The sequence below is a fragment of the Ictidomys tridecemlineatus genome, assembly GCF_052094955.1.
Source record: "Ictidomys tridecemlineatus isolate mIctTri1 chromosome 12 unlocalized genomic scaffold, mIctTri1.hap1 SUPER_12_unloc_9, whole genome shotgun sequence".
NCBI classification, from domain to species: domain Eukaryota; kingdom Metazoa; phylum Chordata; class Mammalia; order Rodentia; family Sciuridae; genus Ictidomys; species Ictidomys tridecemlineatus.
The window spans coordinates 284,703-428,881 of NW_027520967.1; the positions used below are offsets into that span (position 1 = coordinate 284,703).

At 37.2% G+C, this 144,179-nt stretch overlaps 1 pseudogene across 1 annotated transcript; it reads left to right on the forward strand.

Moving 5' to 3' along the window:
• Window positions 1–24,807: 24,807 nt before the first annotated feature.
• On the forward strand, window positions 24,808–117,120 carry LOC144372382 (endophilin-A1-like; annotated as a pseudogene). Its single transcript, XR_013432416.1, has 10 exons — window positions 24,808–24,858; window positions 25,659–25,736; window positions 67,787–67,855; window positions 80,665–80,737; window positions 105,606–105,749; window positions 106,655–106,788; window positions 108,579–108,737; window positions 111,012–111,115; window positions 113,320–113,450; window positions 115,532–117,120. The product of XR_013432416.1 is annotated as an endophilin-A1-like (transcript).
• Window positions 117,121–144,179: the final 27,059 nt, after the last annotated feature.

The window sequence follows — 144,179 nt, forward strand, 5'->3', positions numbered from 1 at the left end:
TGTAAAGGCACAGCTGTTAGGTGTTCTATTAGGCTTAAATCTCTGATTAAAATATGGAAATTATTTTTCCTAATTTCCTTTGGGTAAAAATGCATTGCCATGAATATATTAACAAAGTGTGCTTCCCATTATTATTTCTCTTAATATATATAACATCCAGATATATGTTGATGAGAAAGTCAAGCCAGGGTAGTTGTAATGTGGACACTGAATTAGACTTCTGGAATCTTCAGTTCTTAACTTGTTTTGAATTATTCACTCTGAGATATACTCACAGTTTACATCTCTTTGACTTAGTTTGTTGCTTTTCAGAAATGAAGGCATAAATCTTGATTTCACATGGTTGTGAGAAAGTTAAGAAATTTTGAAAAAGACAAAAGTTTTGCATTTAAATATATGTTAAAATGTATTAATGTTCAATTAGGAAAATGATATTGTCTCTCTGATTGACAGAAATACACAATTGTATAGAAAATTCAGGAGTGCTTTTTGTAAGAAATCAGAATATTTTCCAAACACTTATACAAATAATGTTTCTTTCTTACCTCCTCTTCTTTTTCCCCCTTTAATTTCCTCAGCTGTAAAAGAGCATAGTGACATTTCATTTATTTAAAACATAGTGCAAGGTTTCAGAAGATTTCCTTGGCTTGAAAAAAATGTGTGTGTTTTTTTTTTGCTTCAATTGTATTTTAAAGAAAAATGACAGTTTTTGCATGACTTTTTTTCATAGGAAAGGCAGCAGCATACAACAGGCACTGGTATGGCAGTATGCATAAACATGGCTGTATAACCAATGTGATGCTACAATCTGTACACATGATAAAAATAAGAATTCATACCCCATTTGAATCAAACGTATGATATATGATATGTCAAGGTCATTGTAATGTTTTGAGCAACCAATTTTAAAAAAAGATGTCAAATACAAAAATTCCAGTAGCATAAAAAACTTCCAGATGTGCTTCTTACCCAGATTCAACACTGTTTCACTGTTTGCTTTCATTGGCTTTATTATTAGCTCTTCTCTCTTTACATACATATTTTTCCTTGAATCATTTGAGGGTCATAGACTAACCTGACACTGTTTCAGTGGATATATCATAGGAACTAGAATGTTTTCTTATATAACTTCTGTGGTAAAAATCAGAATTTAAAATTAGTTCAGTCTGAACTTGAATTTTGTTTATTGTCCCAATAATGACGTTTATATAGAATTTCTCCCTTTGGGTCCAGGACCTACCTATATTATGTTGTATTTAATTTTCATATCTCTTTTGTTTCTCTTAATCTGAATCCAGTCTTCATCCTTACTTTTCTCTTTCATGACCTTAGTGTTTTTGAGGACAACAGGCAAATTTACCATATACAACATATATTCACAGATTTCTCTAAAGTTGTATTTGTTTGCTTAGTTATTAACTTACTCATTTACATTTGTTACAGACTCAGCATTTCTTATTCAGTGGATTATAAACCATTATCATTAATATTTATTTTAATGTACAAGCTTCCAAACTTGGCCAGTGGGATCCTCCCCAAAGTGGCTCCTTCTTTGACATGCCACTGTCAGTCTTTCTGCATTGCCTTTCTTTCAGGCACAGTATTATATTCCGGGCTTCTCTTTCTGCTGTGGGTTCTGCAAGGAAGTCTGGTTCTTTTTAGTCAGGAATGGTATTTAGATCGTGGTGCTGGGGTGCCCTTTGCTATCAGATTGCCATAACTTTTAGACCCTCTTTGAGGTTAAAGCCAGGGAAAAGAAAAAAGTACACAAATAAATCCATGTCCATTCATTTTTCCATTGATCTATCCATCTGTTCAAAGTGTGGCTTCTTCCTAACACCTTTAGTTTCAGTTCCATTCCACAGGGTTCACACTAGTATATCTCCTTTCCATGTTTGTAACTAAACTTACCATCTGTGAGAAGGTGACATTTATTATTGTCAGTATACTTACTTACTTGTTCAATTAAACAAACATATTTTTAGAATTTCTTGCCTATACTACTGTGAAAAGAAACCTACTAACTACAGTTCAATGTTGTTTATGGTTCTTTTTATCTAATACTGAGAGTACAGTCCAAAGTACCACATCAAATGATTTGGGTTAGTTCCTTTTATCCATCTCTTTGATGTGATTATGTTCTTTATCTGCAATAGTTAGGTTCTTATGTTTATGTTATATTCTTTTTATTTCATTTCATTTATTTATTTATTTTAGTCATTGATGAACTTTTATTTTTTTAAATTTATTTGTGGTTCTGAGAATCAAACCCAGGGCCACACATTCAAGGCAAGCACTCTTCCACGGAGCCACATACAGCCCTATGTTGTATTCTGTTGTAGCATCCTTCCACCCATGCTTGCTGATTTTACTTATTGGTTATATAAAGTAATATGGTTTCAAGACTAAGATGTACCCAGAAATGCCATGACTCCAGTTTTTCCTACCCAGTTTTCACCTTGTTATTAGTTTCTGATTTATCCTCCTTATATTTCTTTTGCAAAAATAAGCCTATTGTATGAATACAAAAATTTTTCTTATATTTAATTAGCGTTTATTTTATTATGTGTTAACTTGAACATATTTTTTCGCATGATTAAATACCATTTTCAGATCTTTTTGTAAATTATATTTTTCCCATTCTTTCACACATAAAGGTAACATGAAGTGTGTGTGTATGTGTATGTGTGTGAGAGAGTGAGTGAATGAGCACATGTGCAAGAGTGCTTTGCCTTTCTTCCCATATGACAGTATATTCTGGGTGTTTACATGTCAGTTCATAGAGACTGACCTCGTTTTTTTAATAGTTTCCAAGTATTGGACATCAGGTAGCTTATGTAGCCATCAGCATTTAGATTGTTTCCAGTATTTTGCAACTAAAAATGTTCCTGCAGTGGATTAACTTGTGTATGTGTACACACACACACATACACTCCCATACATTCATAATGTTGGAAGTGTATATTTAGGGAAAATTCCTAGAAGTGGGATCACTAGGTCAAAAGGTAAACAGAAAAGTGAATTTGATAGATATTGTCATATTCCTGTCCATACAGACTGTACCAACTTTAGTTCTCATCAGTAATGAGAAGACCCATTTCTTCATAGCATTCTTAATAAACTGTATCAAATGTTTTTAAGTTTTACTAATCTGAAAGATGAGAATGGTATTGTGATATAGTTTTAATTTGCTTTTATTTTATTATGTGTTAATGTGAACATATTTTCATTTGATTGAATACCATTTTTAGATCCTTTTTGTAAATTGTCTATCTGTGCCTTTTGGTTGTTTTTTTTGAATTTTAAAAATCTCTTTCCCCTCCATTTGAAACATTCTTGATACGTTAGTGATAATAGCTCTTTAGCTGTCATATGTAGTACAAATTTTTTCTCATGGTTTTTCATTTGTCCTTTATTGATGAGGACATAATTCATATATCATAAAATCCATCTATTAAAAGGGTACAATTCTGTTATTGTTTTTTAATTAAATTTACAAAGTTATGCAACCATCACCACCATCCAGTTCAGAACATTTTATTACCATAAATAGAAACCTTAGGCCCACTGGTGGCCATTCTCCCTACCCTTTAAATAGCCTGTCAGTCACTAATCTTTCTGATTGTATAGATTTACCTATTTTTTGTGCCTGGATTCTTTTAATTAGCATAATGTTTTCAAGGTTCATCTATGTTATAGACATATTAGTACATCATTCCTTTTTGTGGCAGAATAATATTCCATTGTATGGATACAAAACATTTTCTCATCTGTGAACAGACATTTGGATTGTTTCTACTTTTTTGGGTATCACCAGTGATGCCTCTATGAACAATTGTGTATGTGTTTTTGTGTAGACAAAAATTTTCATTTCTACTGTGTTTACGTGAGGAACAGCCAAGTCACACTGTAAATTTGTGTCTAACCTTTTGAGGCTCTGCCAGAATATTTTTCAAAAACTTGTTAAGTAAGATTCTTTGAAGCACCAAGATTTTGAATTATGATGAAGTACAACTTACTAGGGTGTTTTTGTAGTGGTGATGGTGGTTTGGTGTCATATGCAAATGCTGTTGTTTAATTCAAGTTGACAAAGATTTATATCTATATTTTCTTATAGTTTTATATTTGGGTCTTTCATCTATTTTGAGATAAATTTTGTATAAGGTATGAAGTAGTCAACTAGCTTCAGTCTTTCACTAGTTATCCCATCACCATTTGCTGAAACTGTCATATTACATTTGTTGCTAAAAGTAAATTATTCATAAATGTATGGGTTTGCCATTTGTCTTTTGAATTTGCTTCTAATTTTATAACTTTGACCAATAAAGATTTCCTTACACATGAACAAATCTGTCAGTCTCTCTTATTTGGATTCTGAGTCAAAGGAAGTCTTTTCCTATACTTAGAATTCATACATGTTTTTCTTTAATAAGAGTATCTCCCCCCCCCAATCTATGCCTATTGAATCAGAACCATTTATTTTTTTAATTTTATTTTTTAAGTTCTGGGTATTGAACCCAGGGCCTCGCACATGATAAAAAATGCTCTGCTACTGAGGTACAAACCTAAACTTTGAACCATTTATTAAATGTCCATCTTTTTCAGTGATTTTATGTACTATTTAGATGATACACAGTTTTCATGTAAGTAAGTCTATTTCTGGATTTTTCTAGTTTGTTCCATTGATCTGTTTATGTACCAATATCATACTTTATTATTTTTTTGTGGTACTGATAATTGAACCCAGGGCCACTCGCACACTAAGGAAGCATGCTTTCACTGAGCTACATCCCCAGATCCCTATACTTTTAAGTTGAAATTTTAATTTTGTACAAGTTCAGACTGTCATATAGTTGTGAGAAATAATAGAGATTCCTGTGTCCTTTGCCCAGTTTTCCCTTATGGTAGCATCTTGCAAAACTGTTGTATAATATCAAAACCAGGATGTTAACATTTACAACAATCAGATTATTTTCCATTTTCTTGAACTCATTGTATTTTTTTTTTTGTGTGTGTGTTTTAGCCATTGTATAACATGTGTATGTTCCTGTGTTCACCACCAGTCAGCATGCAGCCCAGTTTTATCACACAGGGGTACTCACATTGCCTTTTTATAACCACACCTACCTCCTCTCTCACCCTCTCTGCCAGCCACTAATTTGTTCTCCATTTCTGTAATTTTGTCACTTTAATACTATAATTTGCCTTTTATAATACTATGTAACCTTTGGGGATTGGCTTTCCCCTCCTTTTCTCAGCATAATGTCTTAGAAATTCATACAAGTTGTTGTATTGTTCATTCCTGATTAAGTCCCAAGCTTGTCTACTCAATACAGATAATTGAAATCTTGTCATAACAGAAGCAGATCAAAAAGTAACCTCATAAATACTATTTCACATATGTTCATTGTGTGTGTGACTTTGTTTAACCATTCACCTGTTGAAGGACAGTGGGAATATTTCTAGTTTTTTTACTTATAAATCTGCTATGATAATTTATATACAAGATTTTTCTAGAATAAATGCCCATGAGAGTGATTGCTGAGTTGGGTGATAATTGCATGTTTTGTTTGTATAAGAAACTGAGAAACTGTTTTAATTATAGAAGCTTTTTAGTATGTTTTTATATCTGGTGGACTAATATCCCCTGATTGCTTTTGTTTTTAGGTATTTTTCAAGCTTGAATGGGGAGAAACAATAGCATTACACGAACATGTTTTTGTCTAATTTATACTGTTTATTAAATTACAAATAGATCATCAAATAGTATTTTCTCTTTTCTAACTTCTACTATGACTAGGTTTAGTGTGATTTACCTTGGCAAATTATCATTTTAGTATGCTGCACATTTTGTACCTTTTCTGAATTTTCCATTTGTTGATTTATTTATTTACATGCGTGACAATAGTGGAATGCATTACACTCATTATTACCCATTTACAGCACAATTTTTTGTAACTCCGTATATAAAGTATTTTCACGCCAAATTATGCCATTATACATGTACTCTTTTTTGCATTACAATTGTTAATACACATATGTACCACAATTTATCATATCTCTGTTTGTTATAAGGTATGTTGACACCAAATTCAAATCTTCATACGTGTATTTTGTATAATGATGACCATCACCTTCCACCCTCCTTGCTATTCCCCTTCCCCCTCCCTTTCCCTCCCACCCCTCTTCCCTATCTAGAAATAATCTTCCTCCCATACTGTCCCTCTCTACCCCACTTTGAGTCACCCCACTTATATCAGAGAAAATTTTTAAGAAAACAATGTTATAGAATTATTTCTCTTCTGTTCCTTTTTAAATCTATTTGAAACAATGGAATTTTCATATATATTAATGATCCTCAAACTTCATTGGGTGACAGAATCACCTCCTTGTTAAAACACAGATGACTAGGCCCCACCCATAGAGATTCTAACTCAGCAGGCCTGGGAGGGGACTGATTGCATTTCTACAATTCCAGGCCAGGCTGAGGCATTGGTCTGGGGACCACAATTGAAAAAAATCACTGGTCTGTATTAATGAAATGGAGCACAAGTTATCTCAGGGAATATTGCTGGGCATTATGATTGGTATTCTATTGATGTTTATAAGATAGGAGTGATCATTTCTGTTGCAACACAAGAAAGTTTGATATTTAAGTCATAGATCTGAAAGGAGATGGAAAACTCTAGTTTTAAATCTTCTATTTATTGAACCCTTCATTTATTCATCAGATTCCTTATCTTCAACTATATTTTCAAGGCAGGGAAAGGGAGTATCTTATTTAGAAAAACTTAATATTTTCTAAGATCCTATATTCAATTAACAAAAAGCCCTTGACTTCAGAATTCATTGAATAACATTTGCATCTCTGTGTCTCTGTTCTTTACATAATTAACTGTAGTGAAACTGAGAGTTAAAGATGAAATTTAGTTTTATAAACTTAATAATGGCCTTTATAGCTGCCAATTACAACTTGGTTGCCTTGAAATAATAAAACTTTTGGTTGAATTAGTATTTTTTTAGGTGTTTATCTTGTCTCATGACAATCGTGTTACCTCGTCACAGATTGTATGCATATCTTGACTGAATTGAAACTATATCAGTAAATTAATCCCATCTATTATGGAATTGACAGGGAGTTGCCTAGTGACTAATGTTGGAGCCTCATATGTCACATGAGACTTAATTGGAAACTGACCTTGGCAACCTGATGTTTTATTTTGACCTAAATCTACTGTGGTATGTGAGATAAATACTGTTATTTAAAGATCTTGAAAATGTGTATGCTAAATTTGCCCATTATATAGTTAATTAAGGTGATACATATATTAAAGTTTGTGGTTTGGCAATAGTTAAAATTGAGAACAGAGAAGGAAAATTTGAAAATCTTGGTTTCCAAGCAACTGAACACTTGTCGTCAGATGTGTGTACCACTTGCTTAATGTTAAGATGCCTGGGGTATAAATAATTGATTGAGCAAGGACTACAACAGCATAGGCAGCCGAATTCTAAGCTCCTTGACCTAAGCTCATTATGATCAGATTAGTGAATAAGGTGACTGAATTCATCAAGAAAAGGAGCCCCTATGCATATCTGTCATGTATACATTCTGAACATTCCTTCATTAACACAAAAGATCTGGGGGGACACCTCACATCCAAACCTAATGATGCCTCTTTTAATTCTTTTGCATTTAAGGCTTTGTGCTGGCTGTTTTAGGATGCCTTCCTTGATTTGTGTTCCCCACCCACCTACTACCATCTCTATCATGTTAGCAAAGCTGACTCTTATCTCCTTGTCTACTTATTGAAGTCATCATTTAGGTTCTTAGAGTGGGGAGTCTGTATTTATTTCTGTTTCTTATCATTTTTGACCTTACCCTTCTTGCTGTTTATCTTAATTCCAGATATTAATTCCTGATCTGGCATCTCACTGTTATTTTTTTAATTTCTTTCCTTTCCCACCTACTTTATTATGAAAGCACTTAAGCATAGATTATGGGAAGAATTATTTTTGCCAAAACTTGAGTAAGTATGTCACAAATGTCCTTACACTTTCTGCCTTAATACATAATTGTGCACCTCTAAAAGTCCCGTTTTTCTACACAGCCTCAATGTGATTTTCACAACTCAGCTTTGTCCTCTTAAAACAAGAATGATTATACCATCTTCATCAGGTAATTAAACTTGTGGCTAAGAAGAGACCAAGGCCAGTCTGCATGAGAACCTTTCGGAGAAGTCTCCCTCCTTTTTTGCAGTTACTCTTTCAGACTTAGGGATTTCTGCAGGGGCAAATAAGGTCTTTTGTCTTCAGAGCACCCACAGATTCTGATTTGTTCTGTGTGAAAAATTTTAAAACAAAGATAAATTTGTGCCAACCTTATAACCCATTCATTGCTTTCCCCTTTTCTGCCCAGTCTCATGTTCACATTCCCATGCAATTTTATTTTTAACTTATGTTTGATCTTTGTAATAAGACATGGATTGTATAATTTTTGTAGTGATGTACTTTGACATCACAAGGGTGATAGTTCAATATTAATTTTATACTGAATGCTTTGAGATATCAACTGGAAGCTTTTAGTATTTTATAATCTTCTACTAAGCATGTATTTTGAGGGTCAGAGCTTTTCTCTTAATGTGTTAAATGATAAGTTTTTATTGCACACAATTCATAACAAATCTTTTAGCTATCCATCTATCTATAAGCCTCAGAGGTGACTACATTAAGATGGGAAAACTAGGTAGAAGTTTATGGAAGGTACTGTAAATCAGTTTTAGGAGATGTATTACTCATAAGCATTTGGTTGGGGGAAAGATAAGTGGAAAATAAATGTCTTATAGTCAGTCTGAGGATTGCTAGTGGCACTTTTTAGTATTACCAATCAATGCTGGTATTTTTGTTATTGTTCCTTTCTTTTTCTGTGACCTCATCATGTTGTCCTTTATCTACTGCTAAAATAGAACCACATTACTAAGTCTGCTGAAGGGTTTCCTATGACATAGTCATATGTGACCAGTAAGTATTTAGACTCCAAATTAAGAAAACACGAAGTCAAATGAGATACAAGATCTATTCCTCCTTTGCAAAACCCATTTAGTTTGGATTCATTCTAAGAGGTAATATTTTAACTAGAGTCTCCAGCACTTGCTTATCTATTTCTAATTGACAAGCTGGCATGATACATGTGCATTCATATATTTCAATCTCCTAAACCTTTTGTGTTACTAAAACCAATCAAAACTCTCATATGATCAGGATTCTGCTAGGTTGTATAAAGCCAGAAGAGCGTTGCCTCATTGTTTACAACAGTAAAAACCCCGAATAGTCTACAAAATTGCAACTTTTCTGGAATACTCAAAGAACTTAGGTTGCAGGACAGTCAACTAACCTGTAATCTAAGGAGAAATAAGAGCCTCCAAGTAGACAGGATGATATACGTACCTGGAGCAGAAGCTGGATGTCATATAAACTGGTAAGAAAAAAATTCAGCTACATTTAAAGTAATGAAAGCTGAGTGACAACATGGAAAGAGCAGTGTGAGAATTCAGTCATGGTTGTGCAGGCCACAGACTTTACCAGGGGCTCTAGAGAGGGAGTGAGCTGGTGGCAAGGCAAGTGACTGAAGAATGCCTTTCTTGTGAACAGAAACCACTGTAAGAAAGGCAGGAAGCCATTCTGGGACTGCCCCACCCCATCCCATCTTTGGAACAAAAGCCTTAGGTTCCCAAGGGAAGGGCAGGCTTGGGGTACAGGGAAGACCGACTTCAGCAGGGGAAGGAATAGGCAAGTCCCTCTATCTCTGGAGGAGGATGTATTACCAACCCTGACTATTAGAGCTCCCTAATATTGGAGGAGGGTCAAGATCACTGGGAAGGGCCAGGAAGGGCCCACCCCCAACCCTTCACACACAAATCCCGTGTAAGACTGAGTTGAACCAGGATAAGAAAATACCTTCTGTACACATACATACTGGGTTAGCAAGCATGGAGTGACAGTAGGGACTGTCTACTGCTAGGTGACGGGAAAGAACATGGAGAGAGGCCCTTCGTGAGGTACAGGCATAAAGGGATAGAACAGAAGTTGAGGAAAACACTCTGGCAAGCCAGTCCAACTCTAAGCATGGGGTAACATTAAAGCCATATAAAAACCTGGGCTGAGCAGAGGGTAATACCCATAGCAACAATAAATCCCAATTTGAACTCTCAACTTCCAACTAGATTCAGTCAATTCCATAGAGAAGATGAGCAGAAGAAGACATGTGTTCATTTTTAGGCACTAATACTACTTATGTCAGTATGCACAGGATGTCTGGCTTTCAGCCCCAAATTACCAAGACATCCAAAGAAGCAAAAAAACACCATACATACAAGAAGCAAAGCAATCAATAGAACCAGACTCAGAGGTGATCCAGATGTCAGAACGAGAAGAGAACTTTAAATAACTGTGATCCATATGTTAAAGGTTCTAGTGGAAAAGGGGATAATATTTTTGAACAGATGGGGAATTTCGGTAGAGAAGTGAAAATTATAAAAAGAAAGAAATTGAAAATGCTAGGAATGAAAAATAGTAACAGAGAAGAATGATGTCTTTGACAGCCAAGGAAATAATAAGAGCACATAAACACAAGTAAATAAAAAAACTTTTCCATGTTGAAACACCATGGAAAAAAAAGGGGGTACCAAAAACCGAAATATTAGAATCTCTAGGAACCTTGAGAAAATATCAAATAAATATTTCATATATATATATTATATACTGTAACATATAAATAATATATAATATAACATATATATATATATATATATATATATATATATATATATATAAATTAGAATCCCAGGATGAGAAGAAATAAAAGATACAGAAAATATTTAAAAAGATAATGGCAAAGAATTTTCCAGAATTAATATAATCAAGTAACAGATCAAAAATCAGTAGACAGCGAATAGGATGAATAGAACGCAAATACCATATTAAAACTAAAAAAACAAACAACCCTCCCTCCACCAAAAAAAACAAAAACAAATCTAAAAAACTCAGAAAACCTCAAAGGCAGCCAGAGGGAACAAAGACATTGTAAAAAGAAAGAATCAAAGCAGATTTCTCATCATAATTTAGGCAAGCCAGAAATGCAAATCATAAATTGAAAATCCTTTGTCCAGCAAAAACACTTTCTAAAATGAAAGAAATAAAAAAAGCAATTCAAAGTCCTTATTATTCTTCATTTCACTGATGACATTAAATGTCTATGGAAATGAAGGTAAGAGCCACGTTGAACTTTACTATTGTGACAAACCAACTATTGTGTCTCAACTCCTGGTTGCCTGTGACTTTTTGAGATTTGTCTGATCTTAGTTCACTGTTGTAGCTTTGATTGTTTTAAGGTAAAGTGCTCAGTATCTGTGATAGTTCTCAAGAGAAAAGGAACCAGTAGGATGGCTAGGGGAGTGTATAGATACCAGGAGATTTATTTAAAGAAGTTGGCTCATGTGATATGGGGACTGACAAATCCAAACTCCATGGGGACTGGTCAGGATGGAATCTCTGATGCTGCAGTCTTGAGACAGAATTTCTTCAGGAAACCAGTAGTGTGCCTTTAAGTTCTTTCAGTTTATTCCATGAGCCCTATTCACATTACTAAGAATAATATCCTTGACTTAAAGTCAACTGTATGTGTTATTATCCACACCTTCACAGCAATATCTGTGTGCATGCTTGATTGAATAACTGGTACTATCACCTAGTCAAGAGGACACCCTAGTCAAGAGGACATGCAAAGCTAACCATCACAGGAGCCATTCATTACTGGACACGTGGGAAGATTGAAAACAGACTCTTAGCAAAATGTTGAAATCACAGTGGTGAACTACATCATGATCATTTGTATTTTTAGAGAGGCAGAGAGAATGATCTGAGACCAAAGATGCACATTAAATAAACTTTCTGCCTCAAGACCATTGTTATGCTCAAAGCCTCGTAATTTTTTTATCCTTATTGAATTAGAGAGAAACAAAGATGTGAATCTTAAGGATTTATATGGAAAGGTCTCAAGGGCTACTTATTTGTAAGAACTGAAGACAATAACTAGTATTCAAACTTATTAAGCCTTTAAGTGTGCTTTCTCATGTAATGTTTGCTTTTCATTAATTTAATGTCTAGAACCACTTAAATATATTTTGAATGATTTTAGTCCAAGAACTGTCCTGTCATTAACTATGTTGATATAAGACATTGAGAGCTTGAACGTCACTATGACTCCATCTGCGAGTTAACAAGTATTCTGGGATTTCATGGGGAAAAGGGCCTTAAAAGTCATTGTAGTACAGTATTGTTGCATGTGTTGGAGGGAGATTAGGCTAAACAATGACACTGAGGCTCTATTTGAATAAATGCATGTTACAGGGTACATAGTTTAAAAAATGGACTTTCAAAGCACAGTAAAAAAAATTTAAATTGTAAACAAAATTATAGATGTAAGAAAGTAGTTAAGAGTGTGTGTGCTTTCTAGCATAGATCTGAACTCACAATGATAAAAATGAGTTTTTAAAAAGAGAACTGTTGGAAGTCATGTCCTTGTAGAATATAATGGTATTTCTCAATTCTGATGATAATAAAGCCTAAATATTCTCATAAATGAGGATTTTTATTTTTCCCGAAACCATTATTATACTGAATATGTCTTATAATTACTTGTTAAATTAGAGAGAAGAATGTGACTTTTAAGCATTTGTGTGGAAAGCGTCTCCAAGACCACTAATTATCTGGGATCTGTAATTTAGAAAGTAACAGTATTTGTGACTATTTCAAAGATTGCTGCCTAAAGCCAGTTTTGTTATGTTATAGAATTCATTTGAGAGGTGACTGATAGTGTCTCTATAATTTTAATGTATTTAAAGGACACAGATCAGATGTATTACATAATTCAGCATGGGAGCAGCAGATTTTCTGTCAGGTTAGAGTTCTAGTTTTCTGCTCCCTGAACTCACCAAATTCATCTGTTCCAGTCTCAATCTACTTGTGAATTCAAATACTGCTGAACATGTTTTGAACTTGTTACAGTGACTATAGATGCCTGCCTTATGTAAATGTTACCAAGATCATTTGTATTATTTGTCTTTCTACTATTAAGGTAGTACTGTATTAGTCAGCTTTGTATCATAATAATGAACTAACTGAGGTGATTAACTTAGAAAGAGAAAAGGCATTTTTGGCTCTTGATTCTTGAGGTTCCAGTCCAAGATCGAGCAGCCCCATTGTTTTGAGCCTTTGGGGAGGACAGTATGTATCAGCCAGAGCATCGTGGCAGAGCAAAACTTCTCATCTCGTGAACCAGGAAGAAGAGAGAGGCAGGGAGAAACTGGAGTCCTAAAATCTCCTTTGAGAGCATGCTCATAGTGACCTGAGGCTCTCACTGAGCCCCACCTTACAAATGTTCCACCACTTCCCAAAGCAATACCCTGGGGACAAAGCCTTCAATACACAGGTTTTGTGTATTGAGGGACATTCAAAATCCAACCAATAGTGTTACCAAATTTATTTAGTTCTATTGAGCTTGGTTTTATGGAAGACACTGTAGCACAAGAGGTCAGCATTTTTTTCATTGAAATTTTCAATCAGTAAAATTGCCTTTAGAAAACATGTTTTTTAGTTATAGATGGACACAGTGACTTTATTTTATTTATTTTTATGTGGTGCTGAGGATTGAACCCAGTGCCTCATTTGCTGGGTTAGTGCTCTAAGGCTCAGGCACAACCCCAGCCCCTAACATTGCCTTTCAATGTGATTTTCTATTGTATTTAGTATTATATATGGATTGCTTTAATTGACTGTTGAAAATATCACATCAGGATAGAAATTGGGTGAAAGTATAATATTGGTTATAAGAGGAGAAGTAACATTTTCTTTAAAAGGGGAAATGTATAACTTATCAGTAGAAGAGAAAAGAAGGTAAAATCCACTGTTTAAAAAATAGCAGAGATCATAAGTACACTCAATGCTCAGATCTAGTTTCTAATAACATTCTCCAGTAAAGGGAGCCAGGGCATCTTGGGGAAATGGCTGATTCTAGGACTGGGAACAGGAATTATGCAAGCTGAGTCAGCATTTTGTAGTGCTGGAACTTAAGAAGTCACTCAGAAACAAAACATTTTCATGGGAATGTGTCAGAGGATGCAAGACCAAGCTTAAAGATCTCAAACATCTGATGTGTGTGTGGCAAAAACTTGCCCCCAAAATGTGGGCTCTCTCTCCTCATTGTTGCTGAGAAGAAGTTTTTTAGTTTGACTACATCCCAATTATTAATTCTTGATTTTATTTCTTGTGCTTTAGGAGTCTTGTTAAGGAAGTCAGTGCCTAAACTGACATGATGAAGATTTGGGCCTACTTTTCCTGTTATTCACAGGTCTCTGGTATGATTCTAGTTCCTTGGTCCACTTTGAGTTGAGTTTTGTACATGATGAGAGATAGGGTTTTATTTTCACTTTGTTGCATATGGATTTCCAGTTCTCCCAGCACCATTTATTGAAAAGGCTCTTTTCTCCAGTGTATGTTTTTGGCACCTATGTCTGGTATGAGATATCTGTATTTATGTGGGTTTATCTTCATGTCTTCTATTCTGTACCATTGGTCTACAAGTCTATTTTGGTGCCAATCCCATGCTATTTTTGTTACTAGGCTTTGTAGTATAGTTTAGGTATTGTGATGCCTCCTGCTTCACTCTTTTTGCTAAGGATTGCTTTGACTATTCTGGGTCTCTTATTTTTCCAAATGAATTTCATGATTGCTTTTTCTTAAGGAATGATGTTGGGATTTTGATTGGAATCGCATTGAATCTATATAGCGCTTTGGGTATTATCGCCATTTTGACAATATTAATTTTGCCTATCCAAGAGCACGCACGTCAGATAAGAACTTAAAAAAACTTGACACCAAAAAACAAACAACCTGATTAATAAATGAGCTAAGGAGCTAAACAGACACTTCTCAGAAGAAGATATACATTTGATCAACAAATATATGAAAAAATGTTCAATATCTGTAGTAATTAGAGAAATTCAAATAAAAATTAAGATTTTATCTCATGCCAGTCAGAATGACAGTTATAAAGACTACACAAAACAATAAATGTTGGCGAGGATATAGGGGAAAGGGCACACTCATACATTGCTGTTGGGACCGCAAATTGGTGCAACCATTCTGGAAAGCAGTATGGAGATTCCTTAGAAAACTTGGAATGGAACCACCATTTGACCCAGTTATCCTACTACTCAATCTATACCCAAAGGATTTAAAATCAGCATATTATAGTAACACAATCACATCAATGTTTATAGCAGGTTGATTCATAATAGCTAAACTGTGGAAGCAACCTAGATACCCTTCAATAGATGAATGGATAAAGAAACTGTGGTGTGAAAAAAATATATATATATATAATACACAATGGAATTTTACTCAGCATTAAATGAAAATAAAATTATGGCATTTGCAGGTAAATGAATGGAGTTGGAGAATATCATATTAAGCAAAGTAAACCAATTCCAAAAAATTAGGACAAATGTTCTCTCTGATAAGTGTATGCTGATCCATAGTGGGTGGGGGGGCATGGGAATAAGGGAGGAACTGTGATTGGGCAAAGGGGAGGCAGGTGAGGAAAGGGGGTTTGGGGGCAGGGAAGTTGGTGGAATGAGATGGACATCATTGCCCTAGGTACATGTATGACTGCACATATGGTGCTCTGCTACATCATGTACAACCAGAGAAATGAAAAGTTGTGCTGTAGTTATATACAATGAAACAAAATGCATTTGCTTTCATATATACCTAATTAAAACAAATTAATTCATTAATAAAGAGCTCAAACAGAATAATTTGAGCAACAAAATAAATGAAATAGTATCATATCAAAACTTTCAAATAAATATCCATGAGCCCATGCCAATATAAGTAAATGATTGAATGCTTTAGTAAATGGAGAAGAGACAAGTTTTCTGTGCAGAATAATTCTAAGTAACCCATGCACTCTTTCCTAAAAGAAAGGGAGTATGACTCTGTATGTGTTTGGTGTGTGCTGCTCATAGAGACTTCTGCCAATGAGTACAGCATGGAAAGGGGCAGGGGACAGGAAAGAGTAGCTTCCTGGTGAGAAGCCTGGAAAGCACTGTCCAGCCAGGTGATCCAGGTCCACATCAATAGTGATAAATTGTGTTAGCATTTTTGAACTTTTATACTACTAAACCCACAATCTCTAATCAAGAGGAAAACAGAAGGCAAACTCCAATGATAACATATAATACAACTGACCAGTGAACCTTTAATTGTGAAGGTCATTAAAACAAAAGTGAGAAACAGTCACATCCAAGAGGAGACTAAGGAGATATGATAAATAAATATAACATGGTGTCCTAATGGGATCCTGGAACAGAAAAACAAATGGGTAAAAAAAAAGAAGCAAATACAGATAAGTTACACTTTAGCTAATAATGTCTCAATATTGGCTCACTAATTGCACCAAATGTGCTATGCTAATGAAAAATAGGATCAAAACATTCTGGAGCTCACTGCACTGGCCCCTCCAGTGGAGTGTCTGTACCATGGTCTAGGAGGCCCTGCCTGGTCTGGCCACTTCTCTCTAATTCCATTTCTTAGGCACTGCCTCCCTAGCACTGCTCCAGCCACACTGGGGTTGCTGCTGTTCATTAACTTGTCCAGGCTGTTCCTGCTTTTCCTTTGCTGCTTCCTCTGACAGGAGCTCCACAGGTATTGCTCAGCTCACTCCAGGCTTTTGGCAAATACCACCTCATTAGAAGGGTCTTTTCCTAACCATTCTACTTAAAATGGAATCTCTACAGTCTACAACCACCAAGCCTGTATTCTTTCTCTTTATAGTAGTATTTTATGAAATAATTTATATGTATTTTTACTTTTCTATCCATCCCACTAGAAATTAGGTTCCACGAGATGAGGGACTTTGTTAGTTCTGTTTATTCTTAACATCTGTAGCAACTCCTGTCACATGGCAGATAGGCGCTCAGTACATATCATCATAATTATTCAGTTCTGCTTCCTTCCTTTATTCTACAAGCTTACAGCCCATTCTCTTTGCCTCTCAAAAAGTTGTCCTCTGTTATGCATTAGCATTTGTATGTGTGAAACTTTGTTTCCCTTCTAGACTGCTAATACTGAAGCAGTTGTGCTTCTTTGATTTATCTGTGTACCCCACAGTGTCTAGCTCACTGCCTGGCAGGAAATTACATAATGGCATTTATGGGATAAATATTTGTGTCTGCTTTGCATCTGTCCTTTAACTGCTGTCAGCATTCCCTAGTGAGAGGCCTCAGGCACTGCATAAAATGCTGAATGCCTCAGACTTTGTTCAAGGGACTCCTCCAGGACTTATCTCCCTATCTCCATCGTCCCTTGATTCTGACTTGCTTGACTTTATCTTGGTTTCCTCTGCGTCACATGTCCTCTTTACAATTTTGTTTTTCTGTTAAATATTTTCCAAGTCCCTGGCCTAGAAACTTTGTAGGATGCCCCCTCACTTGCCCAGTAATTGTGGTTATGAAGCACCAAGCTCCTGTGGCCAGCCAAGCCTAAACAGATGTTAGCACAGCTGTCGAGGGATGGAGTGTAACCTCAGGAATGTACACTGTGGCTTGCATGAGGCAGGCTGCCTAACAGCACCCTGATGTTCTCCTCCACCTTTGCTAGCTCCTCACATTTACTAGGAATAAAGGCAAATTGCCAGGTACTGTGGGCATTTAGATAAATAAATATAATACAAAGACATTGAAGAACTCATACTATGAGCAAATGGTCCTTATAATGTAGATTTCGCCTGAATTAATTGTAGACATAGTGATTAGCAAGAAGTAAACAGACATCTGCATCCCAACCTCTCAAAACCTGACTCAGTACCCCACACCTGACTCCAACAGCAGTGACAAATTTTACATTTTTAAATTAGCCCCTTCTATGAAGAAGGGGGTATTCTTTGTAGAGTGGAGACTTTGAAAACCTTGTGTGACCAGAGACTTAGCAAACTAGTTACAGTTAATGATCAGTGCATTCTTGGTGGATGTAGCAGGCTCCATGTTTTCTGCCATCTAATGTTTATTTTTTTGCTTTCACTTTATGCTAAGGGGTGACAAGTTCTTTTGAGGTTTCTGAACGAAAAGTGACCAACAGATTAAGATTCCCGCACACTTACCTTCCCTACTTTAGGATGAATTTTGATAGGGAGATTTATTCCAGAATTTCAGTGAATTTGATACTGTGTTTTTTCATCATCTTGAGACCCAGACATTTTTGAGAACATTTCTGAACACAAGAAGTGCCCCTTCAACCAAGAGGCCCTGTAGTTAATGCTATCCCTGGGTTTTAAGACTGCTATTAGGACTGCAAGGTGTCAGGGTTGGTTCATAATAATTTTTGCAATTGTAGAAAGCAGCTTCAGTATAACACAACTGCATTTTTTTAAACTGGGAATTACCCTTGTGCAAGAGGCGGAATTCTGTTCAGCTCATTCTTTTCCTAGGTAATTTCTATATTGGGATAATTACTTATTTCCAATTTATAATCTTAGTTCTTAATTCCCTAGGAACTAGAATCTTTTTATAAAATACAGAAATGGCAAATTTGACCTTTAAAAGAGCTTTTCCTCTCCTTATATCTTTAGCAGAGAAACAAACCTCCATTTCTTTTGGTATCTCATTTCTTCAGTTCTCATTTAGTTAATGAGAGAACTGTTTTCTCCAATAACCTCTGGTAGAATAGAAATGGAACTTGAAGAGTCTGCTTAAAGTCCCTCTTCACTGAGACAAAATCGAAGCTGTTTGGATAGGGAAGTCAGCATCTCCCTTTTTTCCAGATATTAGAATTAATCAGCCTTTGATTATTTTCTAGGATTTATGAATATCTTTATTTAGTTCAAAGGGACAAGACTTTAAACTCCTTGGAAGTTCCTACCATTTTATGACAAATTGATTAGATTTATTATCTGCATTCACTGGGTGCTGACGCAGCGACTTTCTGATAAAGAAGTATGATTTGGGGCTGTGGAATCATGCTTAGTGAGTGAGGATGATCTGCTGGGGTTCTGGGAAGATACCCAATTCCTTATTCAGTGATGATGAGCACCTGCCTGTGTCAGGTATATTTTGGATCCTCAGCCACAGTGAAGAACCCCACCCCCTAATATCATGGAACTTCTGTACCAGAGAAAGTTAGGCCTGGGAGAATACCTTATATTTCTTCATGTGGCCTGAGACTCACACTGTTTCTCTCTTTACCAGTTTTGCATGGGATGTTAGATATTCTAGTGCACACACTTCATTAAATAGAGGCAGAGAATGTGAAGGTTTTTTAAGTGGAATCATGTCCAGATACTTTTTGATTTTCTTTATTCCCTTCTCTAGGCATTGCTTTATAGCTTCTTGCCACACCTTTGACCCTTATCTTTAAGACCTAAATTGCCCTTTAAATTCCATTCAGTCCATTTGTATTCTGCTTATCATTTCAGAAAACACTTCTGCTAATACCAATAAAATATTGTTTATCCCTTTAAATTTGTTGAACAAATAATAGAAAATTGGATATTAATATATTACTTAGAAAATGTACTTAGAACATTTTTAAATAAATTTTAGTTTTTGAGAGTAGTTTACAGATGAGTCCCTTTATTATAATTGGTTTTTCAGGGTTTATCACATTTTAAGTCTCTTCTTCAGTTTGTTTGCATGTGACCTCCTATTCATAAACAGAAATACATAGTTTATTGAATCTATGAAATATGACTGATTTTAAAATCTACAAATAAACTGAGTTTCTTTATCGTTAATTTAATATTCCTTCTCCTGACAAAAAACAATGGGATTTGCCGTTAGAGAAGATTTTACACTAACACAATTGGAATTTTATTAAAAAATACAAACTTGTGCTAGTACAGTCTGGATTGTTATTTAGACTTCCCTCTTTCTGGAATATCACATTTCACATTGTCATTACTTGATTTGAACTTTCAAATTAATGGTTTTGTATGCTTTTGGCGGTTGTTATAAAGTGCTACCTCTTCCACATAAACAGCCTGATGTTATTTGCGGGTTTGTCCTGAAGAGCTATTTATTTCAGTCATTGAAGAATGGAGGAATAGAACCTAATTTGATAATATTTATCAAAATTACAAAAGTAGTCTTTTTTTGAGAATTCATTTATGAAGTATACTTATATGTAAACTAACCTATGTTCAAAGTTAATAAATACAACATTTTTGAAATGGCAAAACATTGGAAAGAGACGAAGTATATGCATATTAATAGGGTACAGATTGATGGTGCATTTATTCAATATAACACTGCAGATGTTAAGAATGCAGAGTGGGTTTGCTATGTATTTATGTAGAGAAAAGCAAGGTATAAACACACTTATGTTAGCTTTTGTGTAAGAAGAGGGGTGGCACATTTTGGTGTTTTAATTTGTTGCCTAAAGAAACCCTTGAAGGATATAAAAGAAACTGAAAATGTGATTGCTTATAAATATTACATGGAGAAAGTAGGGCAATTGGAAGCAGAGAAAAGTGAGAAACATTTTTTACTACGCACTTTTTAATACCGTTTAGTTTCTTTGAGCCATGCTGTTTATATTGCCCTTTGAAAATAAAAAAAGACTTTTTATGGAAAGTTTGGGAATTTTCATGTATACTAATATTGATCTTGGGTTTTTGGAAATTTACTGGATTTTTTTTAGCAATAAAAGGTGATATTTGCTGTCCTTCTTCTGAGGGATTTGGGTGATGGCGATATTTTTTCATTGGCAAACACTAGAGCATATCTTCTGGCACAGAAATCCTGCCGGCAGGAAACATGATGGATGCTCTTTCAGTTACATTAGATAGACTAGGAAATGGAGAGGTGAACTGAAATACATGGTTTCTGCTTTCCAGGAGTTGCCATTACTTCTGTCTAAAATGGGGGTGGAGAAAGTAATTTTGTTTGCAAAACTGAATGGTGTAAAATGCTCTACAAACACACAGATGCCCACACAAAAATAAATGGAAGGTTGCTTTGTACTTTACCATTTTTTACAAAGGCCTTTCTACAGACATATGAAAAGATAGCAGTATTTTCACCTGCAAATTTGTAATTTTCTCTCTAGTTATATCATTTTGTAAGAACAGAATTGGAGTTACTAAGAACTTCAGTTCTCATCTGGGTAAACCAAACAGGGAGTAGAGTGCCTGGCAAAGGCACTGTTGGGAGAGGGGTCTCATTTTACTGTCAGAAATTATACGTACATCAGTATAGTTAGAATAATAAATATTTGTATCTTGGATAGAAGTTTCCTGGTAATAATTTCTGTTGGTAGAAGAGTTTATTGATGAAATCTAGGAAATTTATTAATGACTTAAGTTTATATGAAATACTTGCTAGATTTTATTTTTCTACGTTCTTTTGTACCTTTGAGTATTTTTCAAGATTTTCATTGGCAATAGTTTTTTTTTCCTGGTTGGAAACTTCCATTTATTCAGAAGGGAAAAATCCTGCTAAGGAAATTGGAGATGGAAGCATATCGTGGAGTATACCAAGAGTCTGATTTTGATTGCCTGATTTTTGTTTGTTTGTTTAATACTAGCAAGAAAGTGTTAGTTCTTTTTCCTGGAGAGATGTTTCAGTTGTTCTATTCTAAAAGCAACTATTGCTTTTTTAAATACTCAGATCACTGGGTTTTTTATATGCAAGGTATGGTGTGCCTGTAACAGCTAATAGTATTAACTCTCATTCATCCTTCAGAATTTAATTTATTAAATGTCATCTCCTACCCACTCTCCCCAGTCCATCAATTGAGATAGTAGAGTTGAAACAAGGGAGAAGAAAGCAAACATTTGAGGGTCTGAACGTTGTAAGTATGGGACAGCTGGCAGTGGAATTGTGGACCTCCGGATGAAGTGAGAGAAGCCATCATTTTCTCTTGATCACTATGTACCAGTGACATGGGAAAGGTGATTTTCTTAAGGTGTTGCTGTTAACTATTAACATAATTGGGTTAAATACCAAACTTCATAGAGCCTACTAAGATCTTTGTAACTGAGTGTTTATAAACTGGACTTTGTGGTTTTTGTTTTTGTTTTTGTTTTTGTTTTTTTGGTAAGGAACAGAATGGAGGAGGCATCACCATTCTTTGATGATTATCTTCTTACATTGTAACCACAGGTTTGAATTTTAAAGAAACCTAGTAAAAATTATGAAATTTCATAAGATGAATAAATAATTAAGAAAGAATAGAAAAGAAGCCAGAGATTGCTGTAAGGGAAAGAGGCACTGTGAAGATTATTAAAAGGGAATATGAGGGAACAAAATAATTTCAGATCTCACTCCTAGCTGTTCTTTTTGTGGCTCTGCTCAGTGGGTACAAATTGTGGAGTGTTCAGTGGTTACCTCTTAGCTCAGCATCTTAGGAAGATGTTTTCATTTTCTTAAACTGAAACACAATCCCTCTGTCTCCTTCAGATGACAGGCACATGGTGAAGGATAGGAGAGGAACTCTGGGCTCCTGCAAACTTGTTCCTGCATGACACACAATAGATTAGATGCCTGAGGTGTTGGCAAATATTGGAGATATTTATTTCCAAGAGGTTAGAAACTTTACCTAGCTCCTCTCCTCTGTGCACATAAGGAGTAATTGGATTATATTCACTGAGTCAATAGGTTTTTGGTGTCACATAATCTCAGGGCAACAAATGTGACTGCTTAGATCTCGGTGCACTCCTGCAGATGGCAACTTTCAGGAGGTGACCAGGAGGTATTGAACTCCCTATGAGCTCGCCTGGGGACTTCTGACCTTCTCTATAAAAAGCCCTTGCTGTATTGATGCTCCCGGTGGTGGTGGTGGGTCGAATGGCAGTTATATAATCACAGTCCCTTTTTCTGTCAGGGTGGCCATTATGCAGAGAGCTAGGGCTGGATTTCTTCTTGGCAGGAATAAGCAAAGAAAAATCTGGTCACTTTTTTTTTAATGGAAACATCATGAAAAAAAAGCTTATTGTCTCTGAAATTAGAGAATGGAATTGTATCTGAAGGAATTTGTGGGGAACATTGGGGTTCTGCGATCTGACCTTAGTGAGTAATAGAGACCTTTTTGTACTGATATTGCATTTTAAAAAGACATTTGACATAGTGGGGAGAGAAGATACTAGGCCAGAAGAAGGTAGGCCTGCTACTCCTAATTCAGGCTGTGTGTTGTGTAAGTTTTTCTACAGTCTGATACAGACCACATGCCTTCCCTGAGCTTCTCCTTTCTGATCCCTTCAGTGAAGTTCTTCTGTAATAACCAAGTTCCTTCCAGTTTTGAAACCTGGTGTTTTAATTAGGGAGCTGCTTGAGGGCTCAGGAAGACCCACGTTACTGACATTTAGGACTTTTTTTAAATAGGAGGACATCTTTTAAAAGTATCTTTATAACTGAGAGAAGAATATTTTCAATGCAAATTACAGTTAAATTTGAATTCTCTAATTATGCTTTCACTTTTATGTTTGTGCCCTGAAGCAAATTGAATGTAAAGAAAACAGTTTTATAAACAAACCCAAAGAGAAAGAATATTTGCATATTTTGTTGCAGAAAAATGACCACTTTACTCTTCAGGGTTTTGGATCCTCCCTCCTGTTTCTGGTTTTTCTTACCCCAACATATTTTGTGTGGATGCTAAAACTAAACGTGACTTGCACATACCTTGGCACTGGATCTCTGTCATCCTCCTCCTTCCTTTTTTTTGTGGACTTGTATTCATTGAAGGGTAGTTTGGGGCAGACTGGACACATGGAAGGCTTCATGCTTCTGGCAGACAAGGGATGTGCTCTTTGTGGGGGGATGTATGAAATCCAGTGTTGGAATCTTGATGCTGTCAGATGCTGTCATTTCCTTTTTAGGAATTAGCCCCCTCACACCAGAGGTCCTAGAAAGGCCATGTGGGACGTGGAAGCCCAGGGCTGAACAGATACTGCTAACAACAAACATTGTGCTCTTTTCCATATTCCAAAACCACCTTTACAAATAGACCTTGGACTCACCTTCCAATGAAAAAGTTCAATCCAAATAATAATAGCTCTTGTGTTCACAATATGACCTCAGGAATACAAAGCTATATCTCTAACCATCTAGATCAACACGACTTCTAGAAACATTGTTTGAAATCTCCTAGTGCTCAATTCTGTTAGTGACTTTGTCAAGGAACCCTACCTGTGGATTTCTGAGCTTGGAATGGACCAAGGGAATATTTAAACTGCTATAGTATTTTATACAGAAACTGCTAGAATTATAACCCTAGGACTCCTGTCTTCAGCTTGGGTTGCTTCCCCTACATTCTTCTCCTCTTCTCATTTGCTCTGTTGTCACAGTGTTGCTTGAAAGGTATTAGTAAAATCAGGTTGGTGTTGAAAAGCCAAGATCTAGAATATTCCGTAAGGATTTAAAAGACATTCTCTCTCTGATTTCCCTCTTTCTGTACACTTTCTCTTATTTACCCCAAATCTTGTCCCACAGCTGGTCTTCTGGGATTTTTCTGGCCTTAAATATACTTTTTAAAAACTTTGTTGCCTTAAATATTCCCATAGAAGACCCTGCTAATATTGCAAGAATCGAAAGTTGACTATTATGTACTTTTGTAGAAATAACACTAGATAGGAAGAATCTACAGACTTGGGTCCAAGTTGGATACAGCGACTAATTTGTGACATTGGTCAATGTCTTCATCCCTCCAGGCCTCAGCTCTCTTGTTCAAAACATGGTGCCTTCTGACTCTGAAGTTCATAGAATGACGACCCATGGCTCATTGTCAGTGATGAGTGCTCTTACTGTCAGCTTTGTATGTGGGTAGCTTTACAGACAGCTGTTAAATCCTGGATTATATAAAGACAGACTTATAGGCAGAAGGATGAATAGATGGATGGATATCTGGAATGTTTTAGTGAATGGGAAGGAACCAGGAGGAAATCCCTGGGAAGTATGTTTAAATTTGCATGAACATGTTTATATTGGAATAGTTCTAAACCCCAGGCTTCAGATAAACTAGGAAAATAAGACACAGTATGAAGAAATAAAACTTAATTTGCTGAAATTGATGAGTAATAAACAATTTCAAAAGAAAAAAAGAAATAAAGAATTAAATTAGGTAAAATGACGTTAGCTTAGCTACTTAAAAAACTCCTTGTCCTTGTTTCTGCATAATTAAAGGAATTGGACTAAATTCTACTATATATCCTCTTCCATGTAGGTAACAAGTATAGTGGAGATGTTTCAGACCTTGACAGGAAGTGAGAGATTTAGTAATTTTTTTTTCCTTTTAGTTTTTGATCTTTTCCTAGAGGTATAGTGTATGCAGTTTACTAAAACTCAAATATAGAAGGACATGGGGAGAAAAAGCCAAAATTCTTGGAAATATTTCCATATATATATAACTATGATTGACTCACTGTCAATCATTTGGTAAAGGTACTATTAGATTTGTGTATAAGCAGCAGAAACTGTTTCATAACATTCAAGGTGAATGAAATAAGCTGTTACCCTTATTTCTCCAAACTAAATTTAAACCAAGTGAAATACATAGTTGCTAGATTGACAGGAATTTCAATATCACTTTCCAGGTATGTCCTTTCCTGTACCCAGCTTCCCAGCTCCCCTCTTCAACCACCACTACCAAGTTTACACAGCCCAGAAAGGACTCTCTCTGAGATCTGCTTTCAAGTAGGGAAGAGCCTTAGTATTTGTCTGTCTTCTGTGTTGTCCTTTCTCTGTAGCCTCACTGTCATGTCATGTGGAATTGTTTGGGTATGAGGTATACCCCCAAAGCTTCTGTTAATGCAGGCATATTCAGAGGTAGAATTATCAGATTATGAGAGCTTAACCTGATTGGTCCATCCTAGTTTGAATGGACTGACAGGTGGTAGCGGTAGGTAGGCGGGCGTCACTGGAAGTAGGTAGATCATTGGGCGTGCCCTGGAAGGGTTGTTCTTCCTGAGGCCCCTTCCTTTCTCTCTTAGTTCTGCTTTCCGGTGCTTCCAGGAGCTGAGCAGCTTTCCTCTGCTGGGCTTTTCCCCCAAGATATATTGTCTCACCTTAGGCCTAGAGCAGTGGAGTTGGCCATGTGTGGACTGAGACCTATAAAACCATGAACCCCAAATGAACTTTTCCTCTCTAAATTGTTCTTGTTGGATATTTTGGTCACAGCAGTGCAAAAGTTGACTAAAACAAGGTCCCACTGTTGAACACTGGCCCCACGTGGCTGTTCAGCAGTGCTTGCCTGTGGTACTGTGAAGCCTCATGATCTTGAGACCATATGGCTTTTTGAACAAGGGCACCTCTATTAGTTCAGTGCTTTATCTATTTTCTCTGTCACATGGTATGTCATTGATGACATGTGTCATTTAACCAGTCACCTAATGGTGAATATGTAGGTCATTTCCAGTGTTTATTATAAATAGTGTCATGATAGACATTTTGTTCTTTGAATGTCTTATTTCTTTATACCCAGGTGGCATGTTGCTGTATTAAAAGATAGAATTGTTAAATTTTGACCCATATTGCAAATTTGTGTGCTAGAAGAGATGTTCTAGTTTATATTCTCGAGAGAGCATCCAAGTGCCCTTCCTTGTCATTCTTGCTGATGATCTCTGTGGAAGAGGAAAGTAGTTTGGGCTACCACGATCTCAGAAGAGCAACATATGGCCATACACATGGAAAAATTATCTCTGGAGAACTTGAGTTCCTCTTGTGTTCTGGATCCATCTGCTAGGGATTTATTATTTTTCGTGTTTTATTTTTTTTCCCAAACTTTGTGTCGAGTTGGTCATGTCGACCCATTTGGATTCAGAGACTGAGCCGTATGTCATATACTATCTCATGGTATTTGAAGGAATGACCAGATTTTTCTCAGTCTTTCAAGATTTCTAATCTTTTTGCTGTGTTTTCCCACATATGTGTGATTTACCTAGTAGCATAATTAATTCAGGATTTTCAGCTAAAACTTCCTAAAGCAATACTCTAAGGTTCATTTGTGAGATGAAAATTGATCAGAACTCTAGAGAAGTAAAGAGATGTCTCCTTGGCACCTTTGTTCTATGGTTTCCTGATATACATTGTTAGGTTAGCTAGTACTGATTTCTGAATCTGTCTCAGCTACCTTTCTGAAGATAACCAATTATTGTCCACCTTTTGTTCTTTAGCCAGACTATTTTTTTGCTATTCTGATTTTTTTCCAGGATTTCCCTGTGTTTAACTCTCTTTTTTAGAAATATTTCTATATTCTTTGTTTGTGATTGATTTAAACAGTCTTCTAAAAATTGCAAAAGCCTGTGTTAAAATCCTATTGGCAGTAAGACCACATGATTTCTGATATATTAAATCAAAGTCTGAGGACTTCAGCATATGGTGTAGAGAAAGCTATACAAATAGTTTTTCATACAAGAATCATATCAAACAATAGCAGATGAATGCATCTCTAAGGTTAAAGAGATGGATAGAGCTTTCAGCTGTGTCTTATCATGCTACATGGAGTGTGTCTACCCTTGGGCAAGTCATTTCATATTGGGCCTTAGTCCCAGTTGGTAAAAGTTTCAAGCTGTCACTTTCCATTATTCCATAACCTCTCAGCTTATTTTCCATTATTCCATAACCTCTCAGAAGTGGGCCCACAACCAAAGAGAGGGAGGCACTGAAAATGGAGTCACAAATCTAGCAAAGACTCCCTCTGGTGTCTGAATTAATCCTCTGTACACAGGGAAAATCTATACACAATGTTCCCAGAGGGATAAGACAGAAAATTTGAGAAGCTTTTGCAATAAAACACCTAGAAATTCTGGGTAAAAACAAACAAAAACAAAACAAACATGTGCTTTCATGCATTTCAGAGCTGCTTGGAAAGCAATATCAAGAGCTATAATAGAGAGGGAGCCAAGACCTGAGCTTCTGTAAGAATGAGGGGAGGTGACAGGCGGTGGAGAGTAAGTGTAGGACTTGGATTACCATGGATGATTTGGGTCTCTTTTAGGGGAGAAGTTGGAAGACAGTCACCCTCTCATAAAGTCAGGACACTAAAACAATATCTTTAAAAATTGCACATGTATGTGTTTAGAAAATTCAAAGTAAAATAACCAATAACAAAATGTGAAAGCCTAAAAACAAAATGTTACCTAAAACATAATAGAATTAAGACTGTACTAATGCTTAGCAGTTTCCTAGGGCTGCTGTGATAAATTGCTGCAAATTTGGTGGCTTAAAACAATGGAGATTTATTTCCTCACAGTTCTGCAGCCCAGCAGTCTGAAGTCAAGGAGTTTTCAGAGTATTAATCTCTGAGGACACCAGAGGAGAATCTGTTCCTTGGCTTTCTCTTAGCATTTTGTTTTGCTGGCAATCCTTACTATTCTTGGTTGAGAAGCACCACTGACTTCAACCTCCATCCTTATAGGGAGTTCTTATTGTGTATCTATCTCTATGTTTCTTTTCTCTTTCTCATTGGTTGATCAGTCATATTTGATTAAGGGCCAACCTCATATAGTATAACCTTATCTTGACTACATCTGCACATGATTACCAATGTGACCTTGTTCCCAAAATAGATTATAATCACCAGTTCTGAGGGTTAGGACTTCAACATATATGTTTTGTGGACACAGTTGAGCCCGTACTATGTTATCAACAAAAATTAGTGGGTTAACTTGACTAATTAGAAAGTTTTGATTTGGCTTAGAAAGCAAGAACCTCCTCTGTACTGTGTGTGAGATACATCCAACAGTGCAGTGCTTCAGAAAGGTTGAGAATCAGTGCATCAGCAGTGGTGTGCAAGGTAGATATAAAAAGGAAGGGTTTTGAAACAACTATAAAACAAGATTAAATTGAGAGTAGGAGGCAAAAAGCAAAGAAAAAAGGTGATCTTTTTTTCTTTTATAGAAGAATGCCATCTAGTTAATATATAAGGAATGATAAAATTAGAAAATCACCATTTTGCAGTCCCCAATTGTGGTGGTGGTGGGGATTCTAGCAAAGGGCCTCTCAGAATGATAAAGGTATTAAAATATTTTCATAGTGTCAAAGTGTCACTCCAAAAAATTGCTGTTAAATGAAAATGTCTTTATAATGGAGGAATCTGGTGGCTACCTCCTTAACCAAATGATCAGTTGAGCATGAGTAATAATGGGATAGCCTGGTATGATGCCTTCATTCAGGTTGTACTCACCATAATTTATGAGTCATTCTTCTAAAAATAATTCACTCAGTCTTTTTTTAACTTTTGAAAAAAGTTTATTCATTCATCAAAAGACAATATTGGCAATAGGTTATAGGAACATATTCTAAGTTTAAAATTAATCTTCTCTTTTGAAAGTTTCAGAAGTTTGCCTCTTCTTTCTAACCATACTCACTCCAACAAAATAGTGGACAAATAAAAGTTTATTTCCTTACTTTTACTTACATTCATATTGGGACAATTATAATTGGTTCTTCAATATTTAGGTATCATTTATAATCAAGAGATTTAATCACAGAAGGGCACATGTAAGAATATGACAACGCCAAAAAAAAAAGTAGTCTTTATCTCTAACTTTTGAGATCTCAGATAATAGGCATAGAGAAGCAAATCAAGTTACACCATCAGGAGGAGCCTGTAGTGTGGAACACTGCCTAAACTGCTGGAGAATTCTCCAAGATATTGGCCTGGTCTCTTCAAAAGCCAATGTCATGGAAGGAGAAGGAAGGAGGCGGGGATGGGGGATGTGTTTCAGGATTAAAAGTTAGCTGTAACAACCAAATGTTGTGTGTGAACCATCACTGGATTCTCATTTGAAAAATGAGTTTAAAAGACAGGATGAACCAGATATTAAATGATATTAGGAAGTTATTACAATTTTTTAGGTGGGGACTGGTACAGGTATTGGTATTAAGTGGTTATTTGAAATAATGTGCCTTAGGAGAAGATTTAGTATAATATTTGCAGGTAAAGTGTTATAAATAATTTGCCCTAAAATTACTAAGTAAAAAGATACATGTGTGTACATACACATATGACACAAATACATAATTTTTTAATTTTTTAGATATTTAGGGATATGGCTAAAAATCCTTGCAGTGTTCTTTTCACTATTTTTATAACAAAATGTCATGGTTATATCAAATTGAAGTTACTTTGGTTCTGCAATAATGATTTATTGTCAAGGAAGCTCTAATACAATATGCTATCTTAGGTGTAAGTTGACATATACAGTTACATCCATCAGTGCTAAGTGCATTTGACCAAATTCAGCCTCAATTCCTTATAAAAATTCCTAATAGAAATTGATCAGCGCTTCCTTCATCTGCCTTAACCTCACAAGCCAGATCACACCTCAGCACTGAAATATTCCCCTTAGGGTCAGGGGTGCAAGACCATCTGACCTTTGTTGTGGAGGTTCTCTGTTACCAAGGCAGTTCAGCAAGGAAAAAAGTACAGTATAGACATTGGGAGAAAGACAGTTAAATCATTGTTATGAGCATACATTTTAACCTTTAGAGGATCAATTGAAAGACATGAAAACAATAAGCACATTTATGTTTTAACACAGAGAACCGTTAACATGAAGAAATAGGCTATACAGGAACAAACAACCACCAGATAGAAGAATAGTGGAAGAAAAGACTCAATTTGAGGTAGAATGTTTTTAAAAAATAAATGCCCAGGTATAATTAGGAACAATTTTTCCTTAAAGAATAAAAACAATGTAAGTACATATAGAAAGCATTCTGTTTTGAAGGGAGAAGAACAGTATGATAAAGGAGTCAGTCTTCTAAGACTAAGTTAAACTAAAATGTGATAATTGAAAAAAAAGAAAGATACTGTTTTTAACAAGATAAGCTGATAATAAATTGTGTGCAAAGTAGTTAAATATAGCTAAGGGAAGTATAAAGAACACATGTGAAACCTTTAATGCTTAAAATACTCTGTTCATTAAAAAAACCAGATCAATGCACTAGAATAATTAGTCCATAGACCCTAATGCATATGTGAACTTAATATAAGGTATATGTGGATTTTGAATCAGTGAAGACAAATAGATGCTTCAGTAAATGATATCAGAACAAATGAGTAGTTGTCATGGATAAAAAGTAGGTAATATCTTACACCAGGATAAGTTCCAAATGGAACAAATAAAGGTTTATCTTCTAATTAATGAAGACTTCTAGGTCCTAGAAGGAACCAAGAAAAAAAGTAAATAATTTGGTTTGGTGAAAGCTTTTCTAATTATGACCCAGAGAATGTAAAAGAAAGAATTATATATATATATAATCACAATTGTACTGCAGAAAGCTCCTGTGGAAAACATTTTAGAAGATGGAAAAGTAAAGAGAATAGCATAGTAAACCCTCATGTTCTCATCACCAGTTTTCAACCATTATCACCTCATGGCTGAATTTATTTTGAAGTTTATCATATCATCTTATCTAAAAAAATCTCTTTGTACATGTGTGTGTATAAAAAACATTTTTCCTTAACACATTAAAAACCATTATTACAACTAGAAAATAATCCCTTAATATTCATGCTTATTTTTAAGGCACAGGAAAATGAATCTGCTGGCGAATAACATCCACATAGACATACATGCATACACAAGGCACATTCTGCAATTTTACAGATGTTTAAAATAAAAAGAGAGGAATATGCTGCAGAAATTCCTATTGAACTAAATTTAGGTACATTCCCCCAGTGTGCAGTGTTCCTAATGCTCTGAATCTGTTAATGCCTCACTGTCAGCTGGCTGTATCCCTCGATTATCCTTTTGTTAATCCAGGATCTTGCTCTGACCTGAATGTTGCCCGTTCTTTAGCTTTCTCTTAGAAGTCACTGTTAGAAGTCACTGAGGACTGTGGCAGATGACATAGCAGCCTGCTAAACCCTGCAAGGTGTGTACCTTTCTGACCTGGGCAGGTGCCCCAAGGACTTTAAGGAAGAGTCAACCCTGATGAAATGTGAAGGTAGTAAGCTGGCTGCCTCCAGAATTTCCCACCTTTCCACAAATGAAGATGGCTGTCTTCTATGGGCAGGGAATGATTTAAGGGCATTTATGGCTTAAAGAATAATAATAAAATATTTTTTGAACAACTAGCCGAAGTGAATCACTTTTCATAAAGATGCTGTGAGAGCAACTAATTATGAGACTGATGACCAGATTTTAATGTTATAATCATTAATTTTGCTTTTAATATGACTGTATTTAGAAAAAACTTGTGGCAGTTTTGTTCAATTTGTTTTAAAAATAATGAAAAGATTTTTGGAGATCTAGAGCTGAAGACTGATCAAAACAACATTAAAAGTTTTAGTAAGCAGTATCAAAGTAATATATCTGTATATCTGTAGTAAGAGGTGTCACAGTAATATATTTTAATTAAAACTTAGAACTGTGTCATTTGAGAGATTACATCTTTTATTCTGTTGTAGCTGAGGGACTTGCCCAAGACTGGCCAGCAGGGCCTGGACCCTGTTGCCCTGATCCTGTGTTCTTTTCATGTGGCCTTGCTTCCTCCTTTCATACGTCTGAAAAGGTTATTCTCATTCCCTTAGATTATGCATTGGCTATTAACCAGGCATGAAAGGCATGGATACACTTTTTGCTCTTAATTTAAACTCCCTTTCTCCCATTGCTTATGATGCTAGCTCCTGTTCATGAACTTTGCACCAGCCTTTCAGCTCAGCCAGATGCCTTGGAAGCAATTGATATTCCTAAAGAAATCCATAGTTCACTTTTATTTTCCTCCGATCTTTTTCTTACCCTGGTAAACTTTTTTGGTCATTTATCTCAGTCATAAAGATGAATGGATGAAGTACCTTAATTTTTTCTGTGTTATATGATGTACACTATGTTGTCATTCTTGTTTCTTTTGTATCAATGTACATTTTGTTTATGAAGGAAGAGTTGAATCTTTTTTTTTTTACTCTCTCAGCTTTTAATGTCTCATAGTTGGATAGTGAAGGGTCTTGGATCTTCCTTGCATTTACTTCTTTCCTGATGTTTTAGACTTTATTGTCATGAGAGAATAAAGGGCGATGGAAACAACTAACGATATTTCTTTAACCCAATAGAAGATAGTAAAACCTAAGAGATGCTGGGAAAGACTGTGCACCCCATAGTACTCAGCCAAAGAGGAACCTGGAAAGGACCTTATGCACCAGGGGATAAAATGCTGATTGTAACTGCTCTGGGGGTGCCTGCTTACCCATGTAACCAATATTGCAGGATCATCAGTATAGTCTCACTATTTTTTGCTAAAAAAAAAAAACAAAAAAAGACTATTTTCTATGCCATTAGAATGAATAATGGCACTTTAAAAATAGAATCCTGTTTCTTCACATAGAAGAACCTTAATTAAGAGCCAGGGAAGGCTAGAGAAAGCTGCTGTAGGATTTTGCCTCAACAATAGAGTATTAAGAGGAAATTCAAGCAGTTTGCTTTGTAGGAGAATTGCAGCAGCATCTGAGGGTGGGAAGGATCTTTTAGGCAATATTGATGAATACAGACTTGACGTAGAAAGCCCCTATACAGCTAAGAGGTAGTTGGCTAACCCCTACTTGACCCACATTGGAGACCAGAAATTTAGGAGAGTAGCCTAGAGCTTTCAAAAGAATTTGTACTTTTGAATCTGGCCAGTCTTGTATCCTGGGTTCAACATGCTCTGTGACCTTGGGCAAGTCCCTCAATTCTTTGATCCTCCATTTCCTTATCATGATTTCATTAGGCTGTTAGAATGATATGAGATAGCAACAACTGGTGTTCTCAGCCAGTCCATCACGTTACTTGACACTCTGAAGTTGAGATGAAATTTGTCTTCTATGAGTTCTCAATCTTGCTTCTGAATCTGCCTCTTGGGGCCACACATAGCATGTTTGCAATCTCACTAACTACCCTTCTGAGGCATTTAATTTTAGGTTTTAGCTCTCTGTGGGCAGTCTATTATCCTTTGTGTGCTTGAAAGCTGTGTATTTGAAGGACAAATGCGGACACAACAGTGGTAAGTAGAAGGCACCTTACAGCATTCTGTACCATCTACCTGTCTTACAAAACAATCACATTTGTGAACTTGGTATTATTACTCAAATTAAATTTAAATGTTTTACTTCAGTCTTCAATTAATATGAGAAATTCTTTATTTTGGGATGAAAAAGTGTTGTTTCAGTAAAGGAGAATGAAACTTATGAGTGACACCAGCCATTTATTTACTTTACAACTGTTAGAGTATACCCTTAATTCCTTATCTCTAAGATATGAAAATCTTTCTATGAGCTTGTTTACTTGCTAGTGATGATCAAAACCCTCTCCTAACAGAAGCAGGTCATAAGGTAACCTCTTGAGCATGTAGTATCTTACACACATCCATCATGTGTTTTATTCTTCATATCCTCCCCAAATGCAAGGACCTGGATTTTTTTCATACTCACCTCTTGGACGCACGCAGATTTTGTGCATGATGTTTCTGTTGTATTAAATAGAATGTACACAGATAATTCAGCAAATCCTTATCTTTCAGCATGTCTATTATGAGTGGTCTGTGCTTCGTTGCTGCCCTCAGGCCTCTGAGATGGGAGGGACAGTCTATACCAGGTCTGAACTGTTCTCATGCTCTTGGTTTCTTTCTTCCCTCAGGGTCCCAGTGCTCTCCCATTTCTGCGCCTGCTTCTTGATATTTTTATTGCCACTCTCACTCCATGCTGCTTCCCCTCCCCAATTTTTCTACAATCACCTGTATTTGGTTTGGTTTTCATAGACAGTTATGCTGAATTTTGCTTCAGCTTAACTGATGAGCACATTTTGTATGTTTTATTTACTGAGCTACATTCTTGATCTCTCCTTCATGTTAGATGTGTCTGTTTAGAGAAACCACCTTGGGAAATTCAGGGGTTCAACTGTAGCACAATTCCAGTCTGAAAGTATTCTAATCTCAGCTTTTAAAACATGTACAATTTGAGGGTAGAACCATGAGAGCTTGATTTTCTTAGAAATTCAACAACAAATATTTAGGTAGCAAATATGTATTTGATTATGTTACATTCTACTCACAAATTAAACAATCTTTCACCCTGGGCATGTGGTTAGGTCCCCAGAGGCTTACAGACTAGTTAGCACCCTGTGCTAAGATACTGCCCTTTCTTGTGCTTTGAGATTGCTCTGTGAAGGAGGTCCACTTCTGGAATCTGTTTTAAATGTGCTATTTAAGTTCTGCCTGGCCCCATTTAAGAAATTAGGCTATGCAAATCCAACCTTATCACAAGATTCAGGTTTAAGGAAATTTGAAGTGCATTTGAGATTCCTTTTTACCACAGGTTTTAGTTTTTACTGGAACTAAAATAATGAATTTTAATGTTTTACATTTGAGGTGAAAAGAATTCCATTTCTAGCACCAATGTATTTTACCTTTAAATCTGGGTCCTAAGTGACCATATTTTTTTCTCTATGTTCAATAGTTTCTGCCATGATTATTTTATTATTTAATTTAAAAATCATTTAATTTGCTTTACTGGGAACTGAATGCAGGGCATCGTGCATGCTGGGCAAATGTCGTATCACTGGGCTACACTCCCCCCACCTAGTGATTCTTACTCCAATGAAAACATTTTGTTTGTTTCTAATGTAGGTAAAGTGTTTAATCCAGAGGTTCTCCTGATATAAAAAGTTCTTAAAGTCATGTGTGATGGAATGTTTTCCAGGGCTTGTTCATTTGTGGCCCGTGAGGCATTCATTAGACCTGGAAGAGTCCAATTTTTTCACTTGCACCTATTTATAAGAGAGGGCACTCCTTTATCATTACCTGTCATGGTCTGAGTCTGAGTGGACTAGCTCAAGAACAGACTGTCTGTTAATATTTCTGTCACCATTTTTATCTGGTGACAGTACTGTCTGGAAAACAAGAACTTTTTTGGAAAACTTGACATTTTCCTTGACTAAGGAGATTCACAAAGTTCAAAAAATAAGCAATCATCTAATGTGTATAGTTAGAAACTGTTATTTATTTTAGCTCAAATACACTTTCTTCAGGAAACCATTATCCATGCTCTTTCACCAGGCTGGACTGCATGCTGAGATTCTCTTCAAATATTTTACCATTAGACAGTGAAACCATTTTTGGTCCATGCAAGAATGTAAAACAGAAGTCATACATATTCCTAATCCCAGTTGCAAGAACAGTTTCTTGTGTGTCATGTCCATGAAATAAAGATGTGTGGTCCACATGCAGATCCATACACAGGTGTATGATTCTACTCAGCAGAGAGAGGGGGGTGGGGCTAATTGACATGTAGATGGACCATGTGTCATTAGCTTCTTTTTCTCCACAGTATTTAGTAGGACCCCAGACAGCACCATAAGGAGCTTATGACTGAAAATGGAAATAACATGTGAATCAGTACATGTTACATGTAAAGAGAAAAGGCTTTTTTTGTTATGTATGTCTAGCAAAACTGACATTCATTTAAAAAATGTTGAGTTTCTAGTATGTTCTAGGCACTGTGGAAGAGTTCTACAGATATGAAGAATGAAAATATAGATCTTGTTTTCAAGTAGCTTACAGTTTCTTAAGGGAGAAATATATACCAGTGATAACAGAGCAAAGGCAATACTAATAGAAGTATGGTAGGTACACTGTGCTTTGAGACCTTGGAGGAAGGAGCAGAGTCCTTGGGGTGGGAGTACAGTTGTCTGGGAAGGAACTCTATGTTGAAGAGTTTGAATTTCATGCTAAAGTCAATTAGGGAACTGTTAAGGATCTTAATTCTCAGAGTGACATGGTCAGATTTGCCTTGTGGGAAATTTATTTCTGTGTACTAGGATTTAGGAATTGAGGTTATGGTGATTCTGGAACAAATTAAACATAATTACCATATGATCCAGAGGATTTACTTCTGGATATACAACCAGGAAAAAAAAGCAAGAACATAAAACAGCTGACAAAAGACCAAAAGGTAGAAACAATTCATATGGTCATTGGCAGATGAATGGAAAAATAAAATGTGGTATGTGTGTGGTTGAGTGCATGCATATAAAATGGACTAGTAGTCATCCTTGAAAGGAAATAAATTCTGATAAATCCTGCCATTTAAATGAACCTTGAAGACATAGCAAATAAAATAAATCATTCTTCATCCTTGAAGCATGATGATAATAGCACCACTTAATAAAACAGGGCAGTTGTTGTGAGTAATATTTTGTCCAGTTCATTTTGAGGATGCCTGAAACACAATAACTTTTCAGTGTCAGTGTCTGCTGATTTTTTACAATTACTGCTATTGTTGCTACTGTTTGTTTGAAGCAATAACATAAGGATACGGCATAATAATATTGTTTCCTTGACTTTGATGGGATTTCTTATATTTAACATCTGTAGTACAAATTGACATACAATAGCTGTACAGTAAAAGTTTTGACATGTGTATACCTCCCCGAAACCATCACTGCAAGCCAGAAAGTGGACATACCCATCCTTCTGTTTCAAATGTCCATTTGTAAGTTTTTTCAAATCCCTTGGCAATTTTTTTTCTTCTGTCCCTGGCCCCCTCTCCTTAGGCAGCAACTGGTATTCTTACTTTTCTGTGTAGATTAGTTTGAATTTCCGGAGTTTTATGTAAATATAATTACATAGTATTATGTAATTTTTGGTCTCACATTTAAGTCAGTAAGTATTTAGAGGTTTATGCATGTTTATGTGTATATGAATAGTTCATTCCTTTATATTGCCAAGTATGGATACACCACAACTTGTTGTTTATCCTTATGCAGCCATTGATGTATTTTTAGGGTTTCTAGTTTGGTATGATTACAAGCTTTTTTTTTTAATGCACATATGCTTTCTTTTCTTATGGGTCTATCTAGGATTGGAATAGCTAGATCATATAGTAAATTCATGATTAATATTTCAAGAAAATACCAGCATAATTTTACAAGGTGGGTTGTTCCATCTCACATCCCAGTAGTGGTGAGTGAGAATCTCTGTTGCTCCACACCCTCATCAACACTTTGGTATGTCAGGTGAATTTTAGCCACTCCAATAAGCTGTATAGTAATAGTTAGCTGTACTTTAAATTTTTATTCCTAATGGCTAATTGTGTTGCACATCTTTTCATGTGTTTATTTGCCATTCTCTATATTTTCTTTGATGGTGTTTCTGTTCGGATGTGTTGCCCATTTCTTTATTGGGTTCTTTTCTTAACTGAGTATTGAGAGCTGCTTCTGTCACATGGATCCAAGTCCTTTATCAGATATCTGCTTTGTGAATATTGCCTCCCAGTTTATGGCTTGACTTTTCATTCTTTTAAAAGTGTCTTCTAGTAATTAGAAGATTTTAATTTTGATGATGATTATCTAATAAGCCTGTTGTTTTTTGTGCTTTTAATGTCATAATCTGAAAAAATCCTTACCTAATCCAAGGCTGTAGAGATGTTTCCTATGTTTCCTTTTAGAAATTTTAGATATTTGAGTTAGATCTATGATCAGTTTAATTTTTGTATACTGTAGAAGTATGGATTGAAGGTTTTTTCCATATAAACATCCATTTATTCTACATTATTTGTTGAACACTCTTGTTTGTTCTTCACTAAATTGTCCTTTCATCTTTGTAAAACTTATTTCTCCTCAAGCCCCATTTGTTAGTCCTCCAACTTTATTTTTCTAAGTTGTTTTGGTTGTCTGTGTCCTTCATATTTCCATATGGGATCAGCCTGATTTTGTTCGTACACATTCACCACTCCCCAGGTAGGATTTTGATTGGCATTGTATTAATCTATAGATCAAAGTGAAATGACAGAGTAGAGCTCCCCATTTGTTTAGATCTTTTACAACTTCTCTGCCCAGTGTTGGTTTCACAAGTATAGATCTTATACATCTTTTTATTAGGTTTATCCCTAAATATTTTATATTTTGATGCTATTTTGAACATTACTTTTATGCTAATTTATGATTATACATTACTAGTACCTGAAAATATAGTTTATATGAACTTATAGCCTGCAGCCTCAATCAACTCCTTATTGCAGTAGCTTTTTGTAAATCACGTTAGGTTTTTATTTATTTTTCCCATGTTTTTACTGGTGTATTATAGTCATACATAATGGTAGGATTTGTTGTTACGTATTTGTACATGAATACCATATAGGTATATAATTTGGCCAAAATCATTCTCCAGTATTTACTTTCCCCCTTTCTTCCTTACTTCCCCTGATCCCTTTCCTCTACTCTGCTGATCCCTCTTCAATTTTTATAAGACTCTCCCACCTTACCTTACTTTTCCTGTTTTCTTTATAGCTTTCACATGTGAGAGAAAACATAAAACCCTTGGCTTTCGGAGTTTGGCTTATTTTGTTTAATATGATGTTCTCAAGTTCTGTCTATTTTCCTGCAAATGAAATAATTTCATTTTTTTAACTGGATAAAACTTCATTATGTATATATGCTACATTTTCTTTATCTATTCACCCACTGATAGACAACTAGGCTGGTTCCATAGTTTGACTGTTGTGATTGTGCTGCCATAAACATGGGTACACATGCATTGCTATAGTATGAAGACTTTAATTATTTAGAATAGATATTAAGGAATGGTTTAGCTGGATCACATGGTGGCTCCATTCCTAGTCTTTGGAGGAACCTCCATAATAATTTCCATCGTGGTTGTACTAATTTACAGTTCCACTAACAGTATGAAAGTGTTCCTTTCTACAACCTCTTCAGTATTTATTATTATTTGTATTTTTGATTGCTGCCATTCTGTCTGAAGTGAGATGAAATCTCAGTTAAGTTTTAATTCACATTTCTCTAATTGCAATGATGTTGAGCATGTAGAAGTTGGTTTTTTTAAAAAAACTTGTGAATTGATCTTATTATTTGTGTCATTCTGAATTAGTATTAATTGGTCAGTTTTCTTTAATATGGATCATATGTTGGAGTGTTGACCCTACATTTTCTTCGTGGAGTTGCATAATTTCCTGTATAATTCTTAGGTCTTTGATTGATTTTTAAGTTGATTTTTTGTGTAGGGTGAGGAATCCTCTCATTCTTTTACTTATGGATAATCACTTTTCCTAGAACTTTTTGTTGAAAGTCTGTCGTTTATCCAGTGTGTATTTTTGGCACCTTTGACTGTACCTGGGCGGGTGACTACTTTAGATTTTATATGTAATTATGTCATTATTTTGGATGCCTTTTATTTATTTTTAACACTTTGTTTTCTGCCTGTGTATCCATCTGTGGGTATTACTATTCATTATAACCTCTATTACAGTGTTGAGTAGAAATGATTAAGTGTGAACATTGTTGTGCATATTCTTGATTTGTGCTGATGATGAGGGGCATTCATTCCTTTACTATTAAGTATGACATTAACTGTAGGCTTTTCTTGCATGTCTTTTTTAACATATGGGGCATTCCTTTTGGTTCTGAGAGTTTGGGTCAGAAGTAGATGTTGGATTTTGTTGAATTCTTTCTATACATTTGTTGAGGAAATCATATGGATTTCCCATTTTAGTTTCTTAATAGAGTAATTGATTTTTTTAATATTAAAAATATTCCTAGACAAACTCCACTTACTATTCTTTAGAATTTGTAAAATTTGTAGTGATATCAACTCCCTCATTTCTAATAGTACTAAATTGTTAATTTCTGTCTTTCTTTGCTCCTGATAAAAATACCTAGGAATTTATTGATGTTGATTCTCTCAAAGAGCCTGCTTTCTCTATCATTTTTCTCCTTTAAATTCATTGTTTTGATTTGAATTTTATTTCTTCTGCTTACTTTGGGTTTATTTTGATTTTCTTTAATTTCTTAAGGTAGAAGGCCCAAGTCATTTTTTTGGTACCTTTCTTTGCCTGTAACATACTTGTCTAGTGCTATAATTTTCTTCATAACAACACTACTTTAGTGTCATCTCACAAGTCCGGTGTTGTACTTTTATTCAGTTCAGATTATTTTCTAATTTTCCTTTGATTGCCAGTGTGGTAATTAGAAGTAGATTATTTACTTACTTCATAAGAATTTTGGATTTTTCTAAGAATTTTTCTATTCTTGATTTCAAATTTAATTTTATATGGCTGGAGAAGACACCTCGTATGACTTGAATCCCTTCAAATGTATTGAGATGAATTTTATGGCTGAGATTATTCTGTATCTTGGTAAATATCCCATGTATACTTGAGAAAAATGTGTATTTTGTTGTTGGTTGAAGTGTTCTATATATGTTGATAAAGTCAGTTTGGTTGATAAAATTCATTTTTCTGTTTAATTTTTTTATATTCTCAATTGCTATCTTAAATGTCTCTGATTTTTTTCTCCCTCATTGTCTCTTGGTGTTAATACTGTCCTATATCTTGTTTTATCTGTAAAATTATAGTTAGAAACCTATAATATTATCTATATTGATATCTATTCGTTCTTTATCTCTATTTATCTTTTTAAGCATATGTAGTATAATTATAATTTCTTTACTCTCCTTGTGAATTGATCTTATTATTTGTGTCATTCTGAATTAGTATTAATTGGTTAGTTTTCTTCAATATGGATCATAGTCTTTATTTGTTGCTTCTTTGTATCCCTAATAATCCTTCTTTGCATGGTGTTATGAATTTTCCCTGAATGTTGGGTATTTTTATATTCTTATAAAAATTTTGAACTTTGGGCTGGTTGAAATGGTGTATACCTGTAATCTCAGCCACTCAGGAGGCTGAGGCAGGAGGATCACAAGTTTGAGGCCAACTTGAACATTTTAGTGAGATCCTATCTCAAAATAAGAAATAAAAAGGATTGGAACTGTAGCTTAGTGATGGAGCACACTTAGGTTAAATCCCCAATACTGAAAAAAAAATTCTGAATTTTCTTTTTGTACAGAGCAAAATTACTTGGAAATAGTTTTGTCCTTTTAGATCTTGCTTTTAATATTTATTGGGGAGACCAGAGCAATGTTTAGATATAGCCAAAGTGCATTGCTTTGTACTTCCAAGACTTCTTGAGTTCTCTACTAAATTCCGTGTCAATTATGAGCTTTCCCAACATATCTGGTGGGAGTAGGTATTATTTCTGGCTCCACATAAGTGCTGGGCATGGTTCCCTCTAATCTTGTTAGATGATTCTTCCTGCAGTGTTGGTTACTTTCCTCACATGGATGTGCTTTGCTGAATAGTCAAGAGACTCTCTAGAGATCTCCAAGATGTTCTTCCTGTGCATTGTGACTCTGCCCTACAAATTCTCGTTGTCTTGGTCTTCTTAAACTGTGATCTCTAAGGCTTTACCAGTGTCCTTGTATTGTGGCCTGGAAAAACCTCTCAGAGCCCTAAGTTGGGACAGTGTAGAGATAATCTCATTTGTTTCCTGTCAATCAGGGTTCACTATTTATTTGCTTGATACTCAGTCTTAAAATGATTGTTTCTCATATGCACGCACATGCTGATTGTCTTTGGGAAGGAGTACACACACACACACACACACACACACACACACACGCGCTGATTGTCATTGGGAAGTAGGATAAATCCAGTCTATTTTACTCTGTCTTGCCTTGAAGCTGCAGTTTGATGACCTGCTTTGAAATTGGTAGAACCTGTTAGCTAAGTGGTCTGCAGAATCTTCCATTGTGGTACAGTGGGAATGGTGATATAAGGCTGAGGGTTTCATTCTGTTACTACCAATCACCAGCTATGTAAAATGTCTCAAGGGACAGACTTATGGAGTCTCTAATTAAAAGGAACCTTTTGGGTCATGTGGCTCAGCCACCAACTCTGAATAAAACTCTTTCTGCATATTCTTTCCTGTATTGTTGTATTAGGCAACTCCCATTTGAAGAACACATTTCATATTTTAGACATTTCTCACTATTAGGAATTTTTAATATAATAGCTGGAATAAATCTTCCATTCAGATTGTTTAGTGAAGTCATGTGTAGTTAGTCTAATCTCCTCTCCATACCATAGCCCCACTTATATTTGAGGACTTATTGCTCCCTTCCTTCCAAGTCTCTGTCCAGAATTATAACCTCTGGTCTCTGTAAGTCTCAATTGTTTCCTGTTTCTGCCTTCTTTATGGAGCTAGAAACCATGCTAGATACTAAGGATGCAGAAGAAAATATGCCATCTCTCCTTTCCAGAAACTCATAGGCAAACATAGGGAAGAGAAGAGATAAAAAGATAAAAATACAGCACAGAGATAAAGATGCTAACAGAAGTGTGTGGGGTGTGCTGGGCCCTTCACAGGATTTTGGAGATCAGCTTAATGAAGGCACGAAAAGTGTACTCTGTAGAGACTATAAACATGTCTGGTATTATTAGTGGTAATAGTCAAAGATGTGTCCACAGTTGATCCATTCCCTTTATTTTCCCTGAATCATGTTATGCTTCTGACCTTTTCAGTTTTAACGTTCTGCTGGAAATCTCTGGTTTCCACATAATTAATGATTTTTAGTGTATGATGGTGCCCACAGGGGTGGAAGCATGCACTAAGTTCATTTTTCCTCCTGCTTGTTGCAAGTCATTTTTTTCTTGGCTCATGAGAAAGGCAACTTGTACTCAGTGAATCTTCGTGTGAATTGGAATCTTGTGAGCTAGGGGCACTGTAAAGCTCTACTGATGTTTTATTGCTTAACACTTTACAACTCCAGATGGCAGTGGTAATACTTTAGCATTTGCCATATGGAGAAATAGAAAACAACTTTTAAAAGTGAGCCACAGCAAATTCAGATCTCATAGTTTTGTAGCACCAGATCCAACTGTGCCTCTCTTGTAGGATTTTGGAGCTTCTAATTATGATTTTTTTAAGCATCTCATTACATTGCCAACAATACCACAAATTAAATTAAGAGGAAGAACTTATACATTGATATGACATGTTGCTGAGGTTGGACCTGGGAGGGCACAGTGTGGCAGCATTTCTTATATTCAGGGAATGTGTTAAGAATGTGGTTCCAAACCCTACCTTCAAATGTCATCAGAAGTTCAGGAAAGTGTAGGAGGCAGTGTCCTTTTAGTTAGTCTCTAGATGGCTTTGCTGCAACTGGTGGTGGGGACTGATCCTGTGAAATGGGAGTACCATATTCCCTTCTTCTGTCTGTGGCTCTGTATTTTTTCTGCCACCCTTCCTTCTACTAACTTATAAGCCTATATTTTTATCAGAAATTTAAATTCTGAGTGTCAAAAAAAGTGAGATAGACATTTCTCTTCTCAAAGTCTTCAGTATAGCCTGTCTCATTTGGTCACTATAACCATGGAACCTTGAGTGTGTTATTTTGAAGCTCACTGAGTGTAATTGAGATAGCACAGTCAACCAGGTTGAAACAGGTTAAAATCAAATTCCTTCCCACAATTGTAGCTAATGTTCATCATCTTAGAGAAGATATTATGCCAAATATTACTTCCTTCCAAAGTGGTTAAGCTAAGTAAGACCCTAACCTTTAAAACTTAAAGAACTGTGTATGTGGGTTTACTGTTTCTAGCCTGTTCATAGGAACTGTTTCAAAACCTTATTCCAGTCAATGTTTTCATGATGAGCTTATAAACATGAAGGTGAAACGGATTCTTACTTAAAATATGAAGTTAAGCTTTTGGAGTCAGACGCATCATGTCTTGCTCAGCACATTTTTAATACCCTTGTGCTTGTTGAGGTTTAAAGGATTTAGTACTATGTGAAGAATCCATCCTGCATTTGACTGTATCTTACCTGAATAAGCTATAAGTTGTATATCTTTTTAAATGATACATAGTCATTCTGTATGTTTAAGTACATTTATCCATTGTGTATGTCTTTTTTAGTATGTAGAATTTCTTTTTACTTTCACTTGCAAAATTTACAATATATTTTTGATATGTTGATTATCCTTTTTGTAAAGTATAGTAGGCCAAAAAAAAAAAACCCACAAAACATCAATGTCAATTGTAGGAGTATTTGTAGATTTTCAATAAAAGGAAAGATGTTTCAATTTGTTGGGATTGGTTTTAAAATTTTAATTTTAGCAGACTCTCCTCCACATACAGAAATATTAATTCAATACTTAAGACATAATACAGCAAAGAGATTACCCTGCCAGTGAATTAACTGCATGATCTTCTACCTCTTCAAAGATAGGAAAGAATAGAAGAAATAAGAAATTTACTTTCTAGTATGCTTTTGATACTTTAGGTGAAATGAGATCTGAGCAAATGTGAGAAATAAGAATTAGCACTTGGTGTTCTAAATTTAACTCTAAAAGAGTTAAATAAAGATTAAAAATGCACAGCTCTGGTAGTTCTTGATTTATGAATTGTAGTATGCATTTGTGCTATGACCTCTTCACAGATGAATCACTGAAATTTGATCAGTGTAGACAGTGTTTGCTTCAGTAGTCACTAAAATATCTTCCAGAAGGAAAGCTTTAATAGACGGAAAGGCAGTGTGTTGTGCAGCACTGTGCACCTGGTGGCAAATAAGATATGAGTCACCCTATTGGAAGATTAGATTGGTAACAAAATGTACTTGGTACTTCTGGCCATACCCACTCTGCTTTCTGAACCTTCCTTTTCTTGTCTGGCTCATTTTTCCAGTTGCTTGGCTCACAGTCTCTGTACAACCTTCTGAGACTGGCAGTTTGGTAAAACTGACTGCTTGGTGTTTGATTCTGATTTGGGTCCGGATGCAGGCCATCTCAGCCCCTTATCTGGATTAGGAAATTAGTATGGAAGTGGCCACACTACAGGTTTCCATGGAACTTTACCATTTCAGGATTTCTTTAAGGATTACAAAAGAAATACTCATTCTGGAAAGTAGAAGCAAACAAAAAATTAAATGGTTTATAATTCTTTTAATGGAGTTAGGTTTGATATTTTTGAGGAATTATTTATCTCATCTCTATACATACTATTATTAACAGTTAGAATCATACAGTTTTAAGGCTAATTTCTTTTTACTTTATGTTTAATGATATGTATTTCTATCATTTTTCTTCTTTTTTATTACTATTTTTTTTTATCCTAGCAAGGCACACTTTACTTCTGCAAAAGGGTGTGCTACCCAACAAAGTCTGGCAATCAAGCACACTTGGATGGGCAGTCCACCTGTTTTTATCCCTAATGCAGCACTGTTTCTTGTTCTGATAGGAGGAGATGGGGGTCTCAATCTATGTGATTGGCTGATTTTAAAATTGTGGAGGGCAAAGGCAAGGGCTATAGTTAAAAAGACTATCATTGAATCTTACAATCCAGTTAAGGCTACATATTATAGTCTGTAACTGGACCACTCTATTTTCTATTTCTCACAAGTCTCCCTTTTCTTTTTATACCTTTCTCTCATTTTTGTTCTTGTACCCTTTGGTATTGCCACCCATCTTAAACATATTAACTTTTTAAGATCTAAATTGTCCATAGTATGACTTCTCTTTTTAGTAGTTTGGACTGCCATTCCAGTGATTAGGAGCACTTGGTGAGGTCCTTCAACTTGGTTGAACCTAGTCTTCTTTCAGGTTTTGATTAAAACCAAGTTTCCAGGCTGGAAATGATGACTTGTGAACTCCAGAGGAGGAGTCTAAGCAACAGATCGTAATAATCATATCAGCAAAACCAACAACAAAAACAGACACAGATCAAGTCCATGTATACAAGAGGTTAAGAAAATTTATAGATCTCCAATTGACTCAGAACAAACTTGTGACTCTGACAGAGCTTTTTGTGATATTTATCAGACACCCCTTTATAAATACCCTTCCTTTATAACCCCTTCATTTTATTTATTTCCGGAGGAATAACACAAATATGCATCTCAAGTTACATTAAAAGAACCATTTTCTTTCCATTTAAATGTCCATGTCTGTGCTTTAGTTATACTCTCCTGCCAGGTGTTTAAGATTGAGATGGTCAAAATTGACCTTTTTCTTGTGTGCAGTTAAGAATCAGCTGAGATTTGTCAGGGATCACTCTTGGGAACTTGTAAAAAATCCCTTGGCTCTTTAGCCTTCCTCTACTAGTGATGCCCTCTGCCAGAATGGGTCAGGATTTTGCTGATCACATATGGACGCATCAAGGACATTTGCCTCTCCCTATTTACAGAATGTGCATTGGTTGGTTTCCTGTTCTTTGGGGTCCTCACGATCCCCCTGATCAAGAGGAGGTCAGGTGACTCACTGGAGTTGCAGGGCTCCTAGAGGGTCCCATCATTCCCTGAATTCTAACTGAACTTAGAGAGAAAGGGCAAAAATACTGACTGATTTTTCCTTGTCCCTTTTACTTGCTTGATTGTGTTCTCCAAATTTTTATTTTAAACATCTAGAAGGTCAGTTTCACCAGTCTTGAAGTAGGAGTACTGAGTTTTAACTTTAATGTTTATAATTACTTGGGGTCCATATTAGTACTGGAAGCTGGCATTATATTCTATCTGTGCCATAGATGATGACTTATTTCAAATTAACTCAGGTTGTTCTGTTAGGGTATTGCAGAAACATGGCTTCTGACAGGAAGCTGTTAAGAAATTTTACAAGGAAAATACAAAATGAAATTAACAAAGGCAAAAACATACTCAATTTGCATAATGGCTATGAACTAAGAAATATAATTTATATAATCCTAAACCTTTATTTAGTTATGTATTTTATACCCTGTTTATTTTGAGATCACATTAATCTTTACAACAATAAACCTGTCTCTTGAACATAAATTTAAATGTGCTTAATTCTGGCCTACTTTGGAGCCATCCTTACATGAAATAAGGTAAGAGGCAATCATAACTTAAGGTGAGTCTGGGTTCTTGAAAATTCTTAAACTACTTTATTTCTAAAGCTGATTTTTGCCTCTTTCTTACATATCATTTTACAAAGTTATTACATATTATTTACTGAATCTATCTGAATATCAGTTAACATAATACAACATTATGTCTGAAACATTAATCAAACAGAAATGCTAAGAGAGTTCATAACTTAAATCATATTTTTCTATTTACCTTCCAAAAGTACATTTAAATTTGTGAAAAGGAACATAAAATTTTATATATATGGATATATAAAAACTTATTGATAAAAAATTACATTTACTCAGTTGCAAAACATTAAATGACATAAATACTACCCAGATTGGTTATTTCTATATAAATCTGAAGAAGAATATTGCTATAGACAGTTTTAGTTAGGACAGAATTTTACCAAGCTGGTATTATCCAAAGTTTTACATTTTAAAAGTCTTGTGCACTTAAAGAACATGAAGACATCTAAAATGCAGGGCAGTTAGTAAAGGTTAGAGTCACAGTTACACAGATATCATTATTAACTAAGTTTTACTTTTACATTAAAATTTAGACAAGGATTCATGTGTTGTTGAGAAGAAAGTGCATTTGCTTGTTGATGGATGGAATATTCTAGATATGTCTGTTAAGTCCAAATTATTGATTGTATTATTGAGTTCTATAGTTTGTTTAGTTTTTGTTTGAAAGATCTATCCAGTGGTGAGAGAGATGTATTAAAGTCACCCAGTATTATTGTGTTGTGGTCTATTTAGTTCTTGTATTTGAGAAGGATTTGTTTGACACATATAGATGTCCCATTGTTTGGGAGATAGAAATTTATGATTATTATGTTTTGTTGTCATAGGAATCCTTTCAGCAGTATGAAATGTCCTTCTTTATCCCTTTTCACTAGCTTTGGTTTGAACTCCACTTTATCTGATATGAGGATGGAAACCTCTGCTTATTTACATGGTATATTTGAGTGGTACATTTTTTCCTACCATTTCACCTTCAGTCTTTGAATGTCTTTTCCTGTGAGATGAGTCTCTTGAAGACAACATATTGTTGGGTATTTTTTTTAAATCTAATCTGTCAGTTTATGTCTTTTAATTGATGAATTTCGGCCAATCACATTCAGAGTTATTATTGAAATATGATTTGTATTCTTGGACATTTTGTTTTATTTTTGGTTTTAAACTTGACTTAGTTTCTCCTTTGATTGGTTTTTCCTTTAGTGTAGCTCCTCTCTTTGCTGATTTTCATTATTGTTTTTCATTTCCTCATCTTATAATATTTTGCTGAGGATGCTCTGTAGTGTAGGATTTCTCATTGTAGATTCTTTAGTTTTTCATAAAAGTTTTTAAAATCAAATCTGAAGCTTAATTTTGCTGGATATAAAATTCTTGGTTGACATCCATTTTCTTTCAGAGCTTGGTATATGTCATACCAGGATCTCCTGGCTTTGAGGGTCTAGATTTCTATACATGAGTAAATCCTCTGAAAGAGAAATTAGGAAAACTACCCCATTCATCACAATAGCCTCAAAAAAAAAAAGAAAAAAAAAAACTTGAGAACCAACTTAACAAAAGAGGTGAAAGACCTCTACAATGAAAAGTACAGAACACTAAAGAAAGAAATTGAAGAAGACCTTAGAAGATATGATCTCCCATCTTTCTGGAGAGGCAAAATTAATATTGTGAAAATGGCCATATTACCCAAAGTGCTATACAGATTCAACATGATTTCAATTAAAATCCCGATGTCATTCCTTATAGAAATAGAAAAAGCAATCATGAAATGCATTTGGATAAACAAGAGACACAGAATAGCCAAAGCAATCCTTAGCAAGAAGAGTGAAGCAGGAGGTATCACAATACCAGACCTTAAACTATACCCCAATGCTATAATAACAAAAAAGGCATGGTATTGGCATAACTACATAAATATAGTTATCTTATACTAGACAAAGGCGACAAAAACATACATTGGAGAAAAGATAGCCTCTTCAACAAATCGTGCTGGAAGAACTGGAAATCCATATGAAGCAAAACTGAAAATAAAACCTTATCTCTCACCATGCACAAAACTCAACTCAAAGTTGATTAAGGACCTAGGCATTAGTCCAGAGACCCTGTGCCTAATAGAGAAAAAAGTAGGCTCAAATCTTCATCATGTCAGATTAGGCCCTGACTTCCTTAACAAGACTCCTAAAGCACAAGAAATAAAATGAAGAATTAATAAATGGGATGATTCAAACTAAAAAGCTTCTTCTCAGCAAAAGAAAAAATCACCGAGGTGAAGAGAGAGCCTACATTTTGTGAGCAAATTTTTGCCACACACGTCAGATAGAGCACTAATCTCCAGGATATATAAATAACTCAAAAAACTTAATACCAAAAAAAAAACAACCCAATCATTAAAAGGGCTAAGGAGATGAGCAGACACCTCTCAGAAGAAGATATACATTTTATCAACAATTATACGAGAAAATATTCAACATCTCTAATAATTAGAGGAATGCAAATCAAAACTACTCTAAGATTTCATCTCACACCAGTCAGAATGGCACAGCTATCAAGAATAAATGTTGTCGAGAATGTGAGGAAATAAGGCACACTCATACACTCGGCTACCTCAGTCGTGGAGGATATAGATGTGGAATCAATGCAAGGACACCAGAAGCTTAGTGAGAAAGCTGGCTGATGAGAAAACGTAGTGGACTTTCAGCAAGCTCCTGTTTATTTTTGGAATGCATACAGCTGTTATAGGATGGGTAGGGCATGCCCGCCAATCACACATAAACACCTTAATATCTATAAGTCAATCATCTTTTGCCTAATGTAACTGCACTATGAGGAAGCACTAAATATTGCTGTTGTGATGGAAGGCAGTCTGGAAGGGTCTTTGTCCCTAAGGGAGGGGGCTATGAGTTGGGGGGCTACATGCACTTGAAGCACTTGACTCGGTTTCCTGACCTGGTAGTCTGGTACCTTGGCAACGCTGACCACAAGTACTGAGGATGTGGTTTCACAGACAGCTTGCTAGAGCAGAGCACCCCGTCTTGCAGGTGTGCCTGTCAGGCCTGTACAAGATTAGGTTTCCCTAGCACTCTGAGCTGCTCATAGCTACTAGCTGTGAACTGAAAGTTATTCCAACACCACTCCTTGGTCTACCCAAAGGACTTAAAGTTAGCATACTATAATGATGCAGCCACATCAATGTTCATACCAGTGCAATTCACAGTAGCTAAGCTGCGGAAGCAACCTAGATGCCCTTCAATCGATGAATGGATTAAGAAACTGTGATATATATACACAATGGTGCATTTCTCAGCATCAAAAGAGAATAAAATTATAGCATTTGCAGAAGCTGGAGAATATCATGCTAAGCAAAGTAAACCAGTCCCTCAAAACCAATCCCAAAAAACCAAAGGCCGAATGTTCTCCCTGATAAGTGGATGCTGATCCATAACTGGGGAGGGGGGCATGGGAAAAATGGAGGAACTTTGATTGGGCAAAGGGGAGGGAGGGTGCATGGGGGCGGGAAAGATGGTGGATTGAGATGGACATCATTACCCTAGGTACATGTATGACTGTACATATGGTGTGATGCTGCATCATGTACAACCAGAGAAATGAAAAGTTGTGCTGCAGTTGTGTACAATTAATCAAAATGCATTCTCCTGTCATATATACCTAAATAAAATAAATAAATAAATACAACAATTTAGACAGGCTCAAACCATTCTCAGATGTATATATAACAGTTGTTTATTTAACCAGTATGAAATTATCATTTAGAAGACTTTGAAACATTTAAAAACCTTAATCCCTTTAAGATTTAGTTTCCTTAAGTAATAAAACCTAACAGACATAAGAAATTATCATAAGAGCAGATCAGTGGTTTGAGGAGCCATGTTCCTTCTAAACATAAAGAATTATTAGCACCTTAACTGTTAACTTTAGGAAATAAACCTTCAATAACTTTAACTGACTATGCTGATTAGAGCTGACTAAATCACACACAGAAACTTTTTGAGATTTACCTTCCACAAATCTTTTGGAACTTACATGGACATTCTACAACTTGTTTATTCCACCATAAAAAAGACTGTCTCATCTGGAAACATTTCTTTTTCCTTCAATTTTCCATTTTGAAATATATTTCTACACCATAACTTTCTTATGTCTCTCTTTTTCCAGTTGCTGACTCTTAAATTTACATTCTAAAATAATCATTATGAAATTTTGGAATTTAGAAAAAAAATATTTCTTTTAATAAGTTTTTATAGCACTTTAATTGAAACATAGCTGAACCTTTTTTATTCTTTGCATATAGAATTACCTGTTAGAATTTTAACTCTTAGAAACCTTGCTTTTGGGTTAAGACCCAGAAACAAGATTCTCACTGTTTTCCCTCATTTATAAATTTATAAAACACTTTTAATATGCTCAAATATATGTTACCTTTATGGAATTCAAAAAGCCGAGAATACCTGAATTTATACTTAGTTGATGTGTTAGTATTTTAACTTTGCTAACTAATCAGATGTCTGTTCTAATAAACACATTTGTAAAGATTAATCCCATTTTTATTAAAACTAATTTACTATGCATGTTACCAATGAAAACCAAAGTATTAAACAAGTCTAGTTAACACTTTGTCAGTTATTCTTGCCATAGAAAAACCTTTAGAAGCAATGGTCATTACACTTTAAACATTTTATAGAAAGCAACAGTTTGATTGGCTGACAACCTAGAAAAATGCATGCCTTAATAATTTCAAAGGCATCTTTGCCCTTACCAATTTAAATTGACCCTTTTGGTTAAAGTTTTACTTAAGTCACATGAACTTAAGGCATTTGGATTCATTCTTTAAATTTATGAGTACTCATTCATCTGTAAGCCAGTACATGTAAGCCATACCATGTACATGATAAAGGCAGAATCACGTGTAGAGATATGACATACAATACACTGGTATGCACTAGTATATGTAAAAAAAACCAGGAAACTAAGATTTGGTAGCTCTTTATCAGCTGTTAAATGCCTACAGGTAAGAGGCAAAAGAACTATCAATTTTAACCCTTTGGAAATTGAAATAGAGCCTGTCACAGATTTTTACATTGTGATTCAGACATGGAAAGGGCCTGTGCTTTCCATTTTCCTTCCCTGTTCCTATGCCTACAAGTTTTCCTGGAGATTTCTTATATATCCCAAGCTTCTTGTGTGCTCAGTGAGTCAAAATAAAACAACAGTATTTTTATTTTTGGTTTCTTTTTCCGTTTTGTCCTAGGACTGTCTTCCTATAGTTTAACATGAGGGCCAGAGGTATTTGAGGATATTTCGCTGTCTTTACCCTGCCAGCCTCCTCTTTTTCTAGACTATTTTATTTAAAGGCTCAATTTCCACTCTGGATGGTTTTTGCTCTTCCCCTTCCCTCTGTTCTGTGTGTGATCTTATATTTCCGAATACTTGCTCCCCTATACCCTTTTCGAGGTTTCTTTCACTTGTGTCTCAGTCACACTCACAAAATCTCCAGGATGTCCTAACCACCAAGGAAGCACCTTTTTCTTGAGAATAAATTTTCTTATCTTGGTCCATGCATGGAGTTGCCTGGTTGTTGTGTTGCTTGCTTGGGCCCTTCACCACCACCCCCACTTTCAATGTGGGGTCCATTGTCAGCCTTAGGAGTCACAGATTTCCTTCCCTACTCTGAGGCTGCCACATCAAGTCAGCACGATGGTCTTCTGTGAGGAGGAAGACTCCATGACCCCTGAGACAATACATGTTGTTCCATGTTGGGCACCAAATTTCTTAGAAATACCTGTGTGCTGCAAGAAATCGAATTAGCTTGGTAAGGGCAAACTGTACTTCTGCAGAGGGCATGTTACCAAACAGTCTGGCAAGCAATCACTTCCATGGTTTTAAGTGTTGTTGTTTTTATTTTGTTTTGTTTTGTTTTTTTTTTTCCATTTAGACAGATATACCATATTTTACTTAACCAATCTGTTGTTGTTTTCTTAATTTGTTGGGAAAGTTTCTCTTAAATGTCCCATTACATTTCTAGCTATACTTGTATTTTTGAAATACATGTTCCTCAATATGTTTTTGTACCTTTGACTACACTGGTGGTTAATTTTAGGTATCACCTGACTATGTTAAGGGATAATCTTATAGACGGTGAAACATTATTTCCATTAAATCTTTGGAGTTGTTTCTGGTAGAGATTTGGCATTTGCACTAGTAGATTGTTCCTAGGGACCTTCCTTATGCAATCTGAGCCCAAACCATCTAATTTCTGAGGATCCAGATAGAAAAAAAGACAGAATAAATATGAGTTTGTGTTTTCTGTTTTCTGGAGTTGAGGCACCTATTTTCTCTTGTCCTTGGACGTCTGAGCTCCAGATTCTTGAGTCTTTGGTCTCTGTGATTTGCACCAGCTATCCCTTGGGTTCTCAGGCCTTTGGTCTTAGAGTAAGAGTACACCATCATCCTATCATTTTCTGAAGCCTTTGGACTTGGATTGGACATATTACCAACTTTCCTGGTTCTTCTGCTTCTAAACAGTGCATCATGGGACTTCTTTGTCTCCAGTGCCCTTAATAAATTCTCTATTGTATATTCTATTGTTTTTGTTTCTCTTTGAGAACTTCAACTAATAGAACAACTAATAGGAAAAATAGGACAGTGAGGCAGGGACAGCTTTGGAGAGTAGTGCAGTGAGGTTTGCATGAGGATGTCAGTGGCAATGCGGGTGCCTTCGGTCTGCGTCATCCCAGATGATGTCTTACCAGGCAGACAATGAAGCTGCAAGCTGATTAAGAACCTAATGCCCTTCATTATGCATTTATACAATAGTAATTACTATTAACTATTAATAAAATATTAATAATGCATATAATGTATAATAAATAATAATATTATTAGAATTATAGCCAATATTTACAGGATTAACTGAGTTCCATGCACTAGTCAAAGCACTTTCACACACTTTTGCTTGTTTAATCTTTATAGCCATCTTATGGAATGTCTGGATCCCCAAACACAGCAATATAAGGGATATTTCAGATTGCTAAATCACAACTCACCCCTAACTAGACAAGATTAATCAAATTTTTATATTCTCTAAAAGTCTGAACTATGAAAATTGATGATATTTTGAGTAGAGATGGAGGTCAGCACCACAGAAATAAGAAGACCTTTCTGCACTGAGCATCTTTGCACTAATTGCTGCATCAGTGAACTCAACAAGGGAGGAAAATAGAGGTGGAAAGCAGATAAAGCACTAGAAATATAAATTTCTCACTAGTAGTTATTTTTAAATGCCCTGATTACAGAAGGGCAAGATTTTCTCAACTTTTAAAAAAGAAAAAAAAACCAAAGTTCTGATGAAGTGATGGCCTGGTTGTGTTCTTAGTGCCATTCTTAACCCCCGTCCAGTGTTGTGTAACTGAAGACTCATGTGATTTTAATAACAATAGCTAAGTATGTTCTCTCACCTAGTTTCCATGTCCACTCAGAAGCATAGTCTATGGACTTTATTTTGTAGATGAGGAATCTCAGAGCATTGAGAAAGTGGAACACCTGCCCAGGGCAACATAACCAGGAAGTGGCAGGATTGATAACCCAGGAAGTGTGGCTTTGGGACTTCTTCTCATTATTTAAATTAACCTCATTCTGGTCTGTGTCTTCAGGAGAAGGCAAATGTGATTATGAAAATCTTCTAAATTAGCTTTATTAATTTCCATTTTTAGCACAAAATATCAGTTTTTCATACATGCAACACCAACTTATAGGTTCTAAAATGTTTGTGTCTTTTATTTTCTCTGTGCTGACAAAAGCTTGTTGGAGATGGTTTTAACATCCCATTATTCAAGAGACAACATTTTCTGCATGCAATTACATTCATTTTCTCTTGAAAATATTCATTGTATAATTGTAATCTGATCCTTTGGCTATGGAGTGGGCAGTGAAATGTTGGTTTACCAAAATTCTTCTGTTTGTCAAATGGCTAATTACTATTTTTACACCTTGGGTTCACTTACTATCATTGTCTAATAGGGATGCTACATATTTTCTTTATAAACTAACCATTTTCTTCTGCCAGTAATTTATGACCATATCTGACTACAACAACTAGGACTAGTAGGCTGTAACAGGGGACATGCATAGCCAGGTGCTGGAAATCGAATAACTGGTTCTTAGTTTACTACCTCAGCTTCCCTGATGTATTGTGTCCCTTTCTTTCACAAATGTCTTTTATCTAAATAATCAGTGCCAGATAATTTTGCTTCAATTGTAAAAGATAAATAACACTCTACAGTCAAAGCACTTCAAAGTGCACTCAAAAAACAACAAAACAACGTTTTTTAGGATGCTAACACAAACTTATTTCATTGTAGCAAACAAATGTGTTTTTTAAAATATTTCATTTGTGTTATTTCTGCAGCAAAGTTTTCATATTGCCCCTCCAAAATCTCACCTCGTGTAATTATTATTTTTAATTCATGTTCAGAGACCCTTGTAATATTTCTTGTGCCCACTCTTTTTACCAAGTTTTGATATTTTATGTTTTCAACAAAATATTTGAATTAATAAATTCTTTGGTTGTTTTATGCAATTGGCATCATATTATTTTGCCTACAGTACTGCTTGCAAGTTTAGTCACTCATTTTTTAAAATTTAACTAATGATTCTCTGCTTCTTTTATACATCAACTTTAAATTCACAATGATTCACTGGCATATCTGGTTGAACAGAGATGAAATAGGTGGGAATGTCTCATAAACTCCCAAATAATGTACATGAGGGATTTTCTCTGCTTGACCTTTAATAGATAAAAGCTTTGGACAAGTAATATCTGTATTTTCCTTTATCACTCTCTCTCATTACTTCCTTTTTGCACTGCCCTCTTTTAACTTTATTTGCCTGAGGATTCCTAGTAGCCACAGGACTCTTCTCAAAAACTTTTTTCCTGGATTTTCATGTCTCCTAAAATAAATCGATTTCTTTCAGCATGTTAAATGTGTCCTGCCACTGCTTCCTGGTCCTTATTGTTTTTGATGTGAAGTCTGCTATTAATCTTATTGGGAGTCCATTGTAACACAATGAGTAAACAATTTTCTCTTGATTTCCCAGAGTTTCTCTTTATATTTGGCTCTCAACATTTTGATGTGTTAGGTGTGGTTCTCTCTGAGTACACTGAGTTTCTTGGAAGTGTAGATTAGTGTTTCTAATAACCTTGAGAAGTTTTTAGCCATTATTACTTCATTCTGCTCCTTTCGTCTCATATTTTCCTTATGAATTTCTCGGTGTTCTTGATGGTGTGCCGTATTTCTGAGATTCTGTTTATTTTTTCTTTACTCTTTTTTTTCTATTATTTGGTTTGCTTAATCTCCACTCATATATTATCAAGTAGGTTGATTCTTCTACCATTGCAAATCATTGCTAAGCCCTTCTAGTTAGTGATTGTTTAATTTCACTTATCATACTTTTTAACTTCATAATTTTCATTTTTAAAAATGTCTTTTATTCATATTCTCTTTGATAAAATAATCTATAAGCATGATTTTCCTTATTTCTTTTAACATGTGTATACTGGCTACTTTCATGTCTTTGTAAGTCCATCATCTGGGCCCTGTAAAAGTAGTATCTAGTGCCTGTTTTTTTTTTTTTTTCTCTCTGTGTATGGATCATATTTTCCTGGGATGGGAGTGTGTGTGTGTGTATTTTTTGCATGTGTCATAATTTTTTTGTTGAAAATGGCGCATTAAAATAACACAACATCTCTGGATACTGATTCCTTCTTGTGGAAGAAGTTTATTGAAGTTGTTTGATAATTTGTTTGGTGACTTGACTGAACTAATTCTTTGAAGTCTATTTTCTTCCCAGTGTGTATATCCTCTGATGTTCACTAGTCAAAATTTTCTTTTTCTTCTATGTCTGTATTAGCTTGGTTTCCTAGGAGTCCCATCCCCTACCATGTTTACCTAAACCTTTATTAATCCAATTTCTGCGTAAGCTGCCCTGGGCAGTTGGGTATGTGTGTGTGATTTCCATATTAGGAAAATCTATGGTTTGTGCTGAGTTCATCCAGGTTCTAGTAGCTCAAGAGGTTCTCTCTCTGGTTTCTCCTAAGAAAGTGCAGTGTGGACTTACAGTCTTAAAGACCACGAAAGATAAATGTGATTTTATTTTTAAGCTTGACTTCCCAGGGGTTACCCCTGAGCTAAAGTAACTTAATGTTTATTTGATCAAAGGCTGTGCTTATACCTCTTGAGTCAGTAAGACTTTTTCATTTTTCTGATGGGTCTGTACTTGACTTAAGGCATTTTTTTTCAGGTCTCCTCTATATTCCACTCTGATTATTCCTGATTAAAAATAAAAGTGATGTGTGCCTGGGTCATGTGCTTATTAGTCTTTTGGGCCCCTAGAGGTGAGTGTGACCTCAGAAACACTCTTTGGATGTCTTGCACATTCTGTTAAATTATGGTTGTTTCACAATTTTACTTTTTGCTACTAATATGCAGCTAGCTAATTGCTTGCCACCACAATCTCCATTCGTTTTGATAATGCCCCTAGGCATGATCTTCCCCCCTTTGCATTCTAAATAATGTCAGTCCCTTCAGGCAGTAGTGAGCTCTCCATCTTTAGGGCCATTCTCTCATCCTTGACAGAACCTCTATCACTAAACCATTTGAAAATAGGAATAGTAGCCTGCTTCTCCTAAGAACGACCCTGTAATATGAAGACAGTGGGAGGAGGAAGATGGAGTCCTTTTAGTAGCACCTGCTAGGAATTACTCTTCTGCTTTGCATGGTTGAGGTTAGGGGCCAATAAGGGACATTGGCAGCTTCAAATGAAGCTGGAAAAGAATATTTCACCTTCAGATGAAACCATAGCCCTTACACTAGGAGTTGGGAGGCCAGGAGTCCCTCTGTACTTGGCCATATCTGCCCACAGTGGAGCTTCCTTTACACACAACTGGGGAAAAGGCTAGGAGCAAGTCACAGCCCCCATGGGACTTCATTCTTATCAAGGTTTAGTATGTTTTATTGAAGAGAAATTTCTCCATTTGCTGTGGGCTTTTAGGAAGTTTTCTAGTGACTTGAAATTTTTTTTTAGTTTATTTTCAATAAACCTTACCAGTTAAATAAATGGTGGTGGTGCCAGAGGGGGTGTCTACTGATTTCACTGCCACTCTGGAAGGTCCCTCTTTTTTCCTTTATTTCCAAAACTTTTCTCCAAGTGAAGTGACATTTAGCTCACCTGGAGGACTAATCTTTCTTTGTCATTGAATGTGGTCATTAGATTGTGACCTTCTATATCTTTGTGTTCCTTGTGTATAGTACTAGGAATGCTGCTTAATTGTGAGCTCTCAATAAGTGTATATGAATGAATGAGTAGATGAATAAACAGGTTTGATACCATATTTTCCAAGTCATGTGTTAAGTTTTTACCCAAAGGGATTGATACAGCAGTATAGGGGTTTTTGTGGCTATGGGGACGATAGGTCTAGATTCTGCTGAACCAGCCCAGTCATAGCTAGCCAGAATTGTAAAAAACAAAGGGAATGTGAAGAACTGCTACATGGTACATGAGTAAGAGAAGACAGCCCAGTAGCAGAAAAAACAATAGTAGCAATAAAAAAAAATAGATACATGATGTGCAAAGGCATCCGTAGACTAGGAATCACAGGGAGTTAGTTAACATGAAAAGTTGTTGAATCTGTCAAGAGTATGACATTCATAATATGATGCACTATAACCCATATTTGCAAAAACAAGGCTAACATAACAAAGTATTGGGGAAAATATGGAGGAACAGGAAATTTCCTGCCCATGGTGCCATAAATTGGTAGAACTACTTTGGAGAGTGATGTTACAATATCTAAATAAGTTCTATGTATAGTATCTTTGACTTATGTCAGTAATTTTACTTCAAGGCACAAATTCTGGGGGATATTCTCACTTGTGCAGCAGGAAACACAGAGGCATGCTTGTTACTGAATGTTTTTGAAAAACATAAAATACCCCTAATATATATCAGTGATGAAATGGAGAAACAAATTTTGATGTATTCTTTTAATGGATAACTATGTAGTAGTTAAAATATATGACCTACTTCTACTTATAGCACAATTATAAGTTAGATATGTAATAAGTAATTGGAAGGCATGTACAGTATAACATATCATTTAATAAACAGATAATAAATCCTTGTTTATCCTGGATACTAAAGCACAGGTATTAACAGATTGTGGCCTGAGGGCCAAATCTGATCCATGGGCTGTTTTCAAGAGCCACAAAAAAGAATGATATTTATATTTTTAAAGTATTATAAAAACAACAACAACAAATAACATGTGACACAGACTGTATCTGACCCTCAAATCCTAAATGTTTCTGTTTGTCCCTTTACTAAACAAGTTTGCAGGCCCCTACCGTACAGGTGGGCTTGTGCCCACAGCTACATGACCTCAGTCTGGGCTTGGTGGACAGCTCCTGTGTCCCACCTTCAGCCTTTCTTCAGGAGTTTGTCCTATGCCTTGGAACTTCAGCTGTTCTTGGGTGTATCCCGAAATGTCAGGAGTTAAAAAACCTCAAAGCAATCTTCAGCCAGAGGCAACGTGAATCAGCTAATGAAGATTGCCGTAACTTCCTGTTCATCCAAAAGCCCATGCTGAGGTGTGTCCATGTGGTGCTTTACAGGGACCCCAGCAACACTGAGCCACGTGGCCTAAAGTGGTGGTAACCAGCTACAGAACACACCCTACTTGGCCTTACCTGTCCTGCCCTGCCTTTCCTTTGCTTGCTCACACCTCAGTCCCAATAATCTGCTGTCTCTTCATATGTGTCCCAAGTTCTGCTTTGGAGAACACCAGAATAAGGCAGATGTGGGCAGGAAAAGAACAAGATTGCCTATGGGAAGAAGAGTGGTTATCCCAGAGCAGACAAGCAGAATAAAAGGGACCTTAGTTGAATTTATTACCTGCTATTTCTTTATTTGAAAATATCTGTAACTAATATGGCAAATGGTTAGCTTTTTAAAACTTAATTTGTTTTTTCTTCAAGAACCTGATACTAATTTTGCTTAAGCTCTGGTTTCTACCTTGGCATGGTTATCATATCTTGAACAAAATTAATTTAAGAATCAAAGAAAGTTGACTGTATTTAACTGGTAGAAGAGACGATGAACCATATAGTAATTAAATTGAAAGGGGCTTTCCTCCATTTTCATGTGCACTTCATAGTATCACTTTCTCTTCTGGTAGTAGTATGTATCTAAAACTTTCTGCTCTACTGAAGAGATTCCTCTGAGATTTAAACAAGTAGAACAGGCTCTGTCTAAGTTGGGAAATATTACATAAGAGTGGATGGTAATTCACTCGAGAGAAACACAGTTTGCAGAAAACTATAAAATAGCTTATTGGGAAAATTTCTCTTAGGTTCTAGAAAATTAAATCCCAGTAGGAGATTTTATATGCTATGTAAGGAGGAGAACCAAGACCAAAAGGAAAAAAAATAGGAAAACAAAATAAACCAAAACAAAAGGATAACATTTTAAAAAATGTGTTTCCTGAGGTTGCTTAGAGAACAGGATGTTTTTATTAGCAAATTTGGAGCTTGAGGTATGCAGGGCTTCTTACAGAGAGAAGCCATATGTTCTTTTGTGCATGCCAGCCTTGTGACAGTCACGACTCTGAGGTCCTGCAAATGAAAGCAAAATGCGGCAGAGCCCTTATGACAGGAATGGGATCTCCTCTCAACACAGCACGCTGGGCTCTCATTTGGTCAAGTGGCTTTGCACTAAATATATCTCAAGTGAAGCGTTTACATCATAAATCCTGCTATGTTTCTTCCTGCTATGGTCTGAATGTATGCCCCCAAAAGCTCTAACTCCAGTGCATATTTGGAGATGTGGTCTTTGGTAGGTAATTAGAATTAGATGACATATTGAGAATTGGTTTTTATGATAGAATTAGTAACATTAGAAGAAGGTAGAGCATTCTCCACACAGCCATGAAGGAAAGGTCATGTGAGAGGGTGGAGTGAATAGGCAGCTCTCTGTAATAAGAGAGTCCTCACAGAGACCCAATGTGCCAGCACCTTGATCTTGGACTTCCAGCCTCCAGAATTTTGAGAAAATACATTTTCATTATTTAAGTCACCCAGCCTATGATATTATGTTTTGACAGACTGAAGTAATATAATGCCTCATTGCTCTTAGGATAAAGGGCTTTATTTAGTCTGAAAGAACTTGCACGATCTGGCTCCTGTCAGCATCTCCAGCTGCATCTTGATGACTTTCTCCCTCCCCTCTCTGAGCATCTTCTGTGCAGGCTTCTTAGAGGAACTGTGCTCCCCTGATAATCCCTAGGGTCTTTGCACATCTTCCTCACAGTGTCTTTGGTGCCTGACTCATAAAAAGCATCCAGTAAACATTTAAAATGAGTAAATGGCAGAGATGAGAAGGTAGCTGCATTCTAATATGATGGTGGTTGTGGAGATGGTGTGATGGGGGAGCAAGCGTTAAAAAAAAAAAGTCAACACATCTTCATGTGTATCCACAAGGCACTAACTTAAAAAATATAAATAGAAGAAAGATCAGTGGGGTAGAGGGAAGGGAATGGAGGTGAGAAGGAAAGAGGAAGGACTTACCAAGGGGGGGGAAAAGGCAACACATTGCTTTGTCTGACTGTTAAGTGATTTCTGCTCTTATCCTGATTTTTCTGCCTTGTTTTCATCATATGCTTATCAAGAGTCATGCCTACATATTTCCTTTTTAAAAGAACCTGTTTAAGGGACTGGGGTTGTGGCTCATGGTACAGAGCTCACCTAGCACGTGCATGGTGCTAGGTTTGATCCTCAGCACCACATATAATAACTAAAATAAAGATATTGTGTCCAACTACAACTAAAATAATATTTTTAAAAAAGAACCTATTTAAGAAAATACTGTTGGAGTATGTGACAAGAATTTCTACTAATTACCCTGTTTTCTGTAACCACCTCTTGTACTCCTGCTTTGCCACTGGCAGATGGGTGTTTGGTGGGGAAGAGAAATACTTTAATGCAGGGATTATTCAGGGAGTGACTTCTAAGGGGTTTGAGTAGAAAAAGGAAGTGGAAGAAAATCTGATGCAGAGTTTGGCGTCCTGTTGCACTGCCTTCTTGTCTGCTCCTACACTGCAGACCACGTGCCAGAGGTCCACTGGATTCTGGGAATCAGAGAACAAGATCAAATCATTGCCTTCTAACTGGTTGTGTAGTACACACATGTAATCCCAGCAACTTGGGAGGCTGAGGTAGGAGGATCACAAGTTCAAGGCCAGCCTCAGTAACCTAGTGAGGCCCTAAACAATTTAGTGATACCCTAACTCAAAATAAAAAATAAAAAGGTCTGGGGATGTGGCTCGATGGTAAAGTGTTCCTGGGTTAAATATCCGGTACAAAAACAAAACAAAACAAAACAAAACAAAACAAAACAAAACAGTCACTGCCTTCAAGAAACTCCAGAAAGACATTCAAACAAACCATGATGATAAATACAGTCTAACAAATACTGTGAGCCTACCATAGTTAGGTTCAGAGGCTGTGGAAGCACAGAGAGGTTTAGAAGTCTTCAAAGGCAGGATAGGGTTGACATAGTAACAATAATAGTGTATAGACAAAGGGAGAGGGCTTTAGAGTTATTATTGAAGGACAGTAAAACCAAACTGATATTAATTCTTATCAAAATGTTTGCCAACAATTTTTAGCAACATAAACAGTATGGAACAGTTTAAAACTTTAAAGAACTTTTGCACAATAAATTTGCATATTGATTATAGTACCTCTTGTGAGGAATACAATGAAGAATAAGATTTTAGGTTTGGTTGGAAGACAGTGTAAGGGAAATGTAATGGCAGATAAAAACCTCAAGCTTTTAATGTTGTATTAAAGGTGCCATTGAACATCTTGAATCCTCAATTTTGGAGGTATTTTAGGTGATACAGGAGGATTTGTAGATGATTCTGAGAGACCTATGGGTTCATTTCTACTGTTTTGCTTTATACAAATGCTTTGCCTGAAGTTTGTTCAAATAGGTAATCAATTTATCAAATGGCAAGCACTTAAGGACTACTAGATGATTCACAATATATTCAGAACTGTGGAATCCTAGGTTTGGAAACCATCTCACTGGAAAATAATAGAACAAAATAAATAGTATCAGGTAAGAAAAAGAAAACTCTGGTCCTCCATATGGATTCAGGAATCCTGTATTCCTCACATGGCTTCTTATGCATAAAACAAAAGAAAGTTTGAAATGTATTAAAATAAAAGGAGGACAAGATCTTTGCCATACTCCTAAGGAATGAGTCAGTTGTTATTTAGCTCAATGTTTTATTCAGTGCCTTGATATATTTAGATCCTTTGTGACTTGGAAAAATAGCCCAGATAACAAAGTAGATGTAATTTTCAGTAATACCTTTTTCCCCTTAGGAACATAATTAGATAAGGATTTTTGTATCAACCAACCAATCATGCCAGATCAGTATCTAACTGCTAGCATCGTTCACCTTGTTTGGTGAACTGTTTCTCTCAGAGCAAATGGCAGCTTTTATAGAGAAGAGAAATTATGTTACATTCTCATTCTCACTGTTGTGCTCCCTTTTCTTTCTCTCTTCCTCTCTTCCCACACAGTTTTTGTTTGTTTGTTTGTAATTTTTTTGTGCATGCATTTGTAAGCTAAAGCGTTAAAGCCTGTGGACTGATGAATTTGCCTCAGTGTGTTTCCAGTTGTCAGTTCTAACCTAATGATCCCAGTTTCTCATTTGATACAGTAAGCCAGCTACTGTGGTGCTGAGTTTGTGATGGTTTGCAGAAAGAAGGGAATTAAAATTATTCTCCTTTGAGCACTGTGGTAATGAAACTATGACACAGACCCTTGGGATTTGGATGAGGGCCATGTTTCATTCCCTAGGAGTGGTCAAAATGTGATTATACCAAGATTACCCTGGTAATCTCTAATATTTCTATACATGGTGGCATTTCTCAGCTGGCTGATTTTTTGTATACGTTTTGCAAATAAAGTTAAATGTCTGATCCACAAGTCATGTGAGGTGTCTAACTGTAATAATTCTCTTTGACAAAAGTAGAACTTTAGTGCTAAGAGCCACAGCCAAGTAATATGATGCATGGCACTTTTGGTTGTAAGGTGACGCCAGCTAGCCATTGAGATGATATGATTATGTTAAGATTTACATTCATATGGATATTGGACTCCTGTTGTTCACCTCGGCCTGCTAAGGGACTCCTGGAGAGTTCCCATTGGTTGGGGAAGTACAGTAGGAGGGAATTCCGGGGGAGGAACAGGTCCCTGCGTGTGGGGATCGGCTTCTTCCCAGACGTGTACGGGGTATTGGCGGCATTTTCAAAAATAAAGTTTGTTTCTGCTTGAGTGGCTCGTGATTCTGTGCCCAGCCAGACTGTGGCACTTTAGGATATAGTGAGTTTCTTGATCATGGAGACAGTTCTATAAAATGGAGATGACAACTGAAATTGTGTAGCAAATATGTATTTATTGTGAAAGTTCAACAAGATTTAATTTTCACAGCCCAAATTTAAGAGTAAACCATGTACTTCAAGAACAAGATGAAAACTCAAATTGACTTCCATGCATATATGAATTTGTTGGGATGAACCCAACTATTATTCATAACTATAAAGCTCTAATAAAAAAGAATACAATGAAGAGTAATGTGAATTGAAACTGTTTTCATTGAGCAGATGTGAGAGAGGAAATTAGTGTGGCACAGTAAAAATTTGATCATAGGGAAATTTTGGTATTAATAACCTTTAAGGTCTCTCTCTTCTATTCCTAACTTTCTATAATTTGAACATGAACTTGTAGATCAAGTCCTGGCACTTGGAATTCCACTGGCAGATTCTAAACTGGATTCTAGTTCAGAACCTCTTCCATCTCTCCCTTCCATTTTATGTTTGGCAAAAATCCTTTAGGATGCAGGTATAAAAATACAAAACAAAACAAAACAAAAAACTAGCTGCTGAGCTAGATCCCATTAGTAAGATCGATGCCAGACAAATCTTGGATCTGTGAAGACTGCTTAAAGAATTGGTAATCAGCTTATTCAGGGCACAGGGGAAGAGGCTGATGTTGAATACAGAAAGTTAAGGCAGGGAATCTGTATCTGCCCATCTGGTGTTCTGATTGAACAGCAGGCAGAGAAGGACAGCACCAAGGAGAGCTCTTCAATGATGTGATGTGAATCTGAAAAATCCTGCGAGTTGATGTGGAAAAACTAAGGTTCAGGTCCTGGTTCCACCTCTGCCTAGCTAAAAATGTCTATAACTGGCAAGTAATTTAATTTATGCAATCCTCAGTTTGCATAAGTTTATTCTACATAGTTCTTGGGGAACACATTAAATGGTAAATTACAAATGAAAGTATGTGTCAGTGATACAACTTAAAGATATTAATATTGTTTTCATTAACCTTTCAGTTTGAATCATAGACCTTTACCTAACCTAAGATTGAATTGTGTTGGAGAAGAAGCTAGCACTTTTCCTTAAGTGTGAAATGACAGTTAAATAAACTGATAGAAAAACCAAAATACCACAAACAACTACAAGCTTTATTGGTGAGAGACGAGAGCTACGATTTGCTCTATACATTGTGGGTTCAGATATAGGTTCTTTTGGTTATTATGCCACATAATTTTCATAACAATTCCATGTACGTAGCAGAGTAGAGGAGTCAGTTCCCGTGCTCAGCCCCTACACTTTATTCCTTCTGTTATTATTAGGGGTAAGGGAGGGGAAGGGATGGCATCTGATATTCAGAGTGATAGAAATCCAAGTCTCAGCTTTCCCAAAAGTAGTTTATTCTGAAGGTTTTCCTATGGCAGAAAGAAGGTAAGAAGGGTAGAGAGAAAGTGAGGGTAAGAAAGACACCTCCAGCTCCAACAATCATTTATCAGAGCTTCCTTGGCAGGAGCTGGAGCTAGATATCAGAGGCCTCTTTAGAAAGAGATGAGCCAAGCTTACTAGGATAACCCAAGTTGCTGCTGACATTACTGTTACTTAGTCATGGTGGGGATCCTCCACAGTGACTCTCAGCCCAACAGCCAGTGAAGGAAATTAAGAACATAATTGGTTATCAGTGTGAGATAGCTATGTAATATAATGACATCTTAGGGAAATACTTCTAACTACCTTTACACTTAGGGTATTTTAAGGGAAAATGAAGTCCTGTGTAATCAGTATTCAACTTTCTTTCTTATCTTCAGTGAAATCAGAGTATTTTTTATTATCCTTAATTTGAATAATTATTTCAGAAAATATCAGCTTATTTTTTATGAACATAAATTACACGTGGAAAATGATAATGTGCATGTGTTAATTTATAAATATAAAATGTATGATAATAGGAAGTGATTGGTTGCAAAGAAATACCTTTACTATATCTTTCCATATAGTTTGCCTTCTGGATGTGTAGAGAGCTACAGGGAGTTGTGAAAGATAGGTATTCAAGTCCTTTTATCTGAAGATCAAGTAGACTGATTTCTTTTTTTTGTTGTTTAATAGTTTGATAAATACTTGTGATTATCTGTTCAATAGCCCACTGAGGAATAAGTTGAAGGAGTAGCAATTTTCTACCTAGATAGCATTTAAGAGCCATTATTGGAGGGAAATGACTATTATACGATACTGCTCCTTAGAACTTCCATAAGGAAAATGTTAGTGATTAGGTATATTTGTATGATGATTTATGTAGCAGAAAGAGCACCAGCATTGAAATAGGAAGATAGAAGTTTAAAAACTTGCTTCAATACCCACAGAAGGTTGTTTTTAAACCCTCTGAACCACAGTTTCTTACTATGAAAATGGGACTATCCACCTAATTCTGAAAATGATTGTGAGAGTGCATTAAATGATGTTTCTTTTATTTTTTAAAATTTTTTGAACCTTTGATGACAAAATGATGTTTCTGAAAGTGCTTAATTACATCTTTGTAAAATAAACTATATTAATTTTCTTGTTTTTTTTTCCCCCTGCAGAAAGTAAGTGAGAAGGTTGGAGGAGCTGAAGGAACCAAGCTAGATGATGACTTCAAAGAGATGGAGAGGGTAAGTCCCCACCACCATGAGTTTCCTTTGCCATAAGTTTTCCACCATTAGATGGCCAAGGGGAGCTGCTCTCTACTGATATCTGAGAACACATTTCATTGTTTTCAAAGATATTGTCCTTTTGAAGTGTATTCCAAAATAGGAGATTTTAAGTATCCTATCATCCCTCAGTGCTGTGCTCAGTGAAAAGTAGAGTGTCATAATGCTCTACTCCTAGTAGGTCCTATCATCTCTTTTCTACATAAGGATTATGTGGAGCTGATGGTTGAATGAGGGTAAGGTGGGAAGAAAAGTGGAGAAGTTGGAGAAAGATGTCCCAAATGTTTTTGGGAGAAGCTGAAGGCTGAGTCACTTTCTGACTGTAGAGGACTTTCTGACAGGATGGTGCCATCCAGATCCAGCAGGGTAGTATGGACAGAATGCAGTTTTGGAGCATATCTGCCTTGGCTCCAACTCCATTTCCACCGCTTGTTGCAAAGTACATTTATTGCTCAGAGTGTGTAAATATATAACATGAGAATACTTATACCCACTTGGAAAATTTTTATTAAGGATTAAGACTAATATAATTAATTTAGGGTTCTGCCTAAAAGATCACAGGTTCTCAATAAATAAAGGTAGAGGTAATGAATAAAATGTCTCATTTCATTTTTCCTGGGGTATAAGCTGTATTTTCTCTTTCACTTTGAGGCTGTTCATAGCAAGTGGTATTTAGGCTTATGATGAAGAGTGTGTATTGAATTGTGCAAATATCTTGGGTTTTCAATTGTTGATGGTGATGGATCTGGGAGTACAAATCCTGTACTTGATAAAGGCTATCCCAAGCCTGTATAATACCTGGAAAATACATTTAAGCATAATTAAGAATTTTGTTTCTGTACATTTTTATAAAAAATCATTTTTTCTTTATATTCTGATTTGCCTATATCAGAAATATTTTAGAGGCCTGAGAGATAGATTTAACTTTTTTTCATTTTGTCCACATCATTTCCAGTGACTGTCTCAGTTTTGCTATTTTTTGTTTGTAAAGTCTTTTTTAATATTTAATTGATTTTATTTTTTAAATACATGACAGTGGAATACATTACAATTCTTATTACACATATAGAGCACAATTTTTCATGTCTCTGTTTGTATATAAAGTATATTCACACCAATTCATGTCTCTGTACCTGTACTTTGGATAATGGTGTCCATCACATTCCACCATCATTGCTAACCCCCGCCCCCTCCCTTCCCCTCCCACCCCTCTGCCCTATCTAGATTTTGTCTATTTCTCCCATGCTCCACCTCCCTATCCCAGTATGGGTCAGTCACTTTATATCAGAGAAAACATTTGGCATTTGTTTTTTTTGGAATTGGTTAACTTTACTTAGCATTATTTTCTCCAACACCATCCATTTACCTGCAAATGCCATGATTTTATTCTCTTTTATTGATGAATAATATTCCATTGTTTATATATACCACATTTTAAAATCTATTCATCTATTGAAGGGCATCTTGGTTGGTTCCACAGTTAAGCTATTGTAAATTGTGCTGCTATAAACGTTGATGTGGCTGTGTCCCTGTAGTATGCTGTTGTTGTTTTTTCAAATTCTATTAAGAGGTTAACTCATTGTTTTTATTTGGTATCAGAAGAACATACAAGTCATTATTCATTACTAGATGCTGGGAGAAAATTTTACATTGAAGGACTATCAGGCTTATTGGTACAATAAAGATTTACAATAAACACATCTTTCAATTTTTTTCTCATTTAATCTCTATTGTAAGAAGCCTCATTGTTTTTTTATTAGTTGCTCAAGACAATACAATGATCTTGACATATCATACATTTGATTCAAATGGGTTATGCTGTTTTTAAGTCCTTTGGGTATAGACTAAGGAGTGGGTTAGTTGAGTTAAATGGTGGCTCCATTCCCAGTTTTCCAAGGAATACTGGAAAATACTGCTTTCCATATTGGCTATACTAATTTGCAGTCCCACCAGCAATGTATGAGTATGCCTTTTTCCCCACATCCTCACCAACACTTATTGTTTGTCTTCATAATAGCTGCTATTCTGACTTTAGTGATATCTTAGAGTAATTTTGATTTGCATTTCTCTAATTGCTAGAAATGATGAACATTTTTCCATATATTTGTTAATTGATTGTATATCCTCTTTTGAGAAGTGTCTGTTCAGGTCCTTGGTCCCATTTATGGATTGAGTTATTTGTGTTTTTTTGTTTTGTTTTGTTTTGTTTTGTTTATTAATCAGCAGGGACTAAAATGTCTGTGTTGGTCCCTTTTTTTCATCTTATTAATACCACCTATCTTCAGGCAAAGCTGTCAACCACTGATATTTATAGTTCTGGGAATAGTATTCTGCCCATCCTTCTACAGCATCTAAGTCTCTAAACACTGACACACATTCCCAGAATGTCTTGACTTCTCCACTCCTAATAGTGGAGTTCTTACCCCTTCTAGGAACAGCCACAGGGCTGTGTTAGGCCCAGCCTCACTCTGTGCCCAGTCTTGCTTAGTCCTCCTTTTATCCTTTGATTCTCTTCCTGAGTACCACATGGCCAGGGCTGTGCCATTATGACAGATTAGGCAGGGATTTAGAAGTTTGAAACTAAGTACCAAGTGTTGGAAGTTGGTCTTGATTTCAGCATCTTGCAGGACTAAAGCAAATAAGTCACATAGCTCACTGACTATGTGAAGACAAAATTTTTGTTTCTTCAGTGAGTCTAAAAAGAAAAGCAAATCTGAAGAATAGAGTTTATCAACAAGCAATTCATTAGACCTTTTTGGAGACTTATTTTGCTATGAAACCTATGTGAGTCTTACAAGCTAATTAAAATAAAAGGGAATCTTACAAGTATTTTATTTAGGCAAGTACAGGTGTCCCTAGAGGATGAAGATGAAATGTAGGATTCATTTCTCTTATTAAGGAAGTTGGGGCCTAATCCCACATGATCGATTATATAAAGTTTCTGAAGGTTTTATTTTTAAAATCCAGAGTTCCTGCAACAAAATAAACCTCTAATTATTTAAAGGACCTACTAATGATTTTGCATTTAGGGTTTTATCTAAGTAAATTCAGAGATTTAGATTTCAGTTCAGTGTCGAAATTATTTTACTTCATCTTATTTCATGCATCTTTTGTCTCATCTGTGACTCTTTCAAATTTTGGACTCTACCCATAATTGATTTACTTAAGCTATAAGATTTGCACTAATTGAAAAGTACTTGCTTTGGATTTAGAATCTCAAATCTTTTCTTTCCGGTTAATTTGTATATTATAATATTTTAGCTCAATGTTCCCAGGTCTTCAGAAGAATTGTCTACCCTCAATTGGTTTTCTGATCATCAAACAGTTGAGGTAGAGAGCCCTTTGTTCAGCTGTATTCTCAGATGTGCAATTAGACAACAAAACGAAATAAATTAGAGGTCTGCATTAGGCATCGCTGCTACTGGGAGAGAGAGGTAGATATTCCTGGAGGTTGCTTCTTTAATTGCTGCCCCATGCTTTCCTGCTAAGGTGCAGTCAGATCCCCTCATGTCTCCCAGCCTTCCAGCCTAACCCTCCCTGAGCTAATTTGGGGGAGCCTGTGGCTATGTTGCTCTGCAGGAACCCTTTCCATAATGATCTGTCTCCTCCTCTTAAGTACCTTGAATGAAATTGGTTCTGTTTTAGGCTTAAATGTTATCTGTTGCTTACAAGCTTCATTAAACACAGGCAAAATTCATTACTATGGTACAGACACTGGGTGGGTTTGTTCCTTGAAAAGCTATAGATTTTTTAAAAATGAAACTTCTAGAATTTGAGGGCTCTCTGATTCCTTCTCAGATTTTATTAGTTACTGTAATGATTCTGTGTTTTTTGTTGTGTTATTATGTTTATTAATTCACTTGGAAAATCTGTAAATGATAATGTGTCAGGCATTACACTGGGTACCAAGTACAGAGATAAATGAGGCTCAGTTACTGCTTGAAAGAGGCTGCCAATTTGGAGGGGAAAAAAAGACACATAAATTTGTAGCAAATAGGACATAGTTCTTAGTGCCATGGGGAAAACCTCTGTAGATCTAGGATAGATGCCTAACTCGATTGGATAGATCAGTGGAAGCTTCCTAGAGGAGAGACTACTTGAATTTTTCTCTTGTCTCTGAAAGTATGGATAATGCAGAATTCCTAGCCAAGGGATTTATTGTTATTTATTGTTATTTTTTTGTAATGGAAATTCTCTATGTTTTAACTAGAAGAGGTTCTATGGTTAGAAACATGTTTCTAGGCCCTTTGGTAAACAGAATTCTTCTTAAGGGGCAGCCTCAAGTTTTAATAAAAGCAGGATGTTGAGAAAGAACAAGAAGACTGTCCTTGCAAGTGAGAGTGAGAAGGTGATGATTGCTGGTAGAGTGGGATGAGGGGAAAGGCTGATAGGACAGTGTCTTTGAGTTGGAGAGGGGTTGAACCCCAAGTGGGAAAACTGGGATTAATGGGTAGAAACCATGGGTAGACAGATTCTGGCTCAATATAGAAAGAACTTTTGGCTATCAGAGGTGTTAAAAAAAAAAAGACCCAGAAACTACTGAATTCCCTATCACACCCACATTGAAACAGGCTAAACCCATAGTTCCTAGCTGTATTGTGAAGAATGCTAGTCATCTCTTGAGTTTCATAGCAAGTAATGCATTACTAACAAGATCTCTTTTTAATGATGTCACTCTTACTTAGATTCCAGAGATGTCTCTCGAATGGGAGCAAAGGAATAAAAGTGCAGCCAACATGTTTAGAGTAGCACACATCTCTGAGTGGGCAAATAGGTGCCCACCATGCCAATTGTGTATCCTTCATGGAGTGTGGTGACAAAGATGTGGCTCATGGGACTGAGATACTCAACTGCTTGTATAAAGCTGTGAGAGGGATGGGAGTCCCACAGATGATGATCTTCAATGGCATCTTTCTGCCTGGCCTAAAATTTCATGAAGACAAGCTTCCTTTTGACTATGTGTTTATAGTATATTTCCAGACTATTTGTATTAAAGGCAGTGCTCAAGAAGATTAACAAAATAATGGTAAGAATGATAATGGTCAATGATAGAATAATCTCAACCTAATACTTTCTTTTCTTTTTTTTTCACCATCCTTCTAGTAACCACACCTTTGCTAATATTATATTTTGAAAACACTACCAAACTTTCTGAATACATGGGGTATCTTCCTTTAAGCAAGGAAGTTGGGGGACAGGCACAACTACTTCTTGCGTTGTAGGAAATGATTAAAAGCCTCACTGTTGGATCAGCCTGGATCTTCCTGCCAACCTTTCCCAGGTGCTGTTTTATTCATGTCTCTGTGACCTGCTTATTCAATTATTCTCATTCCATGGTTCTCAAGTAAGTGTGTATACATTCCTAATAGTTGCATTTTCTTAACTTTGGTGATAGAAAACTTAAGAATTTGAAAATATTTTAATGTTCCATGTGACATTTTAACTTCTTTCATGTAACCACCATTCATTACCCCATATCCAAGTGGGCACTTAATTTACCTATTTATTATCAATTGCCAAACCCACAAACTACCTGTGCTCCATTTAAGACGTCTAACATTCTCTTAAACTCTGATTTGTTTTACTGTGGCAGCATCTGTCATAACAGATGAAGGTATAGAAGTCCAAGCCAAAGGAATGAGCAATCTATTCAATGAAATAATATGAGAAAACTTCCCAGACTTGAAGAATGAGACAGAATCCCAAATCCTAGAAGCCTACAGGACGCCGAATGTGCAAAATCATAAGAGATCCACACCTAGATGCCCAATGTACAGAATAAGGAGAGAATTTTAAAAGCTACAAGAGAAAGGAAACAGATTACATTTAGGGGTAAACCAATCAGGATAACAGCTGATCTTTCAACACAGACTGTGAAAGCTAGAAGATCCTGGAATAACATATTTCAAACACTGAAAGAAAATGGGTTCCAACCAAGAATCCTGTATCCAGCAAAATTAAGCTTCAGGATGGAAGATGAAATTAAAACCTTCCACGATAAACAAAAGTTAAAAGAATTTGCAGCTAGAAAACCATCTGTTCAAAACATCCTCGGCAAAACATTACAGGAAAAGGAAATGGAAAATAACAATGAAAACCAACAGTGGGAGGTAGGACAGTAAAGGGGGGAAAAATAATCAAAGAGAAAAACAAACCATGTTTAGTAACATAAATAAACAAATATGGCTGGAAGAACAACCCATATCTCAATAATAACCCTAAATGTTAATGGCTTAAACTCACCAATTAAGAGACACAGGCTAGTAGAATGGATCACAAAACAAGACCCAACAATATTCTGCCTACAGGAGACGCATTTGATAGGAAAAGACATACACAGACTGAAGGTGAAAGGTTGGGAAAAGTCATATCACTCATATGGACTTCGGAAACAAGCAGTAGTGTCATATCAAATAAAATAGATTTCAAGCCAAAGTTAATCAAAAGGGATAAAGAGGGACACTACATACTGCTCAAGGGAACCATACACCAACAAGACATAACAATCATAAATATATATGCCCCAAACAATGGTGCAGCTATTTTCATCAAGCAAACTCTTCTCAAGTTCAAGAGTCTAATAGACCACCATACAATAATCATGGGAGACTTCAACACACCTCTCTCACCACTGGACATATCTTCCAAACAAAAGTTGAATAAGGAAACTATAGAACTCAATAACACAATTAATAACCTAGACTTAATTGACATATATAGAATATACCACCCAACATCAAGCAGTTACACTTTTTTCTCAGCAGCACATGGATCCTTCTCAAAAACAGATCATATATTATGTCACATGGCAACTCTTAGACAATATAAAGGAGTAGAGATAATACCATGCATCTTATCTGATCATAATGGAATGAAACTGAAAATCAATGATAAAAGAAGGAAGGAAAAATCATGCATCACTTGGAAAATGAACAATAGGTTACTGAATGATCAATGGGTTATAGAAGACATCAAGGAGGAAATTTAAAAATTCTTAGAGATAAATGAAAACACAGACACAACATATCGGAATCTATGGGACACATTGAAAGCAGTTCTAAGGAAAATTCATTGCTTGGAGTTCATTCCTTAAAAAAAGAAAAAACCAACACATTAATGATCTCATACTTCATCTCAAAATCCTAGAAAAAGAAGAGCAAAACAACAGCAAAAGAAGTAGAAGGCAAAAAATAATTAAAATCAGAGCTGAAATTAATGAAATTGAAACAAAAGAAACAGTTGAAAAAATTGGCAAAACTAAAAGTTAGTTCTTTGAAAAAATAAATAAAATCAACAGACCCTTAACCATGCTAACGAAGAGAAGAAGAGAGAGAACTCAAATTACTAGCATACAGGATGAAAAAAGGCAATATCACAACAGACACTTCAGAAATACAGAAAATAATTAGAAATTATTTTGAATCCTTATACTCCAATAAAATAGAAGACAGTGAAGACATCGATAAATTTCTTAAGTCATATGATCTGCCCAGATTGAGTCAGGAGGATATAGACAACCTAAACAGACCAATATCAATTGAGGAAATAGAAGAAACCTTCAAAAGACTGCCAACTAAGAAAAGCCCAGGACCGGATGGGTATACAGCAGAGTTTTACAAAACCTTTAGAATTATGAGCAATATAGTAGTCTTATTTTAATTTCTTTTTCCATTTAAAAAATGTAAGACTAAATAGTGACCAGCCTCATCTGATTCATTGACTACAGTTTGCCAAACTCTGACTTAGCATGAAGACAAAACTATTATAGTAAGTAAAGAAAGTTGACAGCTATTTTTGTCCCTCTCTGAAGTTGTAAATTATAAGACTGAATAGTAGAGAAAGGACCTCCTAACTCTAAAATATTCGAAGTTGCTAAAATCTTGGCATTGAGAAAATTGAAGGAAAATACCCAGAATGTATGCCCATGATTTTACCTTTAGGAAAAAACCTTATTTCACTCAAAGGTTTTTATTTCCTAAAAGCATGCCTATATTTACAGATATTTATGTTTTCACCTCCTTTAAAGAGCCTTACCCTACCATCCTCCTTACTAGTCCCAGGCAAGAATAGTTAGCTCAGGAGCTCACAAAAATGGAAGTTGCTGTAATTTAGGATGATCAAAGCTTATTTTTAAGTAATTGGAAAATTGGGGAATTGAAGAAATAAAGAACTATATGTCATAATTTCAAAGTTACACTGTGTTTTTATTAAGTGAAAATAAACTCTTGCTTATAATAAATGATGTAAGGGTACATCTTCTTCATGTTCATTTTATCAGTTCTGATAATAAGAGAATATGTTCTTGCCAGTTAAGGTATAGCTTTCCTAGCCAGTACCTTGCAAGGCACGTTTAGGATTGTGATCCATGGCTTGTCTGTGGCCAATACAGTATAACCTAGCAAAAATCCTGAACGTTATTATTGAGGACAGAGATGGAGAGAGATGAGAAGTTAGTCAGCCTCCTCCTGGCAGATGACTCTGGAATAGCAAATGGTCATGAGACAATTCAGCTCTAGTACTCTTTCTTAGAAACCTAATCCATGACCTTGAGTTTGCTTCCCATAATAACACTAGCTATGTGACCCTAGGGAGCTCCTTCCCTTTTCTAGGCCTTAAGACTCTCACTTTTGAAAAATCAAGGCTTTGGACTAATTGTGCTTCTGGTCTCTTCTTCTTATGGTTATTAACTTAATCGAGTGATTATCTGTCAGAGTACATAAAGATCAAGGGCCCATGAATGGATTTGCTAAAAGCTGTTCCCTGTTGGTGTATGTTGTGAAAAGAAAATACACAAATAATTCTACTGGATAAAGTTTTTTTCCCCAAAGATGGACTTACAAAGAAGCCCATTTTATGCTCAGATCAACAGTGCTTGGATAGAGCTGGTTCTGTATGATGCCTGGATTAGGTAACCAGAGAGGTTGAAGGAGTCAGCCTCAGTGGACAACAGGACCTGTAATGGTCCTGGGAGACTTTGGTCAAGTCATCAGTAACACTGGAATACTTTCTATTCCCAAGTCTTTTAAAGGTTGAATCCACTCTAGGTACCCAAAATGGTACTCTAATATTGATATCTCCAAGATCCCTGTGCCTCTGGGACTACTGGCTTTAACCAAGTGAATGGCCTCTCTGTAGAGAGCCTTAGTAGTTAAGCTCTATATTTACAAAGCTTGGTAGGGCTAGGGGTTCCCCCACTTGAATGACAACTACATTTCACAGCCTTCCTTGCTGAATCTCCTGTGGACAATGTGAGGTGTGTGCTGTTGGCACCAGCTTCTGCAGAGGCACCTTTGGAACTGAGAATTTGTGGCTCAGCAGCTCAGTATGGGAGAGTCCTCCTTCTGTAGGGCTCAGGGTGGAATAATTTTTGTGATTGGAGCTTTATAGAATTTGAGGACGTTCAAAATGAAACAGAAGATGGGATGACAGCTGCTTTCCTCCTGACCTTTTTGGTTGACTGCTTTCAGGTTCTTTGTCCATGTGGGGGAGGGTACAAACTCCTTCTCAACTCTGACTTGGTATCTCTCCTCAGGCTGGGGCCTTCCCCTGCTGCCTGTCCTCTAAGGAAGATATAGGGTAGTGTTTAGGAACACAGTCTCTGAAGCAGGTGTCCTAGGCTCTATTTCCTCATCCATGTAACAATATTTAAATCCCTTAGACTGGTTTTTGACAAATAGAAAACATCTTGTGATAGTAATGGTTATTATTATTATTAAGGACAGAGAAGGAAGAAAGTTAGAAATAATTGGTCTTCTAGCAGCAGAAGACATCAGGGTCATCTGACAGTTCCAGTCTTCTGGCACTCCTTCTTAGAAATCTTGATTTTTGGAACTGTTTTCCTTCCTATCATAGCCAGAGGATTTCTGGATATATCCAACATCTTCTTCCTTAATGCCTGATATATAGTTAGCAGGTGATCTGCATTTGTCTTCCTACCACTCATGTTCTCTGAAGCTTCTGCATGTTTGTTCTGCATATACCCTTTGGATTCATTGTCCTGACCCTAAACCATTCCATGACTTGAGGACATAGATACTGACATTTTACTAATACTACCAGGACCTCCATGTGTGGTAGCAGAAGGCATGCAGTGCATAACTCCAAGGGCTACTGTTCTTTTTAGAATTAATCTCCGAACTATATGTTCCATCCCAAAACTTCTTAAAAATTTGAGTCAATCACTCAGAATAGTCAAAGAAATACATAGCAAGAAAAGTAAAGCAAGAGGTATCACAACACCAGACCTTAAATTTTACTGCAGATTGTTCAGGTCCTTGGCCCATTTGTTGATTGGGTGGGAGGGAATGGAAGGGAGAAGGGGAATTGCATGGAAGATGGAAGGAGACCCTCATCGTTATACAAAATACATGTATGATGATGTGAGAGGAAAAAAAAAAGAAATGTGTCACATTAGATTGGGTAGAAAAAAGTGATGGGAGGGGAGGGGTGGGGAAGGGGTGTTAAAAAGGGCAGCAGAATAAAATAAACACTAGTATTGCTGTATGCATATATGTGTCTGTATAACCAAAGTGATTCTGCAACCTGTACACTCTGAAAAATGAGAAATTATACCCCATTTGATTCAAATGTACGATATGTCAAGATCATTGTACTGTCACGTGCAACTAATAAAAAATAAATAAACAAATAAAAATAAAAATACACGGTAGACTAGTAGAGTGCAACTGAGATGGACCTTAAGTCCTTCTTGTCAATGAATATTCACAATTATCTGTAAAGCCTAATAAGTTATTTTCCTTTTTTTCTACTATATATCTGTATGATGCTGGATTTCCTTGATATATTTCAGCACAAACCAGTACATTGCAACAGACTGAATGTGGAAGCTGCTAGAAGATTCCAGCTGACTCCCATTAAGGAAGACATTTAAAAGATTTGTAAAACTGCCACTTTTTTATTCACAATATCTTTTCTGAAAATATAGATTTTTTTAAAAAAAGTGTTACTTATGCTTACATTCACTGTCTATATTATTGTTATTTCAAAATAAATTAACAAAAAAAATTCAAAGAAAGTAGAGATTATCATGCTAGTGAAATAAGCCAATCGCCCCAAAACAGAGGCTGAATATTCTCTCTGATATGTGGATGATAACTCACAATAGGGGTGGGAGTTAGGGAATAATTGAAATACTTTGGATTAGACAAAGGGGAATTAAGAGAAGAGAGAGGGAATGGGAATAGGAAAGATAGTAGAATGAGTCAGACATTACTTTCCTATATGCGTATGTGATTACATGACCTATGTACTTCTACAAGTACAAACAGAAGAAAGAGAAATTATATTCCATGTATGTATAATATTTCAAAGTACATTCTATTGTCATGTATAACTAATGAGAATAAATTTTAAAGAAGTTGAGTCAATCAAAAGGACTTGGTACAAGACTCATTTGCAAGCCGGTAAATCTGAAATAGTATGCTTTTAAAGATAGTTTTATACCATAATTCCTTGACAAAAGAAATTTATTTCCTCTGTTTATCCCTGTAACAGTGCATACAAAGAGTTATGTTACTGTCATGGAATGGGAGATTATTAAGCATTGAAAACTGAACTGCAAGATGAAATCTTTTAATAGGTAGATTATGGAATACAAGGAGGTTTACACCATGCAAGGCTGATTTTATATGTGTATACAATAAACTATGGAAGCTTTTTAGATTTGAGGGAGGAGCCCTTGATCTCCAATAAACAGATGAAAAAATTTTCATGCACTTGATATCCAAATTTCACTATTAAAATTGCCTCCTATGCCTGATACGTATGCCATATAGTATGTGCATGTACCTGGAACACATGGATGCATTTATTTCCATCAGTCATTTTCCCTATAGTGTGAATGAATGTACCATACATGTTGACAAGAAAGGATTTGGTGGAGCAAGGTGGAGGGGATCTGGTTGCATTGAGTAGTTTCCATCATCTCTTCCCATGGGAAGACGGGCCTGACAGGGAGGGCTTAGTGAACAGCAAGTACTGACCACGCAGAATTTTTTTGAGATAGACTCTAACATCACAGTTTTTATTTAGAGTTTACCTTATGTTCAAGGATTGGTCAAATATGTTAACTGAAGATTTTTGTATCCTTAGGATGTTCTCAGAAGTTAAATACAATCTTTCCTTCTCACACTTGAGTAAGCAGAGTTGATACTGCATTCTTTTCTCTTTTTCTGTCATTTATTTATTTATTTAGTTGGTAGCCGCAGTTGAAACCAGGGACACTTAACCATAGAGCCATATCCCAGGCTTTTTAATTTTAATTTTTTATTTTAAAACAGGGTCTTGTTAAGTTGCTTAGGGCCTCACTAAATTGCTAAGGCTGACTTTGAACTTGTGATCCTCCTGCCTCAGCCTCCCAAGCCCCTAGGATTACAGGCAGGCCCCATCACACCTGGCACATTATTTTTTCTTTTGAGAAGTGAAATCTGCCACCATACGTGGCTCTTCATAGACATCAATTAAATGCCTCTGGAAAAAAAGTATGATTCACTGTCTCGATCTTATTTTTGCCAGAAGATAATGAAGCATATTTTGAAACAAATTTTAGGCAATTACTAGCTTCCTCCTTGAATAAATATGTTTTTCAGATCTTGATAGACAGTCATTATTCCTTTTAGCATTTCCCCAAAGTCCCTCACCTTCTACTGCTGGACTTGATATTACTCTATTATCCCAATAGTGGTTTTCTATAGACTTAACAAAAACACTAATGATTTCTGTCATTCAGGATGTGTATTTTCTCGTTTCAGAAAGTGGATGTCACCAGCAGGGCTGTGATGGAAATAATGACTAAAACAATTGAATACCTTCAACCTAATCCAGGTAAGGGATTGTCTTACCTGTATTTAGCATGCCTCCCAATTAATCTTTAGCTTCTCTTTGATAGACATTTTCAGTTTGGTGGGCTTCTTCATCAGTCTGCTTTTCTGGAGGTTCAGTGACATCACATATAGCACTTCAACTGGGGGAGGGTGACATTTTTTATTTTTATTTTTATTTTTTAGAGAGAGAGAGAGAGAGAGAGAATTTTTTAATATTTATTTTTTAGTTTTTGGCAGACACAACATCTTTGTTTGTATGTGGTGCTGAGGATTGAACCCAGGGCCGCGCACATGACAGGCGAGCGCACTACCGCTTGAGCCACATTCCCAGCCCAGGAGGGTGATTTTTTAAAGCTCACTTTGCAGTAACCAGAGGATCTGTGATATTTTATCCAACCATGGTGTATTTAACAAATGGTGTGCATGGACAGCTTGATTGACATATAATGTCATGTCTCATGCTCTTATCACTTGACCTTTAATTTGCAAGAGATGGTAAGGAATAAAATGTATGTATTTTTAAGACAAGATATAATCCCAGAAGATGTGAAAAAAGTCGGAAGGTGAATACTTTGGTGAAATACAAAGGGTTTTTGTTCTTCTGGCATCAGAGGGTTGTCTTTGATTCTGATTCTTCTAACCTTAGAGGAAAGAATTGTAATAGAAATAATGCAGCTATACTTTGAAAAGAGAACCAGATAGAACTGGCTCTTTAAATAGGCTTAATGTGTAGCAAAGTAGAACAACCTATATCATAAGCCTCCTCATTATACTTTCTCTATATCTGTTCCTGACCACAGGGTGTAAAACTCAAAGCAGGGCTAAATATATGGATATTTGGAAGCATTTGTTTTTGAGACTAGTTTCTTTGGGAGTTTTAGGTTGGACTGCCATGTCCCTGGTGGTTCTTGGAAAGATAGTGCAGGAGACTGTCTCAGCCCTGGTGGGTCTGGATACAGAGCCTAAGTGGGCAAGAAACAAGGAAAGTGGAGTGTTTGAGATCAAATGACGTCGCAGTGCTCCTAGTAGGGCTACTCTCTCCTGCCACCACCCCCCGCCAGCCCCCGTGTTGCAGCTTTCAATCACATTTTGTTTACCTATGGCAGCACAGCTGCTATTTTGAAGATGAACAAACTATGTGGGAATAACATTCTGTTTTCTTTTTTTTTCTTAAAACATGCTAGAGATGAGATAATGTGAGGGTGGAAAATATAGAAAAAAATATGGGAAAGGATGGGAACCAGGAATTTAATTGATAGCAGACCAAAGAAATTTTCAAATGGTTATTGGCAAGTTACATAAAAAATAACAAAATACAAGCCCCTAATTTTTACCCAAAGCCTTCTTCATAACCTTTTTATTCCACAGAAATACAAAGATACCTTAGCTGTATGCTTAGGCCATAATATTTAGACAACAGTAATTGGTCAGATTTTGAAAAGAGAACTACTTATCCTGGTTCACCCCAGGAAATAATTGTTTTGGGCAAGAAACTTTTCTCTTTATTTTTGCATAGGATATTAAAGTATCCTATGATTTCCTGAGATTCACACATGAATTATGCTAGTAATTCACAGTTTGGGGCTAAATATAGGGGACAGGGAGAGAAATATGTTTATTGAGCAATAATGCATTTTCAGCACAGTGCTAGTTACAGTCACTGTCTCATCTTTTAAAGTGAACATTTTCTTAATATAAAAATGAAATATAACTGAACAATTTATAGTGTAAAGAATGGACTAAAAATTCACTGTGTTAACAAATCCTCTTTGGGAACCTGTCTTTTTCCTCAGTGTAATAGAATTATACTGTGTCATGGGTAGGTGTAGGGAGTTGAATAGTATGTTCTCCTGCAAACACCCCTACCCCATTCAGGTCTACTCAGAACTTCAGAAAGTGACCTAATTTGGAAATAGTATCTTTGAAAATATAATTAGTTAAGAATCTTTATATGAACTTCCTCTGAATTTACAGTGGACCCTAAATCTAAGAACTGGTGCCTTTGTAAGAGAAGGAGAGAGAGGACACACAGACACTCAGAAGACAACTATGGGAGGAATGAGAGCAAAGGTGGGAGTTGTGACACCTTGGCATAAGCCACAGAATGTCAGGAGCCACCACAGGTGGGAAGAGGCAAGGAAGGATTTCTCCCACAGAGCATCTGCAAGAAACCAACCTTGCTGATACTTTAGTTTCAGATTTCCTGACCTGTGAGAGAATAAAGTCTGTTGTCTAAGCCATCCAGATTGTAGTAATATGAAATAGCAGCCTGATAAAGCAAATGCTATGGACAGCTTCATTCTATGCACAGAAATATCAAGGGCCAGAGAAATTAAGAAACTGTTGCAGTCACATATCCAAGAAGGGAGGAAGCTGGGCCTCTTAAGTCCACATAATTTCTGTTAACGCCCTCCTGCCCCTTAGAAGAATGAGTTCCATTTCATTTATATTTAAAGGGTTATTTACTTTCCGAGTAGATATACTGAAAATTCAGAAGGGAAACATTGTGAGATTGAGGCTTATTTTTTATTTTGATTAAAAATGGTTAAAGGAGGATGTAATTGAGGGAGATATGTATTTTTAGAAATGAACATGCTAATTAATTGCCAATATATGGTTTTATGTCTCTTTGAGAATTGAATGGTTATCTACTGTCCAGAAGAACAATTAAGACCATCACCAAACAGTCTCAGTTTGGTTTCAGAAAAGCATTTATGGGAAAGTCACATATACAAATAAATAAGTGTCACTCCTAAACATTCAGAAGCAAATGAAATTTCATATAGTCATTCCTCAGAATTTGAACAATCTGTGTTTAATGGTTTATGAGATAGAAATAAAGTTTATCCATGTTTGGGGTTTAGATTCTCCTTGAATTCTTGCCTTGGGAGCAGACACAGCATAGAACTCCTGGAAGGTACACTGGTTATTCAGAACCCAGGTGTCCTTTTGGAGCTGGCACAGGAGTCTGGCCAACATTTGGAGGCACTCAGTCTTTGGGTACAGTAGAACATAAATAATATTCCAGATTCATGCCTTGTTCTAAGTATTTTAACTGCCTTGCTCTTAGGGACCAGAGCTGGGTCAGTAAGTCTGGATAGCTGGATTCTGGTTCTGAATAAGCAAGACCGGACTTGGTTCAGGACTGGAGCTGATGCCAAGTGACAAATTGACATGGGTAGCCAGTACAAGCAGTAGAAATTAATGCTTTGAGGGTACTTTGAGAGTGCCCTGAAATAGAGGTACTCTCAAAGGTGCTTTCTGGGTTTCAGATCTTGTGGTTGTGGAGCTTACACAACTTTTATGTTCTCAAAACTTAAGTTCTGTTGAAATGATGACCAAGGAGGTGCTGATTAATTTTTAGGAATTCATGGATATGCTCTGTGAAAGTCCCACATTTGTACTTGCCCACCTCAACAGTGACATTTTAAAAAGGCAAATCTGATCATATGACTATCTTTCATAAAACCCTCAATGGCTTTTCGTGCTTTTAGGATTAAGTTTCAAATTTTCACCATGGCTTAAAGGGTCCTGCCTTCCTCCTCATCAGCCCTTTCCCTTCCACCTTGCTAAGCTAACAGCTCTTTCAGGTCCAGGTATACAAGGCATGCAGAAGCCTTCCTTTGCCATGTCATTGTTCTGTTCCTCTTGTAAGTTCAGCTGCTTTTCAGCAGTGGCACATGTCATCCTTATTGAAATTATGTAACATGTTTGTTTGTTTTTTCCCTCTCTGTGAGGCAATATCATGCCTGTCTGATTCACCGCTATATCCCAAGCCCCCAGTCCAGTTCAGGCAGCCAGCAAGCTCATGGCTATTTGAATAAATGAATTAGGAAGCACAGTTAACAGTCAGTAGCTAATACAATACAACTGCTCTACAAAGGAGAGGAGGTAAAAGCTTTTCTCTTCCCAAACCATTGGAACCACACATACAACAGGCATTTATCACATGCATATTCTTCTAATGGGCCAATTCTAGATGTTTCTGGGTTAAAATAAGACCCATATCAGGTCCATCTCTCTGGTACTTGACAGTGTAACAGTGTAGTTGACACACACACTCTGAGGAGGGTGGAACACGGGGGGGCTTCACAGCTAATTCCTTGTGGAAATTCCAGCTGATTGATGAGGCAAGGAAAAGTGGGACACAGGCACTCAATAGGCCAGCAGTTCTTCCCTGTGAAGCAGAGCTTTCAAGGGTGTGAAACAGATCTGTAAGGTCTTCCAGCTGGGTCTGTGACATTCAGACAGGAGTAGCATAACCAGTGCCAATTTCTAAGCTGACTGGATAAGGTATTTTTAGAAAATATTTTTAAAATTTATTTTTGACTGATGCATAGAAATAAAATTTATCCATGTTCGGGGGCACCATGTAATGTTTCTATATATGTACACATTGCATAGTGTTTCATACTTATCTCTTCAAACATTGGCCATTTCTTTATGGCAACAATATTCAAAATCCTCTAGTTTTATGAACTATACAATACTACTTGTTATGTGTAGCCATCCCACTGTGCAGTAGCACTCCAGAACGTCTTACTCCTGTCTCATTGTAGCTTTGCACCCATTGATCCACCGCTCCCCATCCATACTCCACCTGACTGTACCCTTCTTCTGGTAACCACCATTCTATTCTCAACTTCTGTGAGGTCAACTTTTGCAGATTGTACATATGAGTGAGACCATGTGGATCTCCAGTTCCATTCATGTTGTTGCAAATGTCAGGACTTTATTTATTTTATGACTGAGTAGTTCCATTGTGTATCTGTACCACATTTTTTTTATTCATCCATCCCTTGATAGATACTTATTTAGTTGTTCCCATCTCCTGGCTCTTGTGAGTAGTGCTGCAGTGAGCGTGGGAGTGCCAGTGTCTCTCTGACAGGGACTGATTTCATTTCCCTTGAGTATATAGCTATAGTATAATGGGATTGCTGGGTGATAGGGTACTTCTGTTTTTAATTTTTTGAGACTTTGAGAAACCTCTATACTGGTTCACATAATGGTTGTACCAGTTAACTTTATCTTCACCAGTGTGCAAGAGCCACCTTTGTAGATAAGAAGTAATTTGAACATGAAAAGTACTAGTACAAATTCTTGCTCTAAGAGAAAATATCATTGCATAAAATATAAATCAGTTTTTTATTTAAGTGTTCTGATGCCTTGTGGGGAAGAAAAAGGCACTAAATAGGCATTGTCAGTTTATATAATGCAGACCACGTATGTAATTACAAATTTTCTAAGAGCTACATCAAGAGAGTTAAATGAAAGGTGAAATTAATGACATTTTATTTAACCAAACATGTAAAATACTGATATAGACAATTATAAAGGCATTTTACATTCTTTTTTTTTCCTGTCATACTAAGTCTTTGAAATTCATTGTGTATTTTATACTTCCTGCACATCTCAGTTTGGACTAGCCACATTTTAAGTGCTCCAAAGCTCTGTGTGGATAGTGGTTTCTGTAACAGATAGCGTAGTGTCAGAGAATTCTATATTCAACCAGTTTAAAATTTGAAATATACACTACATAGTTTCATAAATGTTTAATGTGTACGTAGTTAATAAATGTTTAATGTTTGCCACCTTGGTTTATGCATTAATATATTTTATTTTCAATAGAAAAATGAAGTGTTTAGGATCAAGCTGAAGACCATTAAGTTATTGTACTTTAAACATCCGAAAATTCATTTCATGGTAATGTTGTGGAGATTCTCCCTCAAACAGAATCACAGATTGGAGTATGAATCCTTTCCTGCTGTAGCATACTTTGTTAAGGTAGAGACTTTTTCACTTAACACTGAGAAATTATTCTGACCCTAATGTCATAAACCAATACAGATTTCTAGGCTGCTGAGAAAAAATATAGTTTGAACATAAAAATATTATGGGTAGTAGAGATTTTCTCTACATAAATTCTAGTCCCTTAAATGCCTTAGAGGTCTTTTTCCAGTGTATCCAAGATTCAGGTATTAAATTTGGGTCATTAGATTTCTATTCAGTATTTTTAAATAATAATTTCAAATCTCATTTGTGGAATGTTGCCTTTGGGGGAAAAAATTTAGCTGCATTAGATCTAAAACATCTCATTAGTCCCTGGAAAGATATTACATCAAAATTACACTTCTTTCCCACAGGCTGTCCTTTTAATCATCTTCTTCCAAACATGAATAAATATAATGATTATAAGATATTTTGGTGTTGGCGGAACTGAAAGGTAATTCACAGATCACCTGGCTTTTGTTTACTGAATCTTTGTTCCCACAGCACTGTATTTTCTTTATTTCCTGGATGACAGGCCTGACATTTTCATCCAGTGTCTTTAAGAGCTCTTAGGATTGTACTTGACACGTAGTTTGCCCTCGGTATGTCTGCCACATAGGTGTCTGATGAATCTGCAGCATTCACCCCTCATTTGAAGAATGAGGAATGTACTGTCTGGTAGCCAGTACCTTTTACCTTTCCAAATCCTGACACTGAAAAATTTCCAAATGAATAAAGGACTGGTTACAAAAGCAATTGTGAGGAAAATGTTAAACTTCAAAGGAATAGGGTCTCACAAGGATAACATATTAAAGAGGAAAATGTAAGTAAAGCAATAGGCAGTATAATCCATATACTGTATGTATTGAAAAGGCTGGCATGGTTTCCTATTTTTACTACATCTTTGGGAAAAATATGGAAAATTAGTAGGTTCCTAATATACTTGAGACTTTAAGTAATTCATAATTTTAAGTCGGCTGGATCTGATGGTGGATTAATGATACTCATTCCCTATGTCTCTAAAGAATACTAAAGCCAGACATTATTTAAAATAGGGTTGCTATTGTCATCATTATTACACTGGTGCTGGGATTGAGCCCAGGCCTCAGGAATGCTCAGCATGTGCCCAGCGCTGCGCCACAGCTGAGGAGCCCTGCACCTTCTGCCTCTCCAGGCTCCTTCTCCCTCCTGTTCACCCTGGTTTCTTCATTGCCTCAAGCTCTTTCCTGGACCAGGAATTTGTGGTAGCAGTTCCCGCTTCCTGGAGTGCCCCACATGCTCCTTTTTGACCTCTGTCATCTTACTCATCCTTTCTCAGTTCAAATTATCCTCTCCACTGAGAGGCATCTGCTGCGCTTTCATTCTGCACAGCCCCTGCAGCTTTGCCTCCTCACCACACATTTCTATCACATAAGCCCCTTCCACACATCTCTCAAGTGATTTCACATAGAGTAAAACTGAAAGCACTTACTGTCGGTGACAGGGCCTTGGTGGTCCCACCTTGTTTTCTGCATTTCAAACAATCTTCATCATGCTCCCTCTTCGCCACCTTTGCCAGGTTTCTCAAATGCAGGCACATTCTCACTTATGTGGGCCTCGTCAGTCCTTTGGCCTGAGTCCTCCCTCTCCATGTCTTCTCAGACTCTAGACTCATGTCTCTGCTCAAATGTTACCTTGCATGGCTTTCTTGTACAACTCTTTTAAAATATCAATCCTTTCACTCCCTAAGCCCTTTTCTTGTTTTATTTTTCTTTGTAGCACTTATCTTTAGTACATTTACTGTGTGTTTCATTGTTAAAATACTGCAAGTGGTATAGAATCCTGAGAGTAGGATTGTTGTTGATACACTGAAAGGATCCTGATTTTTTTTCATAACTGTACTTGGAATGTTTACTTTGTATGTCATTTTATTTGTTCAATATACTACCATATTCCTTTACTCTCCTAGCCATTTCCATACATTCAAGATGTAAATCATATCTTGTCACTCTTGCTTACAACTCTCAAGTGTTTTCTACCGAAGGAAGAATAGACTGAGAATTGACACCCAATCTTGTACCTGTCTCAGGTATACTCTTGCACAGGGTTAGGGCTAGGGTTAGCTCTCAAGATAGCTTCTGCTTCTCATCACTCAACCTGCAGTCAGATGCCTTCTCCTGGTGTGGTCCTTTCCTGGCCATCCTATTTAAAATAACCTGTTTCTACTTCTTTCATTATTTATCCCTTTTGTTATTTTCTATCACAATTGAATTTATACTCCAGCTTATCTTTTTGTTTATTGTCTGTCCATCACCCCCATTTCCCATCCAGAATATAATCTCCACAAAGGTAGGAACTTGTCTGTCTTGTTTGTTAAAAAGATATATCCCTCATATATACACAATGCCCTCCATAAATATTTTGTGAATGAACCTCTCTTTATGTCATAACTCAACAAAGGACTATGTCTGTTTTGCTTATTTTATATACTGTTTCTAGCACAGTCCTTAGTGTTTAGCAATTAGATAATTTGATGAATAGCTGATTCAGATCACATTAAGTCTATTTAAACTCCACCCTGTAGGAGCCGCAAACCTTTCTGGTAAAATCTTGGTCTGCAGGCTTCTGCAGGCCAGAATCAGCTTTTAGTTTGTCTTTATAATATCTCCTTCATGTCACAATTGATATGTTTCACAAGTAATTGCTTTGGGAAAATGCATATGTGCACACTATCATGGGTGAGATTATTGGATCGAAGCTAGTGACAAAACATTTGTTTTTGTAGACCTAGATAATAGTTGTTCTTGTTTGAAATGAAAAAACTAAAGCTGCAAAATAGATTAATTTTCCCAAAATCATTCAATAGAAAAACCAGAATTCTTAGATATAGTTGTCTTTAAATTTCATTTTGTTTTCACTGTCTTTTTTTTAAGAGAGAGTGAGAGAGGAGAAGAGAAAAAATTTTAATATTTATTTTTCAGTGGACACAACATCTTTATTTTTATTTTTATGTGATGCTGAGGATCAAACCCAGCGCCCCGTGCATGCCAGGCATGCACATTACTGCTTGAGCCACATCTCCAGCCCTTCACTGTATTTTATGTTGCAAAATATGAAGATAACTTCAGTCTTGGTACGTGGCAGATACACTCTTAGGTTGACCCCTAATACCTCACACCCATGTAACCCATATCTTTGAGTGGATGGAGCCTGTGATTTGCTTTTAACCCTAAGTATGGCAGAAGTCAAGGGACCAACCATTCATCACTCCCTTGATTAGCTAACATTATATGGCAGAGTAGATGGGCTGTTTCTTCCATGATTATCTTCCATTGTGAGTCTGTTTTAGCCCACTAGAGCGAGAGAGATTCTCCTTTACTAACCTAGAAGAAGCAACCACCATATTATGACTGCCTAAGGAGAGAGAACCAACTGAGGTGGTCCCTTGAACCACAAGATGGCCACTACCTGGCAGCAAATAAGAAGCTAGGGACCTGTCACACAGACACAAGGAAGCATATTCAGGCAACAAGTTGAAGGAGCCCAGACGCAGCTTCTAACCCACTCAGGCTTTCAGATGACAGCCTGGCTGACACCTTATTTGCCCTACTGTGAGAGCTTAAGCAGAAGACTTCCAATTTATAGAAACTGAGATAAACTGTTGTTTGAAGCTAAACCAATACAGTGTGGCTATAGTGCATTTGTTTCCCAAGCAGAGCATGGGAAACCGAGTTGTTTTCCATATGAGGCATATCTGCTCCTGTTAATTTTGGCTCACTGGATACAATGCAGTGAAGTAGGAGATAGATTGGGAGTGCTTATCATTGTCTCTTCAGCTCAGGAGGAAGTCTCCTGAACATGTTAAGGAGTGGCTGGGTAATCCATTCCATGTTGAAACTAAAGTTATCTTCTTGTTTTGAACTATGATAGTAAACAACACTTCTCATAGTGCCTGTCACTTTGTAGGAACTCAAGAAATGTTACTCTCCTACCCTTCCCAGAGACCTTCAGCTCTACCTGAGAGCGTCTCAGATGTGTCCTTAGCCATTTCTCAGGCAAGACGTCTAGGGAAAAGTCCTCTGTGCACCCTTTCCCATGACAATGTCATAAGTCCTTACTCTAAAAACTTGAAGAATCAAAGGCTCATCATGTTAGTATACTGATGCTTGTGTATTTTTCAAATTACACAAACTTTTTTGTGCTCCTGGGGTGCCGTTGTCTGTTCTCCCAGGGCTTGCTGTGAGATCTGCGCTGGCACCTTGTAATACCCTGTCCTGAGATGGGAGATATTTGCTGTCCAATGTCATGAGTTTTTACAGCTGCTGACTACCACAGCACAGTGTCTTAAAAATACCTCCCTGCTGCTTCCCCCTCAGGGGCATAAAAGAACTCTATCACCTCAAAAAGAGCCCTTACGTAAATGCCATTATTTGGGTTGCAAGCATAATGATCCAGTGCTGGAGTTACCTGTTTGTGAAAGACAACAGCAGATCTTCCTCTTCCCTTTCCTCAATCCCTTAAAATACTTAATTTCAAACACAACTGAATTACCACCTAAATTTTGTGGGTTCTTTAGTAATTGTTAGTGTGCAAGATAGAGAATTACATTGCTCACAGTGCCTGGAGCATCAGAAGGCCACATTTCAGACTTACAGATGTTCTGAGGTTTCATTTAGGAAAATTAGGCTGTTATACACAATCATCACATTGCCAGCATGAAAAGATGCCGAGCTCCTTGCTACATACATTTTACTGCAAATACTAAGCCCACAATTTAATGTAGCATGATTTTGGGATTTATACTCACTCTAATATTATGTTCTCTATTACACTTTACAAATTTACAATAATTGAGAATTAATTTTTAAATTTTTTATTGTAGTAAAATACATAAAATTTATTGTCTTAACCATTTTAAGTGAACAATTCAGTGATAAGAAATACATTCATAATGCCATACAATCATATCACCAACCATATCCTTATCCAAGCTCTTTTCATGTGTAAAAGTGAAATACTATTGTCATTAAATAATATCTCCCTGTTTCCTCCTTTGTCCCAGACCCTAGCACCTGCCATTCCATTTTCTGTCACCTATTTTGACTACTCTAAATATTCAAGTGAAATCATACAGTACTTGTCCTTTTGTGACCAGCTCATTTCACTTGGCACAATATACTTATGGTTTATTCATATCATAGCATATGTCAGATTTCCCTTCCTTTTCTCTTCCTTTCAAAGGCTGAATAATATTCCATCAGATATTTGTACATGCTGCGTTTTGTGTATCTGCTCATCTTTTAGATGAACACTTGGATTTCTTCCCCGTCTTAGCTGTTGTGAACAATGCGGCTGTGAACACATGCACAAGTATCTCTTGAGACCTTGCTTTCCATTCTTTTAGATATATACCAAGAAACAGAATTGCTGGATCATGGCAACTTTATTTTAATGTTTTGAGGAGCATGGCACTGTTTGGCATGGGGGTCCTACCATCTCCTGTCTTAACAGTGTGTAAGGACTGTAGTTACTCTGTATCCTTATGGACACTTTTTCTCTATTTTTGGCAGTAATCATCCAAATGGAGTGTAAGATGGTATGTCACTGAGGTTTGACTAGCAGTATCCCGATGATGTTGAGCAGTTTTTCATATGCTTATTGGCCATTTTAAAGTTTTCTTTGGAAAAATGGCTGTTCAAGTCCTTGACCCATTTTTAAATTGGGTTGTTGGGTTTTTATTGAATTTTAGGAAACATCTGTATATTCTTAATATTAATCCCTATCAGATAATATTTCCAAATGTTATCTCCATTTCCTTGGTTTATTGTTTTAGTGTTTGTAATGGGTTCTGACGCACAAAATTTAAAAAATTTTCATGAAATCCAGTTTTTTTCTTTCTTGTGCCTTTGGTATCATATCCAATAAATCATTGTCAAGTCTAATGTTATAAAGCTTTTGCTATGTTTTTTTCCCTAAAGGTTTTATAATTTTAGGTGTTGCATTTGGGTTTTTGATCCATTTGGATTTAATTTGTTAGTACCTACCTTGCTTAAATACGTCATCTCATTCACAATCACAACATTTTTTCTCCTTTGTTGCTCTTTTTTTAAATTTCTCTTTTACTTTTTATATATATATGACAGTGGAATGCATTACAATTCTTATTACACATATACAGCACAATTTTTCATATCTCCGGTTGTATACACAGTATATTCACACCAATTCATGTCTTCATTCCTGTTCTTTGGATAATAATGATCCTCACATTCCACCATCATTAATAACCCCTTGCCCCCTCCCTTTCCCTCTCACCCTTCTGCCTTATCTAGAGTTCCTCTATTCCTCCCATGCTCCCTCTCCCTATCTCACTATGAATCAGCCTCCTTATATCAAAGAAAACATTTGGCATTTGTTTTTTGGGGGATTGTCTAACTTCAGTTAGCATTATCTTCTCTAACTCTATCCATTTACCTACAAATGCCATGATTTTATTCTCTTTTATTGATGAGTAATATTACATTGTGTATATATGCCACAATTTTTTAATCCATTCATCTATTGAAGGGCATCTAGGTTGGTTACAGAGTTTAGCTATTGTAAATTGTGTTGTGTCCCTGTAGTATGCTGTTTTTAAGTCCTTTGTATATAGACTGAGGAGAGGGATAGCTCGGTCAAATGGTGGTTCCATTCCCAATTTTCCAAGAAATCTCCATACTGCTTTCCATAATGGCTTCACCAATTTGTAATCCTACCAGCAATGAATGAGTGTACCTTTTTTCCCACATCCTCACCAACACTTATTGTTGTTTGTCTTCATAATAGCTGCCATTCTGACTAGAGATCATCATAACATTTGAACCTAGTCCTATATTATTTCCTTGATATAATGTATACTTACATTATTTAGCAGAAAATGATTATAGATTGTGTCACTGGAGAAAGCAGTTCTAATTTTATTTTAATCTTCAAAAGGAGGCTCTATTTCAAAATTTATATGTCACTTTTGGTCCTCTACATTTTAACAATGCTTGTTCACAATGCTATTTGTCTTTAGGAATTAATTATCTCTAATGAAATCTGACAGTTTCTAGAAGGAAGAATAAGCTACCTTATTGTTTTCTTTGACATATCCACTGGGGCTTTAAAAAAATTCTTTCTTTTGCTCAGACCTGTACAAAGGAACTATATCATTAGAAAATGGTCTGGCTGTGGTATACATTGATGTGGGGAAAAAAATTAAAGACAGATTTAAAAAAATAGTTCATTGGAGTTTTAAAGTGATAACTGTTTCACTCTAGGTAACGGTTTTATAAAGGATTGTGGTTTTGGGGTTTTGAAATTTTACATTTAAATTCTGTGCATCGAGATAGATACATCTATTCATTTGCAAATAATGTAGTCCACTTGTCCTGGAAGATTTTCATGGAAAGAATCAGAAATTTGGGGATCTGAAAGGCACTGTAATGTGTGGGGTAAGCTAGTCTTGTGTTGAGTGAAGAAACAGAGGTCTGAGGTTAGGCAGGTCACCAAAGGTCTGAGGTTAGGCAGGTCACCAGAGGTCATAAAGGTTTCAGAAAGACCTCCAACCTCTTAATGCATGCCCACTTCCTGAATGATCATACTTCCTCACCTCTGTATTTTAAAACATTTAATGCATGTAAGTAGAGCTAAAGCTTTGCATTCTGCTACTGCTCCTTCCTAATTTGACCTAGTTTAGAGAAGGTCTAATAAAGCAGTGAGAGCCAGTGCAGCATTCTGGGAAGACCTAACTATGATTCAAGGTCTGGCTCTGAGGCTTTGTTGCTGCATTTCCTTGGGCAATGACATTATTTTTATGTGCTTCATTTTCCTTTCCTGTAAAAGGGAGAAACAAAACTTGTTGTGTCATTGCTAGGATTAAAGAGATGATGTGGGAACTACAGAGAGTAGATACTTCTGAATTGATAGCTGTAAATGAAATGTGGTCATGATCTTCAGTTTCTCCAAGATATTTGGGGGGATTTTTCCAAGTTTTTAGACCAGATGGTAGCATTTATGAATATTAGAATAAAATCATTCAGCATTTTTCCTGCTAAGGAACTCTGCTCTTGGAGCAATGAAGCTTGGCTTCATTTCTGTAATGTAAATAAAGGTGACAAAAGAATTAAGTCCCTTTAAGCAATAAAAGGCTCCACAAAACTTGTTCCAGGTCTCTGGTGCTTCTGTGGTAAGTGCTAAATCCATCAGGTTTCCTCACAGACCACGAAGATGTGACTCAGTACTGTGGCCACCTGCTCTGCCTGAATGTGTCTGCTGTGTTCATCAACATGAGCCAAAGGTGGGGGTGGATTTTCTTCTCCCTGTTGTGATGCACAGATATCCTTTCAATATATTTTCTTCTTTGAAATTTCACAGTTGAAGAGGGAAGAAAACCGTACTTGAGAGCATAACAGCAGTATAAAGTAGGTTGTATTTTTTTCTTAAATTTATAAATGGTCTCTCTCCAAACATTTCTGTCGTAATCATTTGTGGTGGGAAGGAAGATGGGGTGCAGAAGGGCAGACTCACCCTCTTCCCTGCTCCTTCAAGCATTAGCACTCATTTGCACAACCCCGTCCCCTCCCCCCTCCACACTCCACCCTGGCCTTGGATTTGTGCTGGACTTCTCTATTCAGTCTTCTTATTTCATGGAGACTGCTGGTACAGAACTTCCATCCATTATAAACTTTGATTTTGAATTATTTGTAAATGAAACTTAAAATCAAAAAGGTGTCATTAGAACCCCCTATTTTTTCCTTAGGAATAGGAGCAATTCAACTCTGGCATTATTGCCCTTGGGACCAAACCCCCTTAGAAAACATCATTTGTGCTTGGTCCTCTGAGGCTTTTTTTAAAAAAGCAAATATCAATGTGTTTCCAACAAATTATATAAAACTTCAACACTGACTTATTTATGAGTGTGCTGTACCCTATTTTAGAGACACAATAGATAGAACCACTAGCAAGAAGTACCTGTTCAGAGATAATGAGGAACATGGTATTCAACAAAGAACATCTCAATAGTGTATGTATATGAGTGTTATGTTATTTTTGATACTTCTTTCATGTGTTTGAACTATTTCATTTTTTAAGCAAATAGTATAGCCAGCACAGATGAGAATTGGAGAACATTAAAATTCTCGTCTAGCTGGAAGGTTAATCACTGCTCAGTGCTTTAATGGTGCTAATAGTTTAACAATCTCTCTAGAAGAAAAACTTTAGTTTGTGGCAGTTGCCAGTATCTGTGTTGCAAAGTCTTCTATGGCCATTTTTAAATTGCCAACAAGGTATCACTAAAGGTAGACATGGAAAAACACACTGTCATTTGTCTCTCTAAAGCACTGCTGGATGAATCCAGAAATACCATAGCCACAGAAAAGTAGTCCCCACAGGGAAGTAGGCAGCAGATGCCCAGAGAATACCTTGAGATTGAGGCAAGGAGACCTTCAGAGCAGGGAGGATGTTAGGGACTTGTCTCTTTTGTATCTGTGAAAACCTTAGATCACACATTCATTCATTGATCACATTCTTGTGTTTTCTTATGGAAATAAAGCTTCCATAAAAAATTTATTATCCAAGAAATAAATAAATCACTTAGAAATCAATATATTTTTTTATTTTTATAAGGCTTCTTTCAAAGTTAATTTTTTTAGTGGCTGAATCCAAGAATAGCAACCCCAGATGGAATCTTTAAGAGATAGAACTTTAGAAATCCATGTGAAGTGAAAATTATAATAAATGGTTTTATCATAAATGTAGCAATTCAGCAAGTTCATAAAAATTACTTTTATATCAAGTTTGCTAAAATAATCATATAAAGACAGTATAGTAGCTTGAATAGTATTCCTCCTAAATTCATGTCCCAGAACCTCAGACTGTAACCTTTGTTCCCTTGTGTTGTCATAGATGGCTGGCTTAAACAATAGAAAAAAATGTTTTCTCATAGTCTTGAGGCTGAGCAGTCCAAGTTGAAAGTGTGGCCATTTGTTTTTTGATGGGGGCTTTCCTCCTGGCCTGCAGCACATTCACCTTCTCACCAAGCTCCCATGTAGCCTTCTTACAAGTCTTCTTATAAGGAATCTCTTCATAGTTTTCTCATACGTTTTACAAGGAATAAATCCTAAAATCTACTTTATACGTAATTTTATATATTCTTTTTATTTGAAACACAGAAATTAAAGTTGGTGCATGTTGCTGTTTAAGAACTCATGTGTTTTGATCCTGTTTCTAGAGTTCGTCTTTCTCCTTTGTGTTTACTGAAAAAACTCCGTTCTTTAAAATATCCAGAATAGAGTACACATAACTGAATTATAATAGCTATTAGATGAGGATCTCAACCTTATGGCTTCATTTAATCTTAGTTAACTTCTAAAACTCCTGTTTCCAAATACATGAATTTTGAGGGAACACAATCCAACCCTTAGCAGCCTTCTTACCTTTTTTACATTAGTCACTTACCAGCTTCATTCTATTGTCCCAGATTGAGCTCTCTTGTCCCTCTCCTCAGTGTTACACCACAGGCAACATCAGATGTTTACACCTAAAGCCATGTTTATTCTGCTGTGTAAACTTTCCTCTTGTCAATGGAAATCTTGGGGTACCACATCTGTTCATCTCAGTATCCTCATTGTTCACCTAATTCCATACCACACTGACTTTGTTGTGATGGTTGTAACTTGTTTTAATGAGTATTTCTGTTAAGTGCCAAGCTCAGCCAGGACAGACATCATTTCTGGTCTTCACATTAAGGAAGCTTTGACGTTTTCCACTTGGGGATAAATAAAGTCTTCAGATTTTCAATTATTTGCCAAATTTACCTTAAGGCAGTGTTCTAAGCCATGGGCATACATTAGCAAATGAAACAAAGCCCCTTCCCCAGTGGAGTGAGGTTGATACAGAATAAAAATTTAGTGTTAGGTGGTTCTCAGTGCAATGAAGAAAAGTGAAGAGTAAGGAAAATAGAAAGTAACAGTCTAGGAAGATGGTATTCTTGGTGTGTTCAGGAAGTAGTAAAGAGCTATAGCAGGAGGGGATGTCCATGGGGTCAGAGCCCATAGGACTTCAGAATCATTGTTAGGACTGGGCCTTCTACCCTGAATGACCTGAGAACACATTAAAAGGTTTGGGGAAGAGTGACACCTAAATGACATGAGAATACATTAAAGGGTTTGTGGAAGAGTGACATGATTTACACTGAATGGGAGCACCCTGACTCTCATATGGAGGATAGGTTCTAGGGGGCAAGAATAGAAGCAGGGGACATATGTTAATGATCAAGGCTGAAGATGACATGGCTTGGACCAGTGTTAGCAGAGCAGTACACAGATCAAAAGTATGTTACTCAGTTGCATAGTATAAACTGATGATCTGTACAAAGGCAACCAGCTCAGGCTGAATACTCAGGATCCCAGAAGCTCTTCCTGATGCCAGCTTCCCGGCTTCCAACACCAGACACTTTTGTCTGTCTTATAAGTTCACTTAAATAGAACCCTAAGCACATCAGGTGCTCCTGTGATTTACCTTTTTCTGTTTGACTTTGTACTTGCTATTGTGTGTAGTTATCATTTCCTTTCTCATCTCTGAATGTTCCCTCATGGGACAACGGACTGTTTATTGTCCATTTTGTCACCAGCAAAATAAAGGTGTTTTCATCCTCTGGCTACTTTAAATAGTCCCTTTTTTGTGCTATGTGTACACACCTCTGGTGGACGTATACCTAGAGGTGGAACTATAGCTTGTAGTTCAGGTCAAATCATGCTGCTAAGTGATTGTCCAAAATATTCTACCAGTTTGTCTTCCTACCTGCTGTTCTTGAGAGTTTTGGTGGCTCTGCACCCTCTGAACACTTGATGTCTTTTCTGGTGCCTTGTTTCTTTTCTCCAGATGCTGAGAATGGCCTTTCCCAACTCTGCCTGTATAGTGGACTCTTTCAGAAAACACAGATCAGATCAGTGTCACCTGCTTTATTAGCTTTTCCCACCCTTACTCTTCTAGGGGAGCTGGTTATGTCTTCTCTGTGTGAATTTATAACCTCCCCTAAAGCATGGCCCTACCTTTTACCTGGTGCTGGGGAATGAGTTTTCTGGGTCTCCAATGGATGACGGCTCCTTGGGGTCAGAGGCAGGGCCCTTCTTGCAGCAGTCTCCAGAGCAATCTTCTTCACATAGCAGGTGTTATTAAATACTAATTTTATTATATTCCATGAAAAATCCTTTAAAAACATATTTTTGGTAAATAACAATTCAACCAGGCACTGAAGTTTTAGAATTTTCTTTTTTGTATAAAGGGTAGTAATTTAGTTTCCAGTGTAACATACTCCCCCACCCCCCGCCCCGTGGACACAACATCTTTTTTTTTTTTAATTTTTATGTGGTGCTGAGGATCAAACCCAGCGCCCCGAGCATGCCAGGCGAGCATGCTACTGCTTGAGGCACATCCCCAGCCCCAACTTATTATTTTTTAATTGGATCTTTTAAAAAATTATTTAGCTAGAGCCCTTCATTTAGCTTAGGAACCCTCTCTGGTTAGGGGAAACGAGAGTCTGTTCCCTAATTCAAGGAGATTGTGAGATCAATTTTTGTCATTCTCACATAAAGCAGAACTTCATGGTATGATTTAAAGATGAAGTGTTTCAAAAATCCAGGTTGCTCAGGGAAGAGTAGTGTGGTTAAGTGCCAAGTCGTGGCTCTTAGACCACCTGAGATATAGGACTCCACCCTTCTGTACCAATGGAGAAATGGAGAGGCCTGGCCATCTTGGGACTCATACTGTTTAATGCATGTAAGGGAAGACAGGCAGGCCAGTTGCCCAAAGCCTGACCCATACTCCAGCCAGCCCATCAGACAGAGTTGGAGTGATAAGACTTGATCAGCAGCCACTAGCTCCATTTCAGAGCACAGAGGAAGGTCAGGGTGCTTTTGAATAGGGAGGGAGGCATTCTTTAATGATTAGAAAAATTGATGTGTACAGAAGAATTTTATGAGAAGATTAATATTTTTAAATGAAATTACTTGGCTCACAATGGGAAACATCATGGACAAATTGTAATCCATTCTCTCCTCTGCATCTGTCTCTGGCTCTTTCTTCCAATGGCAGCCTTCAAAGTGTCATAGTTGCCACGTTACTTTTGCCTCCCAGCCCTTGCACAACCTCCCTTTGGTCCATGGAAATAGGAACTCTCAGAAATGAGGTTCCCTGCACGACCAAGATATCCATGGAACATTGCAACACATGCTGCCTGAGGAGAGCCTGGTTCTCTGTTTATTCTTGAGTAGTGGTGACAGCTTTATGAATGAGATAATTTTCAGGGATACATAGCTAACAACAGGATTTATAGGCTGAATTTCTACCTATGTCTGCATGTGTTCAAAACTAATGCTTAATTTAACACACTCTGCTTCTTTCCATGAAAGACAAGACCTAATAGTGATTTATTTCCCTATTCATTAATTTAGATGAAGAAATAAAAATCTTAAAAACTAAGAGTTAGCAGAGATACTGGATGTTCAGCATTTCCGGCTAGTTGCTGCATTGGACAGGTAGCTTTAGTCCACTGACTCACGTGGACACTGCTTTTAGGTCAGAGGAAAATAGCTTAGGCAAGGCATGTGGAGCTGCTGTCTAACTCCCAGCAGAGCCTTGACTTCCCTTTGGCTGTTCCCAGAATTAGAAAGATGGCCAGGGTGCTGCAGATTATGCTTCAGAGTTGGGTGTTAATGAAGATTGAGGCTTAGGTGCCCTCATTTGTCTTCCTTAAAAGATAGCATAGATTTTGAGCATAGTTTCAAAATAGAAACTGTCCTGTTTATCTAAGTAGAGCCCTTTTTGGTTATCTCATTTTCACTTCCTGCTGTTTCAATCCAATCCAAAAATTTCCTTCCAGAATTCACTGTAGACATCAAACCCTCTCTCCTGATGGTGCTTCCTGATAAGATTCTACCTGTCAATCCTTATTAACTTTTCTCTTCCCAGACAATTGTCTTTATACCAGTGAGTATATGTTTTCATCAAACCTTTTGATTGAAAGGTCCCTGAGGTTGGGGCAGTGGCCACAAGGCAGAACACTGTTTATCTACTTCAATCACTAGATGAGGATTTGTTTCATTTGTCTGTCTGACTGTCTATCAATTCAACTATCTGTCAGTACTCAGGGAAACTCATGGACCACTGAGCTGCATCACTAGCCATTTTTATTTTTTATTTTGAGAGAGTATCTTACTGAGTTGCAAGGCTGGCCTCAAAGTTGGAATCTTCCTGCCTCAGCCTCCCAGTTGGCTGGGATTACAGGTGTGTGCTATCATGGCCAACTGAGACTTGACTTTTCTTTTTTTTCTTTTTTTTTAGCTTAGTTCTGACAACTATCCCCCCAACCCTCTTTAACTGAGGACTTGTTTTAAACATCCTTTTTCCCTATGGGAAAAATATATGGAAATATTTTAAATTTAGTTCTTTAGAATAGAAGTAATACACAAACATTAAAAAGCAAGTAGTTTACAAACATTTTATAAAACATAGTAGTCCCCCCAGGATTACAGCCTTTCTCCATTTCTGTTTCACAAAGCAACAGTTTGAAGGCTCTTTTGGCCATTTCTTTGTTTGTTTGGGTTTTTTTTTGCTTGTTTGTTTGTTTGTTTCCAATCCTAAAACAATATATTTATGTTGATCCTGCTTAGTTTTCCAGTTTTAGATGTTTTCCATTTGATTCCCAATTTGGAAGATTGGAATCACTTGTTTTTTTCCTACCTCCCTATTTTTCACATACCTCTGTTCTCTCATTTTTCTGGTATGTTTGTAGCATAATTTTTGTTACATCAGTATTTAATTTTTTGTCCTTATAAACTTTATACAAAGCTGAGGCATGTAGAATAATATAATAGTATTTTCTTTCTCATGTATTTTTTTTTGGTTTTCATGGAGCTAATCTTTGTCTTATTTTTAAATTTTCAGAACATTTTGTGTACCTTTCACTGATTCTTTCCCAAGCTGTGCCTCACATATGAATTTCCTCACAAAATATGGTGAAACCCATCAGGTGTTCATCATCTTTGAAACATCTGATGCTGTACTCTGGATTGACTACTCCCTCAGTTTGAGTTCCTCAGAAGCAAGCCACAAGACAAAGATTTAGCACAAGTACTGGTTTTCAAGGTGATTTCAGCAAACCCTGTGAGGGGAACAGGGAAGAAGAGGAACCCAGTAAAGGGGACATTATAAATCATGGTATGACGGCAGGCAACTGCAGCATGATGATCCCAGTGGGAGCATAGGAGCAAAGAAAACTTCAGAATTAAGCCTGTGGATCCACAGAGATTGTTGCACCTTCGCAGCTCATGGCTCTCAGGGCTGCACACATTTGGTTATGTTGGTCTAGTTGCCTGTGGTGCCTGAAATATTGGGACTATCTTTTTCTTAATCTTTTTTTTTCCCCTGTGGGGATGGGTGTACTGGGGATTGAACTCAATCACTCAGCCACATCCCCAACCCCATTTTGTATTTTATTTAGAAACACAGTCTCACTGAGTTGCTTAGTGCCTCACCGTTGCTGAGGCTGGCTTTGATCTTGTGATCCTCCTGCCTCAGACTCCTGAATGCCTGGAATTACAGCCATGTGCCACCGCACCTGCTCTAGGACTGTCTTTATCTCCCTTTGCAGTCATGTTGGGATTCCCTCTGTCTGCTTCTTTACATTGGGTTCCTGTTTATTTTCTAGGTCTCATACCTATCCCTTTTCATGATTTATAATTTCATTTTAGTGGAACTCTTCCATTAGTCTGGGAAGGGGAAAAATTTGTGACCTTCCTTTTGTGTGTTTGAAAATGTCACTGTTTGATCTTTATTTGTCGTTAATAATTCAAATATAGACTAGTATAATTTTCCTTATTTTCTCTAAGAAATTTGGAGGTATTGTTTCATTGTTTTCTAAGAAAACTTCTATTGCTCATGCTGGTGTGGTCTCTGGTGAGGGCAGTAGATTAGAGCACATCATCTTGGGAGCATGTGTAGAAAGAAATGGTTACCTCTCAAGTCAGAGCAGGAGACATGTACACATACACTCCCAGTGACCAAGAATCTTCCACTAGACCCCCCTCCCAAAGGTTCCAACACCTCCACATAATGCCAGCCTGGGGACCAAGCCCTTAATATATGGACATTGAGGGATACTACCCACACTCTGAACACATCAATTGGTGAGTCCTATAGTGCACATAGTGACTGCCACAGAATCCTAGCTCACAGGGTCAGGGGTTTTCTTTAAAAAAAAAAATCTGTTGAATTGCCGTACCTTTTATTTGTCAACCAAAGAAACAAGGTTCTAATTTCCATTGTTGTGCTTCAGGGGGTGGTCATCACGTGAGCGGTCCATTTATGCAAACCACTACTCTGCTCTGTCTTTTCTAGGATGGTCTTCTCATTCATTTCTTCATGCCTTCAGCAGATGTGTTGAACATCTCCAGTGTGCACAGCTTTGTGTTGACCCTAACTGGGAGATACACAGACCAATATGCCAGGGTCCTACTCTCATGGCCCAGGGGAGAGATTGCTATTAGGATAGGAAACCACTTTTTCAGTAAACCCAAATGAACTAAGATAGTGATGGTGGGAAAGTAAAGGTTTGGCATATTCAGAGAGAATATAACCATTTGTAAGAAAACCAAGTGATGAAGCAGGGGAAGATATTTTGGAGAATAGTCAGGCCCCTTTGGAGAAAAGGGATTTAGGTCTCCAGGGTCACAATACAACTTGGACAAACAATCCAGGCTGAGGTCCCATTACAGGAATTTTAATGTCTTATATTTATATTTTCCAGGCTCATACTCAGCTTCCTTTAGAAAATCATTTGAAATGATTGTTAACATATATATATATATACATACATACATATATGGTAACTTCAAGATCTGATGTTATTTTTCAAGAACAGAGAGTTTTTACCAAACCAAGGTTCTTAATAAAAATTTAATGAGTTTGTGAATGAACTTAAAAGCCAACCTCTTCAAATGTGGGCTAATAGTTTTTTTTAGATCATTTGAATAAATAGATAAAATAATAAAATATGGCTTTATTCTTCCTTGTTGTAAAGATGTGGAATGTATCAAAGATGTTTTTAAGTAATTAGTAAGAGAACAGGGCTATTCATAATTCAGCAACAGTCAAAATGAGGAATTTTAAAATCAGCTACAATATATTAAACTGTTTAAAATTGCTTACCAAAGACAGTTTTTAACAGAAGAAGGTATAACACTAACCAATACCCAGCTTTCATAAACAGAATATATCTGTGGAATGTAAAATGTTCAAAACAGGATTTGAAGGCTTACCTTACCCACCAGGGGTGGTTTTACTACTCTCTGTCTTTGGTCTGTGTTCCATGTGTTCATTCTGTGTGCCTTATTATCAGGTGTTGGCTTCTTTCTTTTATTTGTACGGATGTTACTACTTCTTCATTTTCCCCATCCCCTTGTGTGTATCAGCCAGTATAATATTTATCCTATCAGACTACTGCCTGTCTGCCCAACTCCTCAGTGTTCAGTGAACACCGTGAGGGCAGGGATTGTGATTTTCCTGGGTCTCAGCCGGGGCTGATTACAGAAACAGCTCTGCAATTCCACTTTAATGACAGTTTCCTCTAGTAAACGGGTGATTATGAGACCGTTTTAATTTTAAAAATTCAATATATCTGATACACTTTTCTTTGGAAAGTGGAGGTAAATAAAAGGTGAATTTTACATTTTTACAGTCACCTCCAGCTTTGCGTGTGTCGTTGGTCAGCCTGTACTCTCTATGGTTCTATGCTCAGTGAGTTGTTGTTTTCAGAATCCTTTGCAGTGTCCCACCCCACAAGTTGGACAGTGCCATGTTCCTATAACTCATAGAAGTCCCCCATCATGGCACTTAGTATGTACATGTCACACTAATTACTTTTAAAATAGACTTTACCCTCAGGTCCTTATAAACTGTGACAGCTGTGGCCTTAATTATCTCACTCATTATAACGTCCCTGGGCAGGGTTGGGAAATCCTCCCCTGATAACTCTCTTATCTCCAGTTTGTATCATTGAGGCCCAGAGTTTAAATAAGAGTCTATTTGAACTAGATCAGCCACTGAATGCCAGAAGTACCTTTAGATGTGGTTCTGACAGGGGTTTCCCTGCAACTGGGATCTTAGGCACAATCCTGGGTTAATGTACAATCCAAGCTCTAACAATGAGCCTAAGGAACCCAGGCATTCTAGAATAAATTAAACCATAGCTTTAATATCTTGGTAATAAAGCCTTTTCTTCTACTAAGATTGAAACTGCTTTCCAGGCATCTTCTTTTATAAAAATAAAAGCCAAATAAATAATTGAAATGCTATCTTTGAGGCATTAAACTAATTTTCAGATGTAACTATGTGCAAAAGAAGTAATTAATTCTTAATGAGCACACTATGTTTCTTCTTCATGAATCTGTTTATGGTCATAATCTTAATTAAGAGACTATTTTGAACATACTTCTATTTTATAGATGATGTCATTGAAACACGGCATAAAGGCTCACCCTTCAATAATTTACCATTGATTTTGGACTTTATTCCATAGACTTCTAGAATTGAGATATAAAACTGGAATAAAGTTAGAGATCATCACATAATTCAGGATTTTCCAAAATGGTCTCTGTGGAGCCACCAAGTGCCACAGACTCTCAGCTGGAGCCACCAGAATGAAGAGGGGACAGGGACAGATGGGGATAGGATCTGAGCCTCTACTATTGCTTCTTTGAGAATAGCTTTGCCTTTTCTTTATAATTCCTCATAGGACTTTAAGGGAAAAGAGAGAGCTTAGCGATTATATATCAACACAGTCTATATTTATTTGCATATATATGTTATATTAATATCTTTCTATCTCTATTTATCTATGTCTCTATCCATATGTACATCTATGTCTATCTATACATCAACACCCACATATTTCAAGTAAAGCCCAAACCATGAAGGATAAAGGTACGGTTTTTGATCATTAAGCTGATTATAGGCTGGTCTGAGGTCTGCTTCCTCATCTGTCCCTGTTTCCACTGTGCCACATTGCTGACTTCAAAAGCCTGTTCTCTCTTTGCCTTCAGCATCCAGAGCTAAGCTCAGCATGATCAACACCATGTCAAAAATCCGTGGCCAGGAGAAGGGGCCAGGATATCCTCAGGCAGAGGCACTACTTGCAGAGGCCATGCTCAAGTTTGGAAGGGAACTTGGAGATGATTGCAACTTTGGTAAGGAGTGCCATGCTTTTTCACAGTGTACTTACTCTGGTTAGCCCTGGGGGCTGTATTTCTGGTAAGAAACTCTGTAGGCAGTTAGTCAAGCTATTTTTTGTTTTAGATCTTACATATATGAAACAATTTTTTAAAAATTTTCACCTTTTTTTTAAAGGTGATTTGTCTTTTTTTGGTTAGTTTGTTTTTCTTTTCTATGATTGGATCCAGTGCTTACAACAGACTTCTAGAATTGAATATTTTCCTTTGGTTGACATACCCAGGTGCCTCTGTACTTTCTATTTGGTGTGTCTGGGAGGAACTGAGAATTGAGATAGAGGAAACAGTCACAGCACAAAGCAACATCTTGCCATTTGGGCTTTCTCTTAGATCTTAGCTCCTTTGTATATGTACCTAATCCCACTTCTCCAAGTGAGACAGGGTTTATTCCTTCACTACCCACATTTTCCAGCACTCAGCGATGACACTAAATACCTCTTGTCTTCCTTCACCCCCTTGTGATGTGGGACATGTCCTTCTTGACATGATGATTGTTCTTCCTGATTGAACCTGCTTTTCATTCCTAGTGAATGAGCTTCTTCTAAATACATTGGTCTGAAACTGGTCCTCTATCAACAAGAGGTGGTACTTCCAGCAGAGGGCAGAGAGCCTCACAAATTACTTTTTAAAAGTAAAGTAAAATGTTACATTCTTGATGATAAGGGTTATTCCCCATTGGCATGGGGCTTTGAGTCTGGTTCTCAAAATGAACATCCTAAGTGGAAAAGACATTACACATTCCTTCTGGTCTTCGTCATCTTTAGGATGTGTAATCCTGAATTTTCATCTGTGAATGCCCTACTTTTGCAAGTGTAGCTCATCTTTGTTCTTTGAGTTAGAAGAATTTACTTCTCTCCTTCCAGGTCCAGCACTTGGTGACGTAGGGGAGGCCATGCAGGAACTTTCAGAAGTGAAAGACTCTTTGGACATGGAAGTGAAGCAGAACTTCATTGACCCCCTTCAGAATCTTCATGACAAAGATTTAAGGGAAATTCAGGTATGTGCAACTAGTCCTGTAGAAGTTGTCCAGATGCTCATTTCCTTTAGAAAACATTTTTGAAGTTAATATTTATGTTGACAGAACTGGGCACATGAAATTTAAAACAACAGGGCAAGACAAGAGAAATTAGAAGTATAATACCTTTCTGCCTACTGTTGTGATGTGCCACTCTTGTGTATTACATGTGACTTCTTTATGTTCAATTTCCACATTCGTTTTTTCAAACATTTTTCCCTCTGGAAGCATAATGTACTCAACCTGAGAAAACATAATTTTATAAGTTGGAATGATTTGCCAGACTGATGTCACTCCCCAAATGTAGTTGGACTATATGTTAGTTTAAGTAAATATTCTTTCACTTTTAAATGTATTTTTTTAAATTTTTATAAAAAATATGATTGGGATTGATCAGGAGTAGCCAATAATCCTCTTTCTGAAACTTACAGAACCATTGAGCTATTTCTAATAAATTCAATGGGCTTTGTCTCTGACTGGATATATGATGTTTGCTCATTCAATCACTGAACCTAAAACTGAACAATTAATATTTGTTGAACCTGATGTAGCTTAAATTTTGTTGACTGTCAAGTGGACTTCAATAGCTTGAACTCGGGTTCTCTGGTTCTCCCTGTTCTAGTGTAAGTCTCCTTCAGCCCTACTACTCATTCAGGGTCACCCAGTAAATGGTGGACTGGCACTCTGCATCCAAACTGTAACTGATCCCATGCTCTACCCCACAGCTGGCTGAAAGTTCAGATGTTTTAAAATAACAGAGGAACAGATATCATTTAGTTTGGATCAGCCATGGACTGGGGGCAGGTTATGAAGTGGGAGGGAAGGATATTTTTCATCCTCCTTTTTTTCTCAGTTCTTTGTCACTCCAAGCTCTGTTTTCTTTTCTTTTCCTTCCACTGCAGACATATCCAGAAAAAAGGGAAAGTCCAGCATTTTCTTCCAGTCATTAGTAATAGAAGACTGCAGCTCTCAGGGTGGGGAAAGTACCTTTTGACTTTGGAAAGCAACTTGCCCACCTGGCCACTAACAGTGCTGGGCAGAGGCTGGGCAGCCTGACTGGGGTAGTACAAGGAAGAATTGAAGCTCATTGTGGAGCATTAGATGAAATCCTTCCGGGTGAGGCTTTCTGATTGAGTTGTATCACCTGTCAGGAGGAGGCTTAGGCTAAATCAGGACATCCCCAAAACCTGCCACAATCAACTGGAACACGGTTAAGATAGAGATTCCCAGGCCCAGCCCTGGATGTTTTGATTTAGGTGATTAGGAATTATTTATTTTATTGATGAACAATTTAGGTGATTCTAACAGACTGAATGATTACAAAATCAAGAATTCCATTCCTTTTCACATTATTTCAGGGAAAGTGTTTTTGCCCTGCCTTTTCCTGAGATACAGTTTCTCTTGAAGATGGAGACTTGTGGGCTGAGTATATCCTTTTAGTATGTGTAGGATATGCACACATATTCCCTTATCATTGTGAGGGAAAGGCAAAGTCCAGCTTGACTTTGGCCTGGCAAAGGCAGAAAATAAAGGACAATGTCATTTCCCACAATGTCTTTCTCATTCTTAATTAGTTTTGAAGATATTTCTCCACATTTGGAAATATTTGCCTCCTTAATGTGTATTTTTTTTTTTGTTTCTCTGGCAGTGTGCCATTTTGAAATGTAGCCTGTCTTATTTTGGAGGCTGATAGGCATGACGTATAAGTGAGCTGCAAGTGGACCTTTTCTGTAAGTCCTTTCATAGAATATTCATGCCCTTGACTTTTTCAGCATCATTTAAAGAAGTTGGAAGGTCGACGCCTGGACTTTGATTATAAGAAGAAATGACAAGGCAAGATTCCAGATGAAGAGCTCCGTCAAGCTCTGGAGAAATTTGATGAGTCTAAAGAAATTGCTGAGTCAAGCATGTTCAATCTTTTGGAGATGGATGTAAGTGACTCTTCTGTGGTTTTTAATTTAATCTTATCATTGAGGCTGTAGATTAATGTGTTAAAGAGTCTGATATTAAAAATGTTAAGATTGGATTATACTATGTGGTGAGAACACATAGATGCTTATTTCTTTTAAATAATTTTAAGTGATAAAGTATACAGAGAAGTAGTATTTTCCTGCACTGTTATAGTTTGATTTACCTAGATTTTTATTTCTGATGAGGAATCTTAAAACATTACTAGTAGTCAAAGAGAAAAAGAATGTTGGTAATGATTCATGAATAAGTCCAATATTTGAAAAAATACTTTGTTAATACAAAGTATATTGATTTGAGATTATGAAATACATTTAGAATTGAGCATCTAACATAGATTAAGACATTCTGCATTTTGAAGTAAAGTTGACATTGTCTTTGAAAAGGTAATTTTTATTGAGAATGATGATTGTAGTATAGGTATTACACTTGGGATATAGATGAGATGGTTTAAAAGCATACCCAGGGTGCTAAATTATTGTTTATTGCTATAGACATTCTGTTAAATTCTTTTAGCTTTGAAATTACAACGAAAGATCCTCCTTCCTCATTTCACTTATGCAATAAGACCTGTTATACCAGCTTTCCTGTCCTTGTTCATCTCCACCTCCTACCCTATAAGCTGCTCAGCAACTTTTGCCAAAATGTTCATAGATATTATGTATTTATTACTTAGGTTAGGGTCTCCAGAGAAATAAAACCAATAGGATATAGGTAAGAGGGAATTTATCAGGGAAATTGGCACATGAAATTATAGTCTCAGAAGTCCCACAATATGCCATCCAAAAGCTGGAGAACCAGGGAAGCCAGTAACATGGCTCAGTCAAGCCTGAAGTTGTGAGAACCAGTGGAGTTAATGTGTAATTCTCAGTCTGAGGGTAGAGTCCCAGAACCAGACAGAGGTGGAGAGCTAGTGGTGCAAGTCTTGGAAACCAAGTCTGAAGGCTGAAGAACTGGGAGCTCTGATGTCCAAGGGAAGGAACAGATGCCTAGTTTCAGGAGCTAGTAAATATTTTCCTTTCTTATGCAGTGTTACTCTGTTTGGACCCTTAGCCAAGTTGATGGTGCCTGTCCACATTGGATAAGGGCACATCTTCCTTACACATTCTTCTGATTCAAATGCTAATCTCTTCTGGAAATACCTTGACAAATATACCCAGAAATAGTGCTTTGCTTGCTATCTGGGTCTCCTTTAATCTAGTTGAGTTGACACTTAAAATTAACCATTACATCACTTAACTGCCTTCCTCCTGTGGCAGGGAAGGCATATTGAACAAATCTGGTCTTTTTCACCATCCGGAAGTGGTATAGGTTTGTGTTCATGTGAAATAACTTTTGTCCACCTAAATACTCAGGAGGAATAACATAGGAAACCTGAATCTCAGGCATCTTTCCCTATACCTCAAATTCAGGGTAACATCACCTCTGTTCACTAGGAGGCTACTGCTCATGTCAGAACACAACAGGAGATTCAAAATGAAGAATAACTAAGGGGCTGGGGATTTGGTTCAAGCTGTAGCGCGCTCGCCTGGCGTGCGTGCAGCCCGGGTTCGATCCTCAGCACCACATACAAACTAAGATGTTGTGTCTGCCGAAAACTAAAATAAATAAATATTAAAAAATTCTCTCTCCCTCCCTCCCTCCCTCCCCCCCTCTCTCTAAAAATATATTTTTTTAAAAAAAAGAATAGCTAAGGATGCTAAGAATATTAGAGCTAGAAAGAACTCAAGATGTCACATAATCAAACCCCTTTGCACTACAAATGAAGCTCTGAGAGGATCAAAGGTTTTCCATCAGACTATATTACCTCCATGGTGCCTATGTGAGCAGTCAATATTCACATCTTTATTACAACACTGATATTAACTTAGCATAAAAAGTATAGGGAACAAAGAGTCCTTTAGTCAGTGGATCTTTTTCCTTTAAGAAATCCATAAAGGAAGCCACATCATCATCAGAAGGTGGTAACTAGACATCAGACTGTTTAATAGAGTGATGTCATCTTCACGGGGTTTCTTACTTATGCTGCTCTTCCTGGTACTGATATATGTGGTTCTGAGAACAAGGATGCTTTCTTATCTGTAAGGAATTTGGAGCCTGCAGAACATCTGTCTTAGCCTGACCAGCCACACAGTCATCAGCATTGCCAGGCACAGTCATATGTGTGGGGCAGTAAGTAGTAGGAGCTTCAGGACAGTAACCTAGTAACTGAGGCATGATTTCCCCTCTATCTGAAGATTGAACAGGTGAGCCAGCTCTCTGCGCTTGTGCAAGCCCAGCTGGAGTACCACAAGCAGGCAGTGCAGATCCTGCAGCAGGTCACAGTCAGACTGGAGGAAAGGTGGGTAACACTTCCTTGCATTTCTCATTCACATTTCCTTGATATAAAATGATGTAAAGAAACCAAAATAATAGAATACATTTGGAGACAAAACTTTTGCCAAAATTTTTGTTGATCCTACATAGACATCTTGTGGATTAGTTGTCTGTGCTTCATTTTACTTTGTTCTTTTGGATCTAGGCTTGGGTTTATGATAGATTGGATTCTATACTGACTGTCACAGATGGACACCTGGATACTGTTGATGATGATGGATGCAGTTTGTGAGCAGATGTTCAGCAAGAGACTTAATGCATATAATTATTCTAAAAACATCCTTGTAGTCTAAGTAACAGTTGATCAAACTGAGGTTTAGGGAGCCCATGGCCACACTCAGTGGTGGATCTGGGGCTCACTGGCAAGTACAACCTATTTGAATACCTGCATCTTTTCATATCAGGTTTCTTTGAATGATAATAAAGTCCTAACAGAATAATAAAGTCCTCTCTCACTAACAGAGAAAGCCATTTTCATATACCTGTTCTACTTCCATAGATACACTTCAAAGAGACGTATAGTAGTTCTCTGTGCAAATGGGCTTTCTGGATTTGGGGACACAGCCTACAGAGCTACATGCAGTGACTCTACACTATCCTACAGATGCTGCTTATCTGACTTACATTGGGATTATAGTCAATAAACCCAAAGTATAAAAAGCATTTAATATACCTAAGTTATGGAACAACATAGCTTAATGCACAGTGCACTTTAGAATAGGGATTGTTTATATTTGTGATTATATAGCTCACTGGGATTTGTGGCTCCCCTCCCCCGACTCCTGCCCTCAGCATTGTGAGAAAATATTGTATTGCATGTTGCTAACCCAGAAAAGATCAAAATTTGAAGTGTGGTTTCTATTCCATCTGCATCCTTTTGGCACCTTCAAAAATCAAAAAATTATTGAGTCAAACCATTGTAGGCTGGCAACTATATACATGTGTTATTTTACTTAGCCAGATGAAGCAGGATAATCTTGCTTAAAAAAAAAAAATATATATATATATATATATATATATATATATATATTTATATACCTTAAAAGATCATCCAGCAGCCTTTACTCTCAGATTATGGCCAGATTAGACTCACATAGCTGAACAGATAGATGCCTTAGTGCACAGTAAATACACCATTGGTATTGTGCTGCACTGTTGGAAATGTCACTTGTTTGCATCTGGCTAGGCTCTTCCTCTCCTCAGTATCTTCTTCGGTGCTTTGATCATGCAGCTTCCTTTGGTACACTGTGCCTTGTGGGAATGTATGTATCGCTGAAGCCTCTAGAAAGAGTTAAAACTATACATGTCAGACTAGTAAAGAAGTATGTGCCTTTGTGATACCTGTTGAACATAAAGGGACCAGTTTCCTTTCTTTCCTCTGAAATATGTTGAAAGTCAGTATCATTCTACAGTGACCATACCCTTATCCCCTTCCATGCTTGCATATCTCTGGTGTTCTTTGCTTATCGAGTATCTAAAGCTGTGGAAAATACTTAGTGGTATGCAGAATGTGTTATCAGCCATACCTTTCCATTTTTCTCCTGCTTTCCCTTATTTTCCCTTTCCCCCACTATCTTAGACTGCTCACTCCTCTCAGTATTTCCTTCTTCCTTCTCTTTAAACCTGCTCTTGTTCTAGAGTAGCTTTCTTCCACAGTGTTCTTTTGGAAATAACTCGTAGGGATCTTTTGCATCTTTCCTGAAACTTCTCTACCTTTCCCAGGTGAGGAGGACTGCTCCCTACCCCCAGTCTCACCCCAAATTCCACAGCACTTTGTAGATCTCTCCTTGACAGCACTATTATAATTTGATAATCTGTTGTGCTGTTCCCTACAGAACATAAATTGCTTGAGGGCAAGAATTGTATCCTAATCACCTCTCTGTTCCTGGCACTTCACACAGTGCATAGTGGAATAAATCACTGAATAAAGAAGGGAGGAAGTGAGGAACTGATAGATGAATAAAGACAGTGAGGATAACACTGAAGGAGGACATCACCAAGAGCACAGGTGCACACACAGAAGGAAACTACGGCTCCTTTGATTTTCCACATTCTGTCATAGTAGACTGGCAAGTGGCCCAACATCTCCTTGATTTTGTTGCTTTCTGTTTTTGCTCCTGAATCAACCCAGCCTTTTTTTTTTTCCTCTCCTCTCTCTCTTCTGTGCAGAATAAGACAAGCTTCATCTCAGCCTAGAAGAGAATATCAGCCTAAACCTTGAATGAGCCTGGAGTTTTCAACTGGAGACAGCACGCAGCCCAATGGAGGCCTCTCCCACACGGGCACTCCTAAGCCTGCAGGTAAGGAGCACACATCACTGACCTCACTACCTAGGCTTTGGACACATGGCTAATATTTTTCCAGGATTTCAATCTGCATGAGAAATGTACGGTAACACAAGTCTCATGGAGTGGCTTGCTGGGTAGAAACTGTTAAAGGAATCTTTTTTCATTTTCTTTTCCTCCACCACTTTTCTGCAAAACTTCCTTTGCATGACCCTTTTCTCTTACTCAGCAGTACACACAGACTTCCTAGGAGACATATTTGATTGTGGGCCTCGTTTTGTGGTGGTCAAGTACCACAGGAAGGTGCTAGGCATGTCTTCTTTTTTCCCTGCCTTTTCCCTCCTGTGCATCCAACACATGAAAATGAAGCCCCTGGGCAGTGTGCACCCACATATACCCTACATCACCCAGCGACAGCAGCTCCAGGAACGTGTGGAGCTGGATTTCTTGAGTCACAGGAACATATGGTTCAATATATTTGCAGATGGATGTATTTTGAACCTCAGCACCTGCTAGGTTTTTTTTTTCTACTCCCACCCTCTACCAGTTCGTGGTGGGGTGGTAACTGAGGTTGGTCTTACGAAAGCTAAGTTTTGTTTTCTCCAAGTAATATTGATGCACACCCAGTAACACATTCTCTCAGTTATCACGATAACTCTCCACCCCCTATCCATAGGACAGACAAAGCCTGTGCTTGAAGCATTGCTAACTCCATGACACGGCTTGGTTAAAACATGGGAACTGTCTTTTACTAGATACAGAATTTTTGATATATGCAGCTTTATCCTATTTTCTATGAATCTTCATTGCTTGATGTTCTTTAGGAGAAAACTTTGGATAGATGTTCTTAGGGAGCTGAAAAGGAAAGGAGACAGAAACCCGCAGATGAATCTCAGCTCTGTCCTTGCTTTCACCTCTGCAACTCTGAGCTGAGTTCCCTGTGTCAACAGCAGTGGCTTCTGGCTACCAGGACTATTCATATAAATTATCTGTAACAGTGCTTCTATCCCGAAACCAGTAGTATATTTTGCTTTTCATTTGAATTTGGGGCTTTCTCTAAATAAAATATTAATTACCTTGTTTCTCTGCCAAGACAGCTAGTTTGTATGGGAGCTATATGTACTTGGGTCCATATTCATAAGTATATGTGGGCTATATTAAAATATTTGGTCATTTCGTGTATACACACACACACATACAGACATATACACACTGTGTGTGTGGTGCCAGGGCATTGTGCATGTGAAGCAAGCACTCTGCCAACTGACCTATATCCCCAGCCCCAGAGAGATATATTTTAAGATATGATTCCAACCCTTATTATTTTACTTAAAGTGAAATACATTATTTTTATCTACCATCATAGCTCTGAGCTTCAACATTTTACCAAGAATGAATTATATTTCTTTTAACATCATCTCATTTAGTAGACATAATCATATGAAGTAAATTCTATTGTTAATTACAATTTGGAAAAAAATGAAACCAAGGGTGACCTTGTGCAAGGTCACACAGAGTAAGAACTTGAACCCAGTGTATTTTATTATTGTGCTTTCATTACATTACAGCAGTTTTCCAGAGGTGAGGTTTTTTTTTTTTTTTTTTTTTTTTTTGACGAATGATAACTGTTATTCTGAGGATGCAAAGCATTGTACATGGAGTTAATTGTCCTATTTTGAATGTGCAGGGATTTTAAAGTGCTAATATAACAGGATTCTGGCCATGCTGTGTTACTAACCTAGATCTCATTATAAGCTCCCCAAGTCATAGGGTCTCCCATCTCTGGGTATTGTCGAGAAGGCAAACCTTAATGAATGCTGCTGTATGTATCACAAGAATAGATGTGGCCATTTTTTCATATTGAGAATAGAAACAGGAATATCCAACAACTTCCAAAGATTGAAGTAAGCGTCTGAAAACTGTTAGGGTCAAGATGGCCCTAGAGCGATGCTGGAGTCTAGTAGCAAGAGGGAGCATTGGCAGGGAGAGGTATATGGGAAGGAAGAAGGGGAACAAGAAGCCAGTTGGATGTAGCAGGCAGTAGATACTGCAAGTTAAATATCCTTTGTGTTCTTCTCTCCTGTTCCTACTCCCAGGTGTCCCAATGGATCAGCCCTGCTGCCGAGCTCTGTATGACTTTGAACCTGAAAATGAAGGGGAATTGGGTTTTAAAGAGGGTGACATCATCACACTCACCAACCAAATTGATGAGAAATGGTATGAGGGGATGCTTCATGGCCAGTCAGGCTTCTTCCCCATCAATTATGTAGAAATTCTGGTTTCCCTGCCCCATTAGAAAGTTATGCTGGCTGGCTCACCTTTTCTTGACCCAGATAGTTAAGTTTAACCACTGCTTTGATAATGCTGCTTTACAACACATCTTGAGTGCAGGCTGCAGTGGACCAAGTCATCATGCCCCACAAGTATTTTGGGTTGACTTGTGTGCTCCCACAGGAGCCTTGGTGACGGATGGTATCTTCCAAGCCTAGTGGGCATGGCATGTGCTTTTAAACACCATCTGAGACTAGCAGGTAGTCACAGAACTACTGTTTACCCAGTTCTCAGGAGGCTGTGGTTTCTTAGAATATGACTATGAGCCACATCACAAAAAAAAACATCCTATTGAAGATATTGTCTATCACCTAGGGGCCATTCAGGCCTCAACTTCTTCATTCAAAGAGGAGAAAGTTCTTTCTTTTTCACTTTGTCCCTTCCTAAATATGTGAGGCATGGAATTGTCAAAAAAGCCTCCCTCACCAGCAAATTGTCTTCTGGTCTGAATGAATAAGTTTCCTGATGCCAGCAGTAGAAAAGTATTAATGGTGGGCTCAGAGCATTCCTCTGGAAACAGTCACCTTTTTCTCCCCATTGATGCCTATTTCTGAGATACAGCCTGTTTTCTTTACTCCCTGTTATTAAATCCAGTGGGCCAGGGGAGAGAAATACTCATTTATTTTGAAGTGAGACAGCAATCGGCATATTGTAGAAAGGGCTGAAAAGATGAAGTTCTCTATTATGAGGAATTGGGAAAAGGTCTGGTTTTCAAGCTCAAATTTCTTGCTGTACAGAAGCCATGTACATAGTTAGACCATATCTGGAGGGTACAGGGAAGGGGGAACAGTTATCTTCCCTTCAGTTTTATTCATGAAATATATGTTTCATCACATAAATTCATTAGGCACAGAGATACAAGGAGAAAAATACTAGTAACCATTTACCACAACTTCATAGACCAAGAAACAGTAAATGTCTTTCCTTTCCACTTTTACCTTGTGTTCCTTGAACATCATTTGTGTGAATTTGCCCTCAATGAGGACCAAATAAAATGATTTTTGTGCTTAGCGGTTTAAGGTTTGTGACTGCATATGCAAAACCTCTCCCAATTCAGTCATCACATCTACATCTGTCCCTTCTATCCCATCTCCATCTGGTGTGTACAGTGCTGTGTGTAAACTTACCAGTGTTGTTTTTTTCCCCCTATATCAGTCATGAAAGTCCTGTTAGGTATCCAGAGTTCTATTTATCTAGCTGTACAGACTATTTCAGAGATTTAATGTGTTGCTTCCGATGTGCCACCTGCAGTAGTGGATCATGTGGAGTGAAAGGCAAATCTTACTTACTGCTTAACGTATAAACTCTCACCCGGGAAGCATTGCTGTTTCCAATAAATATTGCTGAAAACAAACACAGAGGCTCTGCTTTTTCATTTTGTGTCCATTTTGAGGGTCTGACGGTGGGTAGAAGAGGACTCACTTCAGTCTCCTTTATCTCCTGTTGCACCCAGACCTGACTCCAGCCACCTTTCTATCTCACTGTAAGTAGGAAGGTTCCGGCAGCAAGAAGCCAGCTGGACATTGGTAACTTCCATTAACTCCAGGAAGGAGAAGAACTTGAGAGATGAGACAAGTGAAGAGGGGAGGTCTCAAGATCCCATAAGATGCACCAGTGGCAACAGCAAGATAATAATACAACAAAGGGCAAATGAAATATATCACATCAACCAGTCTTTTTATTTCCTCTCATACATGAAGAGAAACAAATATATATTGAAAAACAATTGGGTCAAAGTCCAGCATTATAAAATAAATTAAATTAAATTAAAAAATCCAGCATTCTTTTTCTCTTGTTGTGTTGTGTGTAGCAGCACTGGGCAGGTGGCAACAGGGAAAGTTGCACACAGAATAGGTATTTCCAAAGCTTCCAAGAAAATAAACATGCTCTTTGTATATTAGGCACCCTTTAAATTATTTTATGCTCAGACTAGTAATCCAGATTTTCGAAACTAATATGAAGAGTTTTAAAAACTTACATATGTGAACTAACCTAACAAAAACAATGTTTTCGGAAGCTACATGAGTTCTAGATTATTAAAGATTAATTCAGTTTTAAAAAACTACTAATGACATTGTTGTGAATGTAGAAATCCAGAAGGATCTCAAGATAAAATGTTAATAAATGATTTTTATAGGATTCCTCTGTATAAGATGAAAATTTCAATTAAAAAAATTTACAGAAGCATCAAAAGGTCAAACCTATAGATAGAAATCTAGCAAGATCTCTGCATATGAAATTATGGAATATGTTTTAGGAAAAATAGTGAAGAGGTATTCTGTGTTTCTGGATTGGAAAAGTCGGTTCAGTAAAGGTAAGATATTTCTCCAAATTTACCTGTTGAAATATTCAATGTGGTCTCTACCAAAATCTAAGAATGTTTGTTTCTTTGTATTCAGCTTCAAGCCTTATAAAATTTACATGTAAAAGCAAAGGGATATTTTTTCTTGAAGGACAAACTTGGAGGACTTACCCTATATAAACCTAAAACATCATAAAGTTTTAGTAATTAAGGTAGTATACTGTTAATGCAACAGTAGAAGCATAGTCTATACAGAATAGTGAATCCAGAAAGAGACATTCAATCATATTTGAACCAATAAAGCATTCCATTATCTTTAATGTGATATAGTCATATCAGCTGTATCTGTCTAATGTTATTTTTGTGACCTAAAGGATAACGAACATCAAAACCTGACGAAATAGAGTAATATCATTATGAGTCAATATGAATTGAAATAAAAGTGCCCTGACCATAGATTCCAGGATTCAAAAAACCTTTTTTTTCAGGGAGTCTTCTGGAGATTATTACTAATACACTTAGCAGATTCATAACTGTTTGAATTTCTTATTTTTATTTAACTATGTAGTAAATAGTTTGTAATGAAATCATAAATATAGAAAAGAATAGACAACTCTGTGGACTATCAGTGGAAGTTAAACTTCTCCAAAATTCTTGCCCTTCAAAGTAATCACAGAACAAACTTTCAGAAATGGAAGTGGAACTGAATTAAACTGAACCTAAAATGGTAAACAAGTTCAGTGGGACGATTGTTTCTCTATTTTTCAAATAGGTTTAATAGGTCTTAAAGAGAAAACTCTGGAAACATAGTCCTCCCTCCCACACTCAATTTATCTTCTTTGTAAATAAGTACACAATAAGAATATGACCAGAAATGGAAACTTCTGTGGGACTATGTATATGTGGTATATAACCTGGACCATCACTGCATATATTGCTTAGGAAATAGGTGTTTTCTCAGGCTGTTACTTCCAGGATAGCATCTAACATACTGGATGAAACCATGTGGACACATTTTAAAACCCATTGTTTCACCAGCCAGGTTAACAACTGCTTAACATGCCCACTGCCCTTCATCTTCTGTGGATGGAGTGGAAGGACAGACTTTAAGATGAAGAAAGAGGCGTGACACCTGCGCTAAGAACTCTGGGTGGTGGCTGGGAGAGAAGACATGCAATACAACAAGGCCAATACCAGCTTTTTCTGGGCGCCACTGTTGAGACCTGTTCTGACTCCAGGTTAAAGGAGCTGTCAAATTGACCAGCAAAGCTGTTTTTAAGGGCTCATTGAGTGCTAGCTACTTAAAGTTCAGGCCCTTGAATGTCACTCAGTGCAAATGAGTAGATGATGGTGGCCTTTCACTTAGAGAAGGCTACAATGCTTGACAAGTGAAATTTTCCACATTAAAAGCAAAAGCAAAGAGCTTCTCAAAACCATTTGCTTAGAACAGAAGGTGGATTCGCTGGAGTTTGGAAAACGTGAGAATCTATTTTTAAAAAGCTCTACCAGTGATTCTAATGTATATTTCTTATCCAAGCATCTGCCTTCATCAGAACTCAGGTAGATAAGAGATTAGGAAGGGACCTAGAGTACCTCAACCTTCCTAAAAGTCGCACCTGGGGTTAATTGTACAAACTGAATTTCAAGGTTTTTGTTCCAGATGCTCTGAATCAGAGTTGCCCACAGAGGGGCCTAGGAAATTATATTTACCATCAGAAAGGTTTAGGAAAAATCTGCAGTGCTGATGTGAATCAGTATTCTAAATAAGCAGAATCATGGGTCTTGTTAAAGCAGATGTCTGAGCCCCACCTCCAGAAACCAGTCCTAAGTCTGGAGCCAGAACCTGAGAATTCACATTTCTACCAAGCTCCATAGTGTTATTGCCCATCTCTGGACAACACTTGGAGTATCACTGTTCTACTAGATCAGCTTCTTGTTTCCTGGTTTTTAATCCCTGCCTGTGGTGTTGAACATGATAAGGAAACATTGACACACTATTCACTATTATTATTTTCCCCAAATAATTGTTCATTGTGCTCTCACACACAATAGAATTTTCTATGTAGAATGACGAGTGGGGAAAATCCAGGCATATTCTGCAGACCTGAGAGGTGGCACTTCAGGCATGCTTTGGTGGCTGCTTCAAAATGCTCTGGAGAGTCCCAGTCTACTTCCCAAATGACTCAGATTCCCACAAGTTTGGGAAGTACTCCTCTAGATACAAATGTTCTAAATAAGCAGGACACTGCTCACTGACTTTTTCTTGTTAATTTTTTGCTTTAAGGTATTCATGTTTATTGATTCAATAATATTTAATATATGCTTTTCTACCCTTACTCAAGAGTGATTTTGCAAATTCAGGAACTCCAGTGATTTTTCTTTTATTTTTTTTTAAATTGAGGACAAAAGGCATCCTGATCTGAGTCTGTGCTGACTTGGAGTCTCTATCTTTTCTCTTCCCTGCCATTCCTTGATGCCTCACTGCTAACTTCCTGTATCCTGAGGGGTCAGGAGAAAGGGTTGTCTATGGTAGTCTCAAAAGCCCCACATGGGGCCACTGCCAGAGTTCTTGCTTTTCTTGTTTAGATCAGTGGGTCACATGCTTCAGTGCATATCAGAATCACGAAGGACGCATGTTAAAATGCAGATTCTTGGGTCCTGAGCACACCAGGAGTAAGGCCAGGGTTCTCATGTTTTACAGCTCCTGTCCCACCCTATGGTTTGTTTGCAGGTCCTGACAAAGCCACACTCTGAGAAACCATGGTTCATTCTTGGGAATATTGATTTGTGAGTATGTTGGAGGAGGATCAATTAATAGACATGGGCTGGCAATTGAGGAGAAAGAAGGAAGCAGCTTCCTCTCACCTTGTAGTGCAAGTGATTTCCATGACAAGACAGTGAAAAGCACTGCAGAATGCACAAGTCAGCTCCGGATGCTGACAGCAACATAGCCTCTTCTCTTGGTTTTTCTGTTTAAGAACATCAAGGACTGTCAAGGTGGCACAGGCCTATAATCCCAGCGGCTTGGGAGGCTGAGGCAGGAGGATCATGAATTCAAAGCCAGCCTCAGCAAAGGCAAGGCACTAAGTAACTCAGTGAGACCCTGCCAATAAAATTAAAATAGGGCTGGGGATGTGGCTCAGTTCATATTAGGGATATCCCTAATACCGCCCCCACCCCCCAAAAAATCAAGGATTTGAAATTGTTGCGTAGGAAATAGCAATTGGGCGGAGGAAGATAGTTCATGAGTCTGCGGAAACCTGGATTGACTGACATAATGTATCCAAACACCAACATTTTAGTGTCATCTGATGATTATATATTTTATATCCTCCCCGCCTTTCTCTTATTTTTCCTGTAAGTAGTTTCATGGAGCCTAGATTGCCCTCTGCTGGCAAAAAAAAAAAAAAAAAAAAAAAGTAAAAACTGACAAATTCCCCTGGTGGTTTTAAAATCCTCAAATGTAGGCAGTACTTAAGATCTCCCTTTTCCCTGTCATATGCTGCTGAAGCCCTTGATCCTTTAACAAGCCAATTTTATCAGGTCTGCCAATAAATCTTTCCCAGTTCAGCCTTGTATTCCTAACTCCCATCCCCAGTTCACTCTCCAGAAATCCACTCCCACATGTATAACTCGTACCTATTGGTGTGCATTAGTCTCTTCTTTCTTCATGGTGTGGATTATTTCTTGCAGGGAAGACACTGCATCTCTCTGCTGTGGGTGACTAATCTGTGACAATATTGGCCCAGAGGCAGAGAGAGGCAGCAAGGGCTGAGATTTTAAAACAGCAGCCTGAGGGTGGAGGAGGATGGAACCTGAGGGGCTTCAAGCAAGGGGAGGGCTGGTCTTCCCTAGAGAAGTAGAGGGAGAATTTGTCAGGTGGGATAATTCAGAAAAACCCAAGTTCAAGATTCTGGGCCTCATGCACTTAGCCAGTTCCATTGCTGTTTTCTGGGTTCCACGTTCCCTGACTTCAATGTAAGATACTATTAAAATTGCATATTCCATTTTCTTTACAGTTTTATCTCAACAGATTCTGATTTAGATTTCTATTAGAGTCTGCTCTGCTGCAGAAGGTAGAGACCTCCCAAAGGCTTCCTTAGAGATTCTCTGGCTTTTATAGCTCATGGTTGGCTGACCTGTAGCCATCTTTTTTTTTTCAGGATATTCAAAGCAATTACCAAAATAGTGCTACAGTCTTTATAATTACAGTTGCCCTATACCCTTCAAGTCCCATGTGTAACTTCACCTTCCCTCTGTACCTAATCCTAACCCCCAAAGGAAAATGTTGATAATTGTGATTATTTGTCCATCAATGACCACTACAAATGGTGTCCTTAATGCCACCTGATTGGTGGGTAATCATCTCCAAAATTCCATTCTGAGTACATGCATTCTGGGACCATTTCTGGTACTGCCTTTCTCAGGTTGGTCCCCCAAGCTGTTCTAGAGGTGTCATGTTTTGGCAACTAGTACTAGATCCCACTGGAAAATGCTGAGGAGGAATATTTGCTTGGGGAGTGAAATGGGAAACAATTGTCTTTTGGCTCCTATCCCTGACACTTCTGGGTATCTCATGGCTGAATACAAGAGTAGGTTTCCAAGAATCAAGTAGGCAGCCCTAATATAGAGCAAGGCACTAGCTGAATCTGTACAAATCAGTGAAACTTGCATGCAAGTGTATGCTGCAGCTTGGCAGGAGTAAGAAGTAGGGCCAAGAGGATTTTGAAGTGATGCACAATATATACCCTACCTCCTACCGCAGGCAGCTCATCCTCAATCCAATTCTACCCTTCTCCACAGATTTTGCAACTCTTGTTATATCAAGGATATTTATCTGTCACATCAAGGGAAGCTGCTTACCTAGAGGAAGTATATTCTTGCTGGCACCTTGTGAGCCCCTGAGACAGCTCACTAAGCATTACCCCTGCAGAACTTCTTCCTATGACATTTTTGCACCTGCTTGGCTACTTTGGACCATCCCTAGATGCCTTTTGAGCCTGAGGATTATATCTCTTTTCTAGCTGTGCTCAAAATGGCATTGCCCCCACCAATTTTATTTCCATTCATCTTGTTGTCCTGGAAGAGGACTAGAAAATTTCTGTTTCACTGCTGTCTTTATACCAGAATTCCTATTCTAATTCTTTAAATCACAAGGAGATGGAAATGTCAGGTCCATGAATGGGGGATGAATCCTAAGCCTCACTCTCATCTGGGTTACTCTCTATCCAGGGCCAGATGCTGTCCCATAGCTAAGTTTGCTGATTTTAACCCCCTGCTGAAGAGAGGATGTTTCAGTCGTCTTCATGGTCCTGACCCAAGCTGGCATGATTCTCTTGGTGGGCTGTGGATAGAAAAGGCTTCTGTCTGCACACACAGCTGAACTTCTGCATTGGCCACTGGTAAGTATTCTCTGGGAGAGAGATACCTGTCTGGACACATTATTTTTCTTCAAAGTAGAAATCATAAGCCTGGGGTGGCATCTAATTTCAACTCTCTTTCTTCATTTGTGGCAGATATTTCCTTGTCCTAAGAAAGTCGCAAATGCCCCTGTATCTTGCCTAAAAATATATAGGGCATAGTTCATTTGCTTCACAGAGGTGGCAGGGGAGGGGATTTTCTTGAGCATTTCCATAGATGCTTGACATATACTGTCTCGTGTAATTTATGCAACAAACCCAAGAGAAAGGTGTCAATTTTACATATGAAGAAACCGTGGCTGAGCATTATAGCACCAATTTTTTCTGACTCCAAAGTTCAGGCTTTTCTTGTACAACAGCAGTTATCTAGTAACTCATATTTTGTAGATGAGGAACACAAGTCCTCAAATTCAAAACACAGAACCTCTCACTCCTATTCAAGAGCTCTGTTATACTGAGTAAATGAGACTCTCTGAGCCCCAGATTCCTTCATCGTAAAAGAAGGGATATAATAGCACCTTCCTAATGGTTATGGTCATTTGTTGAGGATTCAGTAATTTCATACATGTGAAGTATTTAAAATACTGGAATACACAGTATAGGCATGCCATGTGGTTTAGTGAAACAAAGCCCAAACAAGGCTCACAGATTCTGGGGCTAGAATCAGTTCTTCTAATCTCCACTCTAAAGTCCTCCTTTATGATACATATCTAAAATGGTAATTTAATCTATGGGAAAATGAATTTCACTTTCCAAAATACTCTTTTCAGCCAACATGATATTAAACAGTGACAATTCATGGTTTTGATTATTTGTAGACTGCAACCAGTATAGACTTATTAAAATTCATTCCCTTGGGCTGGGGCTGGGGCTCAGCAGTAGAATGCTTGCCTTGCATGTGCGAGACCCTGGGTTCGATCCTTAGCACCACATAAAAATAAATAAGTGAAATAAAGATATTGTGTCCAATTACAACTAAAAATAAATATTAAAAAAATTCATTCCCTTATTCTTTAGGCAAGGGAAGCAGGAACTCATAAGATTCGAGCCAATCAGACTTTAAAGATGGGAGGTATCAAACTGGAGAGACCAAATAAATGGATGTTGATCAATCAGGAAAAGTCATGCCTTGTGAATCTTTGGGCTGAATATAGCTCATACCTCTCCTATTCATTACAACAGTGAAGATCTTGATTGCAAGTGACAATTACCAACATACACTAAAACAAAACTGAACAAAAAAGGAATGAGTTGGTAAATGCAATCGGTAGACTTTAGGGTAGAATTCACTTTTGGACAAGACTAGAAGTAGCTGGGTGTGGTGGGTACACACCTATAATCCCAGCTCCTAGTGAGGCTGAGGCAAGAGGATTGCAAGTTTAAGGCTAGACTAGGCAAATTAGCAAGATTTTTGTATCAAAATAAAAAATCAGGACTGGAAATGTAGCTCTGTGGTAGAGCGCTCCTGGGTTCAAAGCCCAGTGTCACAAACAAACAAACAAAAGCAATTCTAGGAACTAAGAAATGCCATTGGCGCTTATTGTTCTCTTAAAAAAAAATGCCAGGGGGCTACGGGGATTGAACCCAGGGGTGCTTAAACACTGAATCATATCCCCAGCCCTTTTTAATATTTTATTTAGAGACAGGGTCTCACTGAGTTGCTTAGGGCCTCGATAAATTGCTGAGGCTCGTTTTGAACTGGAAATCCTCCTGCCTTAGCCTCCCAAGCTGCTGGGATTTCAGATGTGTGCTGCTGCACCTGGAATTTAATTTTTAGGATTTTTTTTTTTAATTTCTCATCTGTGCATGTTTCCACTCTTTTTTAATGTGTTGGCTTAATTCTCATCTGCTGTAGACATCTTTTGCATGTCACGAGAAAGATAATTGCTGACAGGTACAAATCTTCATCCTTATAGGAAGAGAGTCCCTTTTTCTTCCAAATAGAAACATCTCATGGGAGAACTCTGATTGGCCCCACTTGGGTCTGTGTTCATCATTGGGCCAGTTTTCTGGTTCAATCTCTCTTGTTAGGTGGATGTGGCCCTATGGTAGTCCCGTAATTGTCATTGCTCTCCCTTGTGGAATAGGAGGTTTATGGTTTGGGGATGGAGAAGCAGCAGCTCCCAAAGTGAAAGCAAGAAGCCATACAAGCAAAAATCAACTAGTGTCCACCCTGCCACCTCAATCTCAAACATTCTCAATTATTCCCTTCCTCTTTCCCCTCCAGTCTAGGTCCCAACCAATTTCTGGCTCTTGGTTTTTTTGCCATTTGTAATTTCATTTACTTTTAAGTTTAATATTTACATTTGATGCCCTGATGCTTGTCTCCTGGCTGTACCTGTGGGATTATGGTTCAGATGTGCTCCATTACTCTCCCTGCACTGGCCAACAATTACAGACCCAGCTTCTAGCACTAGTTTTACCTTCCCAGCCCCTTGAGCTTCCCAGAACCAGACCTCTTGGTGATATCCGAGTTGCAGCATCTTAGGGCTCATGTGGCTGATAGTAAGCAGTTTATACAGAGCACTAAAGGGAATGGGGGAGGGTTGGTATCTCAATGTTACGGAAGGATGAGAAATATTAGGGTAGGAGATAGGACTGGAGACTATCAATGTATCGGAGTGGAGCATTGCTTCAGTTCAGATCCTGGGAAAAAGGGAACTCTGAGGGATTACTCCAGGGTCAATGAAAAACATGGATGTCCTACTTTCTTTTATTTGTGGGAGGGTTGATAGTCTCTTAAGACTCAATCTGTTCTCACTCCATATAGTTTTCTTGCCATTTGATAAAGGCATGAAATCATTCACTGCAGAGCACCCCACAGTTTTTAGTTTTCTTTTGCATCCCCGTGGTGGTGGTATGCATGTTCCTGACATCCTCTTTGTTTCTAGTAATTAGGAAGTTAGATCTAGAGAAGGACCTTGAGTTTTTTGCAAGACAGGACAGGCCCTTAGTGAATTCTTTCATTGAGTGACATTTAATCTTTGATAATTTATTTTTCTGTGATTTTGGCAGTCTCTTTGGACACATTACTTCATCAGGAATTGCAAAGTAATATCCTAACTTATTTATTTTTCATTTATTTACTAGAATACTTCTATAAAAAGAAACTTCCTTTTATCTACTACTTGTTTCTCAGTGGTACAGACTATATCAAAAAGTAGCATAAAATCTGGAATTTTTTCCTTCTGTTTTCCTGTTTTGAAAACAGAGTTCATTCACTAGCATCTCTAACAGTGACCAGTAAGTACCATTGTGAACTCATGGATCTAGCATATTTGATATGCTTCAGTTATTCTTACTGATACTCAAATTGCTACTGTTTGGGCCAATGTGAAGTGTGACTCCATTTGAGTTGAATTCTGAGGTTTTTCCATACAACCCTAGGTTTCCCACCTATATCTTCCTTGCTTTCTGGTGAGGTGAAAGGTGACACATCTGGTAGATTTATTGCCCTGGAACTACAATTGAATATTTATTCAAGGAATCCTGTTTCCTTTGAGCAGGAGATAGAGTCTTAAGACCTCAGACTAGGTGCCAGAGGGTCATTTTGTTTTCTGCATTAATGAGAATGCCATATTATTCAATTATAATTTATATAAGCAATATATAAGCTCTGACTGTTGCCAATTCCATGACAAGGCTTTATAGATTTTAGAAAATTTTCAAGTTATGTTTGACAGTATGTTTATGTTTAAATGGTTTTGTGCAATCCGCACCTCCTCCCCCATTATCCTTGGGGGCTTCTCAAAGATATCAGCTGTTATCCTCCCAAGGAGCTGAACTTGAGGCCTGATGAGAGGCCTGTGGGACTGCTGACCACGTGAGATATGCTTAATGAACAGAGAAATCAAGCTGTGCTTTCAAATATAAGTCTAAAATTGAAGTCACTAGGCCAGATGCTTTGAATTTCAGGCACTGATTTGTGTGAGCAAGCTGCTTCTCACATGGGCAGTCCTGTGTAATAGGCCTCAGGAGGACTGGCGGCAAGGATTTATTTATTTAATGATGGTTCAACATTCATTCAAGCAATGTGGGATGCCAGCTGGTGGGGAAATGCTCGCAGAGGCTGGAAAGGCCAGATCATCCGATCCGAGTGTTGTTTGTATAGCTGAGCTGTGCAAAAAGCTAAAATTTAACCTCATTGTGCTTAATCTGATTTCAGATGGTCATTAATCATAAGGTTCAGCTTTTCTGATGGCCTGATGCAATTATTTCCACCTTGGGGGCATTCCTACAGGAGAGCGGGAATGCACCTTTCCATCTACCAAGCTCCCCTTTCCCTGCATATTGCTGGAGACTGTTGTGTAAAAAGCAAGACTCCTCTTTGTACATCAGTTACCACCAATATCTCCCCTTTTCTCTTATAAATATTGCATTTTATGATGCAGCTTAACTAATGGGTTCTGGAATCTTTATTCAGAGGAGTTCTAGGCTTTATAGGCAGCACTACTTTGGTCCTTATCCAAATATCTAAAGAGGATTGTTGCCTTTACTTTTCAAAATAAAGTTGCTTTCTTCTTCTGAACTGAAAATGTGTAGTTCAGTCTTCAGAAGGAACATCTGATTCACAGAGCTAGCTGATTTTTAGGTAAGAATGACAAATTACCTTTTTAGGTTTGGGACTATCAGACTAAGGGTAGGGAGTGATTAAATCCTAATCTGTTAGTGAGACCCTGAGATATTATGACATTGTATCATTTGCCAGCCAATATTAAAGCAATACAACTCCTAAGCTGTACCCTTGCCATGTTTTGAAGTCTCTCTAGATCATGACATGAATATTCCTATGATACTTGTATTAGGGAGGCTGGCTGCATGCTTTCCCCCCCCCCTCTGGAGAATCACACAACTTTCACTTTCATCTCATCTACTCCTTTCATTTTCTCCCCCTTTATGAGGAGAGGCAGCTTATTTAGGTAAAAACAACAACAACAACAGCAACAACAAAAACCAACACAATGAAGGTACCATATGTAGGAGCAGAATGATTTTCTGAGTACTAGGAGGAGACTGGAGGTGGACAAGACATGGGAATTCCAATCATTAATGGAACCCTCTGGTGGTTCCCTGGGGAATGTGGAGTTGTCTATGTGATAAATCTAATAATGCTGACTTCCCAGTTCTATGGGCTATCGGTATCACCCAAAGAAGATCAGGTCCTGCAGGCTCGAAGAATTGGCATCTTTGTGATAACCACTGTGGTCAGCAATAGGAGTGTCCATCCAGATGTTTTGATGCTGTGCTGGGACCCTTGCACGATCCTAGGGAAATGGGTAGCTCCAGTATAGATTGATTGAACTTTCCTTTAGAGAGTTGGATTTAAGTTTCTTTAGAGGGAACTGCAATCTGAAATTGTTCGCAAGGCTCATGCCTCCAAGTCCCCCCTGAATCTTCAGGGACCTCACTCCATCAGTTGCCACCTGTATTCCTCTCAAACCTGCTCCACCCCTTCCAGTGCTTCTTTCTCCTCAATATATAAACACATTCAATCCTCCCAATCTTGAATAGATGCCTTTTCCTGGACCCCATGCACTCCCTGTCTTCAATCTTCCTCCTTCCTTTCATAGAAATCTTCTTAAAAGAAAAACTAGAATGGCAATTATCAAGAATACAAACAACAATAAGTGTTGGCAACGATGTGGGGAAAAAGGTACACTCATACATTGCTGATGGCACTGCAAATTGGTGCAACCACTGTGAAAACAGTATGGAGATTCCTTAAAAAACTTGGAATGGAACCTCCATTTGACCCAGCTATTCTACTCCTTAGTCTATACCCAAAGGACTTAAAATAGCAAACTATAGTGACATAGACACATCACTGTTTATAGCTGCTCAATTCACAATAGCTAAACTGTGGAAGCAACCTAGATGCCCTTCAATAGATGAATGAATAAGAAAACTGTGGTATATATACACAATGGAATATTACTCAGCATTAAATGAGAATAAAATTATGGCATTTGCAGATAAATGGATGGAGTTAGAGAATATCATGCTAAACAAAGTAAACCAATCCCCCAAAAACAATGCTGAATGTTCTCCCTGATAAGTGGATGCTAATACATAATGTGGAGTGGGAAGAATGGAGGAACTTTGGGCAAATGGGAGAGAGGGGAGGAAGGGGACACAAGAGTAGGAAAGATGGTGGAATGAGACAGACATCATTGCCCTGGGTACATGTATGACTGCACATATGGTGCAGTTCTATGTCATATACTACCAGATAAATGAAAACCTGTGCTCCATTTGTGTAAAATGAACAGAAATGCTGCATGTATAACTAATTAGAACACAAAAAATAAAAAATAATAAACTTAGGTCAGATTCACTTCATCTTTTTTGCTTAACTCACTCTGACTTCTGCACTTAGCACTCCACAGAACCACTCTGGTGAAGGTCACCATGGTGTCCTTTTCTGACCCTATTTCATTTACATCCTCTGAAGTAGACGGTTTCCTTGTGGAAACTGTATTTACCATTGGAGGCATTTTTTTCTCTTTGCTTCCTCCCTTTGTGGTTTCATAGTCTGTATGAGACTTTCCTTCTGTCTGAGAATGTTGGTCACCATGAAGTCTCCTTTCCAACTCAGTCCTCTTGTCTCCCTCTCTATACATATGCTCTAAAAAGACTGAACTTTTTTCAGGGATCCATTTACCATGTACATGTTGATAACGTTGAAACTCTTTACCTCAAGTCCAGATTTTCTGAGCTCTAGATATAAGATTAAGCTGCCCACTGGACATTTCTTCTGGGTTCTTCAAACTCAGTATGTCCCAAACAGAATTAATCATTTCTATCCCATCCTTGATCTGGTTCTTCTTCAAAAATCTAAATCACCAGGATATGACTCATCCACCTATGTAATTACCTAACCTCTTAATTCTTTCATTTATCTTACCTACTAGTTCTCCCACCAATGACCACATCTTGTCCATTTTACCTCTAAAATTGTGTGTATGTGTACATCAGTTCAAAAGGCCCTAATTTTTGCCTTCTTCTCTCCATCTCCATGTACACCATCATAAGCATCCTAGTTGGTCTTCTTGCCTTTTGTCCCATTTTGTTTAATAAATTTTTCTGGGTCTGGGGATGTGGCTCAAGCAGTAGTGCGCTTGCCTGGCATGCGTGCAGCCTGGGTTCGATCCTCAGCACCACGTACCAACAAAGATGTTGTGTCTGCCAAGAACTAGAAAATAAATGTTAAAAATTCTCTCTCTCTCTCTCTCTCTCTCTCTCTTTCTCTCTCTCTTTAAAAAAATAAATAAATTTTTCTGCTTGTTTTAACCTGGACTCTCTGAAATACAAATTTCATTATATTACAACCTTTTAAAATCAATCGTTGGTTCCTCATGTTATGGAATGTGAGCATGGCAATGGATATGTCTTGGCTACAAATAATAGAATATCTGATCAAGAGGCTACTTTATTTTTCCCCTTCATAATAAAATATCCAGAGATAGGTGGTATCAGGGTGATTCAGTATCTCCATGAGGCCACCAAATATTGCCATCTCCAGAGTGTTGGTAATGTCTCCATTCATGGTCACCAGATGGCAGCAATAGAAACACCTTCATGTAACAGCAATAGCTTCCTGTGACATCAACAAGTAGATTGAAAGTGGAGGGTGCCCCTCATGGGTGTCTCCTGTTTTGATATGGAAGAAATTATATCTCATCCATCGCTCCAGCAATGTCCCCTGATATCCCATTGAGCAGAATTGGGTCAGATGTATATCTTTAATCATAAAAGCAACTAGGAAAATTATTATCTCAGATGCCAAGAAGAAGCAAATCAGCAAGGAAAGATGGGTGGGAGAATGACTGGTAGATAGGCAGCCAAAAGTAATTATCCTAACTTTCTACTCCTGGAGTCCCTAACCACATTTCTTTCACCTCCATGCCTCCGCATCTGTGGTTTCATCACTGGAATGTAAATCCCCGTGTGTACAACACTCTCTGCACCTGGCCACCTCCTAGTTTCTTTTGAAACCTCAGCTCAGGCATCATCTCACACTTCTTACACCTCTACCTGCTGGATTAAATGTCTATCTCATTCTAATTCCAAATTTCTGTTCCTTGTAGTAATCTTTAACCTGCTTGATAATACAGACTGAATATCTTCCTCTATTATAGCTATAGCTCATTTTCTTTGAAGGCACTGAAATGTTTTCTAATAATCCCATGAATGGATCTGAATATACAAACAGTGGCTTCCTCTTTGTGGTTGCCCACATCTTTGTTAGCTACCAATGGCCAGTAGAGGGCACTATGGCTTTGGCTAGAGTGCCTTTCAGCCCTCCCTGATTCCTGCAGCAGAAAGCTTGCTTTGTTTTTATTTTCCCTCAAAGAAGTGGCCGTTTCTGAGTTACTCAATAAAAAGATTGAAATCATGCATTGTTTATTTAAAGTTATATCTTGCTTGGGTAATGCATCCCTGGACTCCATTGAGGTCATTTAGAGTTATGGCATACCTCCATTGACTTTTCTGAGGTTTATTGCTAATATGATGCACACTTTAAATTCCCCTTCGTAGGCAGAATGTGTGCAGCTGTTGAGTTCCTGAGAAGTTATCTGAAGAGCTGAAGTGGCCTGAAGAGCATAGTCTGGTGTCATCTGCTTTAAAGCCTATTCTATGCCTTCACCTCATGGAAAATCACTTAGACCAGGTTGGCCAAGGATGTTGTGCAGGTAAAGGTAAGTGTTATTTCAGAACTGAAGAGCAGTGGTTGTGGGGTTAGAAAATAAATATAGTATATTGTTCATCCAGTTGTTCATGCCTTTAATACATGTTTGAGAACCTATTGTGTACCTGGCATTATTCTAGGAATAGGGACAAAACAGTTAAATGAAACAGAATGAACCCCTGACTTCATGAAATTTACTTTCCAGGGAGGGAGACCAACAAATAAACATGTATAATACAGTATCAGGAAAAAATCCTATGGGGGACAGAAAGGGGCATAGTAAAGGGCTGGAGGAAGGTGTATTAGAAGTAGGTGCCATAGAGGGCATAATAACACTCTGGACAGTTAAGAAGTTGCAGAAAATCCTAAAATCAGAAGGGTGCCTGGCATGTTTCTGTGGCCAGGAGCCAACAGGAGTTGCAGCAAGGGAGTAAGGGTGGGGGTAGATGAGGTCTGAGAGGTAGCAAGGGTGGATAAGGGAGGACCTGGTAGGTTTGGTAAGGAATGAAATTTTTACCTCAAAGTCAGTGGAGTGAGTTGATCTGTTTTACTCTTCAGAAAGAAAATCCCGACTGACCGTGGGAAGGGTGATCTGCAGCTGAAGCAAGCAAGGAGGCTAGCCAAGAGGTTATTGCAGAGAGCAAGGAACAGTCAAGAGGTGCTAGAGTCAGGATAGTGGTGGCAGTAGTGAGGTGACCCACAGTGGTCAAATTAAGCTGTACTTGAAAGATTTTAATGATGGAATTGGTTTGGAGTTTTGATGGATGGTTTTATGAAGGGTATTACAAAATGGCCAAAGCCAGAGGACTCATTATTTTTCTTTCATTTTTGAAGGTGTTATTTAAACAAAGTCTAAACGAATCATCTATTTTAAGTTCTTTTGTACCCTAATGCCAAACCTAGAACCAAACAACTATGGTTAACAACAAGGATCTCTGATTTCAAATAACAGGGGTCTTCCTACATCATTCTTCCTATAACGTCCAGCAGTCCATTAGTCAGGCTTGGATGATGTGTAAGATTGGACTATTTTCTCTTGGTGTCCTCTGCTCCTGCCCTCCACCCCTTTCTGCTGTCTCATGTGGAATGGCAGCATTTCATTTCATTAGCTGCAGCAAGAACCTTTATAATGTTTATTCTTAGAGCCGCCCCCCTCCCAAATCATTTCCTATCCTGAGAAAGTAATGAAACCTCAGCATGACGGTTGTCATTACTTCCCAATAGGTTGGCAAAAACACCTTGGTTATACAGTCTCTGGGGTCCTATGCCTGTAATTCCAGCAGCTGCCACCAAGTGGTGCCTGCAAAATTTAACAGGTTACCTCCCTAGGCTCTGGGGAAAGGAGTGAGGAAGAACAGATTGTAAAAATCCAGTTGTTCCTTTCATTAAAAAAGATTTGCAGTTAATAGAAATGAATCTCATTAAAAACTGTACCAATAACTTGGAAAGACCGTTTTAACAGTAATTCATAACAAGAAAAGCCTGCCTTTTCACTCTTTCCTAAGTCAACTTCTCTGCTATTCAGTGCCTATTTTGGTCTCCTCATTTTATCTCCTCTTGTTTTACAAGAACCTCCTGATTGTAGTTTCCAGAATTATAGATTTGAACACATCAACTCCTCCCCCCCCAAAAAAAATGTTTGCCCCTGTTGTCTATAAAGTCTGACCTTCAAATGTCCTTCATAATCTGTACCCAACTTGCCTTGATATTTGCATCTGTTCACACCCATCTTTTCAACCCTGCATTTTCTTGACATAGGACACATTCACATTCCTTCAGTCAGGGGGTCAACTCAGGTCTTTGCTTTCCTTATGCTCTTCCTCCTGCCTGGAATGCTCTTTCCTCTTCCTCACTGGAATAGCTCACTGATTTTCCAATGCTCATCTTAGAGCACCCTGCGGGAAGCCATCTGTGAATTACTTGAGGATCTTCTCTCTGCATGGAAGGCAGGGAGATTTAGGCTTGGCCTTGGTATCTATCCATGGCTCTCCTAGGGCAATAGATTACCCAATGCATGTGACCTTTATCTCTGCTCTGCTAGGAAGATCCCTCATAATAGTTCCAGAGATGGGTGTAACTCACTGGGAACTGGAAAGCCCAAGTTTAACCTTTTTTGGTGAAGAACATTCTATGGAAGGCCTTTGATGTTTCCAATATAAATAAAGCAGGCACGGGCTCCATTTTGGCCAGAGTCTAGGAATTCCATCCATCAGAACAGCTTGCCTGTCCTGCCCCTGTTTTTGAAACTGCTTTCTGTGCCCTGTGGTCTTTTTGTTATTCTACTTTTCCTAGCTTTTATTTCTCAACCAGCCCATTCCACTGAGGGGAACCCCATTTCCACTGCCTTCATGGGGCATGAGCGGGACACCCCCTTAGAGGATCTTGCATTATCTTCCTCCACCTTTCCTCCCTGTGCTGCCACAAGATCTTTGAAGACTCTTGTGTCTCCATTGTAGCACAGATGCTAATGACTGAAGGAGCTGTTTGCTAGGGGATCTCTGTGTGCCTGTGACTCCTTTAAGCCTTTTCTATTTATGATAATATGAATAGTTTTCCGTAGGAGATTACGGAAGATCATGTTTTATTTACATTCTGTAATTTTTCAGGGTTTAGTAATGTACCAGAGGCATATTTCATGCTTATAAATTGCCTGTTGAGTAAAGGCCCAAAAATTTTGTTTTTGACTTTGTTGGCTCTCACACACTTCCTGATGATTGAAAGAGTTCCTGCAAGATTCTGTGAGAGTTCCTATAAAAATTCAGAGAAGACCTAAAAAAAAAAAAAAAAAGAAAAGAAAAGAAAGAAAAGAAAAAAGAAATGCCCCTTTTCATGGGATGAGGTTTGGGGAATGTTTCACTTTATAAACCTTGGGCTATGTTGCAATTTACACCAGATGGTAAACAAAATCACCCCATCTCCTATCAAGAGTATTTCTGACTTTCTGGCATTCATTGTAGATTTAACATGTTTTGGATAGTAAGATGAAATGTAATTAAATTATTCAATGTGTTATAAAGTTTTATTCATGTATGTGGTAAGTCAATAACTTGGTTTTTGTCTTCCCTTCTCCTTTTCCCTTGTGCAATTTTAACTCTTTAAGGAGTTCCAATATAAAAACAGAGCATGCGAAGCATTTTCCCTGCATTCTGAAGTTTCAAGGGTCACCCAGAGTTTCTGCACTGTGCTGGAACTCAGAGTGTCACAAATGCAGGGAACTGTGTGGGTTTGGCTTGCTTCTCATGCTGCTTTGGACTCAGAAGGACAGAACATCTGCAAATACCTGCAGGTGTATCTGCAGGAAGAAGAGGAAGATCTAAATACTACCAGGGGAGCTTTGGGTGTGAAGGAATATTTTTCCATGAGAGAATGACAAGGCAAAAAAATGTAGGTAGTTAAATGATTAATTGATATATATATTAATATATATATTAATTAATATATATATATCAATTAATCATTTAATTATATATTATTTATATATATATATTAATTTATTTATATATATATATATATATATTAAGACACAAATGGTATTGGGCAGAGGCATCCTGCTGAGTACCAGAGCGGTATGCTCTAGTCCAGGGACAGAGGAAATTGTTTCTTAATGGACCTGAATTCCTTAGGGCAGGACATTCAAATATCATCAGGGGTATATTCCATCTTGGAGCCTATTACAGGGTCATAGATACTGCTATGAAGGGAAGTCTTCCCCTTCGATTCCAGAATAATTGTGATAAAAGAGAATCAGCCTCAAGTCCAAAGGAAACCTCCCTGTGGGCAAGCAAAGAATGGCATCAGTGGTACCAGAGGCACCTCAATGGCTGCTGTGGGGGAAATGAAATATCAGTACCTGAGATGAAGTGGCAGCAGTTACTAATTTTAATGAGTGTCCAAGAGAAGCTAGGATTGGGTTTCTCATTTAAGGACAAAGGAAACAGAAAATGTAGACAAGCACAAAATACCCCCAAACTCATCCAAATGTTGTGATACCAGTCATCTTGCCCAGGCTTGGTTCATAAGGACTGACCTGGGGTGTGTGTCCCTTGGAGCACACAAAGTGTTTCCTTCACCATCATGCTGCGTGGCACCTTGCTTTGTTGATTGTGTACCTGTATCCCTTGCCAGACTGTGAATAAAAACAAGGATGTGCTATTCAGTTTTGTACTTCTGAGACCCAACCCAGAACCTGCACTTCGGTTTATCAATCTATCCTGTTGAATGAATGAATTTAGGAGAAAAATCAATGGATGACTATATCAGGAGTTAGTCTGGCCCCTCCAGCACTGAAGCCTGACTCCACATGCTTCTAAAAAAAACACTTCCATGATCTCTGAGAACGTTTACTCCTTGCATAATCCTCTGCATTTCAGAGGCACAGGATTAAGAATAATTGCTTATCTCAGCAGGTGGGGCTGGGGAGAACTGATGCATGTTTGACAGGCCTTTTCAGTGGGTGGAAGACAAAAAGACTTTGTTTTGTTTTTATATTACTGTCTCCAGAAATGCTCTCTAGACTGTGCAGACACAGCCCAGCCTCCCAGAGCTCTGATATAGAACCAAGCACTGCACATTCCTAATCCAACCCTTTCATCCAGTAGTTCACATGCTTCTCAGTCTCTGATAAGAGGTGAGTTTAAGGGAATGAAAGCTTGAGAACCAGCAGCAACTTCTCGTGTGGGTCATGGGCGTCTCCATGAAGGTCAGCAGCAGATGGGGCACGCTACCATGTGTTTTGTTTTTATTTTTCTTTGTTTATGTTCTGCTCCCCTTGCTCCTCACTTTCTCCTCCTCTTGCCCCTCCTTGTCCTGCATCAAAACCTTTGTGAGGATGCATTAATTTTCAAAAAGACAAACCCCCAAATACAAGCAAACATATGAACATTTTAAAGAGCAGAAAATTGGTAGAGATAACTTACATACTCAGACCCAATCTTTATATAAGTGGAAATCAAATGAAGACAGTTTAGAAAAAAACATCTTTTCATAATAAACATCATTGTATCTCCCAAGTAACTTGAAGATAACTTACCCTTATGGATGAGCTATGGAGAATCCTTGAATGAGACCTCCATTGACAAAAAACAACAAAAACTCCACTCTCATTTCTAAAATAATTATAAATTAGTTGACATTTTTTTTGATTCCAAAATGATGGGAACATCTTACCCTGATGCAGTTATTTGAGCATGAGCTAGGGTGGAATTGTTTGGGTCCATAGCTGTTTTTCAGCACTTCACAATTACCCAACTGTGCTAAATTGTTTTGAAAGTAGTTAGATTTAAATAATTTGATTATAGTGATCAAGGTTTCTATGAGTTTTACAAACATCTAACTCTAAACATCTATAAAATTCTGTAGAAAAGACTTCTATCTAGATTCATAGGTGTTTAGATGACCTGGAAACTTCAGACCCCCATCTGGTCCCAGCATTGATCCCCTGGAACCTGAGAAAAGAGAGGAAGAGGAAAGGTGAAAGGCTTGCTAGAACCTAACCTGGTGTCAGGATTGTCCAGCTCTTCTGGACTCAGAGAGTCTCTGACTTTCTGTGCTCTCTTTCTCCAAATGCACACTGAGATCTCAGATACCTAAAGCTTATCCTTAAGGGGGATGGAAAGCCTGAGGAAAAGTATTCCAAGAAAGAGAAGGAGCCACGTCCTACAAGAAGCTCTATCAGCAAGAGATCCTCATTCCTTTGAAGAAGACTGTTGGCCCAGTCCTCAAACTAGGAAGCCTACAGGGTTATGGGAGCTAAAACAAAAATAGAAGAAAAAGTTGCCACCAGAAACTGTGCTCTCTTTCTCCAAATGCACACTGAGATCTCAGATACCTAAAGCTTATCCTTAAGGGGGATGGAAAGCCTGAGGAAAAGTATTCCAAGAAAGAGAAGGAGCCACGTCCTACAAGAAGCTCTATCAGCAAGAGATCCTCATTCCTTTGAAGAAGACTGTTGGCCCAGTCCTCAAACTAGGAAGCCTACAGGGTTATGGGAGCTAAAACAAAAATAGAAGAAAAAGTTGCCACCAGAAAATATACTCCACCCCAACTCTGTCTTTATATAAGTCTCTTTCATATATGTGGTGTTGTCCCTTGGCTAAATTTTGTAACTTTTTCCCCCCCATACTGGGGACTGGACCCAGAGGGACTCTACCAAGGAACTAACGATATCCCCTGCCCTTTTTAAATGTATATATTTTTTTTAATTTTGACAGAGGTTCTCTCTAAGTTGGTAAGGTTGGCCTTGGACTTGTGATCCTCCTGCCTTGGCCACTTCAGTAGGTGGGATTATCAGTGGATGCCACCATGCCTGGTTTGTAACCTTACTTTTGTAAGCCATTTACTTCTATAAGTGGGAGTAAGAATATTTGATATCATCTAATCAATTAGTTCTATAGTTAGTGCTGTGTTCATAAGGCACTTATAATCTGATGAAATCTGTTTTAGTGACCTAATAGCTATAGGAAAAGAAACAAATGTTATCCCACAGTTTGATAACATTTGTTATCAAATGGGTTAAATACTTTTTATACCATGGCTGCTCCAAACCTGGATAATCACTGGCAACATGGAGAACCTTTCTGGTTGGCCCTTAGAAACCAGTCTTTTTCCCAGTTACCAGGTCTTCCTCATGACCAATCAGGTAAGGACTACACTGTGCCAGGCCTGCTGCCCTGCCAAAAGGTACCGTGTTCACACCCTCTGACTTAGTCCACTTTTTCATTGCTATGACTAAAAGGATCTGACCAGAACACTTTTGAAAGAGGAAAAGTTTAGTTGAGGTTTTAGAGGTCTTAGTCCACAAAAGCCTGGCTTCATTCCATGAGACTAATCATTTCTCCTCTGAACCTTCTTGCATTGAATTTTTCTTTGTTGTTAGTTTTTGAAATTTTGACTCTTAATATATGTTGGTATAGAATTCTTTGAATTTATCATGTTGGAGACTTATTTAACTTCTTGGATCTGTAGGTTTATGTCTTACGCCAAATAGGAGGAATTTTCAGTCATTATTTCTTTGAATACTTTTTCAGTCTCACTGTCTTACTTTTCTTTTTCTGAGATTCCAGTGACATGAATATTAGATGTTTTGTCATAGGTCCCCATGTCTCTGTTGACTTTTTTCAGATGATTTTTCTCTGTAGTTCAGATTGAGTTATTTTATTGTTCTATCTTCAAGTTCCCTTTTTCCTGTTCTCTGCATTGTGCTGTTGATCTCTTTTATTAAATTTCTCATTTCAATTATTGTATTGCTTATTCAAAAATTTAAATTCTGTGTTTATTTACATATTAAATTTTCTTGTTGTCCTTTCTCTTTGAGGACACTATTTTTTTTTCATTTATTTCAGGCATATTTTTAGATTTTTGTTTTTTAGGATTGCTGCTTTAAAATTTTGTCAGATATTTCTAACCTCAGTATCATCTTGCTGTTGGCATCTATTTATTGTCTTTCTCATTAATATTTTCCTATCTCTTGGTATAACAAGTTATTTTGAATTGTACCTGAACATTTTGGTTAATGTATTATGAGACTCTGCATCTTATACAGGAGGGGTGGGGAAAGAGAAGTGTGGCTTGTTCCTGGCAGGTAGGCAAGGAAGCCCATTACCTATTGGGTCTTCATGGACACACAGAAGAGGGCAGGTGCCAACACATTGAAGACAGGAAGATGTTACTGCCATATGGGGGTGGGCGGTCAGAATTCCCACTTTGTCTCTATCGATATTGTGGATATCACCGTGATGCACAATCCATTTTCATGCATGCTTGTCTTAAGATGTTGTACACAATAAGCAGTAGGTAAGGTCCCTAGCTTATCTGTATTTTTCTGTCTATCAGAGTGTTCTTATGTTCCTTTTATATACAATATCTAGGATTTTTAGCTAAGTCTAACAAAAAGTGTAAGGAAGAGGGTATCTACTGCTTCTTCACAGATGTAGAAATCTTAAAAAATAGTTTGAACCTGATGCTGTATGTATTTATAATTGTTCCCCTCTGGTATCATTTTACTTATCTTGCTCATCTTTTTCTCTTTTCTAGATATTAAATCAAAGAAGTCTTGGTCTTTAGGCTCAAGATTTTTGGTAAGATTCTTTTTAGGTGATGCTGTATGGTATCTAAAGAGAAACTTTAGAACAATTAGATAACTTTAGAACAATTAAATACATAACCCACCAGAATTTGTGACATGTAAGTAACATGGTAGAGAAGATAAATATAAGAGCAAATCAAAGGTAACTAGAAAGAAGGAAATAATAAATATGAGAACAATAAACAAACCAGAGAACAAAAGAATAGAAAAATGGAATGAAAATGATAGCTTTTTCTTCAACAAGAACAAAAGATTGAAGAATTTCAAGCTAGATTCATCAAGACAAAAGTAGTAAATTACCAAATTAGTCAATTCTGATAGTGTTTGTTTTGAAATAAAAATTCTTTCCAATGCACTCCACATACAAGGGAACTCTTTCAGCATGATGCCCTTTCATTCTTCATGCTTGTACATGATTTTGTACATAACAAATTCAAGGTAAGCACAATAAACCATACCCAGATAAGCCAAGCCATGTAGGATGCACAAAATGCATACATGCACACATCTACCAGCTAACCATGTCACTGTCTGTGTCATGAGCTGTAGCTATCCATATCTGGTGTTGGGCCTATCCATTCAGTTTCAAATGATCCTCCTATTACCTCCCAATAGCTCACAAGCTTCCTCCTTACAGATACCCATTTCCATAGGCAAACTTTAGGATTTTTTCAAGGTTAAGAACCATCTATATTTGTTGTGGTATTTATGTCTTTCTTAGTCATTTCACATATGTAACAGTATGCTGCTGTTTTTAATAGGTGCTTCTCTCTTCTTTTAAACATTTCACTAAAAATTTTTTGAATGTTATAACCTAATTTTACCCATAACCTGTGGTTTATATTATATGCAGCGCAGTGATTTCAAAGATTATCTATGTGGTACAACTGACTGTAGTATCTGGGAACCCAAATTTAGTGTTCTTAGTTGTATAACCAGTTATCAAGTTTTTCTTTGGATAGTGGTGATCCATAGCATCACTGAATCCTACCCAAAATCTCGAGCCTGAGGATCAAGATTTCTAGATTTAATCTCTAGAAAAGAGAAAAAGATAAACAAGATTAGTGAAATGACACCAGAGGGGGAACAATTAGATAAATACAGAATGCTGCAGTCAGCCAAGCAAGTGGCTTGCTCTGATTGAATCCTATTTTGAAAAAAATCAACTATAAAACATATTTTAGTCCAGAAGGACAACTGACACCAGGGTATTACATATATTATGGAATTATTGTTAATTTTAAGAGTAACAATATTATTACTTTTGAGTCAAAATGCCCTTATGTTTGGAAAGAAAAATGTCTGTATTTAGAACTGAAGTATCCCAATGCCTGTGATTTCCTTCAAAATGCTTCAGCAGTACACATACACACATGCATATATTAGAGCAAATATGAAAACGCACCCCAAAACATAAGAAAACAAATACAGAGAAATGCTATGGGTGTTGATTATACTAACTCTTATTTTTGTATGTTTGATATTTTCATATTATGTTATTATTACTTTACAAAATTCACATGTTAAAGGACTAAAAATATTTTCACCTCTCTTTCACAGAACCTTCAGAACTTCCGGGCCTTGTGAGTCCCAGGGTCTATTTATCCTGTCTGTACCAAGTATACTCAGCCCACTCTTATTGCTCCTGTGTTTTCTGTTATAAAATGCACTCCGCTCAAGCAGCCTGTGCCCATCTTCGGGATTCCTTGCATTCCTCCAGGATATAAGACTCCCATTGTATTCCCTTGTCTGGCCCCACAAGGGAAATTGAGCATAACTTTCTTTCTCACTTGGAATTTTTTTTTTCTTTGAGAAAAGGAACAATCAGATCAAAGCAAAATCTGAAAAGTAAATAGAATTGTACTTAATAATCACCAAGAGAAGAGATGATGTATCAGAAGTTTGGACTTAGGGAATAAGTGCCAAAGACTTCAGCATGGATGAGTAGCCAAGGGAGAAGGAAGAGTCTGGAAAATAATTCTAAAATGTGTATGCCCAAATCTGGCTTTCATGCAAAACTGGGCACAGCTTTCCCAACTCCTTGACAACTTGGAGCTGCTGGATCTGAGCCAGGACTGAAGGAAATAGATACCTGAGGACACCAGACACAGGCATAGCTCATGTGCCCACTGTTGCAGTGATAGCAGAGAAATCTCAGGGATAGGGGCAGTTACGGGTATTTAGGAATGATTATAGGACTTCTATTTTTGTTTTCTTTTTCCTTTTTCTCCCATTTTTTTCTCCTTTAATTTTTCACTGAAGAGGTGATTAACTGTTGTGGATCCAGAAATAGTTTAAGCTAAACATAGCAAAGCTGGCAGGTGTTGTTACAAAATAGAACTTGGGTGTGGGAATGCTGCCTCTTAGCTATAATCCTTTCCTTGGGTGAAGCAGTGTCAATGCCATGAACTCAAACCAAGGTCAACTCTGAGAATCAAACACAAAGGTCTCATCACTTCACCTCAGGAGGAAAAGTTTGTTCTTACGGGTATGCAACCTACTTCAAGTCAGAAGACCATTTTTTTTTAACAATAAACAGTATTTTTTATTATTTATTCTTTTTAGATGTATGTGATAGTAGAGTGTATTTTGACATATTATACATACATGGAGGTAAACTTTTCTAATTAGGATCCCATTCTTGCCAAATAAGCAGTGTTTTGAGAGGTGACAGAGACCATTATAATCATTATTAAGAACATTTGGAGCTGGGCCTGGTGGCACAGGACTGCAATCCCAGCCTGAGGCAGGAGGATCACAAGTTCAAGTCTAGACTGGGCAATTTAATGAGACCCCATCTCAAAATGAAATAAAACTAAAAGGGATGGGATATCGATTAGTGGTAGAGCATCCTGGGTTTGATCCCCAGTACCGCAAAACAAAATAACAACAACAAAAGAAGATTTAGTTCAGATTACTGATTTTATAAATGAGAACTATATAAGTAAGTTACACAAACCCACACAGCTAGTTGTGGTAGAAGCAAGACCCTCAGTTCAGTGCTCTTCCTGCCACAGCTTGTGGTTTTTGTTAATTTATGATTATTTTCCCACTAGAAAATATGATCAAACATGAACACAAACAGAATATGATTAAAACCCAGAAGTGATTGTGCATGGGCTCATTTGAAACCCTGTAAAACTTTTATCAGGTTCTAGGGTTGGGGAGGGGTCTGATGCTGAAGAGGGGAAACAATTGGCAAAATAATCAGAACCTGTGGTTAGAGGCATGGGTTGGGTTTTCTGCCCCAGGAGTACTGCGACCTCAGGGAATGCTCAGAGGTGACTCCAGGTGTGCCAACAGAGCATTGAATGTGGTTGCACCGGGGTTAGGGGCCTATAAGCACCATTTCCTGGCAGTATGTACTATGGAATTAGACTAGAGAACATTAGGAAATAGGAAACAGCCAGGAAAAATAACCACTCTGGATCCACACGGGGTGTAAGTAGACGAGATCTCTTCCTACATCCAGCCATAATCCAGTGCATCCTGTATGGGATTCTGTGCAATTTATTATTATTATTTCAAGTAGAAACCTCACAGAAATTTTCTAGCCATTTATTTTTAAATCTTTTTAAAATATTTATATTTTGAAATAATTTGACTTTCATAAAGGTTGCAAAAATATTTCAGAGAATTCTCATATACTTTTGAGATTCCTGAGATGTTAACATGTTACAAATTTGATTTATAATTCTTTCTTTGAATCAGTGGAAATTACATCAAGACATAATGCCTCCTTATGCCTAATTCTTCAGAGTGTATTTCTTTTTTTAAAGAGAAAGATTTTTTTCATAAATAAATAAATAAATATGTATATATGTATATATATATATATATATATATATATATATATACATTTAGTTTTCAGTGGATACAACATCTTTATTTTATTTTTATGTGTTTTTGAAACAAGAAC